Source organism: Sarcophilus harrisii, chromosome 2 (genome assembly GCF_902635505.1).
Source record: "Sarcophilus harrisii chromosome 2, mSarHar1.11, whole genome shotgun sequence".
NCBI lineage: Eukaryota > Metazoa > Chordata > Mammalia > Dasyuromorphia > Dasyuridae > Sarcophilus > Sarcophilus harrisii.
In genome coordinates, this window is record NC_045427.1 from 298594335 (window position 1) to 298738513 (window position 144179).

Genomic DNA, 144179 nt, shown 5'->3' on the forward strand with positions numbered 1-144179 from the left:
AATATGATATATCCCATACTTATGTTTAAAATTATGGAATATTTATTTGAAGTTTAACAAAGTTTAACAAGTTTCATCTTGTTCAATGAGTCTTTAATTTTTAATCATAAGCCAAACATAAGAGGGGGAGTTGTATGCTCACCCAAAGAATTTACCACTGTCTTGAAAGATACTCAAGTTAGAGTTCATGTAGAAAGGCATGATGAGGCTCATCTCATGGTGCTGTTTTTAAATACCATTTGGGATCTCCTAAGAGATAGATACAGTCACTCAGAAGACTTCAATGTAATGATTTTCACAAGAAAAATCAGGTAGATGAAGACCTGTGTTGTCTGACTAAAATATATAGTTGAAAATATAGTCCACAGATTACATAGAGCAATATATATATATATATATATATATATATATATATATATATATATATATCTTGTCAGTCACTGAACAATGGACTAGGTCCAAAGTAGAAATGGAGAATGAGAATGAACAAGATTGCATTTAAGAAATTAAATAGTATTTTAACATGAGTCTTCTGGCAGGATTCACACTTGGATCTTTTGCCTTTAAGTCTAGCAGAGTAACCACTATGATACATTATCTCTCAATTAACAAGCATACAATTTCAAGCATACAATCCCACATCTAGTGGGACATTCTTAGTATTTTAGGTAAACTTCTGGAGAGAACATGGAGGAGGACATGGACAAAAATCCATAGGATAAAATGTAAGGCACAAATCTATAAAGGTCATAAATAATTATTGATATTATTAAAGTAGCACCTAGAAGAGTACTAAAAGTAAAGTAATTAAGCAAACTTTTGCAAAATGTCCTTAAGTTACATTATAACTTCTGAGAAGTGATCAATAGTTGATGAATGTCATCATTGCAGTGCAACCAAGACACTGCACAACAAGTCTGTGATGAAGATGGAGAGAGGTTGTGAATCTAAAAGGTGTGGATACTTTTGATCTATGTTCTTAGGAAAAAATGTTTTTTACATTGAGGCAAGAGATTAGGCTGTATGTACAGATCTGTGAGTCACATAGCTCACTGGGCCTGGAGTCAAGAAAACCTGAGTTCAAATCCTACCTTAGACTCTGACTTGTTGCTCCCTGGGCAAGTCACTTAACCATGCTTGCCTCAGTTTCCTCATCTGTAAAATCCTCAAAAGGGGTCATGAAGAATAACTGAAACAACTCAATGACAAATTATTATCAGATAATCATTAAACCCTTGAAAATAAATAAGATTACAAACAGAAAGTGAAGAGAGAAACAAAAAGAAGGCCAGGACAGAACTTTGGGTAACACTCATTATTAGTGGGCATGATATGAATAATAAAACAGAAAAGGAGAAAGAGGAACAGTTGGACAGGTAGGAAGATAACCAAGAATAAAAACAGAGAAATGGTATTTGTCATAACTGCAGTTCACTTGCAGTGTTTCCTATAAGGCAACTTCTTGATGCTTTTTTCATGTAGTTAATACTCTTTACATTTAAGCACCTACTAAGTGTCAAGCAATGCTAAGCTGTTTGGGAGGTACAGAGAAAAGCAAAAGAGGATTCCTGACCTTAAAGAGCTCAGGTAAAATGGGAGAAGATAGCAAATACATAAATAGCAGGCAAAAAGAAGAGGAGGAAGAATATTCAATATGGAAATGATGAGAAGGCTGCCTTCCCTTGCCTTCACCCTCACACTTTAAATAGAGGATCTAGAAGGAGTTCTCTGTCATCTACCCTTGCCCTTCAATGAATAGGCGGGGAGGAGGGGTCATGTGGGCAGAAGGTAGCAAGAAGATATGTTTCTGAATAGTTTTATGTCCAGGTATTTGAGTATTAATACTGTTTTGTGGTTATAAAACTTTTAATTGATTTAAAAACTATTTGACTTCTCTATCAAAGAACCAAAAGCATTATTTGACAAATGATTTGGCAAGGGTTATGTTAAAAGTTTATATACTAGCATGACATCCCTAGCATATATCCTTTCTTCTAGGTTACATCACCAGAGGTAGCTAAATGTAGTAGTGGATTGAATGCTAGGCCCAGAGTCAGAAAGACCTGAATTCAAGTCCATCCTCAAACACTTACTAGATATACAAGCTTGAGTTTGAATTTGCCTCAACCTTGAGTTTGAATTTTGCCTCAAATACTAGCTGTTTGAGTATATGAAATCACTTAATCTTAGCCTTAGTTTCCTCAACTGTAAAATGAGAATAATAACAGCACTTGCTTCATAAGCTTATTGTTAAGAATCAAATAAAATAATATTCATAAAGCATAGTATCTGGCACATGATAGGTGCTTAAGAAAAGCTTGCTCCCTCTACTTCCTTACTCTCCCATTGATAAACCATGATAACAACTGACTTTGCCTTAGGTGCTGAAGTTCCTACCTTTGCCTCAAAGGCAAAGATCTCATTTGCGCTTTTTTGGGTATACTTCCTAATGCTTAATAGAGTGTTAAATCCATAAGAGAAATATGAATATGTGTTGCTTAATGGAATGATCAACACCTCTGGATGATAACAGCATAAAAACAAACAAACAAACATGATAAACTATGAACTCTGAGAAGAAAGTGTACTCCTTTCTGTCTCCATTTAGTTTTCTCCAAAGATCTATCATATATAATTTTTTCTAGTATTCTATTTATCTCTTTGATGTCTTTCTTATTTATTTTGTGGTTTGATTTATCTAATTCTGAGAGTGCAAAGTTGAGATCTCCCACTATTATAGTTTTGCTGTCTATTTCTTCTTGTAGCTCTCTTAATTTCTCTTTGAAGAATTTAGATACTATAGCACTTGGTGCATATATGTTTAATATTGATATTGCTTCATTATCTATGCTACCATTTAGCAAGATATGGTGCTCTTCCTTATCTCTTTTAATTAGATCAATTTTTGCTTTTGCTTGATCTGAGATCAGGATGGCTACCCCTGCTTTTTTGACTTCACCTGAAGTATAGTAGATTCTGCTGCAACCTTTTACTTTTTCTTTGTGTATATTGCCCTGCTTCAAGTGTGTTTTCTGTAAACAACATATTGTAGGATTCTGGCTTTTAATCCATTCTGCTAACTACTTCCTCTTTATGGGGGAGTTTACATTCACATTTATGGCTAAAATTACCAATTCTGTATTGCCATCTTGTTAACCCCTGCTTATGCTTTTCTCCTTTCCTTCCCCCTTGGCCGCCTCCCCAATATTAAACTTGTGAGCATCACTTGCTTCTCACAGCCCTCCCTTTTTAGTATCCCTATTCCCATCTTAAGAGTTCCTTCCCCTATCTTATCCCATTTCCTCACTATTTTTGTATTCCCTTCTGCTTAGCTTACTCCTTCCCTTTTCACTTTTCCCCTCCCACTTTTCAATGAGGTGGGAGAAATTTCATGATAAATCAAATATGTCTAATATTTTTCTCTTTAAGCCAATTCTGATGAGAGTAGGATACACACTATGTTCATCCCCCTTCTTTCTTTTTCTCAGATATAATATGTTTCCTTTGTCCCCTTTTCTGGTAAAATTTACTTTCCACCTCTAGTTTCTAGAACAAATTATACGTGTGTTCTTTATATATCTTTATAGCAGAAATATAGATCCCAAGATTTCTTTTTACCTTTTTAGGTTTCTCTTGAGTTCTATATTTATAGATCAAACTTTTTGTTTAGTTCTGTTTTTTTCCCATCAGAAATAGATGAAATTCATTTATTTCACTGAACGTCCATCTTCTTCCCTGGAAAAAAATGTTCATTTTGGCTGGTAAGTTATTTTTGGCTGCATACCAAGTTCCTTAGCCTTTCGGAATATCATATTCCAGGCCATTCAATCCTTTAATGTGGATGCTGCTAGATCCTGAGTTATCTTTACTGTGACTCCTCTATATTTGAATTGATTTTTTTCTAGCAGCTTGTAGTATTTTTTCCTTCTTCTGGTAGTTCTGGAATTTAGCCACTATATTTCTTGGAGTTTTGATTTTAGGGTCCCTTTCAGTAGGTGATCGATGAATTCTTTCAATGTCTATTTTACCCTCTGTTTCTTTGACTTCTGGGCAGTTCTTTTTGATAATTTCCTGGAAAATAGTGTCCAGGCTCTTTTTTTTCATGATATTTTTCAGGAAGTCCAATAATTCTCAGATTGTCTCTCCCAGATCTATTTTCCAGGTTTGTTGCTTTCCCAAGAAGGTATTTGACATTTTTTTCCATTGTTTCATTTTTTTTTTTTTTTTTTGGTTTTGCTTGACTGATTCTTGGTGTCTCCTCAAGTCATTCAGTTCCATTTGTTCAATTCTGATTTTTAATGAAGTATTTTTTTCACTCACTTTTAAAAAATATATTTTTCTAATTGCCCAATTGAGTTTTTAAGTGAATTGTTTTGTTCTATGGAATTTTTTTCATTTTGCCAATTTTATTTTTTAGAGAGCTATTTTCTTTTTCCAGTTCACTAATTCTGTTTTTTAAAGGATTTGATTTCTTTACCCACTCTATCTTTAAATGAGTGGGATGACTTATTCAGATTCTCTTGCCAAGCTTCCCTTTCCTTTTCCTATTTTTCTTCTAGCTCTCTTGTGAGAGCCTTTTTAATTTCTTCTATGAGAGTCCTGTGTGTTGAGGACCAGATCATATCCCCTTTTGGGGATTCATCTGGAGACAGTCTGTTTTTAGTCTCCTCAGGGTTTAAAGTCTGCTCTCTATCCATATAGAAGTTATCAATAGTCCGTTTTAATTTTTTGCTCATTTTGTCAAAGAAGAATCAAAGAAAACAAACTAAAAAAAATGCAGTCTGCTTTTTTTGGGGGGAGGGGGCTGGATGGTATTACTGAGCTTCCTCTACAGACTGCAGGGGGCAGCACTGAGGCACTAGCAGGACAGCAATTGCTGTGCTGCATCTGCAGTCTGGGACTCTGAGAGGACGCTGAGATGCTCTGCATGGGTGTGGGCAAGTCCCGAAAGACCCTAGATTTTTGGGGTTATAGTCTTTACCTCCTGTATTTACAGCTCCTCTGCTAATCTACTGGCTTGCTACCAAGGCAAAGTAGCCACTCTGTGGTAAAGTTCATTCAGCAGAAATGGTTAAGATCACCCTCCATCCCCCTCTGGTCTACACAGTATGAGCTGCCTGCTGTATTCTCACTGCCTGCTCTCAGTCTGCACCTGATCTAACCGTCCTTGCCTGGGAGCAAAAACAGACCTTTTCTGGCAAATTTTGAGGATATCTTCTGTTGGTAATTATTTGTTTTTATTTTTATTTTTTTTTTTTTGTAGTCAAGCACTAATTCTGAGGCCTTGTCATGAAATAAATTCTGAGAACAAAGACAGAGTTTAAGTAGATGTGTGTGTCCTCTCTGCCATCTTGTCCAGAAGTCCTCCAAAGTCTATTGGAATTGCCTTGAATCATTTAACTGAGAAGAACTAAGTGTTTCATAGTTGATCATCATACATTCTTGCTGTTATTGTGTACAATGTATTGCTGCTTTTGTTTGTTTCACTCAGCATCAGTTCATGTAAATCTTTCTAAGTCTTTCTAAAATCAACTTGTTCATCATTTTTTTATAGAACAATAATATTCCACTATCTTCATGTACTGAAATTTGTTCAGTCATTCCTCAACTGATAGGCATGTGCTCATTTTCCAGTTCTATCCATTACCTTTTCTTCTGTTACCCCTTCCCCTTTTCACTTAACTTTTCCCCTAGTGTTTCTATCCTCCCTTCTATCCTGCTCCTTTTTTCCCCTCTTTCTCCTCCTATTTCTTTTTGGGGTTAGATAAATTTCTATTTACAACTGAATGATTAAGTTATTCCCTTTTTGAGCCAAAATTGATAAGATCAAGCTTTAGACAATGTTCATCCCCCTTCCTTCTTTCCCTCAATTGTAATAGGTTTTTTGCACCTCTTTATGTGCATTAATTGTACTATTATGCCTTTCCTTTCCTTTTTTTCCAAGTAGTTTTCCCCACCCCCTAATGTCTTTTTCTTTGATGTCATCACATCACAGTGCATTCACAACCACACCTTCAGTGTGATGCCCCCTCTGTCTGCCCCAGTGACAGATACAGTTCTTAAGAGTTACAAATATTGTTTTCTCATCTAGTGATGTAAATAGTTTAACCTTTAAATAATATTCCCCACCCCTGCTTATCTTTATATACTTCTCTTAAGTTCTGGGTTTGTAGATTTAATTTTCTATTTAGTTTTTTTTCAATATAAATGATTGAAAGTCTCTTACTTCATTGAAAATCCATTGCCTCCCCTGAAAAATGATGCTGAGTTTTGCTGGATAGTTAGCTCTTGGTTGTAATTGTAGATCCTTTGCCTTCCAGAATATGGTATTCCAGGCCCCCTTATTGTAGAAGCTGACATTTGCTGTGTAATTGTGACAGTTGCTCCTTAATATTTGAATTGTTTTTGTCTGGCAGCTTGCAGTATTTTTTTCCTTGAGATTATAATAATAGGGTTTTGCAACAATGTTTCTTGGTTTTCTTTGTGGGATCTCTTTTATGTGGTGATTATTGGATTTTTTCAATGAGTATTTCCCCCTCTGTTTCTAGAATATTGAGACAGTTTTCATTAATGACCTCTTGAAGAATGCTATCCAGGCTATTTTTTTGGTCATGGCCTTCAGGTAGGCCAATAATTTTTAAATTGTCTCTTCTGGATCTATTTTCCAGGTTGTTTTTCCAATGAAATATTTCCCATTTTCTTCCATTTTTAAAATTTTAAAATTTTGTTTGACTGATTCTTGCTGTCTCACAGAATCATTAGCTTCCATTTGCCCCATTGTATGTGTGATTTTTCTTCAATTAGTTTTTATATCTCTTTTTTCATTTGGTTACTTCTCCTTCTGAAGGTATTATTTTCTTCAATGGAGCTTTTTTTTTGCATTTGGCAAATTATATTTTTTAAGGAGTTGTTTTCTTTAGTCATTTTTTTTCCTTCTTCCATGCTGTTGACTCTCTCATGCATTCCTTTTATTTCTTTTCTCATTTTTCTTCTACCTCTCTTATTTGCCTTTTAAAGCACTTCCAAGACGCCTCTTTGGGCTTGAGATCAATTCATGTCACTCTTTGAGATTTGTTCTGTGGACATTTTGTCCTCATCTGAGTTGGTGTTTTGGTCTTCCCTATTACCATAGTAGCTTTCTATGTTCAAAGTTCTTTGCTGTTTTGTGCTCATTTTCTTTCCTTTTATTTTGGTATTTACTATTTTTTACTTTTGTGGTTGAGATCTGCATCTGGGGTAAAGGGGACACTGTTCCAAGTTTACTGTGCAGCTCTGTACCTTGGCTTTGAGCATAGGGGCCTCTTGTATTTTCAGGAGGTATCTTTGCCTGCTCTTTTCAGGAAACAGCCTAGTTTCCCAGAGTTTGCCTTTTGAAGTGGGACTGGAAGATGCCTCACTGATTTGCTTTTCTATTAAGCCAGAACTGAGGGTCTTAATTGTTGATCTGCTGTGATTAATCTTCTGTCATTAGCTTTCCCAGAGACTAACTGAGCTGGGTTAACCACCCTTTTCACCTCAATGAGACTGACTTTTCTTGAAATATTTCCAGTCTATCTTGAACTGGAGAGTGGTTTCATTCCATCAGACTCTGTTGAGAAACTTGGTTTCATGTGGTTTTCCTCAAAGTAATTCTTAAAACAATACTGCTATATTGCAAATATGTTCTTTCAGTTTTGCTTGTTTTGCTCTTCATTATTTCACACAAATCTTTCCATGTTTTTCTAAGATCATTGAGTCTATTATTCCTTATAGCACAGTAGTATTCTATCACAATTATATACTTGTTCAATCATTTCTCAATTACCTGTAACTTCCAGTTCTTTGCCACCACAGAGAAAAGCTCTTTATCTTTTATACCGCTAAGCTTTCTCATGCTACCCTCCAGTGCATAGTGCTAGGTGCTTTGGAGGCAGAAAGATGTGAATTCAAGTCCTCTCTCAAATACAATCTTGGGAAAACCATTTAATCTCTTTCAGTTTGTTTTTCCTTTCATAAAGTGGGGATAATAATAGCATCTACTTCTCAGGGTTATTGTGAGCATCAAAAGAAATAATACATGTATAGCATTTTGAATACCTTAACATATGTAGTTAGATCCTCATTAAAGTGAATAATGAATTCACACTGAATATTTCCTTTGCTTCCATTTAATCAATGATTATATTTTATATAATTGTGATTTCAAATAGCATGAATTCAAATACATGTGACTATTTCACAGTGTACCATACACAATTTCACAGTGTACAGTGTGGTGCTAATTGGTACAATAGCTAGCTTTTCTACTTTGCAAAAAATTTTTACTTTACTATATTTAATTTCATAAATAGCCCTATGAGGTTAGTGGTAATCTCTTCACCTATTAGAAATAAAATAAAACCCAGAAGTGTAAGTGGCTTACCTAATTTAAGAAGTGGAGGAACAAAAAACCAAGTTTTACAAAGCTCCATTCAAGATTTGTTGATTTCTCTCTCATCCCCTCTCTCTGTATCCTCCCCATTCTGTACCTGGGTATGACAATTTTGCATTTAGGAATTAACTTAAACATATGTTTTAAATGAATTTTCAGATTTCAAGGAAGTAAAAAGAGGAAAGAAGCAGCCTTTTACCACATTAGCTTAATTTCCAATCTTAAGTTAAGACCCAAATAAGGTATCTTACAAGTCAACAAGACAGGTAGGGAGTATCTCTAGAAAAACTCAAATAGAAAATGATGCTTGAGCTAGAACTGGAACAGATGAAGGTGGAAATCAAAAACCTGAAAACTATTTGGGTAAATGATCTCTTCTGTTCTTATTTACAGAGAATGTGACAGAATTTCAGAATTGGAAGGAATATCAACAACCATCTCATCCAAATCACATCTGAAAAAAATCTCTTCTATAATATTCCTGAGGATATTACTGTCTTTACCTGAAGACCTCCAATAATTGGAAACTCACTGGTTTCCCAATGTCTGTTTTACTTGTGGATAGCTCTCATTGCCAATAAATAAAGAATTAGAAGGGAAGAGAAGCTATCAATATAAGATCACAAACTACACTACAAAGTCATTAAAAAGATTTTGTAATACTTAAAAAGAGTTCAGATGGTTGAACAGTTTAGAAACAGAAACAGTAGCTTAGAATTCAATAACTCCAAAGACCTCAGTTACTTGGGAAAGATCTTATTATTTGACAAAAAATTGCTAGGAAAAGATAAAAATTAAATGATAGAAATTAGATACAGACCAACATCTCACACCACTTGATAAGAAAAACTACAAATGGATCTATAATAGATATAAAAGTTGACATCATCAGCAAATTTTAGAAGTAAGAATTTACACTTTATATAGAAAAGTTCATAACTTGAGTGAATAAAGGATCACACAACATTAAAATGGATAAATGTAACAGTTAAAATTAGAAGGAAATTAGGTAATTGGGAAAACTATCTTTGTAGCAAGTTGTTCTGACAGAAGTCTCATATCCAAGATAAGGGGACTTTTTGGAACTAAGAGCCATTCCTCAAATAAAAGGGACAAAAGATATGAACAGATGATTTTAAAGGCAGGAAAAAAATCATACTTATCAACGACCATAGGAAAAATGCTCCAAATCATTAATGTAGAAATATAAACTAAAACCATTCTTAAGTTTCACCTCAAACTCATTAGACTAGAAAAGATGACAAAAGAGAAAAAATGACAAATGTGGAAAGGGTTGTAGGAAAACACTCACACTAAAACACTAGGAGTGGTACTATGGAAGAATCTAGCAATTCTGGATAGTAATTTGGAACTACTTCTAAAAAGTTATTAAAATGTGAAAATCCTTGACCCAACTATACCAATATAAGGTCTATATCCCATTGAGATCAAAGAGGAAAAAGAACTTATATATACAAAAATACTCTTTCTGTAACAGTCCCAAACTAGAAGGTAAGGGAGTCTTCACATATTAGGGTATGGTTAAACAAATTGTGATATGTGAATATAATGAAATATTTTTATGCTGTAATAAAGGATAGATGTACTGACATGGGGTACTTGTTGTTTGTTTGATTTTGGCTTAGAATTTCATCACTGTATGTAACTTCAGATTTGGAAACTTTATTAATGCAGTTCAGCAAGTTATCTTTAGCTTTAGAGGTTCTCTAGAGGAGAACCTTGAACCCAGGTCTTCTTGACTTAAAAGCCAATCTTTTTCTATTTACTATACCATTCTGCTTCTGTTTTCCCTCAAATTTGAGAAATATCCATAAATACTCTTTCCATCTATTCCTACCACATGCCTTGAAGTTTTTCATTTTGTATTAATCTTTACAAGAACATATGATCACAAATTCAGAGTTGGAAGCCACCTTAGATCATTTAAATCACTCTCATTTTGCAGAGAAAAAAAACTGAGGCCTAAAGAGGTTATTTTGATTTCTTGAAGTCAGATAGTTAGTAATTGATAGAGGCAGAATCTGAAATGGATCCTTTCCAGACCCAAAGTCAGGATTTTTTCTGCTATACCATGTTAGATAGTTTGACTAACATTTTGGAAAATATTTCTTGATAACAAAAACCTTATGACATGATAAACATACTTCAAATACTATAGATGAAAAACTACTCATTTTACCTGGAAGCCCCAAATCTTCAAGGTTACAAGAAAAGTTAACCAATTTCCTGGCTTAAGCTACTGTTAAAAAGGCTGTGAATTAGATATGTACAATTATGTAATAGATGAGAGGCTTCTGAATTCATTAAACCTTAAGGGAACCTGTTTCTGATTTGGGATTGATTCACTGAAACTTAGATATATAGAAATATGCAAGTGTGCATGTATGTATATAGGCATATATTTCTTTGCGTGTATGTACATAGGAATATCCTGATAATTGTTTGACAAACAGTTCTCAAAAGAAGTAGGCACAATGTACTTCAAAACATTTTGCATTATTAATATTTTGTTCATCACTTTCTGAAGTATAGATAATCAACAAAATAAGATATTAAGTCTCAATCTGTAATATTTGCCCATTTTGATGGCATGACTGATCACATTAAAAATTAACAATTTATTTTTTCAAGTTTGTATGAACTGATTACAGAACACTATATTTGTGACCATATCTACAACCTGAAACATTGGTGATTGACCAACTTCTACCAATAATTAGGTAAGTCCACAATCCCTGGAAATAGGATCATGTCTTAGGTCATAGTAGTTCTGATTCTAACCTCACCCTTGCAGCCATAGTTCAAGCAGACAATCCTTGCATAAATGTGACCTGGAAATTTTCTCTGTGAATACTCTAGCTTCTAACCTCCTAAAAAGCTACTGAAGACCCAGAAAAGAAAATTCAAATTACTAAAGGCCTTGGCATTGTCAAATGGTTTAACAACAGACATTGATATGATTTTATTAATGGAAATTCCATTAAAGATCTTTCCATCTGCCTTACAGTTAAAACCTATAAATTCTGTTTATATCAATATGAATTTCTTGAGTAAAAGGACTGCATATATATTCCAGTGCTTAGAATGATACTTTGAACAAAGCAATTGTTTAATTTTTTTTCCCATCATTCATTCATTTCATTGGTATATATATATATATATATATATATATATATATATATATATATATGTGTGTGTGTGTGTGTGTATGTATGTGTGTGTAAATATAGATATGTGTATGTATATATATATATATGTTTGTGTTTGTGTGTAGTTATTTCCACAACCATAAAAACAGTAGTTGGCTGACTATTACCAACAGACAAATAAGCCCATTATTCATGAGTTTTACATCTTAGATCACTGACTTTGCTTTCAATCTGACATTTCAGCTTTGTATGATCTTTATTTTTGGAAGGTATACATCATTATTGTGATTATCTCTGTTTGTATATGTATGTGAACTGGTATGAAACTGATATCCCTGTCATCCATAAGATAGGAGAGAGCTATCTTAAAAAGCTTATGGGATATAAAAGGAACTAACTTGTCATCTTAGATTTTTTTAAAATATAAGTTTAGAAAAAAAAATAAACACAGTAACTAAAATATTGTAAGTAGAAATAAAAACAAAATAAAACTGGATATGGCATACTTATATTGACCAGCCCTGGCACCATAAGAGAGATGAGAAAATGTACCTCCCTTTCTTCATAAAGTTTGAAGACTATGGAAATACTATTTATGCTATCTAATTTGGTTGATGTATATTTTAGTTTGGTTGAGCTGCCTTTATTTTCTCTTACTTTTTTATTCTTTGTTATAGAAACCATTCTTTATAGGGATTCCTTGTAGAGGAATCCTTGGTGATATTGAATCAAAATGTATCTAGATGGAAACCTAGGGAAAGTGAGAAAATGGCAAGTCATCCTTAATGATTCTACATTACCATGTCTCAATGAGCTATTTTCCATGGTCTGAAAGAACTTATAGATGAAATCTTTGAGCTTCTCTTAGTGATTTTTGAAAAAAAATCATCCTATTCGGATGTGCCATGTTAAACAGTATATCAATCAATATTTGAAAAATCTTAAGAGGAAGTATAGCACAAAAAAGAAATGGGCAAATATGGTCCTACTTTTACAAAAAAAAATTTTTTACTTTTTTACAAAAAAAGAAAAGATGAATTATTAAACCATGTCAGTGAGTTTGACTATAATTACTGAGAGGCCTCCAAAATATACTATTAGAAACAGTATTTGTGAACATTGAGAAAGAGAAGCTAAGATACAGACATAAATTCATTAAGAACAGATTTTGCCAGTCTAATTTCATTTTATTTTTAAATTAGGGTTGTTAAATTGGGAATTAAAAGATATATACCTAAATTTCATCAGGTATTTACAGAGTTTCTCATGGTATCCTTTTGAAGACACATAAAATGATAGTAGAGCTATGTGAATTCAAAGAATGCTTCTTCCTTAAAATTAGTGATTAATGACTTCATAATAATCCAGAAGGAGCATTAGTGCAGTAAGTACCTCAAGGATTTGCCCATGGTTTTGTTTTGTCGTTAAAAAACATTTTTTTCAATGTTTGAATTTACCAAATTTGCAAAAGCCTCATACTGAGAATTCTAGATAGCTAATATGCTAGATGTAAATTTAGTATCTTGTAGAATTTTGTTGGATTATAAAGATTTTGTTGGATTATAAATCTGAGATGATTTTTAAAAGTAGGGATAAGTGTATATTTGGATTTACAAATGACTTTCACAAGTATAGAATGGGGAAGACAGATAATTCCTATGGAAAGGGTATAGAGATTGTGATGGATTGAGATATTAATAGAAGTGGTATGATGTAGCAGGAAAAAATAATGTAAAATTATGCTGACTCATTAGAATAATAGCACCAAGAAATTTATAAATGTTTATAAATAATATTGTTCTCAAAGGTTCAAGCCTCAGAATACTACAGAGTTGCCTAAATGGGCTCTCTTAACTATTCAAAGAAATTTGACCTATAAAGCTATACAGGAAAAAGAAAGTACATAAATAATGCCTGCTGTCAGACTATGATTTGCAGTTGACTGGACAACCTATTGAGCTCATCCATCAGTACATTTATCTTGGACAGACACTACAAGTGGACAATAAGTTGTGCCTAGAATTTAATGGAAGAAAGTAGCTTGAGTTATATCTGAAGACTGCAGAATTTTCAATAATCCCAGATCCTTTCCTGAAACAAACACTATTTGCTTATTCTTTTGGGAACTAATACTAATCTATAACACATATGGATTATTAAGGTTTGTAAAACAATTTATATATATTTCTCACTTGATCCTCACTACAATGTCATCAGGTAGGTGTTATTATTATCTCCATTTTATAGAAGAAGAGGCCAAGGTTGAGATCAAATGATTTCCCCAGAGTTATACAACTAGAAAGATGAGATTCAAACTTGTTCTTCTTAACTGTAAATCCAATAATGTATCCTCTGATTATACCATCTAGCTTACTATTTTAGATTATATGATTGATATAATTCATATAATACTACACTCTCTATAGAATAAAAATTGTAGGTAACTCAAAGGCAATTATAAGACACACACACACACACACACACACACACATTCCTAAAGAATCTGGTACAGTAATATATTAATCTGGAATACAAGCTAGGCCATACAAAGGAGAGAAAGAGACTTTAAGAGGAGGGTGGAAGTGGAGAGTAAATAGTAACAAGTGAAATGAATTTCAACACAGGAGAATGACTCACAAATGAGGGAATTAAAATAGGAGGTAAAAAGTGTTTGAACTAATGATAAGGGTATCAAGTAAATAAAGAGAGATGTGGCACAACAATGGGATTGGACTACTTAAATTCTTTCTAGATTATTTGTGTTGATTATATTTCTTTTCCTACCTTTCTACAGTTTCTAAGGAAGAGAACAGGGAAAAATAAAGGGAAAATTATAAGATGATATGATGTAGAGAAAAACACAAATATAAACATAAATATGATGTAGAGAAAAACACAAATATAAACACAAATATGAATATGTCCTCCCCTCAAAAAAGAGTAACACAATAGATAATAAAGTAAAATCCAAAAACATGCTATTTACAATAAACACATTAAATTATAAACATCCACCTAGAATTAAAAATGAGAAAATAGGTAGAAGGCTGAAACTCTGAAAAGGTATGCTTGAATCAGACAATAGAGCACTTAAAGCCAATTACCTATTCGATGTGAGACAATGGTTTTATAAACATATTTAGATGAGATGGCATGGCAGCTTGCCTGCCTCCTTCACTTCTCCCTCTAAAGACCAAGAACTTTGATTGATCCTGACTCTGACTGATCCTGAGATCCTCTAGGGAGCTAGCCTTGACATTATAAAAATAGAGAAGGATTTATTATTCTTTAAGTGAATTATAAAAAAGTGAATTTAAAAAATTAAAAAAAAGCAGGGGTGACAATCATACTCTCAACAAAAGAACAAAAAAAATAGACATAGTTAAAAGAGGGAAACTACATAGTTTCAAGGCATCATATATAATGTAACAACATAAATTATTAATATGCATTCATAGAACACTACTGTATTTAAGTATTAAGAGAAAATTTCATTAAATTACAGAGAGAAACAAATGATACATCTGTAATATGGGGGGACTTCAATGTGTCCCTTTCAGATAAAGACAAATCAAAGTAACCAAGAAATTATAAGACATGAATAAAGTTTTTTGAAAATTTAGATACTCTTGATATCTGTGATTATCTACTTGATCCCATAGACTTTGTTGTTTAATCACTTTTCTAGTCTCTTTGTTGACTTTGAACTTCATGTTAATGTTGACTTCTGATTTCCTGGACTTGGGGATTGGGGTACTGTCCAAGCTTTGGGCTTTTTTGTGCTGTTTCCAGAGATAGTTCTGGGAGTTTGCAAGTTTTTGGTATCTCCATGGTTATGTGATCAGGGAGAGGTATGGTCACTGTTCTCCTAGCCTACTTTCTGGTCTTTACCAGGGAAAGACCTCTGACACCCTATAGCCACTAATACTAGTGGCTCCCTTTGGCTCTAGAACTTTGACCAAGTCCCCTTCTCTCCTACAGCTTCAAGTCCTAGTGCTAATTTTTGACTTGGAAATGAAACCAGGTCTCTATAATCCCTTGTCACCAACCACAAACACTTCTCTTTGTCCTGAAACTGCAACCCAGAATGTCTCTGGGCTGCTGCTTCCTCTATTTGAGACTTATCTCATAGTTCACTGCTGATGTAATCTGCTGCAAATAGTAAGTTTTCAAAAGATTAAATTCAAACTACAATCGTTTGAATTTCCCCCCTTATTATTAATAAGAGAAATACAAATTAAAACCCCTTTAAAGTTTTGCCTCATTGCCATCACTAACAAAGTTACCAAAAAACTGACAAATGTTGAGTAGATTATGGGAGAAATAGAATACAAAATGCACCACTGGAAGAGTTGTGAATTCATATAATTATTCCAGAAAGCAATTAGGAACTATAGCCAAAATGTCACTAAACTATATATACCTTTTAACCGAAAAGTACCACTGCTAATCACAGAATGAGTCTTAACTATATTTATTCATCACAATGGAAGACTCATTATTGAGAAGGGGCAGATTGAAGAAAAGTGATTGTAATGGGAAAAAAGAGGGAAAAAGAAAGAAATAATGTTAATAAAACATTGAAAAAATGCATAAAAGACAAAAGAAGGAAGATCAGAAAGGGCCACAAACAAGCAGGGCAGTATTGGCACTGATGTATTAAATTGAATAAATACTTAATAAAAACAAAGCACATAATATAAGTTCATGGTAACACCTGTTTCACTAGACTCTCCCAGAGACTAGAAATAGTATTAACATATCATTAAGAGCTAAATGGAATGCTGTCAAAAAGACAGTTGGGAGTGACAGTTCTAACAGTTCTTTGAAGTGTTTCTCCCTATGGAGTCAAAAAGAATATGTATTTTGTCTTTGATCTATGAGGTTTCTGTGAGATTAATTATGGAAAGGAGAGAGTGAAAGAAGGTAAGGAGAAGCTTCTTTCTTATGAGGACTATCTTATGTTATGAAGAAGTATGATACTGTATAAGGAATTGGACATTTGCTGTGTATTCCACAAAGACTATTTTGTGTGATGGCTGAAGTCAAAAGCAAGAAAGGGTGAAAGAGAGAGAGAGAGAGAGAGAGAGTAGAGAGAAGAGAGAAGCATTACTTATTCCTGAAGAGACTGAATTTAATTACCTTGAGAAAAAATATGAATCGAATTCTTGAAAACTTTAATCAGTATTTGGAGTGAACTGAATGGGGTAAGTGTGTTTCTGGAACTGAAAAAAAATAATTTGTTAATTAAAGAGTGGGCTTGGAAGTGCCTGACTGAAATGGTTCTCACTTTTAAATTAATATAAATAATATCTAGGTTTTGTTTTACTTTCAAATTTTATAATATCTGTGTTTTGTTTTACTTTGAAATTATTATAAATAATGTCTGTGATGTTTTATTGTTTCATTTGTTAACAAATTGTTAACAGTTAACAAACTGTTGCATTGCAACAGTTTCAATATTTAATCATAGGAGCTGAAAGGATTTAAGATATAAAGATGAGAGTAACTGGGGCTGCCAGGTAGTACAGTGAATAGAGTACCAGGTCTGAAGTCAGGAAAATCTGAGCTAAATATGGCCTCAGACATTAAGTCACTTAAACCCTATTTGCTTCAATTCTTCATCTGTAAAATGAGTATACATGAGATATTGACAAGAAAATCTCCTAAACAGTGGCTCATGGGCTCATGTAGAGTCAAACATGACTGAAGTCTGAACATCAAAAAATTTCAGTAATTTACTCATAAAATTTAATGTGTTGAAAAGGGAGATTAAGCCAATTGGTTCATTAATTAGAAAGAAGTGATAGTTTTACCAATTGGAAAGAAAATAATCAAATATACCTCTGGATTTTTTCTAGAGTTTGGGATAATAAGATTAAATATGGAAATAATTAAAGTAGCAGGCTGAGGGGTGAGTTACAAGTAAACATGGTCAATCCCATATGTTATACATGAGAATTTTGTTGGGATTTTAAAGTTTTTTTTTTTCTTTCTTTCTCAAAGGTATTTTCTCATAGAATTTAAATTTATACTGTCTTGTCAGTGCTGGTGACAATTAAAGACTTTAATTTACCTATTTTACTACTTATAATAACAACTAATATTATAAAGCTCATACTCTGTGCTAGGCATTGAGCTAAGTGATTTATAATTACTATCTCATTTGAGGAAAACAGAGAGCCAGGAACTATGGGAGGTAAGTATTATTATCACTCCCATTTTATAGATGTATAATGGAGGTAAGTAGTGTTCAAGTAACTTGCCTAAGTTGGATGTGAACTCTGATCTTCCTGTCTCCAAGTCTAGTGCTACAGTTATTCTGTAGCTTACTTGATGAATATTAATGGCCCACATCTAGTATTTCATTGGGTAACAGACTACATGATTAGTTTGGAATGATTTGTTAAATAGAAGTTTTATATTCTAATTATTTAAAAAAATTATTGATAAGCTCAATAAATATTGTGCTATCTTTTGGATTGTAAATTGATATATGCCTCCTAATTTTAGGAGTAGAGTCAAAGAATAAAAGAACATTTGAAAATTATTCAAAGGAAAAGTCAAAATATTAAGAAGTTATAGTCTAGTGGTTCTCAAAACTTTTGTTTTCAGTATCTTTATCCTATTAAAAATAATCGAGCATCTCTCCAAAGCGTTTTTGTTTATCTGGGTTATATTTATAGACATTTACCATATTGGAAATAAAAACTATTTTTGAATTTGTAGACCCTCTAAAAGGGTTTCAAAGATCCCCAGGATTCTCTAGACCATACTTTGAGAACCACTGAGTTACACAGTAATTCCTCATACTATTAGACCTCAGGAATCTTATCTGGTAATATTCTGGGAATTGCCTGCTTGATAGAGGGCTGAATTTAGAGTTAGAGATTCAGATTCAAATTCTAACTTTGATACTATGTGACATTAGGCAAATCATCTATCCTTTATGGTCCTCAATTTCCCCATGTATAAAGTGAGGGGGGGAATGATCAAAATTAAATAACTATTGCATTTCCAATCTGTGATCTGATGATGTTTAATGGTAAGAGAGATTAATTAATAATCCTCTTTATGAGCAATAGTTGCTCAAGAAATCAAAGGGCAGATGAGAAGATCCAATGTTCTATTTTATCAGAAAAATAGTTTTTTTCTGACTTGTTATAAATCCAGGCAGCATTGTCTGCTTTGCAGTGAAGGTGAGGTAAAGTGGTGACCTAATACCACTGAGCAGGACAGGGTCTGAGAGAAATAATGAAAGAGTTCGTTCTTCTCTGTTGTGGGGTGTGGGTTTGTGGGATTGGAGGTGATTAGGTCCAAACTCAGTTATTGGAGAGAGAGTGGGAGAAAACATAGTAATGGACTTCCTACAGTATTAACTCCCTTAGGCAATGCAGTACCCAGTGATATCTGAGTGGATGGCCAACTAGAGTGAGTTTCCTACACTGCCTGCTTCAATTGAACTTTCTAGTGACTAGTGAACTCCATATAAATATGTAATTATTTGCATAATGTCTTATGGTAGTAAAGAAATGTAAACATAGTAGATGATTATTGATTGAGAATGGTTAAAGAAACAATCACTGTGGGCTATTGTAATGTTCTCTTCTCTAAAATATAATGTTCTCTGGGAGCAGATTTCTTGGGTGGCTTCTGGAGGCAACCTTAGTTTCAGTTCAGAGTAATAATTACCTCAAATGCAGCCAGCTGTTAAAAGTTCAGATCCTTTTTTGTCTCTTCCAAAATAGCCTGGTTAGCTTTCTTTAGAGGCCTTATCTCTCTCCTTGGTTCCAAGAGCTCCTGTCACTAGTCCTTTGCTTCTGTCAGCTTCAGCCTCTCCTCCCTTTGAATCCAAAGTCTCCAGCCAGCAGAAAGGTGGAATATGGAATGAATCTGTCTTGCCTCCAAGAATGGGCTTCTGGGTGTCTGGCCCTGAGAGCTTCTTGCTTGTATGCTGTACACTGAGTATACATCAATCATTATATCACTAGGAAACCATTATTTGTTGTAGGATTAAATCAATGCTAAATTAGATTTAACCATTGTCTCCTCAATTCCATTTAGTACCTTGTTTTAAGTTCTGGCCCATAACATCTCCTTGTAGGATCAGATTAATTCTACTATCTTAGTACCTTGTAAGAATCATAACAGTCTATGACTGTTTTAGAATAAAATTGTGTTGTAAGACACTATACATATGAAAAGTTCAGGAATTTAGAAATACTACATGAACTGACAGAGTAAAGTAAGGAGTAAAGTAAGAGTAGTTTGGAGAACAATTTACACAATAATCAAAATAATGTTTTTTAAAAATCAAATGATTGCATGTTATGTAGTTAACAACAGTGAATTCAAAGGACTAAAGGCAGAAAGGTGGGAGACTTCATTTCAGTAGAAAGGCAGTAAATTATTGTGCTTTATTTTAAGAGAGTCGAGATTCTTCAGCAGTAGGGAGAGAGTCATTGAGAAGAGACAGCAATGCAAAAGAAGTGTACCAATACATACACATTTTTGTAAGACTAAATTCTTTTTTGACAGTATTACGGAACTGCTAGATAAGGAAAAGATGTAGAGAAACTGCCTCTTGATTTTAATTTTATTTTGTATTTTAAAATTTAATTTTGATTGGGAATCAACAATTATTAACAAATATTTCAAGTTACAAAGAAGAACAGATAAAATGATTGTATAAGAAATTGTAAACTTCTGTAACTTGCAGCTCTTTGACCCCTAGGCAAGTTGTCAAACTTTTCTTAGTCTTATTTATTATAATTCTCTTATTTATAAAATGGAAGTAATAATAGCAATTATTTCACGGGTTGTTAGGAAGCTCAAGTGAGCTAACATATCTAAATTTTAAAGCATTTAAAATACATAAAATTATACAATATATTCTACTTATAAAATATATACATGTTATATATATAAATTGTAATGGGCTGAGGTTTGAGTTGATGCACTGAGGTCCCAAATATGTGAGGCTAAATAGTAATTGGGCTATACTCTATTAATATACATGATTGGATAAAGAATGGTCCCTGCCCACTCTCCGTGCAAGTCCTGATGTGTTGTATAGGAAATGAGAATTTTGGTGGGTGGAGGCAGAGAGAGGGACAGGAAGAGAAGCTGGGAAAGATTGGGCCTGGGTTCGAGACTCCAAGCTGCTGGTTGTGTGGTTGCTGGTCGAGCTAGCTTCTTGACTCAGCTGCACACATTGCTATAGCCGATTCTCTTCCACCTCCGATCCATCTTCACTGAGAATAAAGACTGACGATTTTCCCCTAACCTGAATTCCTGACTCCTGCTGATTTAAAAATACACGATCTTCACAATAAATCTTAAAGCATTTAAATGAATTATCATTACCATTTTTTCATTTTTTTATTAAAGCTTTTTATTTATAAAACATAAGCATGGATAATTTTTTCCACATTGACCCTTGCAAAAAACCTTTTGTTCCAAATTTTCCTCTCCTTCCCCGTGCCCTCTCCCCTAAGTGGCAAGTAGTCCAATACATGTTAATTATTTTAAAATATATGTTAAATCCAATATATATATAATATATATATATATATATATACATATATATATATATACACACACAACACACATATATACATATTTATACAGTTATTTTGCTGCACAAGAAAAATCAGATCAAGAAGGAAGTAAAAAAAAATTTGAGAAAGAAAACAAAATACAAGCAAACAACAGCAGAGAAAGTGAGAATGCTATATTGTGGTCCACACTCAGTTCCCATGGAGTTCTCTCTGGGTGTAGATGGCTCTATTCATCACTTAAAAAGTGTCATTTCACTGTTGAAGAGAGCCATGTCCATCAGAATTGATTGTTGTATAATCATCTTGTTACCATGTAAAATGATCTCCTGGTTCTGCTCATTTCACTTAACATCAGTTCATGTAAGTCTCTCCAGGTTTCTCTGAAATCATCCTGGTGGTTGTTTCTTACAGAACAATAATATTTCATAACATTCATATACCATAACTTATTCAATCATTCTCCAATTGATGGACATCCACTAATTTTCCAGTTTCTTGCCACTACAAAAAGGGCTGCCACAAACATTTTTGCACATATGGGTCCCTTTCCCTCCTTTATCCCTTTGGGAAATAATCCCAATAGAAACACTGCGGGATCAAAGGGTATGCACAGTTTGATAACTTTTTGAGCATAGTTCCAAATTGCTCTCCAGAATGATTGGATCCATTCACAATTCCACCAACAAGTGACCCAGTTTTCTCACATCCCCTCCAACATTGGTCATTATCATTTCCTGTCTTTTAATCAATCTGACAGGTGTGTAGTGATATCTAAAAGTTGTTTGAATTTGCATTTCTCTGATATTTGATTTGGAACATCTTTTCAGATGACTACAAATAGTTTCAATCTCTTCATCTGAAAATTGTCTATCCATAACTTTTGACTATTTATCAATTGGAGAATAGCTTGATTTCTTATAAATTTAAGTCATTCTCTATATATTTTAGAAATGAAGCCTTTATTGGAATATTGAATGTAAAAATATTTTCCCAGTCAATTACCATTGTTATTATTAAAATATATGTACATTTATATATATTAAAGATGGAAGTTGTGTTCATATATATGTTAAAGTTAAATATGTGTATTTATGTACATTAAATTTAAGAAGGAAGTAATTAAATGAGTCTGTGTCCACTTAGAAACTTTTATCTCTTGTGTATTTAAAAATGTTTACTTGAATCATCTATGTCTAATCAAACAAAATGAAGACAATAGATAAGTCTGAAAACATCTCATTTACTCCATTATATCTCATATAGTCCATTACCAGTGTAATAAAAAGTGAGAAGTAGATTTTAGTATGGTTGATTACTAGAGAGGGAGAGGGAGGATGAATGGGGTGAGGGCAGGAAGAGAGGCAGAGGCAGGCTCCAGGTCAGCTTCCTTACCTATGAAATTAGATACACCAATGGTGGGACAAGGGAGTGATGTTGAGGGGATCTGGCAACTGGGAAGACTCTGGTACTAGACTGGACCTAGGACTAGACACTGTTTTCCCCTTCCTTTAGCCATACCCACTTCTAGGTCAAAGGCAGGAAGAAATACTTTCAGTCAAGAGGTATAAGCTGCAGGAGCAATATCACTTTCAACAACAAGAGAATAGGGAGTCAAAGGAACAATGTAAATTGCAATCCAAAGAGATCAGAGGCCTTCTCAAGTAAGTATCAAAGTACAGTGAATACACTTCTCTGGAAATCATACAACCTCTGAAAACTTCCAAATCCTCGGAACTAGTTCTGGGAATAGCAGTGTGAAAAAGCCTAAAGTTCGACACAATGCTCCACTCCAACCTGTAAGTTGTGGACTAGCTCCCTGGAGACCTCAGGATCAACCAGAATCAGGATAAGCAAAAGTCTTTGATCTTTAGGGGGAGAAGTGAAGGAGATGGACAAAACTGCCAGGAGTTTTGTCAAGGATCTAGAGTCCAGAATCTCCATACTTTTCTCCTCTCTGTCCTGCAGCCAAGTGAAGTTTTCTTGCCTTTCTCACTCTATCCTCTAATCGCTCCTACAATTATCTGTATACACCAAAAGATGGAGCCAGCAAATATGTTTTCCAAACATATGCTAATAGAATTATTGTCCAGGTAATTAGCCTTAAGTGCTCAGTTGTCCGATTCAAGCACACTTTTTAAGAGTTTCAGCCCTTTACACCAACCCCCTTGCCAGAAATGGAGATCAAAATTAACATAAAGTTTAAATATCAAGACACAGGGTATAAAAATAACCATTAACTAAAAATATATAATATTGTTAATATACACACATATATAAATAAATAATAAATAAAATAAACCAACAAGAAAGAACCTGACCTTAAAAGAAACTCCTATAGTGACAGGAATATGAAGACAGAAATTCAGAAGATAATTTAAGTCAAAACAGCTACAAACAAAGCTTCAAAGAAAAAAAAAATGAATTAGACACAAGCCCAACAAGAATTCTTATAAAAACTAAGATGATTTTCAAAATCAAATAAGCATGGTAGAGGAAAAATTAGGTAAAGAAAGCAAAGGAAGAAAATGAAAACAATACTTTGATAAAGAGTCATAAAAATATTAAAGAAAAGAACACTTTTAAAAACAGAATTGGCCAAATGGGAAAAAAAAGGTAGAAAAATTCACTAATGTAAATAACCCCTTAAAAATTAGAATTAGCCAAATGCAAAGAAGGTACAAAAGCTCACTGAAGAAAATAACTTTAAAATTTATATTGGGCAACTGGAAACTAAGGGCTCCATCAAACATCAAAAAAAAACCAAAAAAAAAAAAACCCAAGAAAATAATCTAAAGAATGAAAAAAATTGAAGAAAATGTGAAATACCTCATGAGAAGAAACAACTGGTCTGGTAAATGTAAGAATTTAAGAATTATTGGACTCCTGAAAACCATGATCAAAAAAACCCCTAGATATCATATTTCAAGAAATTATCAAGAAAACTGCAACATCCTAGAATCAGAGGGAAAAAATAAAAACTGAAAGAATCAACTGATCAATACCTGAAAGGAATTCCAAAATGAAAACCCCAAGTAATTTTATACTCAAATTTCAAAGATATAGGTAAAAAAGAAAATATTTTAAGTAGCTAGAAAAAAGCCTTACAAATAGCATGGAACTATAGTCAGGAACACACACAATTTAACAGCTACCTTGTTAAAGGGGCAGAAGATAAAAGAGCTAATATTAAAATTAAGAAGAACCCACTCAAAAAAAAAACTTACTTTCAAGGAAAAAAAATGAATGTTTTTTTTTTTTTTTTTTTTTTTTTTTTTTTTTTTTAATAGCCTTTTATTTACAGGATATATACATGGGTAACTTTACAGCATTAACAATTGCCAAACCTCTTGTTCCAATTTTTCACCTCTTACCCCCCCACCCCCTCCCCTAGATGGCAGGATGACCAGTAGATGTTAAATATATTAAAATATAAATTAGATACACAATAAGTATACATGACCAAAACGTTATTTTGCTGTACAAAAAGAATCAGACTCTGAAATATTGTACAATTAGCTTGTGAAGGAAATCAAAAATGCAGGTGTGCATAAATATAGGGATTGGGAATTCAATGTAATGGTTTTTAGTCATCTCCCAGAGTTCTTTTTCTGGGCATAGCTAGTTCAGTTCATTACTGCTCCATTAGAAATGATTTGGTTGATCTCGTTGCTGAGGATGGCCTGGTCCATCAGAACTGGTCATCATATAGTATTGTTGTTGAAGTATATAATGATCTCCTGGTCCTGCTCATTTCACTCAGCATCAGTTCGTGTAAGTCTCTCCAGGACTTTCTGAAATCATCCTGTTGGTCATTTCTTACAGAACAGTAATATTCCATAATATTCATATACCACAATTTATTCAGCCATTCTCCAACTGATGGACATCCATTCAGTTTCCAGTTTCTAGCCACTACAAAAAGGGCTGCCACAAACATTCGTGCACATACAGGTCCCTTTCCCTTCTTTATAATCTCTTTGGGATATAATCCCAGTAGTAACACTGCTGGATCAAAGGGTATGCACAGTTTGATAACTTTTTGAGCATAGTTCCAAACTACTCTCCAAAATGGTTGGATTCGTTCACAACTCCACCAACAATGAATCAATGTCCCAGTTTTCCCACATCCCCTCCAACAATCATCATTATTTTTTCCTGTCATCTTAGCCAATCTGACAGGTGTGTAGTGGTATCTTAGAGTTGTCTTAATTTGCATTTCTCTGATTAATAATGACTTGGAGCATCTTTTCATATGACTAGAAATAGTTTCAATTTCTTCATCTGAGAATTGTCTGTTCATATCCTTTGACCATTTTTCAATTGGAGAATGGCTTGATTTTTTATAAATTAGAGTTAATTCTCTATATATTTTGGAAATGAGGCCTTTATCAGAACCTTTGACTGTAAAAATATTTTCCCAGTTTATTGCTTCCCTTCTAATCTTGTCTGCATTAGTTTTGTTTGTACAAAAACTTTTCAGTTTGGTATAATCGAAATTTTCTATTTTGTGATCAGTAATGATCTCTAGTTCTGCTTTGGTCATAAAGACCTTCCCCTTCCACAGGTCTGAGAGGTAAACTATCCTATGTTCCTCTAATTTATTAATAATTTCATTCTTTATGCCTAGGTCATGAACCCATTTTGACCTTATCTTGGTGTACGGCGTTAAGTATGGATCAATGCCTAGTTTCTGCCATATTAGTTTCCAATTTTCCCAGCAATTTTTATCAAACAGTAAGTTCTTATCCCAAAAGCTGGGATCTTTGGGTTTGTCAAAGACTAGGTTGCTATATTTGTTGACTGTTTTATCCCTTGAACCTAATCTATTCCACTGATCAACTAATCTATTCCTTAGCCAATACCAAATAGTTTTGGTAACTGCTGCTCTATAATATAATTTTAGATCTGGTACAGCTAAGCCACCATCATTTGATTTTTTTTTCATTAATTCCCTTGAAATTCTTGACCTTTTGTTTTTCCATATGAACTTTGTTGTTATTTTTTCTAGGTCATTAAAATAGTTTTTTGGGAGTCTGATTGGTATAGCGCTAAATAAATAGATTAGTTTAGGTAATATTGTCATCTTTATTATATTTGCTCGCCCTATCCAAGAGCATTTAATATTTTTCCAATTGGTTAGATCAGACTTAATTTGTGTGAAAAGTGGTCTGTAATTTTGCTCATAAAGTTTCTGATTTTCCCTTGGCAGATAGATTCCAAATATTTTATATTATCAGTAGTTACTTTAAATGGAATTTCTTTTGTAACTCTGACTGTTGGATTTGTTAGTGATATATAAAATGTGAACTTATGTGGGTTTATTTTATAAACCAGCAACTTTCAAAGTTGTGATTATTTTAAAACTTTTTAGCAGAATTCTGGGTTTTCTAAGTATACCATCATGTCATCGGAAAGGTGAAATTTGCTTCCCATTGCCTATTTTATTCCTTTAACTTTTCCCGCTCTTATTTAAGCAGGTTTTAATACAATATTTGTAACGGTGATATTAAAACCTTGTTTCCCCAGATCTTATTGGGAATGGTTGGTTGTCTCATTAATTTCTGATGGTTTTAAATAGATGGCTGATTATTTTTGGGAAAAGTCCATTTATTCCTATACCTCAAGTTTTTAATAGGAATGGATGTTGGATTTTATCAAATGCTTTTTCTGCATCTATTGGATATATATGGTTTTTTAATTTGGTTATTGAAGGCCAATTATATTGATAGTTTTCTAATATTGAACCAGCCCTGCATTCCTGGTATAAATCCACTTGATCTGGTATTATTTGAGTATTTTGTAGTCTTTTGCTAATATCTTATTTAAGATTTTAGTAATTATTAGGGAGATTGGTCTATAATTTTCTTTCTTGTTTTTCAGCCTACCTGGTTTATATCACCTGTCGTTTAGAAGGAATTTGGTAGGTCCTTCATTCCTATTTTATCAAATAATTTATAAGCATTGGGGCCAATTGTTCTTTAAATGTTTGGAAAATTACATAAACCATCTGGTCCTGGGGTTTTTTTCTTGGGAGTTGTTTAATTGCCTGTTCTATTTCTTTTTCTGAAATGGGATATTAACAATTTACTTTTCCTCTGTTATCTGGGAAGTCTGTATTTTTGAGGTACTCATCCATTTATTAGGTTATCAAATTTATTATAAAGTTGAGCAAAATAACTCCTTATTATTTCTTAATTTCTTTCATTGGGGAAAGTTCTCCTTTTCATTTTTTAAGACTACTAATTTCATTTTCCTCCCCCCTTTTTCTAATCAGATTTACTAAAGGCTATCTTTTTATTGGCTTTTTCATAGAACCAACTCTTGTTTTATTAATTATTCAATAGTTTTTTTACTTTCAATATTTTAATTTCTCCTTTTTAATTTTAGAATTTTTTAGTTTTGTTTTGGGGGTTTTTAATTTGGTTTTTTGTTTTTTTGTTGCGGGCCCTTTTCATTAATTTTCTTTTCTGTTTTTTTGTGTTTTGGTTAAAAATTTTTATTTGTTTGGCTTTGCTCCCACAAATTTTGGTATGATGTTTAGCATTATTTGGTGTTTTAATTTTTTAATTTTGGCTTAAATATTTTTAAAAAAGGTTGTTTGTTTAATTTTTTTGGTTTTTCAATTTCTTTTGAATGGTTTTATTGAATGTTGAAAGAAAGCTTTCTTTTCTTTTTTGCTTTTAATTTGGGCTTTTTCCTTTTATATGGCTTTTTTAATTTTTTTTTTTTTTTTATTTTCCCAAAGTAAATTAATTTTCTAATATTTTTTTTCTTTTTTCTTTTTATTTTTTTGTTTTGGGTTTGTTTCTGATAAGGTTGAGTTTTTTATTAAGTTTTTCTTTTTTTTGCAATTCCCTTTTTTGGGGGCCTACGGGAAATTTTAAAGATTTGGCCATTTTTTGCGGGGAATTTTTTACCAATTAAAAATTTTTTGTTTGGTGGCCCTTTTTACCGGTAAATTTTGTGTTTATTTCTTTGTTTGGGGCAAATGTTTTTTGTAAAAAAATTTGTGGTTTGATTTTGGATCCAGTTGATTGTTTCCTTTTTATGGGGGAGTTTCCCTTAATTTGTTGTTATAAATTGTTTTTGCCATTTTAAAAATTTCTTTATTTTCTTGCCTCCCAATTTTTTTTAAATTATTTTTTTATAGATATTTCCTTTTTAATCCCTTTCCCCCTTTGGTTTTTCCCCTTTTCCCTTATTATTTTTTTTTTTTTTTCTTTTTAATGAGGGGGAGAAATTTTTTAAAAAAAGTTTATTTTTTTTGAGAATTGATGAGAGTAAGATTCCCCGTTTTTCTTTTCCCTCAGATATGATAAGTTTTTAGCTTTTGTGGGATGTGGTTTTTTTTTCCCTTTCCATTTTTTTGCATTTTTTCCATATTCTTTTTTTTTTTATTGTTTCAAATTTTATGTATTTTTTTGCAAAAAAACTTTTGGGTTATTTTTTTTTTCTGATTTTGAGTTCTTTTTGGAGACAAATTTTTTTGTTTGGTTTTTTTTCAAAAAAATGGAATTCTTTGTTTTTAAAATTTTTCCCTGGAAAAGTAGCTAGTGGTGTTTTTTTGGCTGATGTTTTGTGTTTGGAATATTTTTGGTTTTTTTTTTGAGGGGGATTTGGGTATTTTTGGGACCCTCTTTTAAATGGTTTTTTTTTGTGAAATTTTTTCCTTAATTTGATAGTTTTTTGCCCTTTTTTGGGGTTTTTTTTTGGTTTTTTCAGAAGGTTTGGGAATTTTTTCAATCCTTTTACCTTTATTTTAATTGGGGTTCTTTTTGATATTTTTGTAAAAAGGGTTTGGTTTTTTTACTGTTTGGAAAGTCCTAATTAGTTTTCTTTTATTTTCCGTTCTTTGCGTAGATAATTGTTTTTTCGTTTGCTTTTTGGTTTTGGATGATTTTGTGTTTGCATTTAGTTTTTAATTTGTTGTTTTTTTTTAAAGGGTTTTTTTTTTCTTAGTTTTTTTTTTCTGTATATGTCCAATTGAGTTTTTTAATGTTTGTTTTGGTTGTGGGTTTTTTCCATTTTTTTTTTTTAGTGTTATTTTTTTTTCTTACATTATTTTTGGAGTTTTTGTTTTTTTCCAATTCCAAACCTCTTTTATTGGTTTTTTTTTTTCAATTACCCTTTTCTTTTGAGTTTTTTTTTTTTCCTTCTTTTTCCCTACTTTGGTTTTTTCTTTTAATTGTATTTGGGTTGTTGTTTTGGTTTTTTTTTTTTTCTTTAATTTTTGAGATTTTTGGCTTTTTAGGTTGTAAAGGAGGACAGTTTGATGCTTTTTTGTGTTTGAGGTTTTTTGGTTTGTTTATGTTTTTTCTATGAATGTGTTGTTTTTTCATTTTTTTTCATGTTTTAAAGTTTGGGGTCTCTGGGCAAGGGGTTTAAACTTTTCGCAAAGGGAAAGATGTAAAGCGTTTTGGGGTATGGGAGGTTTGGGTGAGTTTTTTCCCCAACAGGGGTGGTGCATGGGGAAATTTAAAATTTTGTAGGGTGGGGATTCTGGCCTAGAGAAAGGTGGTGGTGCCCCGCCCAGGCCGGAGTTTGGGGATGTGAGTTTAGAGTGGTGAGACCGGAAAGGAAGCCACAAACTTGAGTGTTTTGCCCAATGAAATGTGATAAGCCATGGCCCGGGTTCGGATTGAGGGTTAAGGGCTGGCCCTTGCGTGGGGAACCCAACTGGGAAAAAAGGGTTGGGTTGGGGTTTGGCCCGGTGGGGATTGTGTTCACCCTGGGTTTGAGACCTCCTCGAACCCACTTTTCCCAGTCGCCCATTCCCCCGCCCCGGAACCAAGGGGACGGATTTTCTTCCCGGGTTGGTTGTTTATTTCATCTTTACAATTGGCAGTCAAGACTATTTTTGAGGCTCGATATAATATTGATAAAGAGGGTAAGAGAAGAGCTTAGAAAGACGCGTGTGTCTTCTCCGCCATCTTGGCTCCGCCCCCCAAAAATGAATGTTTAATGAAATAGAGGACATTTAAGCATTCCTTATTGAAAGACCAAAGCTGAGTGGAAAATTTGAAACACAAGACTCAAAAAAATCCTTAAAAAGTAAAACATGAAAGAGAATTCATAAGGGACTTGATGAGGTTAAGTTATTTACCTTTTTATCTGGGAAGATGATAATTTATTTTCTAGGAACTTTGACTATTAGGGCAGTTTGAAGGATACTACATAGAGGATGCAAGAAGGAAGTGACTATTGTAAAAATTATAGGTAAGACAGAAGTATCCCCAAGAGATGAGGCAAAGAAGAAGAATGGAGAAAATTATCTCACATAAAAAAAGGTGTTCAAAGAAGAGATTTTATGATGGAGGAGAATGGTGGTAGAAGGGACAAAGCTTAAACTTCACAGATAAATTGTTTCAAAGAGGGAACTCTTGTTAGCATATTCCATTGGTAATAGAAATCTATCTTACCCAACAGGGAAGCAGAAGATAAAGGAATAGGATAAATGAAGAGTGATAAAAGGAGGGCAGATAAAAGTAGGCAGTGGTCAGCAACAAAACAGACTTTAAAGGAGGTATAGGATAAAGAAAAAGAAAGAAAAACAGAAAAAAATGAAATGGAATTAAGTGCACAATTAGTAAAATTACTGTGAATGTGAATGGGATGAATGGACACTACATAAAATGGAAGTGGAAAGGAAAATGGATTAGAAACCAGAACCCACCTGTACATTTTTTCACAAGAAGCACACTTAAAATAGATATATGCAGAGTAAAAATAAGGGAATAGGACAATCAATTATGTATCAAGTGAAGTAAGAGTAGGAGTGATTTTATGATTTCAGACAAAGCAAAAGTAAAAATAGACCTAAATAAAAGGAATAAACAGGAAAAAAAAATAGGTCTTGCTAAAAGGAACCATAGTAAATGAAGTTGGTTGGTGGTTCTTCATTCTCAAAGAGGATCAAAATGACATGATGTTAGAGTCAAATTACAAAGTGCCTGACTATGATTGATCACAACAATATGAACTTGGAATGGTCTGCCACAGGTTGGACACAAATAGTTCTTGTAAACACTTAGGATAGACTCTTTAACTTTGCACATCGTGCATTTCTTCTGAGCTAAGTGAATTCTGTTTTGCTCATAGAGCACAGCACTTCTCTGATGAGGACGGTCGTGTTGAGTGGGTGGTCCTGTACCAGTGTATCCCATATCATACAATCAATTATAAAGTTCTTAAGGGAGACCTTAAGAGTGTCCTTGTATCACTTTTCTGACCACCTTTTGAATGCTTGCCTGTGTGAACTCTCCACAAAATAATCTTTTTGGCAAGCATACATTTGGCATTGAAATAATGTGGACAGCCCAATCGTGGTAGATGAAAGGAAAACTGACAAGAATTTTGCCAGCATTGACTAAGAAAGAAACTCCTTTATGATTTTATTTAACAGCTTCTGAATTTCTCCATCATTTTCACCAAACCAATCACGATGTTCACATGAGTTCTGACCCAAGTGAGCAAATGCTGCTCTACACCATGTCTCTGAAAGCAATCCATTCCTTTTCTGTTCTATTGTTGTCAATTCTTATTTAGCTCAACTTACTCTCTAAGATGGCAACAAACTGTTTCCTCTTCAAGGAAGTACTCTAATTTATTGTATAATAGTCTTTTTGCCTTGAGGCTGCTACTATTGTTGAATGTGAATATTCAGCTTGGAAAAGATGTCTATGATCAGTTTAGTACTTTGCATCATATATTGCCTTTGCCACTCTCATATCCTGTCTCTTCTCCTTACAATTACATAGTTTATTAAATGCCAATGTTTGCTAGGAGGATGCACACATGAAGTTTTGTTATACTGAAGTAAATGGAATACAGTGTTGGTGATGAGAAGGTCATGAGATGCACAAGTCTTCAATAAGCACATGACCATTGCTGTTGTTTCCAACGTCATTCCTCTCAAAGACTTCCTGCCATGTCTAATAGTTTGAGTCTACTCTAGCCTTAAAGTCACCCAGAATTATAAGCGTGTTCTCTTCTGGCACATTGATGATAAGGGTCCCCAGATCTTCATAAAAATTTCACCTCATTAGAATTTGCCATGGTTGGAGCATAGGCACTGATGATGGTGGCAGGGTGTTTTCCTGCAAGTGGCAATTACATTGTCATGAGCCTGTCATTCACTCCTTTTGGAAGGCATATGAACTTGTTTACTACATTGGTTTTAACTGCAAAACCCATAACAGCTTCATGGCAGTGCTACCTTTCACTGCAGCCACTCCAGAATAATGTGTTTCCAACTTCTACTTCATTTGCTCACCTTGTTTCACTTGGGACTGCTTTTTGGATGCCATACCCATTGAGTTCTCTTACAACATGAATGGTCCTTCTTTCATATCTACTAGATTTTGTGTTGTCTATAAGTGTGTACACATTTCACTTACCAATGGTGAACAGAATCAAGTTTTAAAAAATTTTGTAAATTTTCCATTGCAGTGAAAGATCCTTATCTGCTGCAGTTATCAGGCCAGAATTGGGTAAGCAGACAATTTTCAGGGCACTTTTGTAGCCCCTTTCTCAAATGGAGGTGAGCAGTATGATCCTTAAAAGGTTGCTCAGAAACCCATGGGGCTGCTGAATCCCATTGCTGCTTCCTATATAAGAAGATGATGCTATGATGTGGGCCACCTGTGTACAGGGTTGTGACTACAGCTCCCAGTGTATCTACACCTGTTGCTTTATCACTCACCCATTGCCATAGGACTCTGAGGATAGAAATGATAAAATGATATGATGAGGCCTTTTGATTCCAATGTAAATTGGATTTAAGTGAGGCAGGGTGCATGAGTCATCCACCTCTATTCATGACTCTTGGAACAAATAGTTCTTATCTGCCCATTCCACCAGAAGAAATCTTTACATTTTTGGTGCAGAAACCCTCCTAACTTTCAATGAGGCTTGAGGCCCCTTATGAGACTTCTTACAGACAAAGTAAAAGCAAAAACAGACTTAAATAAAAAGAATAAATAGGAAATTGCATCTTGCTAAAAGGAACCATAGACAATGAAGTAATAGCAACATTATACATATGCATCAAATGGCATAACATCTGAATTCTTAAAGGAAAAATTAAATGAATTACAGGAGGAAATAGAAAATAAAAATATACTGGTGGAGATCCTTACACTTCCCCTGACAGAGCCAGATAAATCTAACCATAAAATAAATAAGAAAGAAACTACGAAGATGACTAGAATCTTAGAAAAGTTAGGCATGATAGATCTCTGGAAAAAATTGTCTAGGAATAAAGAGGAGTATACATTTTTCTCAGCTGTATGTAGTACCTTTCACAAAATTGACAATGTATTAGGACATGAAATCCTTATGATCAAAAGCAGCAAAACTGAAGTATTAATATAAGTGTATCCTTTCAGACTATAATTCAATAAAAATACATTGAATAAAAAACTATGGAAGCATTAGTTGGAAATTAAATAATCCAGTCTTAAAGAACAACTATATCAAAGTCAAATCACAAAACAATCAATAATTTAATTAAAGAAAATAAAAATTAGGAATATTTCAAAATTTGTGGGATGCAGCCAAAGTGCTACTTAGAAGAAAATGTATACTTCTAAATGTGTATATCATTCAAAAGTAAACTGATGTACATACTTTCATTGTGTATACCAATAAAATTAAATTGAGCATGCAATTAAAACTAGAAAATAAACAAAATAAAAATTTCTCATTAAACATTAAAATGGACATTCTGAAAATGAAAGGTGAAATAATATTGAAAGTAAAAAAAATTGAATTCATAAATAAAACTAAAAACTGGTTTTAAGAAAAATCTCAATAAAATACCAGACCATTGGTTAATTTGATTAAAAAAAAGAAAAAAGAAAACCAAAATTCTGGTATCACCTAGTGGTGAATACACTACCAATGATGAGGAAATTAATGCAATTATTAGAAGTTATTCTGCCCAGTTATATGCCATAATATTGACAAAAATGTGAAATAGAAAAATATTTCCAAAAATGTTAACTGCCCAGATAAAGAAGATATAGAATATTTAAAAAACTAAATTATAGAAAAAATTGAACGTCATCAATGAAATCCTTAAAAAAACCCCACAAGTCCAGATAGATTTATAGCGTAATTCTGCTAAACATTTAAAGAATAATTAATCCTAATACTAGATAAACTATTTGGGAAAAAAGAAACAGGTGAAAAAAAATCCCACCAAATTACTTTTATGATACAAATATAGTTTTGAAACCTAAACCAGGGAGACTCAAAACAGAGAAATAAAATTGTAGACCAATTTCCTTAATAATGCAAATTTAAATAAAATACTAGCAAAGATAATTACAACAGTATATCACAGAGATCATACATTATGAAAAGGTAGGGTTTATACCAGTAATGTAGAACTAGTTCATTATCAGGAAAATTATTGGTATGATTGATTATATCGATAATAAAAATGAAAAAAAAAAACTTATGACCATGTTAAGTAATGCAGAAAAGTCTTTCACAAATGCAACACACATTCCTATTAAAAGCACTAGAAAGCATAGGAATCAACATGAGTCTTTTCTAAAATGATCAGTATATATCTAAAACCAAGAGTAAGCATTATCTGTAATGAAAATCCACTTTAGATATTCCCTGTAACATCAGGAATGAAGCAAGAATGTGTATTATCATCACTTTTATAAGATAGTATACTAAAAAAGTGAGTGATAGCAGTAAGAAAAGAAAAATAAATTGAGGAATAAAAATAGACAACGAGGAAACAAAAGTATCATTTTTTGCAAATGTCATACATAGAGAACCCTAGAGAATCAAATGAAAAACTAATTGAAAGAATGAATAAATTCAGCAAAGTTGCAGGATTTTTATAATAAACTCACACAAATCATTTCTTTATAAAATCATCAAAACCCAGCAGCAAGTGATAGAAAGAGAAATTATATTTAAAATAATGCCAGACCCTATAAAATGCCTGGGAACTTGCCTGTCAAAGCAGTTAGAGATTATATGAACCAAAGTACAAAACACTTTTCAAAGAAATAAAGATATCTAAAAATTGGAGAAACATTAATGGCTCAGGGGTAGGTCAAGCTAATATAAAAAATTGACAATTCTGTCTAATCTAATTTACTTTACTAATTTTACCCACCAATTAAACTAACAAAGAATTATCTTTTAAAGCTAGAATAAATAGTAACAAAATTCATCTGAAAGAAAAATGATCAAGAATACCAAAGCAATCAGTTAAACAAATGTGAAAGTGGCCTAGAAGTTCCAGATTTTAAACTATATTACAAAATAGTTTATTATTATTTGAACTACCATCATACAAATAATCCTGCAAAGAAACAGTCATGAACCCATAGAATAGATTAGGCACATAATACACATTAATATATGACCATGTAATCTAACTTTGCATTCAATAAATCCAAAGACCCGCCCTTGGTATAAGAAGGCAACACCTGACCAAAAATTTCTGGGAAAACTGGAAAGCAGTTTGGCAGAAACAAGGCATAGACCAGAATCTTATTCTATATATCAAGACAAGGTAAAAAATGGAAAACTTATTTAGATATAAAGGGTGAAATTATAAATAAATTAGGGGAGCCTGAAAGAATGTACTCATCAGATCTGTAGATAAGCAAAGAATTTGTGACCAAATAAGACAGAGAATACAGAAAATAAAATAGATAATTTTGATGATATGAAATTAAAAAGCATTTACACAAAACTAATGTAACCAAAGTTAAAAGGAAAATGGGAAAATGGTGGAAAAGTTACAGTAATTTTCTCTGACAAAAGCCTCATTTCTCAAATATACAGGGAATTGGGTCAAGATTTATGAGCCATTTTCCAGTTGATAAATGGTCAAAAAGACATGAACCAGCAGTTTTCAAAATAAATCAAATCTATCAAAAGTCACACACATATACTTCATATACTGTAACATCTGTTTAGAGAAATGCAAATCAAAAGTAACTCCTGAAATACCACCTCAGATTGATTAATATAATGACAGATGCTGGAGGAGAAGTGGAAAAAATTGTGAACTAGTTCAACCATTTTAGCAAACAATTAGGAACTATGCATAAGGCACTATAAAACTATGCATACTCTTTAACTCAACAATGTTACTACTAGCTGTATATCCCCAAAAGATAAAATTAAAGGAAAATGATAATATTTGTAGAAAAAATATAAGTTCATTTTTGTGGTGGAAAAGAATTAGAAACTGAGGAAATGCTCATCAATTGGGAAACTGCTTATCAAGTATTATCATATGATTATGATGAAATGGTAACTATTTTGCTATCTTGATGAGCAAGATGGTTTAAAAATTTGAGACTTGCTTATCAATTGCTGAATGGCTGAATAAATTGGTATGTGAATGTCATGGAATATTATTGTTCTATAAGAGAAGATCAGCAGGATGATTTCAGAGAGATCTGGTGAGACTTACATTACTTACATTACTTTACTTACTGATGTTAAGTGAAGTGAGTAGGAACCAGAAGAACATTGTACACAGCAACAGGAAGTTTATATGATGAATTCTGATGAATGTGGCTTTTCTTTTTCTTTTCTTTTTTTTTTAAAGTTGTATCATTTTATTTTTTTCTAATACATTTATTTATTTTTAATACACATTGTTTTATGAATCATATTGGGAGAGAAAAATCAGAGCAAAAGGGAAACCATGGAAGAGCTTAAAAAAATAGAAAAAAGAAGTGAACATAGCACATGTTGATTTACATTAAATCTCCTTAATTCTTTTTCTGGAGATGATGGCATTTTCTGTCCAAAGTCTATTGGTTTTACTTGGATCACTGAACCACTGAGAAGAACTAAGTCTTTCATAGTTGTTGATTGTACATTCTTGCTGTTACTATATACAATGTATTCCTGGTTCTGCTTGTTTCACTCAGTATCAGTTCCTATAAATCTTTTTAGGCCTTTCTAAAATCAGTTTGTTCATTATTTTTATAAAATGATAACACTCCATTATCTTCATATACTATAACTTGTTCAGCCATTCTCCAATCGATGTACATCTACTCATTTTCCAATTCTTTGTTACCACAAAAAGAGCTGCTACAAATATTTTTGCACATGTGGGTTCTTTTCCCTCCTTTATGATTTCCTTGGTACACAGACTCCAATGGCACCACTGGGTCAAGGGAATGCACAGTCTGAAAGCCCTGTGGACTATTCATATTGCTCTCCCGAATGGTTGATTCACTTCACAACTCCATCAAAAATGCATTAGTATCCTAGTTTTCCCACATCTCCTCCAACATTTATATCAACTTTATCAACTATCTTTGATCTCAGCCAATGTGAGAGGTAGGAGATGGTACTTCAGAATTGTTTTAGTTTGCATTTTTCTAATCAATAGTGATTTAGAGCATTTTTTCATATAACTATAGATGGCTTTAATTTTGTCATCAGAAAATTCTGTTCATATCTTTGACCATTTATCAATTGGAGAATGATGTATTCTTATAAATTTGACACAGTTTTTTATATATTTTAGAAATGAAACCTTTATCAGAAACATTGGCTATAAAGATTTTGTTTTTCCAGCTTTGTACTTCCCTTTTAATCTTGTTTCTGCTGGTTTTGTTTGTGCAAAATGTTTTTAATTTAATGTAATCAAAGTTGTCAATTTTGCCCTTCATGATGATCTTTAGTTCTTCTTTTGTCATAAATTCTTCTCTTCTCTAAAAATCTGATAGGTAGATTATCTCTTGTTCTCCTAATTTATTTATGGTATCAAACTTTATGCCCAAATCATGTGTCATTTTGACCTTATTTTGGTATGACATGTGAAATATAGGTCTACGCCAAGTTTCTGACATATATGATTTTTCAGTTTTCTCAACAATTTTTGTGAAATACTTCTTATTCTAGAAGCTGGAGTTTGGGGATTTGTCAAATATTAGATTGCTATAGAACTTGATTATTATATATTGTGTATCTAATCTATTCCACTGATCTACCACTCATTTCTTAGCTGGTACCAAATGATTTTGATGACTGCTACTTTATAATATAGGTCTAGGTTTAGTACTGCTAAACCATCATCCTTTGTATTCATGATTTCAACAGTGAGGTGATTCAGGCCAGTTCCCATGATCTTGTGATGACAGGAGCCATCTGCAACTAGATAGAGGACTGTGGGGACTGAGTGTGGATCACAACACAGTATTTTCACTTTTTTTGTTGTTAATTGCAATTTGTTTCCTTTCTCATTTTTTCCTTTTTGATCTGACTTTTCTTATGCAGCATGATAATTATAGAAACATATATATATATATATATATATATATATATATATGAATTGCACATGTTTAACATATTGGACTACTTGCCATCTAGGAGGGGGCATCAAGGGAACAGAGGGGGAAAAATGTGGAATACAAGGTCTTGCAAGTGTGAATGTTGAAAATTATCTTTGTATATATTTTTGAAATAAAAAGCTTTAATTAAAGAAAATTAAAAAAAAGAAAAATCTGAGACTTATCATATCATGCAAAGTGAAATGAACAGAACCAGAAGAACATTTTACACAGTAACATTTATATTTTAAAAATGATCAACTGTGAGACAACTATTCTGATCAAGACAATGATGAAAAACAATTTTAAAGGACCCATGATGAAAAATATCATCCACTTCCAGATTCTCAGTCAATTCTCCACTGATGAACTCTGAATGCAGATTGAAATATACTTGTTTTGATTTTTTTTTTTTTTGGTTTGTGTTTTCTTTTGCAGCATGGCTAATATGGAAAGGTGCTTTGCATGATTTCACATGTTTAATAGATATCAAATTCCTTGACTTCTTACAGAGAGTGGAGGGATGGGAGATATTCTTTTAGCTATTATAGGGGAGATATTTAATGAAGTAAGCTAAAGAAGGAGAGAGAAGTAGGATTTGTGATCTCAACCTATTCATATTGGTTTCTTTAGACAGGCCTCCCTTCTCTTATGGATGCTCATTGTGGAAGGGCCATTATTATTCCCTTATCAATCAACACATAAAAAGGTATAATAATCACTTTCAGGAGGTATATCTTTTAAGAAATGAAGATAAAACATAACCTACATAAGACCAAATATTTTATTTTGGGATTCTTGGGTATAAATTTGACATTTCCAAAAATTCACTTTATGTTTTATATCATATACCCATTTTTCTAGACTAATCAGAATGTCTCATAGCCCTAATACTTCCTGAACCCCTCCCCATGCCTTTATTCATATCATTTCCTCTGCTAGGAATGTCTTCTCATATATCTGTCTATTGAAATATTGTCCACCCTTCAAAGTCTGGCTCAGATAACATCTCAGTGAATCCTTCTCTGATCCCTTCACCTGATCTTGAACTTTCTATCCTCTGAGCAATATTATCATACAATTATCATTAAAAAATTCTTTATATCTTTATCAAATTTTATACTTTATATCATAGTTATTTATGAATGGGTCTTATCCTTTCTGCTGGAATACATAGTTCTTGAAGGTAAGGATTGTGAAATACATCTTTGAATCCTCCTTAGGGCTTACTACAGTTCTTTCCCCTACAATGCCTATTAAATTTAGTTGACTCATCCAATGTCACAAAAATTAAGAGTACTAGTAGTTTGGGGACTAAGACTCAGGCTATTTAATCCCAATGCAGTCCTTTTCATTTGATTATTCTCACAGAAAGGATGTTTTGCATATTGCTATATATAGCATAAACCTAGATGCTTCTCCATAAGAATTCATATTTTCTAAAGTCAATAGTAACTTGGGGAAAAATCCACAAAGACCTTTATCCTACAGGCAAAATTAGGGACAGTTGGGATAATGCTTTCTCCTCTTCCTATCACAGTCTGTCTTCCTGCCTGGCTCATTTTCTATGCTCCACTGAATTAACAGGGGAGCGGGCAAAGTTTCTAAATGTGTTTCCATTCCTGTGATTACATACTACTTGAAAAATGTTCCGAACTTCACTTGAAACTAGTCTCTGAGAAGGCAGGATAATGAACTTACCTCACACTCAGTTCAGTTGTTTGGCAAGGCTATTTATTGAAAGGTTCAAAGAGTACGTCAGAGCTCTCCCACTGACCTCAGGTCTCAACACCCAACTGTCCCTCATAGGGCATTGAGCCATAGGTGATAAAAAGCACAAGGAAATTTCCTTTTATCTCCTCTTTGCCTCTATATTTGTGGCTGAGTTGAAGCATTTCACTGTGCGAAATGAGTTTTACATTAGCGTGCCTGCAACCCCATCCCTCAAATCCAACAATAATTTTCAAATAGACTACCACATTTTTACATGGAAAAGGGAAGTTAGGAGATTTTTCTTTTTATCTTTTTGGGTCTGAACCTATGGAGTTCATTGGAATGGGGATTTTCTAGTATTTAAATTCCCTCTATTAAAGCAAGTTACTTTCTCTTCTTCTTATGCTTCTAGAACAAGAGTTCTTAATTATTTATATGTGTATTATGTACCCCTTTGGTATATCTAGTGAAGCCCATGGACTTATTCTCAGAATAATGTTTTTAAATGCATAGAACATAAGATTCTGAAGGAAACAAATTATTTTGAAATAATTATTTAAAAATATATGTATATATGGTTGTAGGTCAATATCTATTTTTGCAGCAAATTCACAAACTCCAATTTAAGGATCCCTGTTTTACAGTTATGTTGGGGATTGGGATGTGGGTGGAGTGATTTGCCAAGGATTCCAAAGATCAGTATATATCATAGATTAGCTTTGAAATTTAGCTTTCCTGACTCTGAGACCAGCTCTTTATCTATAACATGCTGCTGTCTCCCCTGGAGAGATTTTATATCAGTTTATAGCTCAAGGTTCTTGTCTATATATCCACTTACATTATTTATGTATACATTTATATTCATATTTATGTATTTAAAAGCAATGTAGGGTTCTTTTAAAATGGTTATATTTTTCTCTCCGGACTTTCCCAACTCAACTTGATATTGAAGTTGTTATTCTGCTTTTTGAGATGGAGAATTAAAACACTACAGCTGGGTTTCTGACAGCATTGATTTGGAACATTTGACAGTGCCTCAGTTAATTTTTCCTTTGGTGACTTGGATAGCCCTATTGAATGTTCCTTGATAGGTCCAAGTCAGACATTGTCTCCATTTCACTCTTTTTTCTAGACCAAGAGAAACGTTGAGGTCTGCCAAAATGGCCATTGGTTCTAGCAAGCAGTCCAGTTATTTTTGCTGGCTTGGTTTGCAATGAGAACATATTTCAGACAGACTATCATCTTCCAAAGAGACCATGTCCGTTTTGAGGTTAACCTTTCTAAGAGATGGAATCTGAGCTTTCCAGTCACTCTTGTTATATCGGTCAATCACACGTCAATCTTTGGAAAGGGTAAAATCAGTTGTTGGGGTGAATGCCAGGAACAGATTGTTAGACCTGTTCCTGGGTGTTTCTGCAAGTATTAGTAGCCCAAATTCATAGGAGGAAAACTGTACAAACCAGCTAGACAGTACGTTTCTTTCTTTTCCTCTGTAACATTTCACTCTGAGATAATGGCCAAAAAGACTCACCACCAAGGCTGCAAAGAGTCTTACTCAGGGAGCATTCAGGGGCTGGCACAAGTCAGATTGCCTTCTAGTTGGCAAATACAAGAAGCACAACAGGAAAACAGAACCAAACTAAGAGCTAAGTAAGTCCTCAACCCTTCAGAACATGGTTTCATCATATTCCTAATGAATCCCATATTCTACTGGCTTCAGGGTGAGTTAACACCCAGACTGTGGAATAAACATCTTCTTTGGAAAAGGGAGAATGCTCTGTGGGGTGGAGTGAGGCAAGGGAGGCTTGCATCATAGTAATGAGAACAAATCTGTAAAGCAAGAAGAGAGCCAGGAACAAGATAGCTCTGGCCTAGTTCAGATTTCCAAATGAAGTACAGGTAGATATGCACAAAATGCAGGTAGGCACAGGTATCTTTCATATATACTTTTAAAATGAATTCAGTGTTTAAGAAATCTGCAACTATGGAAAAAAACCCCAGCTAATTTAGGTTTACAAAATTAATAGGTACAACATGTTGGAGGGCTTTGTGAGAAGGTTACCTATATAGTATACTTTGAGACAATTGGAAAGCTTGTCCCTCCCCAAAGTATCTCCACTTTTCACTGTTTCTGGTATAGTCTGGAAGGAGCCCTTCTTTGCTAAATAATGCTTACTGAATTCAATTGGACTATCCAAGATCATAGACATTAGTTAAGAATAGTGCTAGGACTCAGATCCTTATTCCTAATCCATTGTCAAATGGTGTTAGAAAGGCCATATGATCTACTAGATAAAAAGTGGGACTTGAAGTCAGGAGGACTTGTGTTTAAGTCTGGTCTCAGATATTTTCTGATTCTGTGACCCTGTGCAAGTCATTTAACTCTGTTGAACCTCTATTTCTTATCTGTAAAATGAGGAAAATGATTATACTTACCCCGCAGGATTGTGAAGATTTTATGACATGTAATATAGATCAAGAACTTTGAAAATCTTAAATGTTTATTATTCTGAAGGTGAATTGGTCAACTAAGAAAATAGAATTATAAGGAAACAGGAGAAAGGGATGTTTTTGAGGGTGATAGAGAGAAAGAAGAATGAGGCAATGCCAAAGAACATAGAACTGGGCGTTGCAGTAGATATTAATTATATAATAGAACAGTTAAGGACCAAAATGGCCAACTTGAGAACTTGTCTTCAGGTTAGCTCTGACAGGAACGTAGTGCTGGCACTAACTGTTTAACTCTGACAAAATATTCTTGGTCTTCAGTCTTCTTTTCCTTCTTTACTATTGTTTAAAGGTAGTCTGATGAGGTAGATACAGAGTCAGTGAGAACTAGATTCAAGGCCCATTATGGAGGTGTGTTGCAGGCCAAGTTACTTGACCTATAATACTCTCAGGCAGTTCTCTGTGGCTTGCAGAGGAAATGAGGATCTTTCTCTGTAAAGGGAGTTTCCAGTGAAATCAGCGTGGTACCTTGTCCTTATCCCATCATTGATTGCTTATGTTTAAAGCCACTAAACCAGATGATAGAAGAAACTCAATTTCTTTTTCCATTTTTTTTTTTTTGTTGTTGTTGAGGTAATTGGGGTTAAGTGACTTGCCCAGGGTCACACAGCTAGGAAGTATTTAGTTTCTGAGGTCAAATTTGAACTCAGGTCCTCCTGATGCTCTGTTTACTGTGCCACCTAACTGCCTTCCCTAACATTTCAGATGAAGCGGACCCTGCTTTCCCAGAAGTGTTTGCTAGAACTGAGCTCACATCATGGTCAGGTGCAGGTAGCACCATATCCATAGAGAGTCCAGATTTCTTGAAATAGCCCATTACTATTTCTACTTGCTCTGCATCTGTGCCTAGAGTTGACTCAGCTGTGCCCTGAAGCGTATGGGAGAGCAGCTTGTTGAATCTCCTTAATCCCTTCTGATGTCATCAAGGTCAAGGGAGCCAGTGGTGGTGTTTCTTCTCAGTGCCAGCGCCTCTTTCTCTTGGACCAAACTCTTTGGGCTCTGCCCAGACTACTGTACTTTAGAGTTTTCCAAGGGGACTAACCTTTCAATACCTAAAATTGAAACTGCCTTTGGGGCAGACTGAAGATAAGACTTCACTATACTTGGCTTGGTCTTTTTCTCTAGGGAATGCTTCCAAAAATAATTTTGCTTCAGCAAGGTCAGGGAATATTATCCAGAAGGTAGTTAAGATTACCCATACCCATGGCTGAGAAAAGTCAGGCAAAAAGAAATCAATCAACCAAAGAGAAATGAGTTAGCAAATGATTAGGCTCTTCCTTAAGGAGTTTATCTATGCAAATATCATTATTATAATACTATACACATTTTAAAATAACAATAATAGTAACAACCTTCAAAGCATTCCAATTTCCTTCAGGATAAAATGCAAGTAGTCAGACATTCATGGACCTTTACAATTTAGTCCCAAGTAGCAGTCTCATCTTCTTCCATTCAACACACATTATGCTCAATGAACATGCCCAGAACTAGACCCATGCTTCCCACACTTTCCTGTCTCTGTGACTTATTTGAAATATAGTGTGACTTTGGACAAGTCACTTAACAATTCTAAACTTGGATTAATCAGTCAACTTAGAAATTTATACTTGGCAATCACTTTTTATTACAGAAGTAAATCCTTTGATATTTTACTTGTGTTGTCCCATCTGAGAAGAATGTTCTTTTACATTTATTTAAATCCTGCTTATCTTTCAAGGGTCTTATCAAATGTTAATACTCTCCAAGCAGCTTTTGCTGTTTTGCCAATAATCTCTTCTCCTCTGGTCTATTAGTTCTTTGTTTATATTTCTCTAATGGTATCAAATTTAAATTATGTATGTAAAACACTTTGTAAACTTTGAAATATTATTATTGTTGTAACTGTTGTTGTTACCCATGTAAAATCTGAAGATGATTCCTCGCCCCACTTGCCCTGGCAGGTTGGGCTCTTAGTGTTCAAGAGGCCATTAGTCCTCTCAAAATCTAGGGATAGCCCTGAGGAGTTGGAGAGGTTCTACAGTGAGGACTTTCAAGCCCCCACTGGTATACTTCCTCCCATGATTATTGGTTGATATTAGTCAGCCAGACAATTTGTTTATAGAAATTTGTATTTACTAAGATGGCATAGTAAGAATACTTAGTGTATACATCTCTTTAAAAGTATGGAATACTTTCCAATAAATGCATACAAAATCCATGGAAAAGTGGGTTTGAGTTTAGAGAGTAGATGTGGCAAAAGGGTAACATAGCCCATGTTCTCAATATATAGTTCTCTTAATCATATCTTTTTTTTTTTTTTTTTTTTAAAGTGGGAGTGGAGTACTTTGTTTTTTTTTTTTTTTTTCTTTTTTTTTTTTTTCTTTAATAGCCTTTTATTTACATGATATATACATGGGTAATTTTACAGCATTAACAATTGCCAAACCTCTTGTTCCAATTTTTCACCTCTTACCCCCCCACCCCCTCCCCTAGATGGCAGGATGACCAGTAGATGTTAAATATATTAAAATATAAATTAGATACACAATAAGTATACCCGACCAAAACGTTATTTTGCTGTAGAAAAAGAATCAGACTCTGAAATATTGTACAATTAGCTTGTGAAGGAAATCAAAAATGCAGGTGTGCATAAATATAGGGATTGGGAATTCAATGTAATGGTTTTTAGTCATCTCCCAGAGTTCTTTTTCTGGGTATAGCTAGTTCAGTTCATTACTGCTCCATTAGAAATGATTTGGTTGATCTCGTTGCTGAGGATGGCCTGGTCCATCAGAACTGGTCATCATATAGTATTGTTGTTGAAGTATATAATGATCTCCTGGTCCTGCTCATTTCACTCAGCATCAGTTCGTGTAAGTCTCTCCAGGCCTTTCTGAAATCATCCTGTTGGTCATTTCTTACAGAACAGTAATATTCCATAATTTTCATATACCACAATTTATTCAACCATTCTCCAACTGATGGACATCCATTCAGTTTCCAGTTTTTAGCCACTACAAAAAGGGCTGCCACAAACATTCGTGCACATACAGGTCCCTTTCCCTTCTTTATAATCTCTTTGGGATATAATCCCAGTAGTAACACTGCTGGATCAAAGGGTATGCACAGTTTGATAACTTTTTGAGCATAGTTCCAAACTACTCTCCAAAATGGTTGGATTCGTTCACAACTCGGGAGTGGAGTACTTTGTAAAAAGCCTTGAACCTCCATCAAATCTGACTTTGACTTCTGATGGAAATACTGTATCTGAAATACTGTAAACAACTGTTCTGGGGATGTTTCTAAGATACAAATGAGAAACTGGGAAGTTCAAAATCTTCTAGACTCTAAGCTCAGAATTAATTCTCTTTGCTTCTGAACTAATTTCCTGTTTGTTTTTTGTTTTGTTTTGTTTTTTTATAGGTTCCATAGGGCATTATTTTGACCACTCAGTCAGAAGAAGCTTGTCTTTGTACTCCAAATAAATTTAATTAATTCCAGAAATTATCTAGGTCTTTTATAGTTAATTTTGATTTACTGATTCAAAATGTGCTCTCATTGACAAAGATAATTATTTTATTAGTGGATCCACATTTTATATTTGCTATTTTAAAATAGATCTGTATTATGGTTACTTCTATAGATTTTATACATTTTTATTGAACAGACTGACATATTTCTTTATAACCTCAGTAATAATTGTGTCTTATTTTGTAGTTACTCAGTAAATGTTTGTTGATTTACTCTCTGAATGATAAGAACTAGCTATCTGCTTTAGGGAAAGCAGAAACTTGCTTGAAGATTGATAAGAAGATAATAATCCCTCTCTCCTCAGAAGAAATTACATGCAGCATGCCTTTTTCACAAGTACAGGCTTAGAATAGTGTGGAATTGGGAAAAACTGAATATAGTTCCTTTCAGCTGAAGATCTTTTCTTCTGAAATTTTATGTATTTAATCTGTTTTTACCATAAAAGGTAAAGGATTCTTTATTTTATTTTATACTCATAAAATTATATACTATATATCTATTGTATTTCCATAATATTAAGTGAGCTAAACTCTAATACAGTAGGAAGCATCATTGGCAAAGGGATGTTCCTGAAAGTTTCTCATACTGATATATTCAGAGGTCTAGTTTAACAAAAAGTCAACCCTTCAAGGCAGAAAGGTCATTCTTCCCACTGATTTTTTTTTTTTTTTTGGTTTTCTTTATTGATATTTTTGTTTTTATATCATATTCACTTTTAGTATTTTTCTACCTTCTTGAAACTTCCCTTTGTCAATTTTTTTTTTTTTTTTTTTTTGCTGAGGCAATTGGGATTAAGTGATTTGTCAAGGATCACACAGCCAGGAAGTGTTAAGTGGCTGAGATCAGTTTTGAACTCAGGTCCTCCTGATTATGGGGCTGGTGTTCTATCCATTGCACTACCTAGCTGCCCCTGTCAAATTTTTGAAAAAGAAAAAAGAAAATAGTTTAGTAAGACTAATACATATATTGAATATAATAATAATACTTAATATTTATGTAGTGCTTATTTATGTCATGAAATGTGTTAAGCTCCTTATAATTTATTATATAGTGAGATCAGAAGAAACTCTACATACCCAGAGGGGGCACACCTTTCATCTGGGGCTTCCTATGGGCAGTTCCTACACTTCTAACACTCACTATCAGGTATCAGCCACTGGTAATTTATGTTAGCAATATCTTTTAGTAAATCTCACTAAATAGATATATGAATTGTATTCTGGAGTTTCCTTTCACCTTTTAATGAAATGGTGATAATGGTCACCATAGAACTAATTATAGATCATTAATGAATACACAAGAGAGCTCCATTGCTCTGCTAAACCTTAGAATTAGCTCATATAACTAGACAGAGGTGAAAATTCAAGAGTTATTTAAATTTCTATTACTAATGTAGCAACATATTTCATAAGGTTAATAGTCTGTAATTCTTTTATTAAGAAGTCTTTATTTGTTCATATACTTTGACCACTGATAATAGAGAATTATTTTTGGTTTAATATATTGTTAATTCTCTGTTTATCTTGGACATCAGATTCTTATTAGAAAAAAAATTGATTCTAAAGTTTTTTCCCAGCAGAAAGTTTACCTTCTTATCCTAGCTGTATTGATTTTTCTAGTGCAATAGGCTTTCAATTTCATATAATTGAAATTATCTATTTTATCTTTAGTGCTCTCCTCTATAAATTGTTTAGGAATCACCCCAGCCAAACATATCCTATTTTTCTCCAAATATTTCTGATATGACTTTATTTATAATGTTTTTTAAAAAGAGTTTTATTGAAGCCTTAAAAAAATCCCACAAACAATTAAGGAAAACTGACCAATACAGTGATCAGTCTGAAGCATATGATACATTCTGTTTAAGTCAATACTAGACCAATATTTTCAACAATCAGCCTCAAGGTTAGTTCTACTGCATTTAATCTAAATTTTGATACCTTTTAGAGTTATTTTCACTTATGTTCTTATAGCTATTTCATATATAATCTTCCTGCTTCTGCGTTCTTCACTCTGCAAGAGTTCATATAAGTCTTTTCATGACTCTCTGAATTCCTTATAATCAATTTTCATGTTGCCTCTGATTAATATTCATATAGCAGGTTTTTTTTTCCAACTATTCCCCAAACAATAGCAATCCATGTTTCCAGTTATTGTTGTTTGTTTTGGGGGGTGTGGTAGAGTTATATTGTGATTGCTTTAACCAGTTTTGCATTCTCATTGTTATAATGTGTTTTATAATTTAAACCACTTAGTGGTATAAGACCATCTGTTTTAGCTGAATAATATGTTTTGTGCTTTTGTACACATTTATATGCATGTGCATATTTTGGTTGAGTACAGGTAAATAGAGAAGACAAGTCATTGCTAAAATCATTATGGTCTGGGTCATTACCCATAATACCATCTGCTGGTATTTTATCAAGCCTCTTCCTATTAAAGTGCCAATAAATTGTTTTTGACATTCACTTGTGAGAAGCTGATAAATCAATCCACTTGACAGATAAAGAGCATACCAAGTAACTCTTTTTTAATTGTCTCTACTACCATTCAGTGTCACTCAGCCTATTTAATTATTGATAACACTTTAGTCAAATATATCCTAAATCAAACTGTCTTATCAATAAATGGCAACATATAATTAAATAAAATATAGTCTAAAACATTAGAGTGAAGTATGGAGTCATATTGAACTGCATTTTTATGGAGATTGGGAAATGAAGGCCCTGATTTAAAAATATTTCCAGCTAACATTCTCAATAGTGAAATATAGTTGTCCAAAATTGTGTATTACATGGATAAGAAAACTAGAAGTAGAAGTTTGATAACTCTGGATCCATTGTTGCTCATTCAATTAACTTAATTTGGTTAACATTTACCAAACACCTATTGTATATAAGGTATTGTGATTGTCACCAGGGATACAAAAACAAGATAGAGTTTGTCTTCAAGGGACTTAAGAATATAATGGGAAGAGGGAGAATAATATGTATAGAAATAAATGTATATAAAAAAGATATTCCAAATAGATAAAAAGTAGTTAAATTATTACCAGACATAAGGAGTGAAGAATATCGCTAACAACATATAAAATTCCAACATCCTCTCTGAGGCTACTACTACAACTCCCATTTTTAGTGGTCAATTGGATCTCCACAGGGCAATTACTGCTACTACTTTAGAGTTTTATCTTTCAACCCCAAAATTCATGGGGTTTCTAATAATGTTATGTAATGCCTCAGTTTCCCTGAATTATTCTGCCTCAGTTTCCCCGGTGGCAACCCCTCCCTTCTTGACTATTAGGACTAGAAATTTGGGTTGTGGACCTCTGGCTACTCTGGCATTCCAAAGAGTCATAAAACTCCAAATGGCATATCTCAAACTCTTGCTTATCTTGTGCCTCAGACTTCCTGTCTCCTGCTTGATCTTCTTCTTCACCCCTAACCTGTCAGAATTAAAAAGTTATGGTCCTTCTTGGAATTTCCACTCATTAGCTGTCTTTCTCCCCCCTCCTCTTTGTTTACCTGATCCTTGGAGCCCTATAAAAGTCTCTGGAATTACTTGCTCCTTCCTGGACGCTTTGAGACAAGAGTCCCATACAAACTGACTAGTATGGCAAGCCCAACTTCTCCACTATTAAAATATTAAAAACCTCTAATCTCTGTTTTGCCTCAGTTTCTCTGGCATCATAGTTATTCATGAGTCCCAACTAGTATAGCTCTTACTGCTTGGCAGCAAAACTTAATTAGTCTTTATAAAATGTATTTAATAAGTAAAAAATAAAATAGGCTAAGATCCCAATATATTTCTCTTAGGTAATATAGTTCTTTAAAATTCTATAGCATTTAGAATTTATAATATTCAATTTGATATTTAAATATATGTTTTCTCTAATGGTTCACGAATCATTTCTACTTGAGATAAATCCATATTACACTGAACATACTTCAAAAATTTTTTGCATTTCTACTTTTGATCATGTAACCAAATTAGAAAGTCTTGTGTAAGCCCAAGTGCCAGCATAGCTACATAAGATGAGAAGCACAGCTAAGGAAAGGTGGGGCTGTTTTTAAGAACAGTTTTCACATGACAGAATTATGAGAAAACAAATTCATCCTGTAACTGTGAAACTCTAATTTTGGTACCCACAAAATTGGCTATTCTAACTGTGGTTCTAAGTCAAGACTCTAGTATTTTTATGTCTTATATTTATGAAGTAGACTAAAAATTAAAACAAAACCAAAAAAGAAATGTAAAGTTATACATTGTTCCTAAAATTTTCATTTTATTATTTTTGATACAATATTCTCTACCCTCATGAGGCAATTCAGAATATGATAAGGATATAAAAAATGATGTAAATAAATACCAGTTGAGGTCAAAGGAAAGAAAGGTCATTTATATTTGTGGGATCAGTGAAGCTTTCCTGGTGAGTATAACATTTTTGCTGCATCTGGTATCAGGGAAACTGTGTGGGATGGGGTGCTAGATCCCCTTATCCAAAGTGATTACTCAAAGGAATCTTCAGATACAAATAGAATGTAGTTATTTGGTCCTTGCAAAGAGAGGTCCAAGCATACCAACTGAGCAGCCCAGCATGTTGTATGACCCAGGCTGAAAAGAAGGAATGAATTAAATAGCAAAAAAACTTGGTTTCAACCGCCCCCCCCCCACTTCCTTCATATTGATTTTTAAGTTCATTGGATGGACTGAAAAGGAAGTAACTATTGACCAACGGTCAGCAATGTTGTCTACTTCCTGTGGGTCATATCACTTCCTAAAGTTTATACCTAGGGTTTGATCTTTTCTGCCTATAGCCTTCTGAGAATAGGAATTATGGTGACTTCCTAAAATTTAGACCTAGGGTCCTACAGTCTGAGAAGTCTTCACTTGGTCCCATTAAATATTGAGTTGGGAGGAGGGCTTTCCAGACATAAAGATTTGAGAAAATTCAAATAATGGATAAACTGAGAGAAAGGTAATAGCTATAGGTCTGGGCTATACAAAGAAAAAGAGCTTTGAACAAAAGAGGATGGTCAAAAGGCTTGAAATAATGACATAAAATCAGTTGAAATCCAGTTTTGCTGGATTCTATAGTATTTATGAAATCAAACTGGAAAGAAGGAAAAGAGTCATGGATTTGAAATTAGACTCTGCTAGAAGAGAGAGAAAGATTCTCTGATACTATACCCAGGAAGGACATAGTTGAAGAATAAGGACTTAGTGTGAATTAAGGGAGTAATAGTCAATCTGTGGTCTAATACATTGAACAGGAAAAGGGATCTTGGAAAAAGAATACTGTCAAATAAGTTTCTTTCCCTAAGAAGCTCCAAGGGATTCTGAGAAAAGGAATAGAGAACTAATCTATGAAGAAGTTATACAATTGCTCTGTTGCTATTAGAAAATTCAGTAGGAAAATTGTAGTTGGTTCTTCCCTAATGGTGGGTGCTAGGAGAGAGCTACGTGTTTGATAAAGACAAGTAGTAGGACAAAAAGTGTGGGAAACAGCTAATAGCTATAGGTCTGGGCTATACAAAGAAAAAGAGCTTTGAACAAAAGAGGATGGTCAAAAGGCTTGAAATAATGACATAAAATCAGTTGAATGAACTAGATAGAAATGTTTTGTCTTAAGATAAAATGTAATGGGACTACAACAGCTGTCTTCAAATATTTGAAGGATTGTCATATAGAACAGATTTTTCTGCTTGATATAGGATATAGGATAGAGGATATAACACCTTGATAAAGGATAGAACGGCATAATGGACAAAAATTGAGAAGTATATTTAAATGTAATATAAGGGGAAAAATTCCAACAATTAGAGGTAGCCAAAAGTGCCGTGGGCTGTTTTCAGAGGTTAATGGGTTTTTCCTCAATATAAGTCTTCAAGAGGAGATATTGCAGAATGGATTCTAATTTAAATAACTATTTGACTAGATCAGGGGTTAGCAAACTACTGCTAAGAGCCAGATTCTGCCCATAGTCTGTTTTTTAAATCTTTGAGCAAAGAATAGTTTTTAGATTTTTAAATATACTTTATTTAAAAATGGATTTTACATTTTTTACATTTAAATATATCTTAATATAAAAACCATTCTTAAATATACTTTATTTAAAAATGTAAAAAACATTTTTAGGTTGCCTATAGTGTCTGTAGTACTTTGGTGACCCTCAGAGTATTTGATCAACAAGGTCTCTTCCAATTCTGAGATTCCATTATCTTGAAAAGATAGATGAGAACAGTCAAGATATTAGAAGTTAGACAGAGAAGGGAGAAACTCCAGGAAAAGCAACAACCATTTTCCTTAGTTTCAATTTTCTATCCTGGGACAATGCTCCTTTACCCTATTTTTTTTTTTAACTGATGTTGTTTTTGCCTCACACTGCAAATCTGGTGTTCATGGATTATGTCCTGGAGGAGTTAAGTCACTAAACTCTTGATTTTTTAACTAGGGACTTTTTCTTCTAAACAATCACTTGCTACCCTTCTCTTACAGTGATTCTCATTTCCATCCCTTTTTATCTCTTGTCCTAGTGTGTGGGCTGGGTGCTAGACCCCCTTTCCCAAATTAACTATTCAGGGACATCTTCAGGTACAAAGAGGCCCAGACACACACCTGGAGCCATTCCAGCTCCCGCCATATATTCATGCAACCTGAACAGCTTCTGGCTTGTTGGGGATTTAAAAAGCAAAAGACACAAGCCTTTACATTGCATAGACTAAAAGGATGTAACCATCCTTGACCAATGGTCACCAATGTTGTCTGCTTCCCCAAGTCATGTCATTTCCTGTGGGTCTGACCTTTAGAGATCACATGACTCCCTGCAACCCAGGGTTCAAGACTTCATCTTTCCACTCTGGGAATAGGGATCATGTGACTTAGTCTCAAATTGAGAAAACATCATCCAATTATTCTCATTCACTAGAAACTGCAACTAAATTAACATTATCATTGCTTCAAAAGAGAACATTTTAATTGATTGCCCCATTCTAATCACAATATCTGAGACTTTCCAAAGCAAAACATTTCATTGCTACCACTCACCTTTATAGACAGCTGTCTGTCTGTCTCTTTCTGCTTTTTTCTTTCCTTTTGTCTGTTCTTTCTGTCTCTGTCTTTCTTTCTTCCTGTGTGTATCTATGTCTCTTGTCTCTCTCTGTCTCTCTGTCTCTGTCTCTGTCTCTGTCTGTCTGTCTCTCTCTCTCTCTCTCTGTGTGTGTGTGTGTGTGTGTGTGTGTTGTGTGTGTGTGTCTTTTGGAGTATTACAACTTAAGGGTAAGAACTCTTTTTGTTTTTTGTATTTTTATCTCCAGAACATAATATGGGGAAGAGTAAATACTTTTCATTTAGACTCTGTGAGATCAATCTAGGCCAAGACATCAAGACATCACAGGGCATGGAAGAAGAGCTTCCTGTACCCTTCAGGCTTTCTAAGAAAAGTCACCCCCAAAAAGAAAGTAGGGTATCTTCTTGAGGGATAATGGAGTTGTTTTATCCCTATACCTCCACTATTTAAAAAGGGAATACTTAGATTATCCACGTAGTGACCTGCTAGGTCTGGATTATCAGAAAATTTGGGTCATAGTACAAACTAGCAATGGAAATTACCAATGACAAAATATTATTATATTTTATTATATTTTCACATAGTAGTTTCTCAATAAATAGAAATTTATGCAGTAGAATCATCACTTTTACAAGAGTCAGTAGAGACTTCCATTCAAATCCTTCTCTAATATAAGCAATATCACCATGGGTGAGTCACTGAGCCTCTCCAATCCTCACTTTCTTCATATTAGATAATTCACATTGGATAAAAGGGAAGGTTCAAGTTGTTCCTTTGTTTGGAAGAGGACCAATGACATCAGAGGGTGACATCTTAATTGTCAAGTGAACAACTTCCCACTAGTTTCTGGCTGGGCTGACTTGGCTTCCTGGTCACTTCAGGTCATGAAATTCCTACTATCCTGACTTGGTGGATGTCTCAATATCACATGAGTCACACTACCCAGTTCTGCTGATCAAATAAGTTTTCATGTACAGAAGAGGCGGGGCCTACTAGCCTAACTTGTTCTTGTTTTATATCCTTGCTATCTTAGTATTAAGTAAACTTGATTTTGTTAAATGCTTAATGATGCCAAAGTACCTCGTTTGGTTCTACTATCCAATAAATGAACAGGATGCTGACACTGGGATTTTCCCCAATGGTTGTTGAACACAAACTCCAAGTTTATATTAAAGAACCACTTGGGTCCTTCCTTGCTGTTTTTCTGCTGGTCAAGACATGTAAGGATGAGCCTCTGAGTTCAAGATGATACCTAGAAATGGGGAATATGTCCCAATACCAAACTGGCTTATGAACATATTCTGCCTAGGCAAGCCTGTATTTAGGATAAGGGCATCATCTTTTGTCATCTTTTCCCCTTTGATACAGGACCTTGTGAGATCTAAAAAGGTAGCTGGTTTTTTCCTTTTTCACAGCATCTCCTCTTCCCCCAAAGGAGGGTGTGGGCAGGAGGTAGCTGCTAAAAGAGAGGCAACCATGAGAACAGAGACAAGGGCAAAGGTATCAGCAAAACACCTGAGAGGGGAGGAATCACCCACAGGGAGAGAAACCAATGAGAAGAAAAGAGCCTACTTGGCACTGATCAGGCTTTACTCAGTGGTGGTGAAGTGTAAAATAGCTCATGAACATCCCTGTTACAAATGTCCCAGTGAGGTTTGCTTACCAGCCCCTCACCTGATTGTAATCATTCTATGATTTTTATTTTTTATTGCTTAGTGTTCCCTTTCTGTGTGAGATTAAAACTGAGTGTTTTTATTATCCCCTTTTCCTTCTCCTTTGTGCTGGTGCTGCTATCCTCCAGCTCTGCTCTTTTAAAAAGTACTGAAGCCATGGGAGTCTTGTCTTGTCCATTATCAAGAAGAGAGGGAACCTCAGAACAGTGAGACTAAGACAAACACATAGTGCCTGGAACATAGTAGATATTTAATAAATACATGATTAATGTTGATTCTAGAGCTCCTATGACATAATCTTTCCTGCACTCAAGGATAATAAGAATGCTATAATAACTTTTATATAGTATTTTAAAATATGTAGGCAAATCTTGCATACATTATACCATTTAATCCTCATTTAGCTTTCTGAGTACTGTTATTATCCCCATTTTATAAATGAGGAAACTGAGGCAAATAGAGATTAAATGATGTGCCCAGAATCATATGGCCAGTAAGTGTCTGAGGCAGGATTCAAACTCAGGAGGTCTTTTAATCATAAGACATATAAACAAATTAGAAAATGAATGGTAAGAAGTCTGAACAACTACTCTGAGGGTCAGGGAGACACAGAAAACTTTTAATTGAGGAGGAGGGGGACAATCAGAGAAGACTTCAAAGAGGAGGTGGTAATTGAACTGAGTTTTGGAGAAAGGCAAACAATTTAAAAGGTGAAGATGTATTTTAAATCAGCTCAAGAAACTCGTGGCCAAGACCACCTACTTGCTCTTCATTTACTGAGGTTTCTCTTTCTGAGAATCACAGATCCTTTGTCTATACTTATACACTCTATCCTAAGAAAGGTTCACAGCAAACAATGAACTCTTCATTGCAGTCACCATTTCTGATCTATGGGTGTTTGTACCAGCTTTCTAGGCAAAGGCTTGCCTTCCTGAGCAATGCGAAATTGTACCTTTTGCAGTTTTTGCTTTGATTATTAGATTTATAAAGAAGTTAGAATTCCCCATCTCTGTAGCTAGTAGTCCTTCAATAAACTGGCCCCTTAGTCATGTATCTGAGCTGCCAAATGGCCCGGGGCCCTGCTGGCAATTGGAAGGAATTAGGGTTACATCTGAAATGAGGCTGACTTTGCCTCAAGCTCCATTCAACTAACATAAATGGATTTTGCTTTAACCAAAACTAGAAAGCAAACTGTTATTCCCATGGGGGTGTTAGGCAACACATAAGTCATAACCATGTGTTTTGGTTGGCCTTCATGCTTAATTAACTCTGGGTGTGCCTGGGTTCTCCAACACATCTGACTAGTGGACAGATAGTCTGATAAATACATGCTACACAATGTAGAAATTATAGAGTGCATTATCTTATAAAGTGCAGCTAAATGACCCAATGGTAGAGTGCTGGTCCTGCAATCAAGAAGATCTAAGTTCAAATATGATCTGACACTTATTAGCTGTGTGACCCTGGACAGGTTACTTAGTCCTGTTTGCCTCAGTTTCCTCATGTGAAAAATAAGTTGAAGAAAATGGCAAATCACTCCAGTATCTTTGCCAAGAGTCAGATGGGTGATTGAGTGTTTAGGTAGAACAAAAAAAAATTTATCATGTTTTTGATGGCCACCCAAAATTCAGCTTGTTGCAAAATAACAGAGAGAAATATAGTATAAGGGTGGCAGATGATAGCTTTGAGGATAGTTCCTCAAAGTTCATGGATAGTGTGTTCTGCCTTCTTTGTGAAATTCAGCTTTGTTTTGTGTAATGTAGTTTTTGGTGGACAATTATAACATTGCAGATTGAAGTTTGACATTCAGTAGAGGAGACAAAAGTGTTCAGGAATGTCCTCATGGCAGCATAAGACTGCAGGTCTGGAGGTGGAAGGAAGCTCAGAGGCCATCTAGATTAAGTCGATTTGTCAAAAGTTACAAAGGTGCTCAGTGTCAAAGGTGGGAATTAACCCTATTTCTGTGGAAGAGGAAAAGTTCTTTATATAGAGTTTTCTATTTTCGAGGAGATAATGTATTAGTTTTAACAAGAGAAATAAGCACTCATTGGTTAAGTACTTTCAATAAGGAGAAAATAGTTGTGGAAGAGCAGAATGGGAAAAGTTCTGGATTGATAAAAAGACCAGAGTTCTAGTTCTAGTTCTGCAGTTGATGAATATAATGTATAAATCTGCTCATTATATTTTTCATTTCTTTTTATCTCACACGTTTGTTTCATTTCCTGTTACTATTTCCTTTCAATGTCTTAGAGGAAAAAACCAGGTAACAACGTTCTGAGTAAAGATGGTGGTTCAAAAAAATGTTTCTAGGGATGATGATTACCTCTATTCTTTGAGGAAGCTCAAAGGAAATATTTTACCAAGGAGCAAATAAATAGTTAGCCTGCTACTCATCTTGTCTCTTGGACTGAATTTAAAATTGACTACTCATTAGAAGGAAGGTTCATTGGTCTCTTGTCTGAGGTAGGAATGAATAGGGTAGGCTGGTTCTTGAGCAGCATGGTCAGTGACTCTGGTAGAATTCAAAATGTAATATAAGTAATAATATCGATATTTTAACTGCCAGAGAGGTGGTCATTAATGCTTTGAAGCCATAAACTGGGGAGTTGAAGGCATGAGAATGGCAGCCAGTATCTAAGAAGGGACTAAAAGAGCCCTAAGTACTTCTGTGAAGAAACCAGAATCTCCACTGAAAGGGACCTCGTCTTGTTGGTTGTCAAAAGATTCATCTGAGCCACTGTTTCTTTATTCTTAGGGCCAATTCTACCATGGTGGCAGCTGCTATGAGAGGAAAGTTGGGAGTCACAGGATAAAGAAGGCTGAAGTAGAAAAACAGACTTGGGGGTGGGGCAGGAAGGTGAAGAAATGATGTACAGATAATGAGAATAACAGAACATTCAGAAAATGGAGCTATTTTGATGTCACACCAAAAATATTTAGCAAGTTTATGAATGATGAGGGAAATGGGAAGAAGAAATCAACAGTATTTAGACTCAAATGAACTTCTAATGGCAATCCCAGCGAACTCAAGGGATATAATGAAATCCTGAAGGGGAAAACAAAATCTAAGCTGGAAGACTCAAAGACCATATTGTGTAAGGATCAAGCAATGTCACTCAAGGAGAAGGGACTGAATAATAGAACTTTATACACTAACCAATGCCATTCTTAAGACCATATGTATTCTGAAGAGATACTTAGAACAATTTAATTCATTCAATACCTTGGTTAATATTTACTGAACTTGAGCCAGAGTACAGGGTTGATTAGAGTAGAAATTTAATGAAGTTAGGGTTATGACATTAATATTTGTAAGAGTCAGTTAGCTCTGTTCTGCTTTTATGACTACAAATTTCCAGGTTCCCTTAACTTCAAGTAACCATCTCACATATGCATGTTATTTTTCATGGGGTAGTGGTAGTGGTGGGATACAGTGGAAGAAGGGTTACTCAGTTGATTCATGACCACCAAACTACTAGCAGAGAATCAATTCAAAACACTGTTTCCCTGAAGGTGGATCAATGATTTCATAGGATCCTATGATTTTTTGTGTACAACTTTATCACATAAAATAACAGCCTAGGGTCCGTGTCAATGAGAAGCAGTTGAAGGAAATGCAGGTATTTAGCCTAGAAAAGAGACCATGTATGGTCTTGAAAAAAGAGCTTATGTGAGTGGTTGTTATATAGAGTAGAGATTAGATTTGTACTGTTTGGCCCAAGAGAAAGAACTTTATTTTTGGAAAAGACTGAAGATTTTAGTTAATCTATTGGAATTGATACAATATGTATCAGAGGAAAGTGGAAATGTCAGAAGCATTATTTGATTTTCATTGATGTGTATGGAAATGCTATGATATCAAGGCAAGTTTTTTTTTTTTTTTTTTTTTTTGCCTTTTTTTAGTGATTAGAGGCAGATGTAGGTAATCATTTAATTTTTTAAATTAAGGACCTTGGGACACTTGAAAGAGAAATTTAAATAAATAGATGAAACTTTAGAACAATGGTTAATGAAACTGTGGTCTGATCAGCAGTCAGAAAATTTGTCAGATAATTCTATGACTAGGAAAGGTTGCAAAATCAGTTGAATTAGTTGGAGGTTGCTATAGTTAAGAAATTCTCTTTATCCTTTTTTTTTTAGGTAGATCAAGTGGGGATGTCTGCATACTTGGTTCCATAAATATGGATTCTCTTTACAACCAATTCTCCATACTATTGAGTTACTGTGGTTTAGAAAGGAAGAGGGGTGCTAAACATTTATTGCCTATTATACTAGGTAATTCAATTAGTTGATAGGGTGGTCTTATTTTCTATTAGGAATTATGAGGGACAAAATCACTGAAGGAAGGTGTACTCTTGTTCTGGTAGAGGTTGGAGAAAGACCTTCTCTTTAGAACCCAGTTGTAATAGCTGATCAGTGCGGATGTGTTGTAGGCATATATATTATGAATTCTTCACGGTCATTACCTACATCAGCATTTTTTTTAACTTCTATTTGTTTTTGTGGGTAGGGTTGAATGGATGCCCTTTAAGAAATCTAACTTACTTGATATTATTACTACTAAATGTAATTAATATTAAATAATGTTGGTTTGGGGATAGGGGAAGGAAATTTATTTCCTGCCTAATAATGGAGATTTATTATCCAGGATGGAGAATTACATCATAAAAAGTCCCCTTATAATAACACTTTGTGGCCAAAGGAAGGCATATAGTATCTGATACTTGACAGGAGATTATGGGGAGTTAGATAAGGTCATTATCATGACTACTGTGGTTATTTCTCCTTTTGTCATCATAGTGGATCAGACAGACTAGAACCTAGGTTAGTGGCCAGTCTCCATCAAATTTTCTTCTCTATCCCTGTGACTGAGACCAGTTGGCACAATTCTCTTTTTGTTTGGAAAAGAATGGAATATATTTTTACCCTTTCCTCACAGCTATTTGAGCTTTCATTCATATTGCTACATTTTGGTGGACAAAGATCCAAAAGAGGCCCCATGTACTAGACATAGTGAAGTCTAGTATTATTGTTGTTCAGTCATTTTTCAGCTGAGTCCATTTTTTTATGACCTCCTTTGAGGTTTTCTTAACGAAGTCACTGAAGTGGTTTGGCATTTTCTTTTTCAGCTCATTTTATAAATGGTGAAACTGAAGCAAACAGTGTTGAATGACTTGCCCAGGGACATGTAGCTAGTAGATGTTTAAAGCCAGATTTTAACTTAAGAGGATGAGTCTACCCCTGTCCACCATTATATTTATTATGCAATGCTGCTTGGCTTAGATTAAGGCCACAGTGGCAGAGGCTCTAAATCAGATAATAGTTAATGAGAGATAAGGGATGAGAAACTTATTAAAAGGAAACTTAAGCATTTACTGAGTCTTAGAGATATTCAGTGGTGGAAAATTCAGATGATTTTTTTTTATTTTATTTAATAGCCTTTTATTTACATGATATATACATGGGTAATTTTACAGCATTAACAATTGCCAAACCTCTTGTTCCAATTTTTCACCTCTTACCCCCCCCCACCCCCTCCCCTAGATGGCAGGATGACCAGTAGATGTTAAATATATTAAAATATAAATTAGATACACAATAAGTATACCCGACCAAAACGTTATTTTGCTGTAGAAAAAGAATCAGACTCTGAAATATTGTACAATTAGCTTGTGAAGGAAATCAAAAATGCAGGTGTGCATAAATATAGGGATTGGGAATTCCAGATGATTTTTTATAGTCTGTATTGACACATTGTCAATCTACACAGAAAAATGCTCAGAAGCTTATTGAATTCTCCTGGTTTGAGGGAATCTCTAATGGGCTGAGGCTTGAGTTGATGCACTGAGGTCCCAAGCACATGAGGCTAAATAGTAATTGGACTCTATTAATATACATGCTTGGATAAAGAAGGGCCCCTACCCACTCTCTGTGCAAGTCCTGATGTGTTGTATAGGAAATGACGATTTTGGTGGGTGGAGGCACAGGAGCAGGAAGAGAGGCTGGGGGAGATTGCTGGCTGGGTTCGGTTCTGGTGGCTGGTCGTCTTGTGGCTTCTGGTCTAGCTAGCTTCTTGACTCAGCTGCACACATTGCTATTGCCGATTCTCTTCCACCTCTGATCTTTCTTCACTGAGAATAAAGATTGACGATTTTCCCCTAACCTGAATTCCTGACTCCAGTTGATTTTAAAATATGCAGTCATGACAGGAATCCATATTCCATACCTGGGTATTTTGGTGGGTTTTACTTATCAAATGACATTTAAATCTGCCTTTTCTGAGTGGAAACTGGAATAGGTTTTGCATTTGTGGATTTAAGGTTTGCAAAGTCTTTACAAACATTACATCTAATTCTCTTAAGATACTGATGCAGACAGAAATCAAGTGACTTGTCCAAGGTAATATATCTAATTTAGTATCTGGCTCTGTATTTGAACCCAGGACTTCTTAACTCCAGACCCAGTACACTATAGAGTATGCTGTCTAGCTCAGGCTTTAGCTCTGGAATATCTAACAATGTCATTCCATTTGAGTCATTATGAGTTCCTATTCCTGGAGGTCTGTGCTTATAAAGATTAGATTGAGTGGTGTCTTTGATAGGCACTAAGGTAGGACTAAGTTAAATGATTATTGGGCTTCTGGAACTAATAAGTTTGTTGAAATGGCTGCTTATACTATGTCTGAGAAATAATTGCTTTAATGTTACTGTATTCATACAAATAATATTGCTGAATGGATTGTATAATTTGGTTCATATTATTACTTTTAGTTCAGAATTGCCCATAATGTAAAAGATGATAACAAATACAAACAAGATAATCCATTAAAGAGCTTAACTTCAAATGGGAAAGACAACATATAAAAGGAAGACAGGAACATCTTGGTTAGAAATGGTGGGTGGGAGATGATGTAGAAGACTAGTTTATAAGCCAGATAAGGCAAAAATTCAGAGCATAGGATGTTTCATAGGGCAGAGTTTAACATTTTAGTGGTAGAGGCCTGAGTCATATGAGGATGGTGGCCTGAGTGTAGACAATATCGTTTGGAATTAACAGCTAGGGAGTTCCCTGTTTTCTGTGGTTATCAGAGAGATTCTGAGCCCATCTATTTCTTTGCTCTTTTTCTACACAGTACCATTTGATGTCTTTAAGCATATGTGGATGTGTGCATCTACCAGTCAAAACTTAATTCCTAGTGCCTACCTCACTGGCTAATGCATTTTGAACTTGATGCATTTCAATGAGTTTTAATGATGTGAACTCAGAATAATAGAGGTGGTTCCTCAAAGAGGCATACACACACATACACACACACACACACACACACACAACTTTGAATATAGTGGTTTTACTTTCAGCATAAAATCAAGAAGTGAACATAGAGTTCTTAACAAAAAAAAACAAAATAATGATAAACAATAAACATTCAAGAAATAGCCACAAATCTACTGCTCTCTTAGAATCCTGGGTGTTTTCCAGACAAAGGATTGATCAGGACCAGGACATTCTAAAAGATATATACAATAAATTTTACTTTGATCAAGCCAAAGGGTATAATATTGTTTCCAGAACAAGAAACTTTACTAAAACTTCCCATAAGACTGCCTGGTCAATAAAAATGCAAGAGTTCTGGAGTTAAGGATTCCACTTATAGATTAGGAAATGGAATACAAGATAAGATATACATTAGAAGACAACTAAAAATATCTAAAGAGCTCTGGCCTCAATAAAGCTATCACAGAAAAGTATAAATGCAATCAGTAGGCAGTCTGGGCAAAGAGTAGAACTGACACCTTTCACATACCTTTCTTTTTATTATAACAACACTTAATCACTGTATCTTCTCATTTGTTCTTGCCATATTTAACCCTAATTCCTATGGCTACCTATGAGATGAAGGAAATTCAGAGTGAGAGGGTGTTCCACATTGAAGAACACAGACAATTGTGGGAATCATTAGTTCAACAACATGAAAGTCTATCAATAATGATTTTTGTGTAATAAAAAGACTAACAAACATCCTAATATTTAGGTGGAGGTTTGTTTGAAACAATACCATTCCATTCCACTTAAAATGGCTGAATATCTTTTAGATGCCATTTATGTGAGAACACAGTAAAAATTTAACCCTTTTTTTCAGGTGATAATACGACAAAATGAATCAACCAGTAAGAAGAGTAAATAGTGGGCACAATGTCTAGACATCTCTATTAATTTAAGACTAGAATGTCACAGCTAGGTGTGACAGGAAATCTGCTCACATGGATTGAGAAATGATCTCTTCTATAGAGTTTGTATCAAACTGGGATGTTGGCTTGGAATCAAAAGCTTAAATATCTGGGTGCTTAATGATAGAACCCACCAGACAATCCCTGAGAGGAAAGTAATTTGACTTTCCTTATGCCTCTTTCTGATCCAAAGATAGGTTAGTGTGTGTTTTGGAAAAATCTAGAATTTTGTCTTTTCATCACTATTCTTCCTTAGAACAGCAATGCTAGAGGTAGTCCATATTAATAGTTAAGGATAGATTGTCTTCAGTGAGAAAAAAGCATATTCAACATCCAGCCATTCTGGAGAATGATTTGGAACTATGCTCAAAAAGTTATCAAACTATCTATATACTTTGATCCAACAGTGTTTCTACTGGGCTTATATCCCAAAGAAATCTTAAAAAAGGGAAAGGGACCTATATGTGCCAAAATGTTTGTGGCAGCCCTCTTTGTAGTGGCCAGAAATTGGAAACTGAGTGGATGCTCATCAGTTGAAGAATGGCTGAATAAATTGTGGTATATGAATATTATGGAATATTATTGTTCTGTAAGAAATGACCAGCAGGATGATTTCAGAAAGGCCTGGAGAGACTTACATGAACTGATGCTGAGTGAAATGAGCAGAACCAGGAGATCATTATATACTTCAACAACAATACTATATGATGATCAATTCTGATGGATGTGATGAACCAAATCAGTTCCAATAGAGCAGTAATGGATTGAACCAGCTACACCCAGTGAAAGAACTCTGGGAGATGACTATGAAGCACTACATAGAATTTCCAATCCCTCTATTTTTGTTGTCTGCATTTTTGAATTCCTTCACAGGCTAATAGTACACTATATCAAACTCCGATTCTTTTTGTACAGCAAAATAACTGTATGGACATGTATATATACATTGTATTTAACTTATACTTTAACATATTTAACATGTATTGGTCAATCTGACATCTGGGGGAAGGGGTGAGGAGGAGGGGAAAAGTTGGAACAAAAGGTTTTGCAATTGTCAATGCTAAAAAATTACCCATGCATATATCTTGTAAATAAAAAGCTATAATAAAAAAGGGAAAAAAAGCATATTCAATGTTGTACAAGGATCTCAGAGGAAAAACTACATCATTTAGTAGGAACTTCATAAGAATCCCACAAAGAGGACTCAAGAACCTCTAGCATTAAGCATATGTTAGCTTATTTGCTCTATGTACACTATGCTTATGTCTATTATTTTGGTTTTATAGAAATTTGTGGCAGATTGTGTCACAATTTTGGACTTTTTTGTATAGGGTATGGGAAGAGGTAGAGTTTTAAAACAACTATGTCACCATAGTAAATACCCATTTCTTAAACTAAGTAACTGGCTGGCCAATTGGTATGGGGGATGATGTGCTAAATGGGGCTCATTAACTATAGCATTAAAAAAAGACAGTACACTCTCAATTCATTGCAGTATTCTTAGAATCCTGAAGGGATATGTAATAGCTGTATTCTAGGGATTTATCCTGTCAGTATGAATGTAGTTGCTGCAGAACAAGTGCCATATTTTGCTAAAAAACAAAAAACAAAAACAAAAAACCACAATATTATTCTTCAAAAGACTCTTGCACTCATTCAGTTGATATGAATTAATAAGGATTTTCTCATCGTAGGAAGAGAAAGAGAAAAAGAGAGGAGAAAGACCAATTACAAAGATAGTTCTCTGCTGCATTTTAATGTTAGCAGTTTTTTGTTTTGTTTTTTTGTTTTTTTAATTAAAGCTTTTTATTTTCAAAACATATACATGGATAATTTTGGACATTCATCCCTACAAAACCCTATGTTTTAATTTTTTCCCTTCCTTCCCCTACTGCCTCCCTTGGTCAGCAAGTGATCCAATATATGTTAAATGTTTACAATTCCTCTGTACATATTTCTACAAATATTATGCTGCACAAGAAAAATCTGACCAAAAAGGAAAAAAATGAAAAATAAAACAAAATACAAGCAAACAACATAACAAAAAGAGTGAAAATGCTATGTTGTGGTCCACATTCAGTTCCCACTGTTTCTCCCCCCCTCCACCTCTCTCTCTCTGGGTACAGATGTCTTTCTTCATTACAAGATCATTGGAACTGGTCTGAATCATCTTATTGTTGAACAGAGCCACGTCCATCAGAATTGATCATTGTATAATCTTGTTGTTGTCATATATAATGATCTGGTTCTGCTCATTTCACTTAGCATCAGTTCATATAACTCTCTCCAGCCTTCTATGAAATCATCCTGCTGATCATTTCTTATAGAACAAGAATATTCCACAACATTCATATAACATAACTTGTTCAGCCATTCTCCTACTGATGGGCATCCACTCAGTTTCCAGTTTCTTGCCATTATTAAAAGGAATGCCACAAACATTTTTTTGGATATGTGAGTCCTTTTCCCTCTTTTATGATCTCTTTAGGATACAATCCGAGTAGAAGCACTGCTGGATCAAAGAGTATACACAATTTGATAGCCCTTTGAGCTTAGTTCCAAATTGCTCTCCAAAATGATTGAATCAATTCACAACTCCACCAACAATGTATTAGTGTCCCAATTTTCCCATATCTCCCTCCACCATTCATCATTATCTTTTCCTGTCACATTAGCCAATCTGAGAGGTATGTAATGGTACCTCAGAGTTGTGTTAATTTGTATTTCTCTGATTAATAATGTTTTAGAATATCTTTACATGTAACTAGAAATGTTTTTAATTTCTTCATTTGAAAATTGCCTGTTCATATCCTTTGACCATTTATCAGTTGAAGAATGGCTTGAATTCTTATAAACTTGAGTCAGTTCTCTATATATTTTAGAAATGAGGCCTTTATCAGAACCTTTGAATGTAAAATTTTCCCTTCAGTTTATTGCTTCCTAATTTTGTCTCCATTGGTTTTGTTTGTACAAAAACATTTTATATTGATAATTTATATTAATCATTTTGCATTTAAAACATACTCAAGTTCTTCTTTGGCCACAAATTCATTCCTTCTCCACAGATCTGAGAGGTAAACTATCCTTTGTTCTTCTAATTTGCTTAAAATATCACTCTTTATGTCTATGTCATGAACCATATCAATCTTATCTTGGTATAAGGTGTTAGGTGTGCATCAATGCCTAGTTTGTGCCATCCTCATTTCCAATTTTCCCAATCAATTTTTGTCAAGTAGTGAGTTCTTATCCCAAAAGCTGGGATCTTTGGGTTTGTCAAACACCAGATCATTATAGTCATTGATTATTTATTTTTGTCCTATGAACCTAACCTATTCCACTAATTGACTACTCTTATTTCTTATTCTTTAAATAATTTTGATGACCACTGTTTTATAACATAGTTTTAGGTCTGGTACACCTAGGCTACCTTCATTTGCATTGTTTTATTAATTCCCTTGAAATTCTTGACCTTTTGTTTTTTCAAGATGAATTTTGTTATTATTTTTTCTAGCTCTGTGAAATAATAATTTCTTGAGAGTTTGATTGGTATGGCACTAAATAAGTAGATTAATTTAAGTAGTATTGTCATTTTTATTATATTAGCTTGGCCTACCTATGAGCACTTGATATTTTCCCAAGATATTAGATCTGACTTTATTTGTATGGAAAGTGTTTTGTAATTGTGTTCATATAGTTTTTGACTTTGCCTTGGCAGATACACTCCCAAAATATTTTATATTATCTAGTTATTTTAAATGGAATTTCTTTTTGTATCCCTTGCTGCCAGACTTTGTTGGTAATATTTAAAAATGTTGATTATTGACATGGATTTATTTTGTATTCTGCAACTCTGTTAAAGTTGTTAATTGTTTCTAGTAGTTTTTTGGTTGATTCGCTAAATATACCATCATTTGCAAAGAGTAATAATTTGATTTCCTCCTTACCTATTCTAATTCCTTTAATCTCTTTTTCTTCTCTTATTGTCAAAGCTAACATTTCTAATACGATATTGAATAGTAATGGTGATAGTGAGCAATCTTGTTTCATCCCTGATCTTATTGAGAATGATTCTAGTTTATCCCCATTGCATCTGATGCTTGCTGATGGCTTTAAATAGATGCTATTGATCATTTTAAAGAAAACTCCATTTATTCCTATATTCTCTAGTATTTTTAATAGGAATGAATGTTGGATTTTGTCAAATGCTTTTTCTGCATCTATTGAAATAATCATATAACTTTTGTTAGTTTGGTTATTGATATAGTCAACTATGCTAATAATTTTCCTAATACTTAATGTTATCCTTGTAGAAAGTTCCTGAGCATAATCCCAATGTTGCTCTATTGTCATCAATACTAAGGAAGAAGGAGTTAGAAAATAAAGTTAATGAACAAAATTCCAGAAGACCTGTCTACTACTGCTGGTAAAATTAAATAATATGCTTCTTAGTCACATTGTTTCATATCTGTATCTATTCAAAAGAGAACATTCCATCAGTGGATATAATCATTTTTGACAAGGAGAGCCCAGCATCTTTCCTCCAATTAAATTACAGAAAATAGTCAAAATTTACTCCAAGTGAAATTAAGGGGGGGCTACTTCCTTTGACATTAGAAAGCTTTCCCCTCACCACGTCCAAACCAATTAATACACACTAAGCATTTACTAAGTACTTACTATGTGCCAGTTGTTATTTACATTGGGGAATATAATTATATATTGAACTAAGTGTGATAGTGGTGGGCTCTTATTTCCTATTTTTTTTTTCATTCAAATAGCTGGAAAGTATTGAATTTTTGACTATATTATAAGGAACATTATATCTGGAGATACAATAACATTACCAAAGATATATGTGCTAAGGACATCTTTTAACATTGGATTTGGAATTGAGAGAGCTGGTTTCAAATGCTGTCTTTGATACTTATTAGTTTTATGACTATAGGTAAATAATTTAACTTCTATAAATCTTAGTTTCTCTACCTATAAAAGGGGGAAGATAAAATATTTGTAGCACTCACAGAGCTAGTTATGTTATATAAAAGTTTGCTAGTTTTAAAACACTATATAAATGTTATTTGAATAATTATTTTAACATATCTACATTGTGCTTGCCTTTGGAAAATTTGGAAGGAAGATAACTGGCAGATTTTCCCATTCTAATTTCCCTTAGAAATTGAGTCAAAATCTGAAAATTTTGTGTTGACACAGAATAAGAATCTTAGAAAATTTGAGCTTTAAGGGATCTTAGAAATCATCAAATCTGGAGTGTTTAAGCTGGTGTCATTAAATTTAAAATTATGTGTGTATGTACATGCACATTTATGTGTGTAAATGAATATATGTACACACACACATATATACTGTAACACACACACACACACACATATATATACACACATACACACATATACCTTGATAACTGATTTTCAACATAATCTCCTTAATTCTACATATTTTATTCATTTAAAAACATGACTTTGAGAAGGCTCCACCAATTTACTAAAAGGGTCTATGACACAAAAAAGTAACTTAACATTATCAGAATTAAAGGCATAAAGGTATAACAGAGTAAAAAAGCAGGATAATTCTGAGTTTTTGTTTCTTGAATTCCTGATAAAACTGGTGTAGGTTTAAGAAAATTATGTAGAGAAAAATAAAATCTAAAAAGTATTAGTTAGCACCTATCAATAATTCTTAAGTTTTAAAAAGTGTTTCATTTTAATTCATTGGCTTTATCAAAAGTTTTTCTATGGAGGTTCTTTTAAATTGCAATCTCTCTTCATTCACATGAAACATGTTTGGGTCTATAAAAATGTATTTTATACAAATTGTTTCAGGAAGTCACCTCTTAAGGTAAAGGCATATGCTCCTGACTAAGTTACTGCTGTCAACTATGGTGAAAAAAGGTCAACTTCTAAAATAATTCCTTGTGGAGAATTTCTTTTGTATTTGAAGGTAGGTATTTTTTAAGTCATGTCCATATACCTCAAAACATGATTTTTACTGGTCTCTACTATAAAAGGCTTATTCTTCCTTTCAGATGTTTAATTAGATGAAAAGTTTAAAAGATGTCAGTTGTCTTAAAAGTCTTTCCCTTGTTATAATATGGAATTATAGAATATTATGAATGCAGGAGAACTTACAAACAATCTATCTAGTCCAACCATTTCAGTTTACTGAAGAGGAAATTAGGGCAATGACCTATGCCAACAACTTGACTTGCATTGATTGAATTAGTCATTTGTCTTAATGTGGTATAAATATAATATCACTAATTATGGTTCTGGTGAGATGTAGAAAGAAGATATCAGATTATAATTCTGGGCTGGGAACTGTGTCAACTATACTTGAATCTGTTTCCCTTTGGTTTTTTCATCCATTAGCAATGTAATTATTATTTAGAAAAAAATAGTAATCACATTGATAATCTAAAAATTGGGATATATAAGCTGATACCTAGCTTTGCAGGTATTCTTGTTTTTTATTTTTTTTGTTTGTTTGTTTTTTTGCCTCCAACCTAACAATTCATTGAGCACTAAGTAATAAATATATTGCAATTCATACCCTGATTTTTTTCTGAAAGATTTAATTGTTTAATTATAGTTATCTTACTTAAAAGATCTCTTTAATAATTTTCAAGAGTGGCACTAGTACCTCTCACTCAATACGCCAGATAATGAAGCATGATGATTTCTTCCTAAAGGACAAATAGGTTCATTCAATTCTCAATTAAGTTAATTTTAAAATTGTGCGTGTGTGTGTGTGTGTGTGTGTGTGTATGTGTGTTTGCCAATTATCAACTATATGCTTGCTGCTGTGCTAATGCACAATGGAGAATTCAAAGAAAAAAACGACAAAATCCCCAGTTTTGAAGATAAGGCAAGTTATATTATAATCATTTAAATATTTAGAACTGGGATAAAATGGCTGAGAAACATAAGATCCAAATCCAGAAACAATAAATATGAAAGATTTAAATAGAGAGGAAACTTTAATCCCATTTTACTTACATTCTATCTAGCAGAAAAATAGTGATACACTAATTATTAGCAACTAATAATGAAAGATCTATTATTTGTGAGTCTAGAAAATTCCTGACATGAGTCTTCTCTCAGGACAGATATTCAAATTGTCCATGACATAATATTAAGACCTTCAAACTTCTCTCTCACAAGCAAATCAAGCTACTTGCCTAGAAACAGTAGGAAGCATCAGAAGTCACATTTGAACACAGATCTTCTGTGTTCTTGGCCAAGAAGTCTATATAGGACTATTGTCAAGTACTTGACATATACTACAAAAGACCAAGGCCAAGGATTGAGAAAGGGGCATTAGACAATTATTTATAACTTGGGAGAGGGGAGTTTCAGATGAATAAAGAGGTTAAAAATTAGATAGTAGAGAGCTTAGAAGAGAACCACATGGGAGGAAGCAGAGGCACTAAGTGGAGAGAATGTTTTATAAGAGAGTAGCAGAAAAGGTTAGGAGAAATATAGGATTAATAGCAAGGATACGTTTTTAGGGATTCAGGAGACTTGAATGTGTTTGTAGTCCACAGTCTGCATAAAGGGAAAGATTATAGAGGGAAAGAGATCATATAATACACCATTTGCTGGAGAAGATGGGACCAAGGCTACATGTAGAGGGGTTGTTTTGACAAAAAGAAACAGTAACTTTTTGGACACTAAGAGAAAAGGAGGTAATAAAGGGGGATGATATCTGTAGGATGAGAAATAAGTTGGAGGAAATAATGGCAAATGGTCTCCATTTTTTTTCCATCCTGGATGAGGCAAAGCTGTTGTTCCTTATCCTTCATTTCACTACTGATATAGCTAACATTTGTTTCTTGTTGTCAGATCAAGCACATTCCATGGTATATGGTACCAATGGACTTTTATTTAGCAGTTTATTGCATCACAGCTGAAAAGGTAAATTATAACTTGTGCAAGGTGAGGAAACATATTATGGGCAAAAAAATTATTTGTCCTTTGGTGACCAATGATACACATTCATCTGTTATTTAGATTCTTTAGCCAAAGTGAATGGTACAATCTAGATTGATTTAGAGACTGGGAAGAGCATTAATTTCATCATGTCTGATAATAGCAACCTGTATGGTGACCAGTAGTGCAAACTTGGACCAGTAGTCCAATTGTTTTATATTGCAACACAGACACATTATAGCTCTTTCTATGTTATCAATGTGAATAATGCCAATTCCAGTGGATTTTTATTCAAATATGTTTATATTATTAGAAAAGTTAATAAGCCCTGAATTTATCTATCCTGAAGAAAAGGTATCTATTTCACCACTGTTCAAGGGAATACAAAAGAATTAACAGCATTTCTAAAATCAAATAAAGATATTAGAGCATAGAAAGAAACATTTTTTTCAGTGTAGGTAATATTATTGCAAGTAATCATCTATTCCCTTCAGGTTCTCTGATTTGTTAAAATTTAATTGTATGAATTGCTTTTTTAATTTAATAATTTTTAAAGTTTTACAGATTTTGGTCAAGTTTTTTACTCTAATCATATACATCTTATAAAATTCTGCCTTTTTGAATTAGTTGGAGTTTGTAAGTTAATCTAAGATTAATTTTTAAATGAAATAAGTTTTTAAAGTAAAATTTCCTTTTTTTTTTCTCTTACACTTCTCCCCATCTCTACTAAGGAAAAAAATATTTAGGAAACATTGCAGAAATACATATATTCCAATAAAACAAATTCCCAATGTTGGCTCTGTCCAGCAAAAGAAATGTTTTGAAATTAAATTTTGTGAGCATTCCATGTGCATGTGAAAAGAATGTTACTTTCTCACTTATACTATTTAGTTCCCTCCATACAATTATTAATTCCACTTTATTACATTCATGTCAAATAAATATTTACTATTAAAGTTTTACTTGATTTATTATGATGGAGTTTTGACATTATTATCTTTTTTCAATTTTCTGTTTCACTATTTCACTTTACATTTTGAATTTAGCAGCTAAACTGCTTTCAAACAAATTGAGAACTGTGGCTTTTTTTTTTTTTTAAAGAAATGAAGTATGTGATGAGGTCTTTCTTTGAAAGGATGTGGGACAGAAAGATGTGGAGTGGGATATTAGCAGAAAATGTGGAGATATATGGGAATAAGAAAGTAAACATCTGGAATTGCAGAGGTTTTTTTTTTTCAGTCAAGGAGTTCAGCATCACTGGAAAAGAGAAGGTAAGAGAAGTTGGAGAATGAGGTCAAGCAGATTATCAATAACTGGGAAAAAATGCCTGCTGATAAAAGTAAATATTAATAGGTTTAAGGTTCTGTTTCTTAAATTTTCTAAGTTATGGCATAGTTCTCAATATCCTCATATCCTGCATTGCAATATCTTAGGAATCCACCTTTGGGGCAGGAAAAGGAATTGTGTTTCAGGAAATCAGGAAGCCCATTTAGGGCCTACAGAATTGTGTTCTCAGGGGATTGCAGAGGCCTGGTCTAGCAGCATATATGAACAGGGGCTAGGGATATTGTCAATGAAGATTTGGATTTAGCACTGATTATTTTTTACTCTCTGTACATATCCAGCTTTCTACTTTTTCTGGTCATGGATAGAAATGATCATTAGGATTATAACTTATGAGTGAGAAAGGACTTTAGGTTATCTATTTCAACTCCTGATTTTTACATATCATAGAATTGAGACTCAGATCGAATGACTTATCCACATTTATACAGTTAATAAGTAATAAAAGAGGTCCTTGGGCTACAGTACAAATTATACAATAAAATCAAAGAAATTTGACTACTTTCAACTAGGAGCTTAAATTCTTGAAATATTAGGCTTCTATTCAATCAGAAGGGGTGATTCTCTGAAGAGGATTGAGGAAGCAATCTTGGTATTCCAATGTGTAGGGGTTGAGTGAAAGAAGATACAGAGTTATGAGAGGGAAAATTAAGTATGAATCAGACTATCTTCAAGGTAATAAAAAGACTTCACCCATATCTTATCACTCTCTTTCCTAAGAGTGTTAAGTACAAAATCAATTAGAAGAGGTAATGGCACAGTGCCACAAGAGAGATTTTTAAGGCAGATAACACATCACTCTTGAGTGGTCCAACCACAAGATAAGCATACTAGGCAATTTTAAGAAGAAGAAATAAAGGCTCTCTATAATCGTGAAAAAATGGGAAAAATACAAATTAAAACAACTCTGAGGGACAACCTCACATTTACCAGATTGTGAGAATATGTGAGACTAATATGACAGAAAGGGAAAATGGAGGGGATGTAGAAAAAATCAGATAGTAATATTGGATTGTGGTGGCAAAGACTTGGAAATTGAGGAATGCCAATCAATTAGGGAATGAGTGAAGAAGTTGTGGTGCAATCATTGTGATGGAATACTATTATGCTCTAAAAGATAATGAGCAGGATGACTTCAGAAAAATCTGCGAAAACTGATATGAACCAGTGCAGAGTAAAGTGAGCAGAACCAAAAGAACAATGACAGGAATTCTGACCATTACAATGGTACAAGAAAATTCCAAAAGGACTTAAGAAAAATGCTATCCACCTTCAGAATGAAGTCCTAATAAAGGTTAAAGCAAAAATTTTCACTTTCCTTTTTTTTTGGGTAACATGATTGAAATGGAAATGTGTTTTGCATTATTTCAAATGTGTAATTGATATTACATTTCTTGCTTTCTCAAGGGGTGATGAAGGAAAAAGGGCAGAGAGAAATGGAACTAAATTTTTAAAAAAGGAATGATAAAGACAAAAAGTAAAGATAAATATGTTAGTTAAAAATATGTAAATTAGTAAGAATGAATAAAAATTATTCAGCATTCTGAAAACATTCTCCAAAAATCTAGATCCTAAACCCAGTTTGGTTTATTTTTTTTTTCATTTTTTCTAAAATGGAACCTATTATAGGTCCTCTATTAAAATACATAACAAATCATTTTAGCTTATTACATATTATTATTATTAACTTATAACACTTATAAATTTGATATAGGAACTCTAGTATAACATTAAAATCAAAATACTCTTCTGCTGGATGAAAGAGTTCATACAATACAAAGCACTAATATAATGCAACACTCTGGCTAAAATTCAAAGGAGGAATTGCCTAATAGTTACCAATAAATATTTCCCAATGCCTTTGTTTTGTTATTGTCCAAATTAGTACCTTACTTTTACACAAAGGTGCCAACACAATATGCCCTTTCTGATCCGGATGGTGTAATAATCAATTGAACTTGAACATAACCTCTTACAAGCACACTGCCAAAACCTTGGCACCTTTACAAGATTTAGTAGCATTTTTCCAAATAGTAACGTCAGGTTGATCTTTGTCAAACAAGTTGACTATTTAACGTCATTCTTAATGGACTGATGAGCAGACTGTGTTGACCTGAGTCAATTAGATGGACCATTTTAAATGAACTGAACCATTAACTTAGGTATAAAAAACAAACAAGTTAATCAACCATGCATCTTAGCAGAACTGTGAAGAACAGTGATTCTAAGAAGCAGAGGTGAGTGGCACATATATGGAACTTATGTTTGTTGAATTGAAATTAATTCATGGAAGACCTGAATTTAAAGATCATCTAGCCAATACTTTTATTAAATGAGCAAATTGAGTTAGACTGATGAACCAACACTTAGTACACATATCATTTGAATGAGTACATATGAAACTTGTGTAAAACAGAACTAATTATCTTTTACTCCAAAGTATCATTTTTTTAGTTTCATTATTTTTTATGAGGTTAATGCCATTTTTTTCAGTCATTCAGGTTCAGCCATAGTATATTTCATAGTAGCCAAAAAATTGAAAACTCTTGGGAATAACAAATTATACTATATAAACTAATGAGATATTGTGTTACAAAAACTATGTAATTAATGATTTTAGAGAAAACTTGCAAAACCTGTATAAATTAATGTGGGAAGAAAAAAGGTAACAATTTATACAATTTTTAATAATAACATCTTTGAAAGACTAGCATTTTCATCAATGCATTGAAAAACCATGATTCCAGAAGCTATAGATCCATATACTGATAGAGATGTGAAGGAATCAAAATGCAGCACATTGTATATAACTAAATTGAAATCTTGCTTTGCTTAGAAACACAGAAAGAAAAGACAGTGGATGGTAGGTTGTGCTCATCAGAGGTGCAGAATAGCAAAAGCTGAACCAGCTGTGATGTGGCAGAAGCAAGAGTGACCAGAGCTGGGAATAATAAGGGGATTGAGCAGGTTTGAAAGGAATCCCAGAGGACTTCTTTACTTACACTGTGAAGTGGCTTAGGTGCCAGTTAGTAGCCCTGTCATCTATTCCCCAGTCCCCTAGATAGCAAGTAGTCCAATACATGTTAAATATGTTAAAATACAATATCTGTAACTCTTGGGAAGTGTATCTGTTACTGGGGCAGAGGGGGCATCACATGGACTGAGAATGTGGTTGTAAATGGTATCTGATGTGATGACATCAATGTGTAATAGGAGAAAAGGTAGTGGGTGGGGTTGATAAAAATACACTAGTAAGGGAAGGCAGAGGGGTGATAGGACAAAAGGTAGTGGGTTGGGTGAGGGAAAAAAAACCTGTGACCAAAGACAGGGTGGAAAGAAATATATATAGGAGAGAAAATAGGATGAAGAGAAAGACATTAAGGAGTAGAAACAGATTTATACTAAAAAGAGGAAGGGGGAGACATAATAGGACAATTAGTTCACATGAAGAGGTAAAAAAGACATTGCAATCCAGGGAAAGAAGGGAGGGGGGTTTGCATTGTCTGAAGATTTATCTCATCAATTTTGGCTTTAAGAGGTAATAATCACTCAGTTGGGTATATAAATTTATTTAATCCTATGAAGCAGAAGGAGAAAGAAGAAAAGAAAAGGGAGGGATAGAATGGAAGGGAGGGTAGAAACACAAAGGAAAAAGATAAAGAGAAGGGAAGAGTTGATAGAAGATAAGGTAGCGGCTGGAGTGGGGTTTAAAAGAACACAACTAAGAGAAGGGAGAGGGATAATAGGAGAAAAGGTGGTGGGGTTGGTAAAAATACACGAGTAAGGGAAGGCGGAGGGGTGATAGGACAAAAGGTAGTGGGTTGGGTGAGGAAAAAAAACCTGTGACTAAGGACAGGGTGGAAAGAAATATATATAGGAGAGAAAATAAGATGCAGGGAAATACAGAGCTACTAAACATAATGGTTAATGTGAATAAGATTGCAGAATGGATTATGTTTTTTATTTGCAGAATGGATTAAAAAAACAGAATACTACATTATGTTGTGTACAAGAAACAAATTTGATACAGACACAGAGTAAATGTAAAAGATTGGAACAGACACATTATTCAGTTTAAATAAAAAAAAAAGCAGGGGTGGCAATTCTGATCTCAGATAAGGCAAAAGTAAAAACAGATCTCATTAAAAGAGATAAGGTGGGAAAATACATCTTGATAAAGGATATCTTAAAAGAAGTAGTCATGATAATGTGTATGCACCAAGTGGGAGTACAGGCAAATTCCTAGACAAGATTTTAAGTTAATTACAGGAAAAAATAGCAAAACTATTCTAGTGGGGAACCTCAACCTTCCCCTCTCAGAATCACACAAATCTAACCACAAAATAAGAAGCTAGATAGGTTAATAGGATCCCAGAAAACCTAGATACGATAGGCCTCTGGAAAAAAATTGAATATGGATAGAAAGAAATATACATTTTTTTTCAATATGTACATGACACCTACACAAAAATCGACTATGTATTAGGGCATAAAAACCTCACAATCAAATGCAAAAAGGCAGAAATGGTAAATGCTTCCTTCTCAGACCACAATGAAATAAAAAATTATATTCAATAAAGGGCCAGAGAAAAATAGACTAAAAGCCAATTGGAAATTGAGTAATCTTGATACTAAAGAATGAGTGGATTAAATCACATGACAATAAAGAGATAATATACCAAATTTATAGGATGCAGCCAAAGTAGTTCTTCAGGGAACTTTTATATCTCTAAATAGCTAAAGAGAGAATAATGAATTAGGCATGTAACTAAAAATCTAGAAAAAACAAATTAAAAATCCCCAATTAAATACCAAATTAGAAATTTTGAAACTCAAAGAGATTACAGAAACTAAGAAAACTATTGAACTAATAAAACTAAGATTTGGTTTTATGAAAACTAACAAAACAAACTTTTGGTTAATTTTATTAAAAACAGAAAATGAAAAAAAATCAGCATCAAACATGAAAAGGATAAAACTTACACAATAAAAAAAAGAATTAAATAGAAATTATTTGCCCAACTCTATAATGGCAAGTCTGACAATCCAACTCAAACATATGAATATTTACAAAAATATAAATTGCGAAGGTTAACAGAAGGGGGAATATTTAAATATCCTATTTTTAGAAAAAAGAATTGAACAAATCATTAATGAACTCCCTAAGAAAAAATTTCCAGGGCCAGATGAATTTACAAGTGAATTCTCCCAAACATTTAAAGAACAATTCCAATACTATATAAACTATTTAGAAAAGTAGTTAAAGAAGGAGCCAAATTCCCTCTATGACACAAATATGACACTGATACTTAAACCAGAAAGAGTCAAAACAGAAAATTACAGACCAATCTTCCTAATAAATACTGATGCAAAAATTTTAAATAAGATACTAACAAAGAAATTACAGCAACTTATGAGCAGGATAATATACTATGATCAAGTAGGGTTTATACCAGGAATGAGGGCTGGTTCAATATCAGTAAAACTAACTATAATCAACCATATCAGTAAAAAAAAAAAAAAAAAAAAAAAAAAAAAAAAAAAAAAAAAAAAAAAAAAAAAAAAAGAAAAACAACCAATAGAAATTATATAAAGAAAAAGCTTTTGGCAAAATAGAGCACCCATTCCTATTAAAAACAGTAGAGGTCATAGGGATAAATGGAGCTTTCCTTGAAATTATAAACAGTATCTATCTAAAACTCTACAACAAGCATTATTTGTAAGGAAGAGAACTTGGACACATTCCTAATAAGATCAGGAATGAAACAAGAATGCTCCTCACTATCATTCAACATTGTACTAGAAAAGTTGGCTTTTAGCAATAAGAAATGAAAGATATTAAAGGAATTAAAATAGGCAATAAAGAAATAAAACTATCATTCTTTGTACATGATATTATGATATACTTAGAAAGTACTAGAAAATCATCCAAAAATCTACTTGAAACTATTCATAGCTTTAGCAAAGTTTCAGGATATAAAATAAACATACAAATCATCAGCATCCATCACAGCAAGAGATAGCAAGAGAAATCCCATTGAAATTTTAAGTAGACAAAATATTTAGGGCTCTACCTTCCAAGGCAAAGTACCATCTGAACACTACTACAAAACATTTCTCACACAAATCGGATCTAAACAACTCGAAAATCAATTGTTCATGGCTAGGTTGAGCTAATATACACATGAGAAAATAATCAAGGCTTATAGCAATCTAGTATTTGTTAAAAACCCTTTTAAACTCTAGCTTCTGAAATAAGAACTCACTAGTTGACAAAAATTGCTGGGAAAACTGAAAAATCATATGTCAGAAACTTGACATAAACCTATATTGCATACCCTATACCAAAATAAGCCCAAAATGGATATATAATTTGGGCATAAAGGATGATAGCATAAACAAATTACAACAAGGGGTAATTTACCTATCAGATCTTTGGAGACCGGAGGAATTTATGACTAAAGAACTAGAGAACATTATGAAAGGCAAAATGGACAACTTTGATTACACGAAATTAAAAGGTTTTGCACAAACAAAATCCACAGAAACAAGATTAAAAGGTAAGTATAAAGCTGGGGAAAAAATCTTTACAACCAGTGTTAATGAGAAAGATCTCATTTTTAAACTATATAAAGAATTGTGTGAAATTTATAAGAACACCAAGTCATTCCCCAGTTGAAAAAATGGGGAAATGTTCAAAGTATATGAACAATTTTCAGATGACTAAATTAAAACCATTTATAGTTATATAAAAAAATGCTGAAAATCACTATTGATTAGAGAATTGCACATGAAAACAACTCTAAATTACCAACTCACACTTCTCAGATTGGCTAAAATCACAGGAAAAGATGATATATGTTGGAAGGGATGTGAGATACTAATGCATTGTTGGTGGAATTTGTGAAATGATCAAACTATTCTGGAAAGCAATTTGGAAGTATGCCCAAAAGGCTATTAAATTGTGCATACACTTTGCCTCAGCAGAGCCATTACTATATCCCAAGAAAATCATAAAGGAGGGAAAGGACCCACATGTACAAAAATGTAGCAGCTCTTTTTGTGCAATTGGAAAAGGAGTAGATGCCCACTAATTGGGGAATGGCTGAACAAGTTGTAGTACATGAAGGTAATGGAATTTTTTTTATAAAAAATGAACAAGGTGCTGAGCAAAGCAAGCAGAACCAAGAATACAATGCTCACAATAACAGCAAGAATGTGCAGTGGTGAACTATGAAAGGCTTGTTTCTTTTCAGTAGTTGCAATCAATAGACTTTGGATAGGAAATGCCATCTGAATCCAGAAAAAGAACTAAGTAGACTATATGTAAATCAACATGCGCTATATTCACTTCTTTTTCCTGTTTCATTTTTATCTCTTCCATGACTTTTCCCTTTTACTCTGATTTTTCTCTTCCAGTATGATTCATAAAAATGTGTATTAAAAATTATAATTGCTCAAGTGAAAGCTATTGATTCTATGAGATATTATAAAATAAAACAAAACTAAAAGACATGAATGAAAATGTGAAATATCTCAATGGAAAAGCAACTGACCTGGAATGCATACACATATGCATACACACACACACACACACACACACACTGCATATGTGTGTGTGTGTGCATATTTGGATATACACATACATACATATAGTACACATACATACATATAACTATATTTATGTATGTGTGCATGTAATACATACGCATAAAATTTAGTAGAGTATTTCATTTTAATGAATAAGAAAATAAGAAAGGAATAGTATAGGAGAAGGTGAGGATGGTGATAAAAAGGGAGCATATATTAAGGGAGATATTAAGTGATTAGAAGTGAAACACACCTTTGAAGGAACAGAGTGAAAAGAAGAAAGAATAGGATGAAGAGAAGATGAAGAGTTAGAAATTGTAATTATTAATGTAAATAGGAACCCACCCATAAAACAGAGGAGGACAACATAATGGATTAGAAATCACATCTAATAATTATTGTTTAAAAGATACATATTTGAAACAGAAAGACATATGCAAAATAAAGAGCTGGAACAAAATTTATTATGCTTCCAGGAAAAGTAAAAAACTAAAACAGATACAAATCAAAAACGAAAAAAAAAAGAAAGATATAATTGAGCTAATCAGGGAAAAGTATATTTTGCTTAAAAAGGTATCATAAAAATGAAGTAATGTCAAAAATGAACATAAATACACCAAATGGTATAGCATAAAAATTCATGATATTAAATTAATTGTAGAAAGAAATACAGTAAAATTATACTAGTAGGCAAGATCAGTTTATCCTTCTCAGATCCACATTAACCAAACCATAAAATAAAAAAGTTTAAAAGATTAACAGAAACTTTTCAGAAATTTAAATATATTCCTCTGGGGAATCCTGTATGAGAATAGAAATAAATATACATTTTTCTCATGGCACACTTATCAAAATTTCCACATATTCGAACACAGAAGCCTCACAGACATGCTGAAAAGCAGAAATAACTGCATCATTTTCAGAGCAAAATATAACAAATATTACATTCAATAAAAGACCATTACATTAAAAGTTAATTCTTAAGGATTAAGAATGAATTGGTCAAAGAACAAATCACAGAAACAATTTAAAGATAAGAATTAGACAAAATTCCAAAATTTGTGAGATATAGTCAAGACAGTCCTTGGGGGAAAATTTATATATCTGAATGATGTAAGCATCATTAAAAGGGAAAAAGAGCAGATCAACAAATTGAGCATGAAACTACAACAATTAGAAAAGAATAAACTAAAAATCCTCGAACAGCAAAAGATACTAATTTTGAAAATCAAAGGAGAGTTTAATGAAACTGTAAGTAAAAGAAAACTAAATTATTAAAAATGAGTTGGTTTTATGAATAAAAATAAAATATGTAAAACATTTGGCTATTTTTTTCCAAAAAAAAAAAATCCCAAATTACCAGTCAGAAAAGTGAAAATGAATACACAACATAGTGAAGATGAAATTAAAGCAAATATCAGGAGCTATTTTATCTAACTGCATGGCAATAAAATTGAATCTAGCAGAAATGGATGAGTACTTAGAAAAATATAAATTGCTTGGGTTAGCAGAAGAGAAAATAAAATAGTTAAATACCCCTGTCTTAGAAAAAGAAATTGAACACATGATAAATGAGCTCCTTAAGGTTTTTCCTCGCTTAAGAGAAGAACTACTTGAAAAAATAAGTAAAGAAAGAGTTCTATCAAATTCCTTCTATGACACAAATATAGTTTTGATAATTAAACCAGGGAGACTTTGATCCAGTAGTGTCAATTTTGAGTTTGTATGCCAAAAAAATCATAAAAGAGGGACAAAGGACCCACATGTACAAAAAAAGTTTGTTAGCAGCTTTTTGTAGTGGCAAGGAATTAGAAATTAAATAGATTCTCATTAACTGGGGAATGTCTGAAAAAGTTACAATATCTGAATACAATGAAATATTATTGTCCTATAAGAAATTATTTCAGAAAAGTTTGGAAAGACTTATATGAATGATGTTGGGTGAAGTGAGCAGAACTAGGAGAACACTGTACACAACAACAGAAAGATTATGTGATGATCAACTATAAGAGATTTAGCTCTTTTCAGCAATTCAGTTATTCAAGACAATTCTAATATACTTGGGATGGAAAATGACATTTGTATTCAGAGAGAGAATTATGCAAACTGAATATAGGTCAAAACAGTATTTTCACCTTTTATTATTTTTTGGTTGCTTTTTCTTTCTCGTGGTTTTTTCCCCTTTTGGTCTGATTTTTTTTTCTCACACAACATGACAAATATTTAATATGTTTTAAAGGATTGTACACATATAACCTATATCAGATGGTTTTCTATCTTGGGGAGAAAAAGAGGTAAAGGAGAGAGGAAGAAAAAATTTGGAATGCAAAATCTTACAAAAATGCATGTTAAAAAATGATAACAAAAATCAATAAAAATATGATGACAATAGATGCAAAAAAAGTTTTTGATACTATACACACTCATTCCTATTAGACAAACTAGGAAGTATAGGAAAAATGGAATTTTTCTTTTTAAATTTCTTTAAAAATTTTCAATAGTATTTTATTTTTCAAAGACAGTTTCAACATTCATTTTTATAAGACTTTATCTTCCTAATTTTTGTCTCTTGCACTCTTATATTCCTCCTTCCCCAAGACAGCAAGCAATCTAATAAATTTCATTGGAAGTGTTTTACATGAGGGCACATGTATAACCTCTATCTGACTGCTAATTATCCCAAGGAGGAGAGAAGGAGAGAATTTGGAACTCAGAGCTTTAAATAAAAAAAGTTTTTTTTTTAAATGGGAAAATGAATAAATTTGTTTTAAATAAATGGAGAAAACATAAGAATTTATATATAAAAAGAAATGCTAGTTAAGACAAGAAAAAGAAACTGAAGGAATAAGCAAAGACAACAAAACTATCACTTTCCACAGATGATATAAGAATATTCTTAGAGAAACCTGGAAAAAAATTGAAAAACTACTCAAAACAACTAATATCTTTAGCGAAGTTGGACTATATGAAATAAACCTACACAAACCATCAGAATATTTCTCTAATGCCAACAAAACACAGCAGGAAGAGAGAAAGAAATTCCATTTAAAACATCTGCTGATCATACCAAAAAAATACATAGCAACACACACAGAGGAAAATATATGAACACAATTAGAAAACACTTCACATACTGATCTACATAATTGGGGAAATATTAATTGCTCAAGGGTAGGCTGAAACAATATTATAAAATCAGAGTGTTATTTAATTAATTTGCTTATTCAATATCATGCCAATTAAACTACCTAAGAATTATTTTTGAGAGCTAAAAATCCCTAATAATAATAATGATTATGATGATAATAACAAATTTATACTGGAATAATGAAAGATCAAGAATATCAAGGGAAGCTATGGAAAAAATGTAAAAGAAGAAGGCCTAAAACATAAGCTTAATTACAAAATGGTAATCATCTAAGCAATATGGTACTGGATAAGAAATAGTGTGGTTGATCATTGGAATAGATTATGCATGCCTCATACAAAAACAAATAAGCACAATTAACCTAGTGTATGAAAAAACCCCAAATCCCAGCTATTGAGACAAGAATTCATTATTTGACAAAACCTACCAGGGTAATTGGTAAGTTGTCTGTCAGAAATCAGGTATAGAACAACATCTCAATACTTTACACCAAGATAAGCTCAAAATAAATGTAGGATTTAAATATAAAAGGTAATATCCTTTTTTTAGATAATATTTTATTTTCTACCAATTATATGATAAAGTGGTTTTTAACATTTAAAAAAAGTTTTAAGTTCCAAATTCCAATCATTCTTTTTTCCCCTCCTCTCTCCTTTACATAGTAAGTAATGAGATAAAGTTTATACATGTTTAATCATGTTTATGCAAATCATGGATTTAAAGGGGATAGCTTAAGCAAGGAATATTGGAAAAATTACCTATCAGATATAAGGATAGGAATGGAGTTTATGATCAAAAAAGATAAAGAGGTTCATAGGTGGTAAAATAGATAATTTTATTATGTAAAATCAAAAGATTTTGCATAAACAAACAATGCTGCCAAAATTAGAAGAAAAGCAGGAAACAAGGAAAAATATTTGCAGCAACTCTTCTGATAAAGGTCTCATCTTTTAAATATGTAAAGAACTGAGACAAATAATCTTTCTTAACTTCTTTCCTCTACTGAGTCTTATTAATGTTCTTTTAAATAAGAACCAAAATAAAAATAGAGTGATCAGAAGAACATACAATCTCATAATATGCTTTTTTCCCCAGACCTTGGAATCAGGTAAATTAGAAATGGTCTTTCCATTGGGATTTATGGTGATTGTATGTATGATAACTAGCTGATAGAGGGAAGCGTTGTTTCTGAAGGGGATAAATTTGAGACATTGGTTAATATAGAACTCTAGTCTTAGATTTCAAATTTGATTCTTTTTTGGGGAGAGGAAAGTGGTGGTGGAGGTGAGGATCTTCTTTTAAGTTATAATAGCAATTCCAATCTACTATATCTGCTTTTATCACTGCTGCTATTAGATAGCTATTGGATTGTTGCTATGAAATTCTTCCCCTTCCCATCCAAAGATATATCTTAGCAAGAAAGATAGCAATTCCCATATTTCATTATTAAGAACTAGCTATAAATCATTTTTTGAACTTTAGTCTTGCCATCTGTAAAATGGAGATAATTATACATGCATTACTTCTTTTATAGGACTGTTGTGAAGAAAATTCTTTAAAATTAATGAAATAAATACAAGAAAATATGAGATGTTTTTATGATTCCACATAAAACCTAACACTAATGATTCATTGTGGAAAGGAGGTAAGTTTTTTATGAGGGTCTTTCCTAAGGACCCTCTTAGTAGTATTTCCTATGAATTGGTAGCTGATATTCTGCTTGTTTAGTGATAATACTTAGAGGTAGTGTGGAGAGAAAGCTGGTCTCAAAGTAAAAAAATCTTGGGTTTCAATCTGTAGAGCCCATTCTGAATAAGTATCTTTACAAAAAGATATTCATCTCATCAGTTTAGATAACTCTTTAAGACTATTAGTTACAGAGAATGTGCTAATCTGTATTGTAGCAGGAGGTTCTTCAGGTGGGAATTTCCCCTATCAATGAAATCATAATTTCTCCCTATTCTTATTCTTAGTATTAATATTTAAGTTATATTTTCATATACACTTACTCATCCAGAATAGTTGTCAAAGCAGAACTGTATAGCTAATAATTGAACAGAACTTCTTTTCCTTTATCCAAATAACCAGTTGTCTAATAGAATTCAACTTCTTTTTCCTTCTCAAATTATTTTATGTACGTACACACACCAGCAGGGTAAAACCTCAAGTCAATATTTTCCTGTGTATTTTGGATAATGGTGGGAAAGGACAGAATCAAAGGAGGTGATGTTAAACCTAAAAGCATACCAGACAAGAGGAAACAGTATTGGTCCAAGCCAGTCTTCGAATCCATCTGGCCAGACAGAACTCAGTATTCATTTATTCTGATTTAGTTGTAGTTTAAGAGACTCTTATTAGGTTAATGTAAAACAGCTATCATTTTACCTCTTATGCTGGCCAGTGTAAGCTAATAAGAAGAGTTCTTATTGATGCAGTCCCCATATATTCTTTGTATGGTAACCCTTAGCTCATGATAGTTAAAAATAATTTCCTTTCCATATTCTGACCCCTGATTTAAACTTGCGGGATGATAGAAAGAAAGCAGACTTAAATGTAGATGATCTAGTTTCTAGTCTCAGCTCTATATCATTTATGAGTTGTGTAACTGTGATCAAGTCACTTACCATTTTTGAACCTTGACTTTGTTATCTGCAAGAAGAAATAGTAATAATTGTATTAACATCTTATACATTTATTCTAAAGAGATTTCTTTGTAAAATACAAAGTATTTCACAGAGTCTTACTCACTGTGTCATGAAAATAATGATGGGCCTTGCTTGCACAAGAATTCAACCTCTGGAATGTTTTAACAAATAAATGCATTAAGTGCCCATCATTAGGTACTAGACATCAAAGATAAAAATTAAATATCCTTTTTCTCTAGAATTTATATTTTTATTGGGTATATGCACATAAACACATAAATACAGTTAAGATAAGAGCATTTTTCTTTCCTTTTAAAAATTTTAAAGATACTAGTAAATGGGGAGATAAGGGAAGTGTTCATGGATCAGGTGGCATTTGAGCTGATCCTTGAAGAAGAGGATTCCAAAAGGTGAGATAAAAAAATAGTGCATTTAAGGAATGAGACTATAAAAATACAGAAAGGCTGGAAGTTGAATGTTATGTTCAGAAAAAGCTGATACTATCCAGTATGATTGGAATATAAAAGTAGATGAGGGAGCTAAGGTTAAAAATGTAGGTTGAAACTGAACTGATGTAGGTAAATGAGGGACAAATTTCAGGAAAATATGATTTTCATTTTTGACATTTGGCCTTTAAATGCTAAAGGGATACCCAGATAGAATTTTCTAGTGTGAAGGATCAGACTAAGGCCAGTAGCCTCTCCTGAGTATGAAGAGGCATATTATTTGCAATTTGGCCACTAACTGATGGATTTTTTCACCATAGCAATACAAGAAAAATTAAAATTCAAAATGGCTTTTGGTCCCTTCTTATGGTTCCTTTTTGCTTCTATAATGATGATAGCAGAGTGATAGAGGGGCCCAGAATGTGCTAAGAATCAAGCAATTTTTAGAGCATTTGCAAAACATTACAAAAACTCTTACAAAAACTTCAGAGTACCAACACTTAAATTAATGTCTAAAGACCAATGAATGGATACAGTAACAGAGAAAGCAAACCACTTCCATATGAATATTCTTGACAAAAAATGAGACATCAAGACAAAGATACTATAATAATGAGGAAAGATAGTTTACAGGCTCTGCTTAGTAAGTCAAATAATGAAATTGTTAGATTTGTCTCCATTGCACACCTAAGGCAAACAAAAACATCATGTAGTACATTTAACTATATTACTTTGCATTGCTAATGATATTCACAGACAGGAAAAAACAGAATCAGAAAAGTAGCTAGGGTTATGTGACAACTTTGTTGCAGACAGATGAAATCCTTCTGCTAAGAATTTAATGAAATTAACAGAAAAAATATATATGTATTGCAAGAACATTCATAAGGACAATAAATAAAAGAAAAATGCAACACATCTTTCAGAAAAATGCATTTTTTTAGTAGAAATGCAGAAGGGACTTAAAAAGGATTTTGGGAAAGAATCTAGATTCAACTAGATATATAAAGAAGAAATCCAGATTGTAGGTGATACATGTTTAAAAACATTCATGCTCTGATTTCCAAGATAGTTTAAAGAAAGGAGAATCTCAAAAGAAAGGAAAACAAATCATGGAAAATAGTAATACTAGAAAAAAAAAAGAGCAGACCTTAAACTATATTCCTATTTCCTCAATAAAAATTTTAAAGCAGAAATTGAAAGTCCTTCCTAGGTGATTTCCTACTTCAGGTCATATCTGTAGTGGTCAAGAAATGAATGAGTGAAGAGAGAATATAAATTCTGCCAATTCATGATTTGCTGATTTTAAGATGCATTTGATTCAATAAAGTTAAATGCAATTTTAAATGGTTTCCTCCAACAAAATGTCACTCATGTATATATAAGAATTTGCTTCAAAGTCCCTTTTAGGCTTTAATTGGGCATATCTCAATATTAAAGGGCCACAAATGTAGTTAAATTGGGGAAAGTGAAAATAATCTTGTCCTCTGGATTTAATTTTGTCTTCCTAACTTTTTTTTTCAGGCCATGCAACTTACATATGAGAATGGAAGAGACTTAAGAGTTGGAAAACTAGAGAATTCCAAACTCTTGACTAAGCTGTTTGGTATCATTGGGCAAATAATCATTGACTAGTTTATGATATAGTCTTCTGAGATCCATATCAAAAGGCAAATAGAATGCTTATCAATTAGCTAAACTGGTGCTGCCTATGGAGACCTTAAACCCAGTGATGAAAAAAGTTTAGCATTAAAAAGAAGTAATTAAAAAAATTTAAAATTTAAAATTTAAAATTAAATTAAAAATTAAATTTAAATTTAAAATTTAAATTAAAAATTAAAAAAAAAGTAATTAAAAAAAGTAATTAAATCTGAAGGCACTGATTGGGAAGAACTTGTTGCTTGTTCTAAAGGACTTGGCATCAGGTATGAAGATCTCCTACTGAGGAGTTTCACAAGAGATTCTGGGGCAAGAAGACTAGAGAATGTTAAGGGAGATTTGGATGGAATAAAGGAAAGAGAAAAGCCAATGTCCTCAAGCTAAAAGTATATGGCAACTCTGATCTCTCCCCACCCCAAGTAAGGTATAGTCGAGGATATCAAAAGACCCAGAAATTATAGTGAGTGATGTAGTGAGCATCTAGTAAGGAACATTCAGCCAAATAGCATCTGACAGGTATTACACATTAACCAATAAGCATCTGGCAAAGTAGCATCTGAGGCAGGCTACTTGCCCTGTGGAGCACCTAATGGAGATGCCAAGATTAGCTGACAGTAAGTATAAGGCTAGTTGGAGCAATGTAATGATATCATTGTAATTCATAAGTGGCTTTTCATTATCAGATGCATGAGTTGTCTCTCCAAATATATGTTTTGGCCTTTTCTCTAACAATGTTGTAACAAATAGATATTCTGGTCATGAATATATTCTACATGAACATGCCTTTCCATATGTATTTCCCATGTATATGAAATTACAAGTGATAGGTTTATATGTTGATATGTGCACTCCGAGTTCATAGAAAAAATATTTTCTAACTAAGCCATTTCATTAATTTTCTTTTTGCTTGTTATTCTGTTCTGAGACTATTCCAGATAAGGTGGGTGCTCATCAGCTATGGTTGTAGGAGATCCCATAGATTACCTTGAATTTAGGTTAACTTTCCTCTGAGACATTTCCTCTAAACTGATGGGTGCCTTAAATGAGACAAATATGTTAAGATCATATTCGGTCTCTGATAGATGTACCCACACAAATAACTTTCTTCAATGATTTTTATATACATAAAAGGATTAAAATAAGGATCCCTGTTCACTTAAGATATTCAAAATTATCTTAAGGATATGCTGAACAAAATCCAAATAGACAATTAATTCTATATAGATGGGAGCTTTTTAATTTGTTTCTAGTTACACATGACCTTGAATTATTATACGATGACCCAAAAGAATAGTCCCAATCTCAAATAGAAACAGGTGCTCTTAACTATTCATAAGGATCCCTATGAATTATATATTGATTTAGAAACCATTTTCTAAGCTTTATTATATTTTAACTTATTTTACTAAATATTTCCCAATTATATATGAATCCTGTTCAAGTGATCCTCATATATGTTGTGGACCACAGTCTGCATGCTTGATATATTTGCTCCAAAACATTATAGAGCTACCTCAATGAAATTCATGGGTTCTCAAAAAAATGGTTAGCCTAATAACCCACATGATGAGAAAAAAGTAGTTGAAGAATACACTTGGATAGCTTATGACATGCATATGGACAGTCTATCGAGCTAGTACTGAATCAGTTCAGAATGAATTAACTTCAACAATACCAGTGATTTGATTTAAAAAAAAAAAAAAAAAAAAACAGGTTGACAGGACTGGTACCAAAATAGTAAAGAATAAAACTAATAGTAATAATAATTACCAGTAGTAAAGAATAATAAGAGAGCTTATATAGATTTCAGCAAATCATTTGGCAAAGTCTTTTATATTATCTTGGTGGACATATAAGCTAGGTGGATTTGGAACAGGCTGAATGACTGGACTCAAGGAACAGTCATTAATAGGTAAATGCAAAATTGGAGATAACTCAATCTATCCTTTAAACAATCTTATCTAATCAATCAATGAAGTATTCATTAAGTACCTATTATGTGCCAGATACTGTACCAAGAGTTGAAGATGAAAAAAAAAAAAAAAAAAAAAAAAAAAAAAAAACCAAACTCAAATCCCTTTCCTCAAAGAATTTCTATTTTTATTTCAAAGACTTGAATGAAATTATAGATGACATACTTGTCAAATTTATAGATAATATGAAACTGGGAGGGACAGCTAACTTTGTAAAACAGAATTAAGATAAAAATGATCTTGACAGGCTAGAAGAATGGACCAATTAGATAAGATTGAATTTAATACAGATCAATTCTACATCTGGATTTTAAAAAAATCACCTTTACAAGTTCATGATGTGAAAGTCAGAGTCTGACAATAGTTTGCAAGAAAAAAAGATTATTTGCAGTGTTTACTAAATTCTAGCTAAAAATCCAACATGTATGTAAGTGACTATAATAAGGGGGAGAAGCAGAGGGAGAGTGAAAAGGAGAGGAGATAGAGAGAGAGAGAGAGGTAAGGAAGCAAGGTGTAAGGGTGGGAGAAAGACAGTGCAGCTAGGGAACCTAGAAAGACAAAGGAAGTTATCACAGAAAATATAATGTTGGTAATATTGTCAGTGACTTAAATGAAGGAATAGACAACATGCTTATCAAGTTGTGGATAACACAAATCTGGCAGGGACAGCTAAAATACTAAATAGAAAACTCATCCAAAATGATCTTGATATACAAAAAAAAAAAAAAAAAAAAAAAAAAAGATGTGGTAATCAGAATAGAACATTAAGACATGGGAAGAGATAGCTCTATAGTATTCTGTGTTAGAACACAACTTCAATTTTATAATCAACTCCGGGCGCATTTTAGGAAAATCATTCATATATTGGAAAACATCCAGAGATACTAAAGAGTCTTGATATGACATCATGAGAAGACTGGTAGAAGTAACTAGAGATGTTTGGCCTGGAGAAGATAAGACTTAGAGCTGATATTAAATTCAAGCACCAGCTTGTGGAAGAAGGATTAACTTTATTCTACTTGGCCCCAGAGAGCAGACTCAAGATCAGTGAGAAGTTATGGAGAAGCAGATTAGACTTTAAGTAATGAGAAAAATGACTGGTTGTTAGAACTCTTTCAAAGCAGAATGGGCTACTCAGGGTAATGAAGTCCCCAAGACAAGAAGGAAAGTTGACATGACTATTTGTTAAGAGATCATAGAAGGGATTCCTATATTTGTATGGATTGGACTAGAAAACCTCTAAAGTCTCTAAAAATACTGAGATCCTGTGATCCTGTGATAGAACTTAGACAGGAAGTACAGAAATATTTGAGCCCTTCATTTAATAGGAAGAGAATGCACTGGATTGCATTTAGGAAATCACATGGTGCTTATAATGATTCCAAGCTGTTGCTTGATGCCAAAGCTCATTTTTTTTTTCAGACATATTTCCAAGTGATGCTAATATAGCCTATGAATCATGAGATTTTGTTATCTCTGAACAACTGAATTGCAGGTGACCCAAAATTATAGTGGAAAGACTCATGACATGCAAAAGTAGGGTCCTATGTAAGAATTACTCTAAAGGATATGGCAATGTGGTATATTGAAAAGCACTGGACTATGAGTGAGAAAGAAACTTCAAGTTTGAATTCTGCCTCTGGTACTCATTGGCTTTGTGACCCCAGGCAACCTCTCTGAACCTTACAGTTACTTGTTATATGGGGAAATGGTAGCACAGTTGTTATGAGGACCAAAAGAGATGATGTGTGAGGAATGTTCTGTAAATCTTCGAGTACTACAGAAATATGATGAACTATTACTGCCATTTTCCTCAAGGACATGTTTACTTAGAAAAGGAGGTGGGTCACCCATGTAGTGAAAATGAGAGAGAACACAATGATGAATAGATTGACTATTGCCCTAGTAGTCACAAAATGTTAATACCCAGAAAAAATATTTGAATATATTATAGAAACCCTTAGGGAGGATTTCTAGAAGGGAAGAAATAAAAGTCCCAGAAGCCAGGATGATAATGGAAAAATTTATGATGGCAGCAGTATAGGTATTCCCTCCAATAATATCATATCCAATAATATCATCACTCTATCCTTTTTAATTTTTTTTCCAAACCTTTGATTTCATCTTAAAGGAAATCTCTACAAAGAAATTTCTTCTATAAATATAGATTGGAATCTATTAGCTAGCAAGAGAGTTCCTTGTGAAACTGAGAGGTTATGTGACTTGCTGGGGATCATAAAATCAGTATTTGACAGAAGGAGGATTGGAATCCAGATCCTTGACTTTGGGGCTTGATACACTACTAGTCTAAGTTGCCTCTCTTAAAATATAAGCATGATTCCCTATGCTAAAACCTATTCTAAGTACTGCTCTTTTAGAGTGAATCACATACCTATCCAGTTGAAAAGTAACAGTGCTATTTTCCATTCATGTCTTCAGCTAAAATAATTCAACTAAATCATTTTATATTTTATCTTTCTTTGTATTGATGCTGTTCAATTAGGGAGTGACTTGGATTTAAATACTGTATTATTTAGTCTTCCATGCTTGTTATGACCAGTGTAATACAATACATCCTCTAACAGGATATGTTAATTTTCTCAGCATCTGAAGGCATCTGGGAGGGGGGTAACCGTGTTCCATTACATGAGTAGTGAAGCTTAGTATTTAGCCAACAAACTCAACCATTGAATGGTATCATAGACTTTTTGAATTAATGATGTACCTCAGGGCTCAGACTCAAAATAAACAGCTGTTGAAAGAGAATTTAAGACCAAGTGTTTTATATATACTTGTGTCATGGAAAACTACCATCTGCTACAGTTTTCATCTTTGTAACAGACTTTCTCCCAATTAAGCTGAGGCAGGTTTATGGATGAGTATTCTAGGTACTATATGACTGTGTCTTCATAGAAAACCCATAGCTGTCAATTTTTTTTTTTTTCTTTTTGAGTAAATGGAATCTTTTAGCAAACTATTTCATTGACAGGAGACTTGGCTATCTCAAGACACCAACTCATTTGAGATACTCTAGAACCCGTTTTAAGCAAAATTGATTAACTGATAAGCATTGTATATATATCCAGCTTGGGTCAGACATTGTGTTTTAACCTTCTGCAGTTTGTTAGGAAAATTAAAAATCAAACCCATTCCCCCCCTCTATTTTTGACTACAGAGGACACAACAACATATCTGATAAAGGACAGTTCCCATACCTTTAATTTAGAAAGAGCCTCCCAATTAGATAATTGATCTTACTAAGTCAGCCTCATTAATTAATAGAGCTTCAAGTACCTGGTTTCCCAATACGGATTACATTAAGATAATTGTGGAAATGCTTCCCAAACTGTACATTCTCTATTCCACTCCAACACATTTTTTCCCCTAGATTTAGAAAAGGGAATAGTGAAAATCATTTTTTTCTTTGAAAGTATTATTTGATATCTATACCTGTTGGCCCAGGAATCCCCTTGTGAAGTATATACAGATTAAAATAGAAGGGTACTATGTACATCCAAATATTATAGCAAAACTATTTTATAGTATCAAAGAACTGAATATAGTAACAATTCAAGAATATCCTTAAGTAATGGAGAATTTTTGAGCTATATTAGAGATGTGCACCATTCCTACCTATGCAATCTGGAAAATGAGGACTTTGAATTGAATCACTTATAAAGTCTCTTCTCCCTTTAAATATGACCAATAATCATATGATAACACAGACTTTTGAAGTATTTAAATATTTATGGTTTGCAAAGTGCTCTGTATACATTTTCTCAGTTGAGCTTCACAATAATTCTATGAGATAGATAAAACAAGTATAATTATTTCTATTTAAAAAAAATAGAGAATTTAAATGACTTAAATTCACTGACTGAGGGGCAGAGAGAGCACTCAGACCAAAAACCCCTGATTCTAAATCTAAGGCTTTGCCCATCTATAACCTGTGAACTTTTCTTTCTCTCCATTTCCTCATCTGTTAAAGCAGGGATAATAATTCCTTCATTACCTACCTCATATGAAGCCGTATAGCTTCTAGGGGAAATAACAATAATTTAAGATCTCTTGATCTTACAGTGCTTTTGCTCTAACAATCTGTCAATAATTTTTAAGTCTTCTGGCTTTAGGATAGTCCTAGATCTGCTGGTCAGTGATAACCAAATTTCTGAGACCATTCCTCAGATCTACTTTTAGGACATAAAATTAGCATATCAATGACATGAAGAACTGGGTAAATGTGTCTTGTTCTGGTTTTTTGCTAAATTCTTTTGGAACTTGGCTTGCTTCAACTGGAATTACAATTACAGTAAACTTTGCCCCTTGACTTGGATATGGGATCAAACCTGCAAATTCTTTTGAGACACCTCAAGACACATTGGTCTTCGACCGTCAACATTTTGGGGGGTGCCTTTCTTTCCCAAATGCAACAATAGTAAGGATCAAATCAGGTGAAGCAAGTAGAGTCAACAAGTATTTATCAAGTATTTACTTTGCAAGGTGTTATGTACTATGCTTAGATTTAGGGATATAAAAAAAGGCAAAAACACAGTCTCTGCCCTCAAGCAGATTATATTCTAATGGGGGAGATTGGATGAAAAAGCTACACATACAAGATAACCACAACACAAATGGAATGCAATCTCAGAAAGAAGTCACTAAGAGTGGGGGAAAGGTTGTGAAAGGCAGCATTTCATCTGAATCTTGAAGGAATACAGGAAAGTTAGGAACTGGAGGTAAGGCTTTAGAATATTCCTGGCCTTTGGAACAACCAGAGAAAAAGCACAGAATTGAGAACTGAATTGTCATGTGTGGGAAATAGCAAGAAGGACCAGCTCCCTTCATTTGTCTTCAAAAGACAGTAAATTATAAGAGAGGACTGGAATCAGTAGTAGATTTTAATGTGGAGAATTTTGATGGGTTTGAGTTTGAATTCTGGTTCTGTTGCTTATTAGCTGGGTAGCATTAATGAAATTACTTCCCTTCTCTGGACCTCAGCTGCTCCATATTTGTAAAATTAAGGGTTGGAATTGACAACCTCATATGTACCTTCCTGCTCTAAACCGCTAACCCTAAAGTTTATGATCTTCAGCATGATTTTATAACCTTTTCTGTTAGGTTGTATGAAAAAACAGAGATCCCATTTACAGGCTAGATTTCTTTCTTAAGCACCATGCCTTAAGTTGTCCCAGGCCAAGCCTCATTTGGCTATTGTTTGGCTCTATATTGACCCAGATTGAATATAAAAAGCAATCATTTCTGCTTTTGGCCAGAATCCTGAGGGTCTTCCCTTTCCTGATTTATTTATTTATTTTTGGACTAGGTTTGCCTCATTGCTTCCAAGCCTTAAATACTGAATGGATGTGCTCTTGGTTAATCTGAGACCTGTTGAAAACCTTGGTTTAAAAAGTCCAAGGTCTTCCATTGCATCCAGGGTCATCTCCAATCATCCTGAACTGGGTCTGGACTAGACCCAGATGGCTCTGCAGGGGAAAGGGAGGCAGGTGATCTTGCATAGCCCTCCCTCACTTAAATACAATTCACTTGCATATCATGGCAGCACCTCCCTCATGTCATAGATCTCTTTGAGAATGAAGGACAAAACAAGGATAAAAAGGCAGGACTGGACATGTCACAAACATACCTCTCTAGTCCCAATTCCATTTCCTCTGGTATCAAATAGAAGATCCTCTGTTTTGTTTTATAAACTCTTTACATCTTTTCCACTCCTCCTCTAAAATCCCACCTTCTATAAAAAAAAAAATCTTTTGTGATCTATCCTAAATCTAGTACTTTCCCATTGTTGATTATTTCCTATTTATTCTATCTTCAGCTTGATGGCACTTAACTAGTTGTGTTGTTTCTCTCATTAGATTGTGAACCCCTCAAGAGCAAGGTCTGTCTTTTGTCTTTTTGTATATCCCTAGGCCTTAGCACAGTGCCTGGCAGATAATAGTCACTTAAAAATATTTTTTGACTATGTGTTCAGTATTTTTACCCAGGTCTTCCTAATCCCAAAGCACTACTAATTTCCTTCTGGTGATATCTTTAATGAATCATCAAAAATGGGTAGCAGTCATACTAGATAAATATTAGTAAACTCTACTATCCTATCCTATCCTATCCTATCTATCTACATATTCTAGATACATATGCTATGGTATGCACAGACTTCTTAACTCTTCTTGCCAGGGTAACTTGTAACCATGCTGCTGTCTTCTCCTTAGTAGGGATTTCCCAGCTATCTTTTCTTCCTCCTCTGATAAGTAATGGATGACCACTCTCCTGATCTGGAACCACTTTCTGTCTAAGAATATAGGAACTCTGTTAATTCCTTCAAGGAACTTAATTCTCCTTGATAAATTGGAGGGAAAAAGAGGTTCCTAGCCTATCATCTTCTCTTAAAGCAGAAGTGACTACATATAGCTATTACTTAGTAATTGGCAGGCACAGAAATATAGTATAATCTCAGAAAACCATTGGAATATCTCTCTCATCCTCTATACATTTTGGATTGAAGATTCTCAGTTCCATTTTACTTCTTTTACTAATTCTGCGGCTAACTCTCAAGGCTAACTGCCATGGCAAAATGCCTCTTGGCCATACTTATTCATTCTGCTATTTCTGCTAAGAGATCCCAAACTAGGCTTTATCTGTATTTGGCTTTTCTGCCTTTTTCAGGAGCTTTCCTTGTCATCTCTGATAATATTTGAAACTACTTGTTCCTTTGTTCAGGTGCCTTTGAGTCTTCACTTAGTAGATCCCTGCCAAAACCCTAATGCAAACAGTTATTTTATTAACTGTGTGTGTGTGTGTGTAGGGGTGTGGGGGTATAGGGGGATCAAAAAGAGTCTAACTTAGGCTGATATTTCTTCTTCTCTCTAATTTTCATTTTTGGTCCAGTCTCCTTTATCACTTTTGACTTATTCAATTTGTGGCCTTCATTTCTTGTCCTGAAAACTCATGTTCACTTACTCCCCTCTCCTTCAGTCCAGAGTCTTCTTTGTGAACTCGGAAGACTTTACTCCTCTGATTTTGGCTTGATTCCCATCCGTTCTGTGTGCTTTGCTAGTAATGATCCAACCCTGTCCTTCCTCCGGATTCAGGGGGAGGGGTGGAATGTGACTGTATGTGAGGGGAAGGAGCAGGTTGTCCTGAAGTGTCCTTAGATGACCTTAGAATGGGGAGTTGATTCAGTATCTGTTCCATTCCTTTCCCTTCCAACCTATGCTGACATGAGTTACACATTATTTACCTCTAGAATCGAAACCTTAGATAGGATGCCTGACTGAGGGTGTGGCTGAGGGGGAGGGAGGAGAATACAATTTCAAATACAATTTGAAAAAGGAAAAGGTGACTCTTAGCTTATTAACATTTTCCTCTGAGAAGTCTAAAATCAGCTTCCAATCTGGGATGGATTCATTTGGAAGAGAGGGGAAAGGGAGAGAAATTGGCTGATCTCACCTCTGTGCTCAGGAAAGCACACAGCTGTGGAAGGAGAACAGGGAGTGAATATGTAAATTTTCACCATCTCTGCTCTGCTGTTTGTTTTGAATGTCCCCTGTTGCTATGGAGTCTGCTCCCCCTGCTCCCTGTGGTAGTAAGGACGTTTTGCAAGGGGCCGGGAAAGGTGAAGGTCCAGGTGATACTTTACCAAGATGATTAAAACGGAAAGCTGATGGAGCTGCTCTTTGCAGCCTCACCTAAAACACACACACACACACACATACACACACACACACACACACACACACACACACACAAAACCTTGGCTTGAGACTCAAAGCTGAGCTGTGCACTAGGGTCAGGAGTCTGTTCAGAGCGATGTGGGGCAAGGGTGACAGTGGTGTTTTTGTCCCCTCCAATCCCACATCCCAAATAAGCAATCTGTATGAGAGGCAGCATGATATAGGTGATAGCAATCTGGCTATGAAGAAAGAAAGTCACATTCAGTCAGATTGAGTGAATAAGCATTTTTAAAAAAGTATCTACATACTATGTACCAGGCACTGTGCTCCCCAGGCAACTCTCAAAAATTGGAAATTGTACATAAGGTAGCTATTTAAATTTGAAGAAAAAGTCGTTCACTGGGTGCTACCTTTAGTCATAAAATAACAGGTCTGGTCCAAAAACCCAAGTTGCATTAGAGAAGAGTCAACAGTCAGTAAAGATCAGTCCTGCTTCATCACTCTATAGAAGGTATTCCTAGTACCAAAGATCTTAGCCACAGAGCTCTCCCTGATGAAAAACATTATGGCTCAGAGGAGAAACTCCCATTATCAAGCTTTTTTGTAGTTCAGTTACATCCAAGTCTTTAGAACCTTACTTGAAGTTTTCTTGGCAGTTCATTTTGCAGATAAGGAAACTGAGGTAAACAGTGACCTGCCCAAGGTCACACAACAAGCAAGTCTCTAAGGTTAGATTTGATCCTCCTGATTCCAAGGCCAACAATCTATCCACTGAACCATCTAACAACCCTGTTGTGGAACTATTCTCCTTCTTTATCCTACTAGTACTTTCTGAGCATAGCCATTTATTTTTTATGTGATTTTATTTAAAATGTACTATTTGTGCTTTGGTGAAGAGAGTATTGGGAATTTTCCACATATTTATACAACAGTGTAGCAATATTTTGTTAATGCCCCTCATTTATAATCAGTCTGGTTTAGTAGCATTCATTATATTTATGTATTTTCTCATTCATCCTCAATATCCCTTAAAAACTAGTAAGTGTAGGGAATACAGAACAGCATTTTTAAAGGTTAAGAAACTGAGGCATAAGGGAAATCATTTGGTCAAACTGTAGAGGATTCTAAGAATAGGAATGCAGTCTTCTATTCTCCATTATGGGCTATAACCACTAAGACTGGCAGCCTTTCCTTATTATGACTGTAATTAGTGGTAAGTGTGAAGTAGTGCAGAGAACACAGAGACAGTCACAATTTCAAATTAGTGGGTATCAAATTCCCAAATTTTACAAGATGATTTTAATTGAAAAGGACATTTGTAAATAGTATGCAAAGTTATAATAATAAACTCTCAAACAGAACTTTCCACCCAAACTACTTTGCCAACTGCCATAAGCCAATTAAAAAGAAATGCCACAGCAAGTGCTGTTTTTAGCATGCTTTCTCTTGTTTGTTCTTTTGTTCTCAAACATAATTACAAATCAGGTAAGACATTAGAAATCTAAGTTCAAGTATTTATCAAATTGTAAAATTAATCAATTTGATTCCATTCCATTCAATAGATAATTATTAAAGCACCTATTTTGAGTGAGACAATCTAATAAGTGCTATATATATAAAATCACTGTCTAAGAGTTTATATTCTACTGGATGATATAACATGTATACAGATAACTAAACTCTATGTATATGCATGTCACTTATACATTTCAAGAAGAGATCTTTAATATCTCTCAGACAAGTTAGTTTCCCTTTGCAAGAAACTACTACAGTACTTATTTGGCACTCCTTAGCTCTTAGGACACGCTCAGCTGTCATGAAAACGTTGGGTAGGATTATTTCTAGTCATGTGTGGTGGAGGGGTCAATTTTTCCACTTTAGAGCATGCATAATGGTCCCTACCTGGTTCTAATTCAATACTTGACCTTCAGGCCATGAGTGTGGCCTGAGTGACTGAGGTGATGGCAATGTAAATCGAGTGACGAAGAGTCTGATTGATTGAGGATCTTTTGAATATAGGAGATACCAAGCTAGAACTACGTGTACATAAAAAAAGGTTCAAAAACATGCTCTCACAGTCTTTTCATTAATGACTTTGTTGTTGTATTCTCCTATCCAGTTGCCATGTGTTCTGGAACTTATGGTACTTCTATTTCTTTTGTCTTTTTTTGTATTTGTTATACCCTGGTATTATTGTATCCAAGATCCCGGAGGGACAATTGCTCCCAGACCTCTGGAAAACAATAAGGTATAATACAAAGGTAAGGTAAAACAGGGATTGTGATAAAATCCCTGCAGGGAGAAAGTAGGGTTTGAGTCAGAATTTCACTCCCCCAGATATTTATGCCCTAGGACAAAGCTCTGTTCACCCCATGCTCATTGTAGCTTTCCTACTAGGAAGTAGTTAGAAGTAAGGGAAGTTAGAATCGACTGAGTGAAGCATGAAGTTCTCTTACCATACATATAACTTCTGATTCTCTTATATTGGTGTGTTGTTTATTATTTCTTTTTTTTTTCACTCCCATAAAAAGCCCAGCAGAACCTCTTCAGATGCTAATTTAGTTTGTGGTTTAATATAGAGAGTAAGATGTGGACTAACCCATGAGCTGTCAAAAGTTAGTCGAGCAAACTTTAGTGAAATGGAGCAGAAGCCAGAGGCCTCCCATACAAAGAGGCTGCACTTCATTACATTACCAAATACTGACAAGGAAAAGTCAGAAGGGCAGGAATTTGAGCTGCCGGGTGACTTGGAAGTTGGGTTTGGAGCTGTGAGGCAGGACACTGCAATTCAGACAGACTACATTTCTTTTCAATGCCTGGGCTCATTGAATCATTGAAATTTGATACAGAAAAGACCAAACGAGGTCAGCTTCTCCACTTACTGGGGTCAGGAAGGGAGTACAGTATTCCTTGTGATTACATTTCCAGTGTCATTCAGGGGCAGACTACTACCCATGTGTTGTAAGGAAATAAACCTCACTGCTTTCTTTAGGGGATGTTCAGAGTGTAACAGATTTCACCATCAGAATTTTTTTTTTTTTTGATGTTTAGGCCATATCTCCCCAAAGCAATTTCACTTCATGAATCCCATTCTTTCATAAAAGACTCTTTTCCCCTTTTCATGTATTATCCTTTCAGATTTCTGGCCACTTGGTTTATGATCACGTATTTCATGTTGGGCTCAGTTAATAAATCAACTATATTCATGGAGCACCCTCATGTATCCAACACTTTATTAGGCATGGTGCATATGGGAATGAAGGAGATCAAAGTATTGAAGATGACTTAATGGTTGTGAAACTTCATGACATAAGATCCTTCCCTTGAAGGAAAGAGGGAAATGCACAATAGAAATAGGAGAAAGATAATAAGTTTTGTTTTGGACATATTCAGTTTTTTGTGACAATAAGACACTCAATTTGAAACATCTAGTTGGCAGTTAAGAGATACAAAATTGGAACTCAGAAGTAATACTAATATATAATCCATTAATCTGGGTATAGTCAGGACAAAGATAATCTATGGGATCTGATATAATGGTTAAGAAAAAGTGGAAAGGACCCAACACAGAATATTGGGAGTATACCTATGGGTAGGGATTGGAATATAAATAACAATTAAGCAAAAGAGCCTGAGGAACAATTCAGGAAGCAGGGTGCAGATGAAGATATAGTGAAATCATGAAAATGCCATGAAATATCATGAAAACTAAGAGGAAAGGATGACCCGCAACATCAAATGTTGCAGAAATTTAAGAAGGATAAAGTAGGTCATTGAATTTAGTAATTAAGAGATCAAGCAAATTTGTGTTCAGTTTTATGAAGATAAATGTCTTGTGTAATTGATATTGCAATAGATATCATTGGATCACTTTTTTGTGCTGAATTAGATTACTTGATCACATACAGATTTGTATTTAGATAAAGATGGAGCTATATTTGGTCGAGCTTTAAGTTCTTTACCCTTGGTTTTGTGCTAATTTAATTATTGTTCTAGTAACTACTAGGTAATTATTTTTTGCTAGGAATTTAAAGACAACAGCAAGATAGTCCTTTCCTTTAAGAACTTTACATTTTACTAATGGGAGTGACCGTAAGGTTGGAAAAAGGGGTGGAGAGGAGAGAGAGAGGGTATGTTGTTACATCACAGACATGGATTCTGGTCACATCTTGAATCCAATTATATGTATGATCTTAGTTTCCTTCTTTATTAGATGAGGGGATTATACTAGACATTTTCTAAAGTCCCTTCCAGCTCTAGTATACTATTATTATGGAGCTGTAGGAGTCCTAGGGCAGGTCTTTAGAGTTGCTTTGAGGTCAGGAGAGCAATTACTATCCTGTTTCTAGTCCAGGCCATGACTGCCCTAGTTAAAATTGCATCCAAATCTAGAAGCACTATTAAGATGCTACTATTCACCCTCATTCTTTCTGTGGATCTACTTAAAGGGGATTCCCTTTAACAAAGATTTAATTCTCTATTTGATTGCTTTATTTTAAAAACTCTACAACAACCCTACAAAATAGATTTCTACTGTTATCCCAACTGACCATCAAGAAGATTAAGTTTATACAACTGATTTGGGGTCATGCCAGGTTAGTGACACAAATTGTTTCTGAATTCTCATTCTCTAGGTTTATAGGCTACAAGGAGGCTACTATTCTCTACCAGCTGGCAAGATTATTTCTGAATTCCTGTTCTTTGGGTTTATAGGTTACAGGGAAAGTACTGTTCTGTTCTAGATAGCTCAGTGATCTTGGTTCATTTCTCTCATAAAATAGAGAATTCAAGCAAGTGAAATTTATCAGTGTAGAGGCTTCTGCTTCATGGCTGTAACTACAAAATTTGTTTCTCTGATGCTAAACTGGCTTTCATAATTGCTTAGAAGTTTTTGAGAGCAGCATTCCAAGGGCAGCAGTTGCTCCTTTAAGGAAGCAACCTGGTTATATGTGATGCTAGACTAATCATCTCTTTCACTTCCCCTAAAATCTGCAATAACAGAGAGATTTTTAAAGATCACCTGAAATCTGATTCTTTTATATTTCTAGTTTTATTTCACATTACTCTTTTTCACCCACTCTATGTTTCAGATAAACCATGAAGTTCTCCAAACTTGTCTCATTCTCATGCATTTCTGCTGCATCTTCCATGCCTATGACATGTAGCCTCTTCATTTTTCATTTTGAAATCATTCTCTTCCTTCAAGTCCATGTTTTACATATCATTTCCTCCAATAATATCTTTCCCATTATCCTCTCTTCTCCAAAAATGACCTCTCCACGTGTTTTTGGTTATTTACTTTTTTGCTGTAACATCCTTCAATGTGGAGGGAAAAGGGATAGTTTGAGAGGGCATCATTGATGAGGTTGCACTAGGATGTAAAGGAAGAAAAAGATTTTAAGAGAAAAAGATGAGGAAGTAATATGTTATAGCCATGGGATAGAGGAGCCAATGCAAAATATATGGAGGTAGACATGTCCTTCCTGTTGGGATGTAATTTTCTTAAAAGAAGGGACTGTGTGCTATCTTTGCATTCCCCAAACAACTAACACAGTGATTTATAGCACACATAGCAGCCCTTTAAAATAGAAACTACTTTAAGATAGCCAATAATTACTCAAAAGTTGAATTGAAATAAGGCTCTTTTCTCAGTCTTTACCATTTCTTGGTTTCATCTTGTCGATACCTCCTCAAGCTAGATACTCCATCTTTTGTGACAATTCCTCTTTCTTGTTTCTCTTTTTCATTTCCTGACTATTCCTTTCAGTCTCCTTTGCTGGATTATCATTCTGTCCAGTCCTCTCAAAGATGGGTGTCTCTCTGGTCTTTGTTTTTAAAAATTCTTCTTTGTCCTCTGTCTCAATGATTTTTATCTGCTTCTAAAGGTCCAATGAATACAGATATGTGGAAAACTCCCAGAGTTATATGCTAACTTGAATCAATTTCAGCTTTAATCTTGAATCGTATACTGTCTATTGTATTTTTCCACCTAAATGTTGCATAGATATTTTTAACTTGATATTCCCTAAACAGAATTCATTATCTACCTTCTTCTCCTATCCTTATTCTTCCTAAACCCTCCCCTTCTAACCATCTCTATTTCTGCTTAGTGCCCCATCAGCCTTCTAGTCCTTCAGATTCACAGTCTCAAAGTAATATTTAATCTTCATTAGTTTCTATGTCCTCGCAACTAAGTTCAGTTAATTCTAACTTCACATCACTCATATACTTCCTTTTTTTTATACTTATATGAGTTTATGCAATCATCCCCTTTTACCTGGGCTACTATATAAGCAGTAACTTCCTAATTGGCCTCCCTTTTTCTAGTCTCTTCCCTCTCTGACCCATCCTCCACACAACTGACAAAATAATCTTCCTAAAATACATCTGACTATGCAATTCCCCTGCTTAGGAATCCTCAATCTTTCCCTTTTGCTTCTCAGATAAGAATAGCATTTAGAATCTTTCAAAATTTGGCTTTGACCTACATTTCCAGACTTATTTCATATTATTTTCTTTCATACACTCTCCATTCCAGCCAACTCAGCTATTCTCTGAACTTAACATTCCAACCTCCACCTACATGCCTTTTCAATAACTGTCCAAAGCATATTTGGAATACTCTCTTTTATCATCTCCAACTTTTAGAACACCTTCCCTTAAGGTTCAGCTAAGGGACAATATCCTATGGGTAACTGTTCTTTATCTCCCTAGTTATTAGGGCTTTCTGACGTATAACACTACTAAAGCTCATAGTTACTTATGTGTCTATATGATGTATTCCCAGTAGAATTTAAGCACCTTGATGAAAGATTTTTCATTCTGATTTTATATCTTTGGCACACAAGTAGGTACTGAATATAGTTGTTGAATTATATTATTAAATGTTGAATGAATTGAATTGTTATATAGAACTGAATTGTTAATTGGTATAAGGACTTAAGAATTGATAGATTGGACTCTGCCATTCTATTGAACAACTGCAACTAAGAATGCATTTGATTTGCCAGTTTGATAGAACTCATGGTAACAATGATGATGACAACAGCAACAAAACTAAAAACAAAATGAATGTCTATTTATTGAAAATGGATGAATAAATTATGGTATAAGACTGAAATGGAAGGCTGTGTCATAAGAAATAATGAAGACGAAGAATCCAGGGAAACATGGGGGAAACTTGTATGAAGAAGTAAAATGTATTCTTATTGGAAAACTGACAGAGGAAAACAATCCAGTGAGACAATGAGAGAAATATATGCAGCTGTACATTTTTTTTTCAAATTATCAAACTTTTTCTCTTTTAATATTGAAGAAATTTCTAGTTTTTTATTCCAGTCATGTGACTGGAAGTAAACTTCTCAGTGACTGGAAGTAAAGATCCAAGAGATAAGAAAATTTTCATTTCAGTGTATTGGGTAACTAACACATACTTGCTGGTAGCATCTGTCATTGTTGGTCAGCTGAATAGGTCCCTGATAGGGATACATGACTTGAATTAGAGATAGAAATATAGCATTCTGGTGGCAAAACAGATTAGTGTTGCCATATTGGATTAGTGTTTTGGGAAAGATGAAATTGGTGATTACTATAAATCTCTGCGACTGGTGAAATCTTCCAGATTTAGGCTGATCTCAATACTCCTACTCTTTTTCTTTGTATGCTCTATTTGCAATTAATGCTTTTTCCTGTTTCCCAGCTCCTCCCCAGTTCTTTTCTCATATAGACTGGGGTGAAAATAAGAAAGGTGGGGAGAGAGAGAATTTAGCGAAGCATTTTTTTTTTTTTTTGCCATTTTGTTATAGAACAGCTCAATTATGATTATTCACTTTGCTGATTTTTAATAAATCATAAGGTCACTAAAATAAATTATCTGAATTACAAATGCAATTGGTTAGTCAAGAGCAAGAGATTTTTAGGTATAGGTCTGGGTCAAACAAAATCAATATTTCCAAAAATTTATCTTTCAAAGTGATATTCCATTCTCATTAATTTTCATGTTTTCTCTGTCTCTGTCTCTTTCTTCCCCTACACACACACACACACACACACACACACACACACACACACACAAACTTTTCTTCCTCTCCCCCACCCCATGTCAATGATGAATTGGAGCCAATGTCACTGAAGGTGAGCAGCATCTGCTAAGCAGAAGGATACCAAACCTTTTGAGAAAGCCCCAGCATGTACACTAGAAAGACTCTTTGGAAAATGTACTAGGATGATGGTGGTGACTTGGGGATAACATTACCTATTGGCATTATATATTGAGCTCTCTAGCTGATTAACTGACAATATGCTTTTTTGTAGACTAGACAAAAAATAAAAATAAAATAAGCCTGTCATAAGAAGTTAATACTGTACCTGATCTTCAAGTATACCATGATGCCTGCTTTCCCTTGGAACAACTAGTTCACATAATCACAAAGTGATATATATTAAAGGAAGAGGAAGAAAATATTGCACACAATAAGCACAATAATGTAAGATGAAACAACACTAAAAAGTAGGCTAATTCAGATGAATTATAAGGAGCAATCTCAGTCCTAGAGAAATGATAAGGAAACAGATATTACTGTCAAACAGATAGGGATAACAGATGAGATATGCTTTGTACATTGTTATTTGTGGCTGCTGGGTTGTCTAGTTTTACTAAAAATATTTTATTCTTTGTTACAGTGGAGGGTGTAAGTTGAGGTGACTGTGGTATGAATTTTCACTTTGTATTTATTTTCCATGTATTCTGTTTTTATCTGTCAATATTCTATATTTCTCTAGATTTTTATCCCCAGTACTTAGCACAGTATATGAAACATAATACTGAATGTTTACTGATTGACTGAAATGATTGATTCAACTAATTAAAATTTCCTATAGATCATATTTTAAACTAAATGTAAATGCTAGTAAATGTTTAATAATTGATTCTAAAAGAAATGTATCATGGCATGCTTTTTAGTTTAATCTGTATTATTAATATTTTCTCTATCCCTTTTTTAAGAACAGACAATCAAACAAAAATTCCAGCTCTGATTTGTAGCATTTGCTGATTTCCATAAATGTGTCACCTTCATGTTCCAGAATTTTGAAATCCCTTTTTCTGACCATTGGTTTTCCATCTTTCTCTCTGCTTTCCAATACCAATTCTTCAATTTCCAATTCTTCAACCCCTCATATTTCTTTGAGATCATAACCACCCCCTGCATTAGTTATTTTCTTCTCTTTTCTCATTTTGAATCATTGGTGAACCAGTTCAACTCTAAAGCTATACTCTTCTTGAGTCTGTAGCACTTTGATTATATTACTAACTGTGCTCTGCCAACCCCCAGTCTTAGTTCTCTTTTCCTATCCTCCATCTCTGTTCCTATATAAGTGCTGCTGAACTTGATGAAGAAATGCACACAATTGTACTGACTGGATCTGCTACCAATTTATATTACATCCTCAACTGCAAACTCACTTCTGATAGACAATCCAGCTCTACTTCCCTTTATTATTTTCCTACGTACAGAGGTTCTTCAAAACCTTTTCATACCTCCTCAAACTTCCTAAAAATCCTTTCCCTAATCTCTCATTGCTTCATATTTTACAGAAAAAAAATCCACATCAGCTCCTTCCCCTTTCCCTCCTATTACCTATCTCATCACTTTTCCACAATCTCCTCCTTACTCTTTTCTCATATGAAGTGGCCTGACTCAACTTTTCTGTTTCCAAAACTATTAAGTCAGCAAACAAAACAAAACAAAGCCCCTAACCAAAGCAACATTTTTTAAAACATTCCTGCTGTAGGTCAATGAATGTATTAGGTATATACGATAAAAATACAAAAACGAATCAATCCATGACCTCAAAGAGCTTATATTTTGATAGAGGAGACAACAAGCAAAAAAAAAAAAAATACAGCATACTCCAAAAGTATAAGTGCAGTTTTAAGCTATTAAAGCTTCAAAGTTAATTAAGGCAGAAAAACTAAAAACTACATTAAGGTTTTTGAAACATGCTGTGTATATATATATAGAAAATGAATATAAAGTTCTGAATCCTTTCCCTTTCTAGCCCACTTCATTTGTTTCCACAAATTCTTATGAAGTAGAGAGACAGAAATTAGTTTTTTAAAATTTAGCTAATGAAAGGATAGTACATTTCTCAGGCCACAAAGCCTGTCAGTAGAGAACCCTGTTTGATATACAGCTAACATCTGTTAACCCCAAGTCCTAAGCATCTATGGCATATATATGCAAATCATTATCATGCTAATAATAGTTGATGTTTTTATATTGTGCGTATGTAATATGTACAGGATATATAATATGCTGTACATATCAATGATGAATACTTCTAGGGATGTTTTTGTCCCTATTAATATTTTTAAACCAATTTTAGTCTCTTTAGCTTAGCCTATTGAATTAATGACATATAAATTTATTGTATTGTGCTATAATTTACTGTTTCAGTTCCATGGAACAAGATGCTTCTATACCAAGTAACTCCTAGTATCCTCCCATTATGCTCTCCTACCTCCTTTTGTGTATTCTTTTTCCTATTAGAATGTAAACTCCTTGAGAGCAGAGATTTTTTTTTTTTTTTTAATTAATTGGATCCTCAGTGCTTGGCACAGCGTCTAACACAGAAGGATCTTAATAGATGTTTATTGAATTGGATTACATATTTATTTCCCCCAAATTCATGCCTTTATTAATTTTAAACAGTCCAATTTAAAAATCTGAGCCTGAAATTTTTCTTTTCTTTTTTTGCTGAGTCAATTGGGATTAAGTAAATTGCCTAAGGTCACACAGCTAGGAATTGTGAAGTGTCTGAGGTCAGATTTGAACTCAGGTCCTCTTTACTTCAGTGCTGGTACTCTTTCCATTGTACCATCTAGCTTCCTGAGCCTGAAATTTTTCATGGAATCACAGAATCTCTTAATTGTAAGGTAGCTCAACAACCCTATAGTCCAGTTCATACCCAGAATCTTCCACCACATACATGGTGAGATAGAAACCACTACTTCATGAGGTAGCTCATCTCATTTTTGGATAGTTCTAATTTCTGGGAAGTGTTTTATATACCACCTATACATCCATATACTGTTGTTATTCAGTTGTTTTCAGTCATTTCTGACTCTGTGATCTCTTTTGGGATTTTCTTGGCAAAGATACTGTAGTAGTTTTTGCAGCTTCTTTTATAGATGAAGGTAAGGCAAACATAGTGAAGCAACTTGCTTAGGGTCACATAGCTAGTAAGTCAGATTTGAATTCTGGTCTTCCTGACTCCAGACCCAGAATTTTCTTTATTCTGCCTTTTTCCTGCCCACATATAAACATACATATGCATACATGCATGTATGTATGTATGTCTCTTAAATTTGCCATTTTTTGCAGCTTCCACATATTGCTCTTGATCTGCCTCCTGAGACCAAGAGGAAAACAAAATTGAGTCCTTCACATAATATCCTTATAAGTAGTTTATGACACTTATTATGCTCTCCTTGAATTTTGTCTTCTTCAGACTAAACATGGCCACTTTGTTCAACTGATCCTTGCATAGTATGTACTCAAGAACCTTTACCATAATGCATGCCTTCCAAAGGCCATTCTCAAGTTTATTAATGTTCAAAATTGAACAATGTCCCAAGGATGATCTGACCAGGACAGAGAAAAGTAGGACTGTCATTTCTTAAACTTGAAAGTTCTTTCTTCAAACAATGATCAAAAGATCACATTAGGTAGTCTGTTTGCCTTTTGCCTGTCATTGTACTTGCTTGACTTCTTCATTGTCATTCAATATTTTGACAAAATGCTTGTTGAGGGCAGATATGATAGCATTGGGGGAAAAGGAAGATTTAGGTAAGACAAGTTCTCTGCCCTACTGGAGTTTGAGACATGATAAACATATCACACAACAACAAGTAATTGAATTAGAGAGATGATAAAAAAGTGCTTCACAAGGTTTGAGAAGGAAGGACATTAATGACCTGAGAAAATCAATAAAAGCTTCTTGATGAGTATGGCATTTAAAGAACAGGTGGAAATTCCATTCAATATCAGAAACTCAGCATAGAAATTCTCATTTTCACACAAAAACCACATGAAACCAAGCCTCTGAACAGAGTCTGACAAAATGAAACCACTCTCCAGCTCATGACAGACTGAAAAAACTGAAAAAAAAAAAAAAGAAAGGTCATTATCACTGAGGTGAAAAGATTGTTCAACCTGGCTCAGAGAGAGTTTGAGAAATCCAGTGAGAGGATCTTAATCATAGCAGATCAGAACCTAAGATCCTCAATCCTGGCTCAGTTGAGAAGTAGAACAGTGGGGCAGTTTCCAGTTCCAGATCAGAAAGCAAATTCTGGATAGAACAGGCAAAGTTACTTCCTACAAACAGATGGAGCTCCTGTGCTCAAAGCCAAAGCTTAGAGCTTCACAGAAAGCTTGAGACAATGCTACCTTTACTCCAAGAACAGATCTTGGCCATAAAAGTAAAAAACATATATATATATATATATATATATATATATATATTTAGCAAAAGAAAAGGAAAGAAAAGTAGCAAGAAACAGAAAAGAACCTTGAACATAGAGAGCTACTATAGTGAGAGGAAAAAACCAAAACACCAACTCAGATGAAGACAAAATATCCACAGAAGAAATCTCAAAGAGTGATATGAATTGGTCTTAAGCCCAAAGAAGTTTCTTGTAAGTGCTCATACAAGACTTTAAGAGTCAAATAAGAGAGGTAGAAGAAAAAATGAGAAAAGAAATGATAGGTATATAAGAGAGAATCAACAGCTTGGAAAAGGAAAGCAATACTTTAAAATCTATAATTGGCCAAATATGAAAATCATCCATCAAAGAAAACAATACCTTGAAAAATAAAATTAATCAAATGGAAGAAGAGATACAAAACTAACTGAAACATTACAAATTAGAATGAGGCAAATTGAAACTAATCAATCAAACAAACTAAAAAGTCTGAAAAAAATGGAAGAAAATGTGAAATACCTCATTGGAAAAACAGCTGACTTGGAAAATAGATCCAGGAGAAACAGTTTTAATATCATTGGTCTTTCTAAATGCCATGATCAAAAAATGGCCTGGATATCATTCTTTAAGGAGGGAAGGAAAGGAGATGGAGCTTCAGTGAAGTAAGAGATTTTGAATCATTTCTGTTGAAAAAAAACAGAACTAAATAGACAATTTCTAAACAACAAGACTCAAGAGAAATATAGCAACATAAACGGCGGGGGGGGGTGGGGGTGGGGATATATATTATTTAAAGGTTAAACTGTTTGCATCCCTAGATGAAGAAATGATATCTGTAACTCTTGAAAACTGTATCTATTACTGGGGGAGAGGGAGCATCACATGGACTGAGGGTGTGGTTGTAAATGGACTCTGATATGATGATATCAAAGAAAAAGACATTAAAGGGTGGAAAAAGGATTGTACTCAGAGAAAATGACAGGGTAAGTATAATGGGACAAATTAGATCACATGAAGAAGTGTAAAAGATCTACTACAATTGAGAAGGAAAATGGAGGGGGACAAGCATTGTCTGAAGCTTGATCTAATCAGTTTTGGCTAAGAAAAAATGGAATAACAATCATTCAGTTGAACATAGAAATTTATCTAACCCCAAAAAGAAGTAGAAGGAGAAAGAAGAAAGGAAAAGGAAGTGCAGGATAGAAGGAAAGGTAGAAACACTAGAAAAAAAGGTAAGGGAAGGGGGCAAGGATGATAGAAAAGATAAAATAGAGAGTTGAGTGAGTTAAAAAAACATTACTATGAGAAGGGAGGGAGTGATAGAAGACAAGATAGTGGGTGAGGTGAGTTAAATAACTTAAGGACAGAGTGGAAAGAGAGCAAAAATATATATAGGGGAGAAAATGGGATGGAGAGAAATGCAGAGCTGGTAGTCATAACTTTAAGTGTGAATGGGATGAACTCTATAAAAATGGAAGCAAATAGAGTGGATTAAAAAATGTTACAGTAGGTTGTTTACAAGAATCACATTTGACACGGAAAAACACAAAGTAATGGTAAAAGGCTGGAGGAGAATTTATTTTGCTTCAGCTGAAGTAAAAAAAAAAAGCAGAGGTAGGAATTCTGATCTTAGATAAAGCTATAGTAAAAATCTAAAAAAGGGAAGGAAAGGACGTCTTGTGGAAGTGTACAGAAAATAATGAAGTAACAATATTAAATATATATGCACCAAGTAGTAGAGCATAAAAATTCCTAGAGAAAATATTAAGCCAGTTACAGGAAGAAATAGATAACAAAACTAGATTAGCGGGGGAACCTCACCTTTCCCTCTCAGAATCAGACAAATCTAACCACAAAATCAGAAAGAAACTATGGAGATAATAATTGTAATAACAATCCTATAAAGCCTAGATATGATAGACCTCTGGAGAAATCTGGATAGGGACAGAAAGGAATACATTTTTTTTTTCACAATAGTACATGATACCTAACACAAAAATGGACCATGTATTAGGACATATAAACTTCACAATCAAATGCAGAAAGGCAGCCATAGTAAATGTTTCCCTTTCAGACTACAATATAATGGAAATTATATTCTATAACGGGTCTGGAAAAGATAGATTAAAAACCCAATTGGAAATTGGTTTGCATTAACTTAAATTAAAAATTGAGTAAGTCAAACAACAAATCAGATAATCCTTAATTTCATCCAAGAGAATAACAATAATGAGACAACATAGCAAAACTAATGGGATGCAGCCAAAACAGTTCTTAGGAGAAATTTTGGATCTATAAATAGTTACATGAATAAAATAGAGAAAGAGGAGTTCAATGAATTGGACGTACAACTAAAAAAGCTGGAAAAAGAACAAATTATAACCCCCCCAATTAAATATCAAATTAGAAATTCTGAAACTTAAAGGAGAGATTAAAAGAAATGAAAGTAAGACAACTGTTAACTAATAAAATTAAGTTAGTTTTATGAATAATCCAACAAAATAGATAAACCTTTGGTTAATTTGATTAGAAAACGGAAAGAAAAACCAAATTACAAGCATCAAAAATTTTAAAAAAATGAAGTTACTACAATGAAAAAGAAATTAAAGCAACAATTAGGAGTTATTTTGTCCAACTGTATGGTAGCAAATCCGATAATCTAACTGAAATGGAAGAACATGTACAAAAATATAAATTTCCCATATTAACAGAAGAGGAAATAAATGACTTAATTGCATTTTAGAAAAAAGAAATTGACTAAGCCATTAATGAACTTCCAAAGGAAAAATCTCCAGGAACAGATTGATTTACAAGGGAATTTTACCAAACATTTAAATAATTAATTCCAATACTACTTAAACTCTTTGAAAAAAAATTAGAGGAGTTCTGCCAAATTTCTTCTATGACACAAATATAATAATGATGCCTAAACCAGGAAGAGCTAAAACAGAGAAAAAAATTACAGACCAATTTCCCTAATGAATATTGATATTCATAAATATTGGCAAAGAATTTACAGCAATTTATCAGCAAGATAATACATTATGACCAAATGGGATTTATATCAGAATACAAGGCTGGTTCAATATCAGGAAAACTATTACCATGACCATATCAATAATAAAATCACCAGAAATCATATGATAATCTCGATAGATATAGAAAACTTGACAAAATAGAGTACCCATTCCTATTAAAACCACTAGAGAGTATGGAGATAAAAGAAGCTTTCCTTAAAATAAGCAGTATCTATCTGAAACCAACAATAAGCATTATTTGTAATGGAAAGAAACTGAATACATTCCCAATAAGATCAGGGGTGAAGCAAGGATGCCCATTATCACCACTATTATTTAACATCGTACTTGAAATGTTGGCTTTAGCAATGAGAATAAGAAATTAAAGCAATTAGGATAGGCAATGAGGAAATACAACTATCACTCTTTGCAGATATGATGATATACCTAGAGAATCCTAGAAAATCATCCAAAAACCTGCTCAAAACAATGAACAACCTTAGCAAGTTGCAGCATATCAAATAAATCCACACAAATCATCAGTATTTCTATATATTACTGACAAAGCCCAGCAGGAAGTAATTCAAAGAGAAATTCCATTTAATAATGTAGACAAAATAAAGTATTTGGGAGTGTACCTGCCACAACAAACCCAGGAACTATAAAAACACAATTACAAAACACTTCTCACACAAAGTCAGATCTTAATATTTGGAAAAATATCAGTTGCTCATTGAGCTGAGCTAAGATAATAAAGATCATAAAAATGACAATTCTGCCTAAATTGGTTTACTTATTTAGTGCTGTACCAAACTGCCAAAAAATATTTGCTAGAACTAGAAAAAAATCATAAAAAAATTCATCTGGAACAACAAAAAGTCAGAAATTTCAAGGGAATTAATGAAAAACAAAACCCATGGTGGCTTAGTAGTACCAGATCTAAAACTATATTATAAAGCAGCAATTATCAAAACCATTGGTACTGGCAAGAAATAATGGTGTGTCAGTGAAATAGGTTAGATACACACGACATAATCAATGCCTATAATAATCAAGTATTTGAAAAACCTCAAACTCTAGCTTCTGGAATATAAATTCACCATTTGACAAAAATTGCTGGGAAAACTGGAAAATAATATATCAGAAACTCATCGTAAACCTACATCTCACATCCTATACCAAAATAAAATAATGTAATGTGTACATGATTTGTGCATAAAAGGTAACACTATATATATATTAGGAATGCAAGGGATAATTTATCAGACCTTTGGAAAAGGGAGGAATTTATGACCAAAGACAAACTAGAGAACATTATGAAAGGCAAAATGGACAACTTTTGATTACATTAAAGTAAAAAGTTTTTGCACAAACAAAACCAACAGAAACAAGATTAAAACAGAAGTAAAAAGTGGGGAAAATATTTTACAGATACTGTTTCTGATAAAGGTCTCATATCTAAATATATATAAAGAACTGTGTCAAATTTATTAAGAATACAAGTCTTCCTCCAAGTGATAAATGATCAAAGGATATGAACAATTTTCACATGATGAAATTAAAGCCATTTATAGTTATTTGAAAAAATTCTGTAAATCAGTATTGATTAGAGAAATGAAAATTAAAATAACTCTGAGGTACTACCTCACACCTTTCAGATTGACTAGGAAGACAGGAAAAGATAATGATAAATGTTGGAAGGGATGTGGAAAAACTGGGATATTAATACATTGTTGGTGGCATTGTGAACTAATTCAACTGTTCTGAAAAGCAATTTGAAATTATGCCCAGAGGGCTATAAAATCGAGCATACTTTTGATCCAGCAGTGCTATTACTAAGTCTGTATCCCGAGGAAATCATAAACAAGGGAAAAGGACCCACATGTACCAACATGTTTATAGCAGCTCTTTTTGTGGTAGTAAAGCACTGGAAGATGAGTAGATGTCCATCAATTGGTGAATGGCTGAATGAGCTGTGGTATATGAAGGTAATGGAATATTATTGTTGTATAAAAACATTGAGCAAGCTGATTTTAGAAAGGCTTGGAGACATTTATGTGAAGTGATGCTGAATGAAATAAGCAGAACCAGGAATACATTGTACACAATAACAGCAAGAATGTGCAATTATCATTTATGAAAGACTGAGTTCTTCTTAGTGATTCCATGATGCAAGGCAATCTCAAAAGATTTTGGATAGAAAATGTTATCTGCATCTAGAAAAGAACTATGGAGATTGAATGTAAATCAACACATGTTATGTTCACTTCTGATTTTTTTTTTCCCTTTCCCATGGTTTTTCCTTTTTGTACTGGTTTTTCTGTCCCAACATGCTCCATAAAGCAATGTGTTTTAAAAATAAACAAAATAAAAAAAAATCAATTTAAAGGAATGACATTCCAGGCATAGGGAGCAATATGCACAAGGACAGAAATACAAGAAAGTATTACATGTGTTCATAGGATGAAGAGAAGTATAGTATAGATAAAGCATAGAATGTATAGAGAGAATTTAAGGGCTGTAAAACCAGAAAGGGTGGCACCCTGATTGTGGAGGACCTTTGATTGGGGAGAAAAGGGAGATTATCTGAGTTCAAGTATGGCTTCAGGCACTTAACATTTCCTAGCTCTATGACTCTGGGCAAGTCACTTAACCTCAATTGCCTTGCAAAAAAGAAAAAGAAAAAAAAAGTGAATGCTATAAAACTATACGACCATATTTATAATAAACATCAAATATCTCCTACTTACTAGATACTGTGCTAAGTACTGGGGATACAAATACCAAAGGGAAAAAAAAAGGAAAGACAATCCCTGGCTTCATAAAGGTTACAGTCTAATGGAGAAAGGTAATACACAAAAGGAAATTGAAAAGAGGAAAATGAAATACCCAATGAAGAGGCATGGTAGAAATGGCTCAAAGTAGTGTAGTCAGATGAGAAATGAAGAGATGTTTGAGCTAAGCTCAAACTTTTAGAGTTCATGGCTCTACTCTTTAGTCAGATGGGGAGAGTATAGTGATGAGGTAGAATACTAAACCTGGTGGGATTTTACAGGGAAGATGAGATTTTTAATCCAATAATGAGCTCCTTGGAGAGGAACAGAGCAGAAAAATTAGAGGAATCCTGGAGTAGTACAGCTGGATGAGAATTAAGAAGGCTTGGGTCTTCCAAAAAAGATGTGAAAAAGTACCACTCTGTCCACTCACACTTTTGCGTAGATGAGGAGCTGTAAGAAGGTGGTTGTTTAGTCATTTCAATATTGTCTGAGTCACTTGGGGTTTTTTTCTTGGCAGAAATATTGAAGTGGTTTGCCATTTTTTTCTCCCAGTTTATTTTACAGATGAGAAAACTGAGGCAAACAGGTTTAAGTGACTCCTTAGGATGACATAGCTAATAAATATCTGAGACAAGATTTGAATTTAGAAGTAGGAATCTCTCTGCCTTCAAGTTCAGTACTCTATCCAGTGTGCCACTTAGCTGCTCCACTATAAGAGTAGAACATGGCATATAATGTCAGATTTAGTTGGTTAGATTAGCTGAGCTATCTTTGCAGCTCTTTTTTATTGTTATAGGGATGGCTCTCTTAACTATATGGGAGAGGGATATAATGAGAAGTGGTAATATTAAAACAAATGTTATAAATAAAATTGATTTAAAAATAAGAGGGATCAGAATCAAATGTTAGCTTAAGCCAGCGAACATAAGAGAATAAACAGTTTTGCTACCAATAGAAAGATTGCTATTGTTATTTATCATTTATTCTCAAAGATGATCAATGATATCAGGAGGTCTGACATCTTGACTTGCAAGTAAATTGGATTTAAATGAGGCAGAACTGTGCAAAGTCATCAGCCTTAATCTCTCCTCTCAAGTCATCTAAGTCCAATGGTAAGACACAAGTCAGAAAGATTGGTGATGGCTCTGGATGCAGTGAGGGATCTTGATCTTTTTAAACTGAGGTCTCCTTCAGGTTTCAGTTTGTCTGAAGTAACACTCATTCAATGAATAAGACTAGGTAAGAATTGAGAATCAATTTGAGAAGCAGATTTTGTGGGTAAGGATGGTGGTGGTGTGATATTAAGTTTAGTTTGGGACATGTTGAGCTCAACTCTCTTTCCTTTCATACTGTGTGTTAGAACAGTAACAACAATAACACTTTTTTCCCATATTGACTAGATCCTTACTCCTGAACAGCAGCTTACTATTTTAATATAATCAAATGAGACAGTTTACTTTCCCATCTGGGTTCTTATTTATTAAATTCCCCTGTCCTTCTCCAGGAAATATATCACTGTCAAATGTGACTGGCAGGGAAGATTAGTTTATAGTGACTTTTTTATCATTGTGAGTCATACAGAAAAAGAGAAGATTAGAGGGAGGACTCTTGTCTGAAGGTATCTGAAGGCATTTCTTTTTGAGAAAGTCAGATTTCTTAGAACTGGTCAACTGATGGAATTAATAAGCAAGGATAAAGGGTATATTTCTTTGATTATACATTGCATTATTGAGTCCCCTTGGAGAAGGTTATTTATTTTTTATTGCACTGGCTGAATTGTGCTTTTTATCCCACCAGAGAAACACTCATTATCCTTGGTCCAGCCTGCTCTAAAGTAAGATGGCAATGATTGGTTTTTATGATATTATATGTGACTTCTAGGTATCTATGATTTGAAGAAATGGGAAAGAAGCCAAACAAATATCTCACACTTGGTGATCATGTCACATGTTATTTCTGTTAATTTCTTTTTCTGTATTTTATGGCTACCACTCCTCATTATTTTATGATTTGCCTATCAAATTCTTATCTTTCCCATCTACAAGAGGATATCTTCAAAAATTATGGAAATGGCTAAAATGGCTTTTTTTTTTTTTTTGCAAAAATCTTTTGATAGTGGAGTTGAATATGGACTTTATATGTACAATATAGGTAAGAACTTTGACCTCTCCCTCTCTCTCTCTTTTTTTTTTTTTTTTTTTTTTTAGTTTAAGAACTTTGACCCTTTCCCTCCCTTCCCCTTTTGATCAAAACCCTGGCTCTTATTAACAGCATGACCTTGGGGAAGACTTTTTAGCTTGACTGATCCTCAATTTCCTTCTCCATAAAGTTGGAATAGTCATATTTCTAAATACTTCTGAGGTCTTTTAAAGAGATGCTGCCATTATTTTATTTTGGTGGTGTAATGAAGCATCCTTCAGAATCTAACAATGGAAAACTGAGATTTCAGATTTTGAGGTGATGCCCTAGAACCAATTAAAACACATCCCTGCATGAAATTCAGATTTCAGATTGTGACTCTGTGTGTGACTCCTAGGATAGTGAAGGAGACTATGAGAGGATGGGCCAGAGGTTTAGCAGCCCAGGAGACTGAAGCTCTGTTTGCTCTGGGGTGTCAGGGGCTGAGACTTCTGGATTCATTGCTACTTTTGGCCTTCCTGGTGGCCTCAGCAGCCAAGAGTGCCTCCTTCTATCCCTGGCTGCCCTCCTTTTCTCCCAGATATTGATTCAGTTGGTGCAATACATATATTTGCTACATTTCACTCCACGTGATTATGGTGGCTCATCCTTGGGCTAGGGTAGAATCATCCTTGATGTTGCACCTGATATGGAAAGTTAACAATTCCTTGGCAGAGAGGGAAGTGGCCCCTGAACTTACACATCACCCCTTCTCTTGGTCTGGCTTCAGATTCAGGGCAGGCGCCAGTTCAAGGTTCTGACCCTTTCATTGAAGGCCAACATTGGGATTAGGGCATGGAAAAACTAACTGGCAGCCTCCTCTGCCTCGAGTCCAGTCCACCTGGCTGCCACACAACAGCTAACTGTCCTCAGGTTTAGCCTGGCGGGGCTGAGAGGAAGAGCCTGCTCAGCTGAGAGTATCAGTCTGCAGGGCCCCTTTTTCCTGGTTGACTCACATTATGGTCCATTATTAAACATATGGGAATCAATGTTCCATCCACATCTGGGGGTGACTTTTTGTAGCAAGATAAGCATATCTATTTTTATATATTTATAAATATAATTTTCTATAACAAAGAGACTAGAGGAGTGAGAAGGGTCCTTTGGAATATGTTGAGGACACCTCAGTGGATCTCTGCACCACAAGCCCAAACAAATAGCTTTTTCCAGACTGGCCTGGGTCAACCTGACCCAGTAGGACTTATATTTGTGTTGGGTAGGGCAGGTGCTGGAGGCAGAAAGATGAATAAAACCAGAGATCAGGGGAATTTAAAAGCATATTACCATTTGTAGCAATATGGTCTAGGATACTGAGTTAGCTTCATAGGTAGGAAAACTTAAATTCAATTTTAGCCTCTGCTATTAAACTGACTGTGTGACTCTTGGCAAATCACTTAACTCCCCAGTGTTCTTGACAAAGGCTTTAAAATTGCTGAGAAGGGTCTGACTTACATCATAGAGGGATTTTACATTCGAAGACTCTATCAATGAAACCATAGGTTTAGTCCCTCTTCCTATTAAATGTTCAGAAACTTAAAGTTCGAATGGAACTTAGAGGTTAGAAACTCCTCTGGGATATTTCCAGTCTTCATCAGTGGCAAGGAAGTCACTATGTTTTGATACAGATAATTCCACTTTTAGACATTAATCATTAAGGTATTTTCTCTTTTGAGCTTAAGTCAGAGGACTCTTCCTTTTCTTACTCCAGTGACCTTAAGCAGGTCATCTAACTATTCTCAGACTATTTTCTCATTTGTAAACAGAGAGGATTGGGAATTGGACTAGACCTCTTAAATAACTTCCTAGTTTTAAATCTATAATCTTAGCATCCACTGAAATATTAGGCAGAAATATATATTTTTTCTAGTTTTTAGGGGGAGTTTATTTAATATTTCTCCAAGTTACATTGAAAAAATTACATTTGTTTCTAATTTAAATTCTAGGTTCTCTCTCTTATCCCCATCCACAGTTAAGAAACCAGTTATGAAGTTATGTAAAACATTTGCATAAAAATCCCTGTGAAAAAAATCTCCCATCTTTTTATTTTTTGCTGAGGCAATTGGAATTAAGTGACTTGCCCAGGGTTACACAGCTAGTAAGTTTTAAGTGTCTGAGACTAGATTTGAATGCAGGCCCTCCTGACTTCAGGGTTGGTGTTCTATCCACTGTGCCACCTAGGTGCCTCCAAAATCTCCCAATTTAATGAAAATAAAAACCCTCAAGAAAAATTAAGTTTTGAGAGAGAAAGAGAAAGAGAGAGAGAGAGAGAGAGAAAGAGAGAGAGAGAGAATGAATGAGAAAATGCTTCAGTCTGTATTCAGATACAATCAGTTTCTTCTCTAGGTATGGATGGGATTTTTCATAAATCCTTCAGAATTGTCATGGATGATTGTGGTACTGAGAATAGCAAAGTCATTTACAGCTAGTCATCCCAGAACATTGCTCGCTCTTTGTGTACAGTACATTTTACTTTGCTTGAGTTCATGGAGATTTTTCTTTTTCTGAGAGAGAGAGAGAGAGAGAGAGAGAGAGAGAGAGAGAGAGAGAATGAATGAGAAAATACTTCAGTCTGTATTCAGATACAATCAGTTTCTTCTCTAAGTATGGATGGGATTTTTCATAAATTCTTCAGAGTAGTCATGGGTGATTGTGATACTGAGAATAGCAAAGTCATTTATAGCTAGTCATCCCAGAACATTGCTTGCTCTTTGTGTACAGTACATTTAAAATTTGCATTGGATGTAGCTGGTTCAATTCATTACTGCTGTTCATCTCATTGCTGGAGATGGCCATGTCCTTCAGAATTGATCATCATATAGTATTGTTGTTGAAGTATATAATGATCTTCTGGTCTTGCTCATTTCACTCAGCATCAGTTCATGTAAGTATCTCCAGGCCTTTCTGAAATCATCCTGCTGGTCATTTCTTACAGAACAACAATATTCCATAATATTCATATACCACAATTTATTCATCCATTCTCCAATTGATGGGTATCCACTCAGTTTCCAGTTTCTGGCCACTACAAAGAGACCTGCCACAAACATTCTTGCACATACAGATCCCTTTCCCTTCTTTAAGATTTTTTTGGGATATAAGCCCAGTAGAAATACTGTGGATCAAAGGGTATGCACAGTTTGATAACTTTTCGAGTATAGTTCCAAATTGCTCTCCAGAATGGCTGGATGTATTCACAATTCCACCAATAATGTATGAATGTCCCTTTTTTCCCACATCCCCTCCAACATTCAGCATTATCTTTCCCTGTCATTCTAGCAATCTGACAGGTGTGTAGTAGTATCTCAGAGTTATCTTAATGCATTTCTCTGATTAATAATGACTTGGAGCATCTTTACATATGGCTAGAAATAGTTTCAATTTCTTCGTCTGAGAATTATCTGTTCACATCCTTTGACCATTTATCAATTGGAGAATGACTTGATTTCTTATAAATCAGAGTCAATTCCCTATATATTTTGGAAACGAAGCCTTTATCAGAACCTTTGACTGTAAAAATGTTTTCCCAGTTTATTGTTTCCCTTCTAATCTTTCCTGCATTAGTTTTGTTTGTACAAAAACTTTTCAATTTGATATAATCAAAATTTTCTATTTTGTAGTCAATAGTGATCTCTAGTTCTTCTTTGGTCATAAATTCCTTCCTCTTTCACAGGTCTGAGAGGTAAACTATCCTATGCTCTTCCAATTTATTTATACTCTCATTCTTTATGCCTAGGTCACGAACATTTTGACTTTATCTTGGTGTACGTTGTTGAGTGTGGGTCAATGCCTAGTTTCTGCCATACTAATTTCCAATTTTCCCAACAACTTTTGTCAACTATTTGAGTTCTTATCCCCAAAACTGGGGTCTTTGGGTTTGTCAAACACTAGATTTTTAAAGTTATTGGCTGTTTTGTCCTTTGAACCTAACTGATTCCACTGATCAACTCGTCTATTTCTTAGTCAATACCAAATGGTTTTGGTAACTGCTGCTTTATAATGTAATTTTAGATCTGGTACAGCCAGGCCACCTTCATTTAATTTTTTTTTTCATTAATTCCCTTGAAATTCTTGACCTTTTCTTTTTCCATATGGACTTTGTTGTTATTTTTTCTAAGTTATTAAAAATAGTTTTTTGGGAGTCTGATTGGTATAGTGCTAAATAAATAGATTAGTTTGGGTAGCATTGTCATCTTTATTATATTTGCTGACCCAATCCAAGAGCATTTAATATTTTTCTAGTTGGTTAGATCAGACTTAATTTGTATGGAAAGTGTTTTATAGTTTTGCTCATAAAGTTTCTGATTTTCCCTTGGCAGATAGATTCCTAAGTATTTTATACTATCAGTAGTTACTTTAAATGGAATTTCTCTTTGTAACTGACTGTTGGATTTTGTTAGTGATATATAAGAATGCTGATGACTTATGTGATTTTATTTTATAACCAGCAACTTTGCTAAAGTTGTGGATTATTTCTAATAACTTTTTAGTAGAATCTCTGGTGTTCTTTAAGTATACCATCATATCATCTGCAAAGAGTGATAATTTGGTTTCCTCATTGCCTATTCTTATTCCTGTAATCTCTTTCTCAGCTCTTATTGCCAAAGCTAGCATTTCTAATACAATATTAAATAGTAACAGTGATAGTGGGCAGCCTTGTTTCACTCCTGATCTTATTGGGAATGGTTGCAGATTGTCCCCATTACATATGATGCTTACTGCTGGTTTTAAATAGATGCTACTGATTATTTTAAGGAAAAGTCTATTTATTCCTATACTCTCTATACTCTCAAGTGTTTTTTGTGGGGAGCAGGCACTAATCTACAGCCACATAAGGCCAACCTTGAATAGGTTGAAATCTCCTAATCACATCATACCAAAGACTTCCTGAATAGGAATCTCCTAATCACATCCTAACTTTGAATAGGCAGATATCTAGGCATCCCCTAATCACATCATAGAGCTTCCTGCCACCAGAAACATATGAGCAGCTCATCTTTGGGCGGGATACCAACCCTTTGTCATGGATCCCCACCCTGTACTGTGTTTGAACAACCCTGCCTTCTTTTCTACTGCTATATATATCTGTACTATTGCACCCATTAAAATGAGGCTTAATCAGATGGATTTGACTTGCCTCCATTTTGCTTGTCCCCTCTCTCTTGCCCTTATCTCTTTTCTTCCATGGTCCACACAATCTGCCTCGTGGGCCGAGGCAGTTTTTTAATAGGATTGGATGTTGGATTTTATCAAATGCTTTTTCTGCATCTATTGAGATGATCATATGGTTTTTGTTAATTTGGTTATTAATATGGCCAATTATACTGATAGTTTTCCCAATATTAAACCAGCCCTGCATTCCTGGTATAAATCCTACTTGATCATGGTGTATTATTTTGGGGATGATTTTCTGTAGTCTTTTTGCTAATATCTTATTTTAGATTTTAGCATCAATATTCATTAGGGAAATTGGTCTATAATTTTCTTTCTCTGTTTTCAGCCTACCTGGTTTAGGTATCAGTACCATGTCTGTGTCATAAAAAGAATTTGGTAGGACTCCTTCATTCCTTATTTTTTCAAATAGTTTATATTCCATTGGGGTAATTGTTCTTTAAATGTTTGATAGAATTCAGAAGTAAATCCATTTGGTCCTGGGAATTTTTTCTTAGGGAGTTGATTAATAGCTTGTTCTATTTCTTTTTCTGAAATAGGACTATTTAAGCAATTTACTTTCTCCTCTGTTAATCTGGGAAGCCTATATTTTTGGAAGTAGTCATCCATTTCACTTAGGTTATCAAATTTATTGTCATGAAGTTGGGCAAAGTAACTCCTTATTTCTTTAATTTCCTCTTCATTGATGGAAAGTTCTCCCTTTTCATTTTTAAGACTACTAATTTCATTTTCCTCTCTCCTTTTTCTCATCAGATTTACCAAAGGTTTATCAATTTTATTGGTTTTTTTTCATAAAAACTCTTAATTTTATTTATTAGTTCATTTTTTTTACTTTCACTATTATTTTCTCCTTTTAATTTTAGAATTTCAAGTTTAGTATTTGTTTGATTGGGAGTTTTTAATTTGGTGTTTTTCTAGCTTTTTAAGTTTCAAGCCCAATTCATTGATCTTTTCTTTCTCTATTTTATTCAAATAGCCCTCTAAGGATATAAAATTTACCCTTATTATGGCTTTGGCTGCATCCCACAAATTTTGGTATGATGTCTCATTGTTGTCATTATCTTGAGTGAAATTATCAATTGTGCCTCTAATTTGCTCTTTCACCCAATCATTCTTTAAGATGAGATTATTTAGTTTCCAATTATTTTGTTCTATTTACCCCTAACTTTTTGTTGAGTGTAGTTTTTATTGCATCGTGATCTGAAAAGAAAGCATTTACTATTTCTGCCTTCCTTCATTTAAATTTGAGGTCTTTATATCCTAATATATGGTTAATTTTTGTATAGGTTCCATGAACTGCTGAGAAATTTTCTCCAAAGACCTATCATACCTAATTTTTCTAATATTCTATTTACCTGTTTATTTTTGTCTTGTTTGTTTTGTGGTTTGATTTATCTAATTCTGAGAGTGCAAGGTTGAGACACCCACTATTATAGTTTTGCTGTTTATTTCTTCTTGCAACTCTCTTAACTTCTCTTTTAGGAAGTTAGATGCTATACCACTTGGTGCATATATGTTTAGTATAGATATTGCTTCATTGTCTATGCTGTCCTTTAGCAAGATATAGTTTCCTTCCTTATCTCTTTTAATTAGATCATTTTTAGCTTTTGCTTGATCTGAGATAAGGATGGCTACCCCTGCTTTTTTGGCTTCATCTGAAGCATAATAGATTCTGCTCTAGCCTGTTACCTTTACTGTGTATATATCTCTCTGCTTTAAATGTGTTTTCTATAAACAACATATTATAGGGTTCTGACTTTTGATCCAGTCTGCTATCCACCTCCACTTAATGGGAGAATTCATCCCATTCCCATTTATGGTTAAAATGACTAATTCTGTATTTTCTGCCATCTTATTATCCCCAGATAATGCTTTTCTTTTTCTTACCCTCCCCCCCACCACCCTCTTTCCCAGTTTTGAACTTATGGGCCCTAATTGTATCACGCTGCTCCCCCTCTTTAGGATCCCTCCCTCACCACTTTGAATCTCTTCCCCTTTCTTGTTCCCTTCCCTTATTACTCTTTTCCTTTTCCTTTTTCCTCTCCCCCTTTTTAATGAGGTGAGAGAAGATTCTCTGTAAAACAAATATGTCAATTATTTTCTCTTTGAGCCAACTCTGATAAGAATAGGATTCACATAATGTTCCTCCCCCTCTCTAAATTCCCTCAGATATGATAGGTTTTCTTTGCCTCTTTGTGGGATGTAGTTTCTCTCTTTTTATCCCCCTTTCCCCTTTTTCTGACACTATCCCCTTTCCATTTCTACTTCCCTTTTTATATTATATCAGTAAAATCAAATTATACAAGTAGTCTTTATGTATATCCACAAGAGAAATACAATTCTCAAGAGTTCCTTTTACCTTTTCTGCTTCTCTTGAGTCCTATGGTTGGAGATCAAATTTTTTGTTTAGTTCTGGTTTTTTCTTTAGAAACAAATGGAATTCATCTGTTTCATTAAATGTGCATCTTCTTCCCTAGAAGAAAATGCTCAGCTTGGCTGGGTAGTTTATTCTTTGCTGCATTCCAAGTTCTTTTGCCTTTCAGAATATCAGATTCCAGGCCCTTCAATCCTTTAGTGTGGAGGCAGCCAGATCTTGGGTGATCCTTATTGTGGCACTTTGGTATTTAAATTGTTTTTTTTCTGGCTGCTTGTAATATTTTTTCCTTAATCTGATAGTCCTGAAATTTGGCCACAATATTCCTTGGAGTTTTTATTTTAGGGTCTTTCTCAGAAGGTGTTCGATGAATTCTTTCAATGCCTATTTTACCTTCTGATTCTATTATATCTGGACAATTCTCTTTGATGATTTCCTGTAAAATGGTATCTAGGCTCTTTTTTTCATCATAATTTTCGGAAAGTCCAATGATCCTCAGGTTATCTCTTCCAGATCTATTTTCCAGGTCTGTTGTTTTTCCAAGTAGATATTTAACTTTTTTTTCCTAATTTTTTTTTTTTTTTTTTTTTTTTTTGCTCAACTGATTCTTGTTGTCTCAATGAATCATTGGTTTCTATTTGTTCAGTTCTGATTTATAATGAGTTATTTTCTTTATTAGCTTTCCTTACTTCTTTTTGTATATGTCCAATTGAGTTTTTAAATGAGTTGTTTTGCTCTATGGAATTTTTTTCCATTCCACCATTTTTTTTTTTTTTTGTGTGTGTGTGTGTGAGTTATTTTCTTTTTCCAAATCACAAATCCGACTTTCTTGGGAACTCCTTATTTTTTTTTCCAATTCACAAATCCTACTTTCCTGGGATTTTTTTTTTTTTTTTGCCTTTTCCAATTCAAAAATTCTGTTTTCCTTCACTTCCTGGGAATTCTTTACCTTTTCCAATTAACATTTCAGAAAGTTGTTACTTTCTTGCATAGCTTCTCTTTCCTTTCCCCATTTTTCTTCTAACTCTCTTTTAAGACTTTTAATGGTTTCTTCTAGGAGAGTGTTATGTGAAGGGACCCAGGTAACATTCCCTTTTGAGGTATTATCTGGAGACTGTTTGCTATTATTCTCCTAGGGGTTGCAAACCTGCTTTCTTTCTGTATAGAAGCTAATGACTGTCCTTTTGATTTTTTTTTACTCATTTTTAAAAGCCTTTAGGGTCTGCCTTCAGGGTAAGGAGGTTACCAGCTTCCTCTGCAAAGCAGGAATAGGTATAAAGGGTTGCAAAGAGCAGAGAGGTACGGGAGTGCTCTGGGAGAAAGTCTCCTCCCCTTCCCCCCCCCCCCCCCCCCCCACTGGAAGTGATTCAGACCTGGTTGACACTGGCTGGAGCTGGGAACTTCCCAGTGAAGAACCCTCATTGTGTGGATTAGCAACTGCTCTGAGGCTAGATGCTGAGCAGTGAAAGTGTCAATACCCTAGGCTAAAGCTCACCACAGAACTGTGGGTATTAGCAGCTGATCAGCCAGTAGTCCCACACAGACTGGAAGTGTCCTTAGGGCTGTGCCCCCCTGCCATGCAGGTTAGTAACTGCCCAAGCAAGCCCATACTGCAGAATGTGGCTGCAGAGCTGTGTTATGGTCTGCACTGGGTCCCTCACTTCCGGTTTTGGGTGGGTGTAGCCAGATCCTGTTATGTTCTGGCATTTTTTAGGGTACTTTCTGCCTTTGGCTTTAATTTCTCTGCCAGTTTACTGCTTTGTAATCAAGGCAGAGCAGTCAGCCTATCCAGAGTCATCTCTGTAATTTTCTAATCTCAGAGGCCACCCCCTTTCCCATCAGCTCTGTTTCTAGCCTTTCCTACTTCCCTGCCTGTGCTGGTCTGTTCCCTCCCCTCAGGACAAACCTTTCCTGGTGATCTTCCAAATTATCTTTGGCTGTTGAGTTATACTTCTAATCCTTGTGGGTTTTACCAGTCAAGTGCTATTTTTGAGGCTGAATTTAATCTCTGGTTGAGGTTATGAGAGGAGCTTAGAAAGTTGCGTGTGCCTTCTCCACCATCTTGGTCTGTGCAAAAACTTTTTACTTTAACATAATCAAAGTTGTCCAATGTGCCTTTCGAAATGTTTTCAAGTTCTTCTTTGGTCAAAAATTCCCCTCTCCAAAGATTTATAGGTAAATTATTTTTTGCTCTCCTAATTTGTTTATGGTATTATCTTTTATGCCCAAATTATGTACTCATTTTGACTTTCTTTTGGAATGAAGTGTGAAATGTAAGTCTATGCTGAGTTTCTGACACATTATTTTCCAGTTTTTCCAGCAATTTTTGTCAAATAGTGAGTTTGTATTACAGAAGCTGGAGTTTGGGGTTTTATCAAAAACTTGATTACTATAGGCCTTGATTGTTGTGTTATGTGCATCTAATCATTCCACTGAATCACCACTTTATTTCTTAGCCAATATCAAATGCTTTTGATGACTGCTATTTTATAATATAGTTTCAGATTTAGTATTAGCAGTACTAGCTACCATCCTTTTTATTCTTTTTCATCAGTTCCTTTGATATTCTTCATCTTTTGTTCTTCCAGATGAATTTTGTTGTTATTTTTTCTAGTTCTACAAAATATTTTTTGGCAGGTTCTATGGTATAGCACTGAACAAGTAAACCAATTTGGGCAGAATTGTCATTTTTATTATATTAGCTTGACCTTCCCATGAGCAATCAACATTTTTCCAATTGTTTAGATCTGACTTTATTTGTGTGAAAAATATATCTCTTTCTGATGGCCATTGTCAGTAATATATAGAAATGCTGATGATTTGTACAGGTTTGTTTTATATCCTGCAACTTTGCTCAAGCTGTGATTTGTTTTGAGTAGCTTTTTAAATGATTTTCTAGAATTCTTTAAGTATATCACTATGTCATCTGCAAAGACTGATATTTTTATTTCCTCATTGCCTATTTTAATTTCTTTAATTTCTTTTTCTTTTATTATTGTTAAAGCCAACTTTTCTAGTACAATATTGAATAATAGTGATGATAATGGGCATCCTTGTTTTACCTGTGATCTTATTGGGAACGTGTCCAGCTTCTCTCTATTACAAATAATACTTGCTTTACCCTTATGCTCTATTGTGTTTTTAATAGGAATAAAGTGCTTTATTTTGTCAAAAGCTTTTTCCTGCATCTACTGAGATTATATGACTTCTGTTGGTTTTGTTATTGATATGGTTGATTATGCCAATAGTTTTCCTGGTATAAATTCCACTTAGCCAGAATATATTATTTTGCTGCTAAGTTGCTGTAATCTTTTTGCTAATATTTTATTTAAAATTTTTACATCGATATTCAGTAGAGATTGGTCTGTAATTTTCTTTCTGTGTTTTGGTCCTTCTTGGTTTAGGTATTAGTTTGATATTTGTGTCATAGAAGGAATTTGCCCTTCTTTATCTATTTTTCCAAATAGTTAATTGTTCTTTAAAAGTCTGGAGGAATTCACTTGTGAATCCATCTGGCTCTGGAGATTTTTTTCTTAGGGAATTCATTAATGACTTGTTCAAAATCTTGTTTTCTAAAATGGGACTATTTAAGTAATTCATTTTCTTTTCTCTTAATCGGGGCAATTTATATTTTTGTAAATATTCATTTTGATTAGATTGTCAACTTGCTGCCACACAGTTGGGCAAAATAGCTCCTAAATATTGCTTTAATTTTTTTGTGATTTGTGACAAGTTCACACCCTTTTAATTTTTGATGCTGCTGATTTGTTTCCCTTTCCTTTTTCTAATTAAACTAACCAAAGATTTAGCTTTTTTTTTTTCATAAAACCAACTCTTAGTTTTATTAACTAATTCAATAGTTTTCTTAGTTTCAATTTTATTAATCTTTCCTTTGAGTTTCAGAATTTCCAATTTGGTATTTAATTGGGGTTTTTAAAATTTGTTTTTTTCTGGCTTTTTTAGTTGTATACCCAATTCATTGATCTCCTCTTTTTCTGTTGTATTCATGTGCCTATTTAGAGATACAAAATTTCCCCTGAGGGAAGGTCTTTATGACCAAAGCAGAACTAGAGATCATTACTGATCACAAAATAGAAAATTTCGATTATACCAAACTGAAAAGTTTTTGTACAAACAAGACTAATGCAGACAAGATTAGAAGGGAAGCAATAAACTGGGAAAATATTTTTACATTCAAAGGTTCTGATAAAGGCCTCATTTCCAAAATATATAGAGAATTAACTCTAATTTATAAAAAATCAAGCCATTCTCCAATTGAAAAATGGTCAAAGGATATGAACAGACAATTCTCAGATGAAGAAATTGAAACTATTTCTAGTCATATGAAAAGATGCTCCAAGTCATTATTAATCAGAGAAATGCAAATTAAGACAACTCTAAGATACCACTACACACCTGTCAGATTGGCTAAGATGACAGGAAAAAATAATGATGATTGTTGGAGGGGATGCGGGAAAACTGGGACATTGATGCATTGTTGGTGGAGTTGTGAACGAATCCAACCATTTTGGAGAGTAGTTTGGAACTATGCTCAAAAAGTTATCAAACTGTGCATACCCTTTGATCCAGCAGTGTTACTACTGGGATTATATCCCAAAGAGATTATAAAGAAGGGAAAGGGACCTGTATGTGCACGAATGTTTGTGGCAGCCCTTTTTGTAGTGGCTAGAAACTGGAAACTGAATGGATGTCCATCAGTTGGAGAATGGCTGAATAAACTGTGGTATATGAAAATTATGGAATATTACAGTTCTGTAAAAAATGACCAATAGGATGATTTCAGAAAGGCCTGGAGGGACTTACACGAACTGATGCTGAGCGAAATGAGCAGGACCAGGAGATCATTATATACTTCAACAACAATAATAGATGATGACCAGTTCTGATGGATCAGGCCATCCTCAGCAAGGAGATCAACCAAATCATTTCTAATGGAGCAGTAATGAACTGAACTAGCTATGCCCAGAAAAATAACTCTGGGAGATGACTAAAAACCATTACATTAAATTCCCAATCCCTATATTTATGCACACATGCATTTTTGATTTCCTTCACAAGCTAATTGTACAATAATTCAGAGTCTGATTCTTTTTGTACAGCAAAATAATGTTTTGGTCATGTATACTTATTGTGTATCTAAGTTATATTTTAATATATTTAACATCTACTGGTCATCCTGCCATCTAGGGGAGGGGGTGGGGGGGGTAAGAGGTGAAAAATTGGAACAAGAGGTTTGGCAATTGTTAATGCTGTAAAGTTACCCATGTATATATCCTGTAAATAAAAGGCTATTAAAAAAAAAAAGCAAAATTTTCCCCTGAGAACTCCTTTGGCTGCATTCCATAGGTTCTAGTATGTTTTCTCATTATTGTTATTCTCTTGGATGAAATTATGGGTTGTTTCTGTGATTTGTTGTTTGGCCCACTCAGTTTTTAGAATTAGATTATTTAATTTCCAATCAGCTTTTAGGCTATCTGTCCCTGCACCTTTATTAAATATAATTTTTGTAGCATTGTGTTTTGAAAAGGAAGCATTTACTACTTCTGCCTTTCTGCATTTGATTTTGAGGGTTTTTTTTAATACCCTAATTATATGGTCAATTTTTTAGTGGGTGCTAAGTACTTCTGAGAAAAAGATGCATGCCTTTCTGTTCCTATTTAAATTTCTCTAGTAGTCTATTATATCTAGGTTTTCTAGGATTCTATTAACCTCAATAATTACTGTCTTTTTTATTTTGTGGTTAGATTTGTCTGAATCTGAGAGGGGAAGGTTGAGGTTCTCCCACTCATATAGGTTTGCTGTCTGTTTCTTCATGTCACTGGCTTAATATGTTTTTTAGGAATCTGGCTCCTCTACCAGTTGGTTCATATATATTTGATACTGTTCCTGCTTCATTGTTTACAATGCTTTTTATCAAGATGCATTTTCCCTTCCTTATCTCTTTTAATAAGACCTATTTTTACTTTTACTTTATCTGAAATCAGAATTGTTACCTCTGCTTTTTTAATTTCAGTGGAACCATAATAAATTCTATTCAAGCCTTTTACCTTTACTCTTTATGCATCTTTCTGTGATTCTTGTAAATAACATATTGTAGAATTCTGTTTTTAATACACTGTATATTTTCTCCATTATATTGGAGAGTCGATCCCATTCATATTCACAGTTATGATTACCAGATCTATATTTTTCTCCATCCTATTTTCTTCCCTTTATATACTTTTGTTCTCTCCTGACCTTAGTAGCATTTTTTCTTTATTTGGTCCACCCCACCTACCATCTTGTCTTCTATTACCCCTTCCCCTTCTCTTAGTAGTATTTATTGTTTAACCCACTCAACCCACTACCTTATCTTCTATCATCTCTTTCCCTTTTCTCTTACCTTTTCCCTAGTATTTCTGCCATCTTCTTAAGGAAAGTTTTTGTAATATGAGCACCTTAGGATATATTTCATATCCTAAATATTGAAAAGGAGCATGTCTTTGAATTTTTTTCTGAAGCTATATGCAATTTGTAGTCCCTTAGTATTTCTATGGTCTTTTGTAGACATGCTTCTAACGTTTGCTCCTCAGGTGCACACCTCAAGATATCATCCATGTAATGTAATAACCTAACTTTTGGAAATACTTTTCTTACTGGAGTAAGAGCATCAGCAATATACATTTGGCACATAGTAGGGCTATTTTTCATTCCTTGTGGCAAAACTGTCCATTCATATCTTTTTTAAGGCTCAGCTAAGTTAATGCTAGGCACTGAAAAGGCAAACCTTTTCATATCCTCCTTATCCAGAGGGATAGAATAGAAACAATCCTTAATGTCTATAACCCAAAGAGGCCATTCTCTAGGCAATTGAGTAGGAGATGGAAATCCAGGCTGAAGAGTTGCCGTAGTTTTCATCTATTCATTTACTTTTCTTAAATCAGTCAACATCCTCCATTTAACAGATTTCTTTCTTACAACAAATACAGGGGAATTCCAAAGACTTAGAGAAGGTTGTAAGTGTCCTTGTTCAAGTTGCTCCTGTATTATATCTAATAAAGCCTGAATTTTATCTCTAGCTAAGGGCCACTGTTCTATTCACACTAGTGTATCAGTTTTCCATTGGATAGGGACAGGTGAAAGTGTTGGCCTTCAACAGCAGCCCTGCCTAAAAAAATGAAGTACCCATTTATAATCCTAATTGTTGTAAAATCGCTCTTCCCCACAGATTGATGGGAAGTTTTTCAACTATAAAAGGAGTAAAAACTCCTGTTTTGCCTTCAAAAGTCCATCTCAAAGGGGTAGCACTAACTTTAGCTGTTATTGATCCTCCTATGCCAGACACGTAGGTGTCTGCCTTAATCTTTGGCCAGTGACTGGGCCAGCAGGCACCTCTTATGATTACAATCTGCACCGGTGTCTACCAATCCTTCTAATAGTATGCCATTTGTATAGATCAGGGATCCTCAAACTTTTTAAATAGGGGGCCAGTTCACTATCCCTCAGACTGTTGGAGGGCCAGACTATAGCAAAAACAAAAACTTTGTTTTGTGGGCCTTTAAATAAAGAAACTTCATAGCCCTGGGTGAGGAGAATAATCATCCTCAGCTGCCACATCTGGCCCATGGGCCATAGTTTGAGGACCCCTCATATAGATAGTGAGCATAGGACGGTCAGCTGTAACAGCTTCAATTCAGAATATTCCTGGATTCTGTTGCTTGGAATCAGAATCTGGGCAACTATCATCAGATTGTTTATTAGGAGTCTGTATCAGTAAACCTGATGCTACTAATTCTCCTGGTTGATAAGTCACACTTTGTCTACCTGTATTAGTGCCTGGTATATTATCTACACATCCCTAGTATGGATGAACACTGTTTTATAAGTACTCTCAGGAGGTACAAGGGTCAAGCCTACTGTGCCTGGAAGCAAGGGATCCATAGGCTGGAGAGGAACAGATTTCACCTCTCCAGAGGGCATCTCAGTTGTCCCACTTGCATACAACTCTATTCTCCCCAATTGTAATCCCTTTCTCTATCAGGCTACTTCCTGGCTGATTATATAATCCCTTTCTCCATCAGGCTACTTCCTGGCTGATTATGTAATCCCTTTCTCCCATCAGATTGTTTCTCTGCTGATTGGTCATGTCTGAGTACTGAACTTCTCAAGACTCTCTAGGTGTAGCATTGGCTGCTATCATGCTCCAAGTATTTTTTGTTTTGGGCCCTAGGGCTGGGCCCTGGGACTGGGCCCCCTATCCCATTTCCCTGAATCAGTCTACATTCTGATGTTCAGTGGAAGCCTCTGTTGATTTTGAACATAGGGTTTTGGGTTTTGTTCTCCCATCTTGTTTTCTCACTCTGTCTCTATGCCTACATTGAGCTTTCAGATGCTCTACTTTACCATATTGAGATCATTGATGAGTCTCTCTGGAAGTCCCTTGCCAAAGCAACCCTGTCTTTCCATGTTGGGATCTTGGGAAGTCTGCATCATAGCCTGGCTATAAAAGGCATTTGTGCCCACTGTGACACTGCATCTTATGATCTCCTCTAAAGGAGTATCCTTGTGCAGTCCTAGTATAATTCTTCTATAAACCTCATTTACATTTTCTTTATTAAGTTGCCTTATCATAATTTCTGTTGCTGCATTTTCACCAATAGTTCCTATGACAGGTATCTGCAGACGTCGTACAAAATCAGCAAAGGTCATTTAGCCCTTGTGCTATTTTCGTGAAGGCCTCTCCTCTGTCCTGTTTAACCTTTCATAGCAGCAGAAGCAATTTGCTTATATGCTGTTATGGGGTAATTAATCTGTGCTGAAGTGTCTGCATAAGAATCTACACCTGTTAATTGGTCAGAGGTGATTGGAGTATTATTTCCTTTTCTTTGGTATTTCCTTTTTATTTTAACTTATTTTAACCTTAAAAAAGGTGGAGCTCTGTTCCTGGGGTAAAGGTGGAGCTGTCCCAAGCTGTGCTACTCTGAGCCTTGGATTTGAGTCCAGAGGCCACTTGTGTTTGTAGGGAATAGCTTTGCTTTCTCTGTTCAGGAAACAGTCTGCTTTCTCAGAGTTTGCTTTCTGAGCTGGCACTAGAAGCTGCCGCACTGATTTGCTCCTCTGAGCCAGGACTGAGAGTCTTGATTGTTGAATGGCTGTGATTAAGACCCTCTCACTGGCTTTCCTAGACTCTATCTTACATCCTTTTCTCCTCAGTGAGACTGACCTTTCTTGAAATTTTTTCAGTCTATCTTGAACTGAAGAAGGGTTTCATTCCATCAGACTGTTCAGAGGCTTGGTTTCATGTGGTTTTCATAGCAAACTGGGAGAGCTCAAGCAGTTTCCTGACTTTTCACTGCTATCTTGGTGCCACCCCCAGATAGCATCATCATAACTTTTAATACTCAGAAACTTTCCTGTTGTCTGCTCAATTTCCTAGCTTATTACTTGGTTTTTACCTCTTTTTTTTTTTTAAAGTAGGCTCTTTTTCCAAGTTAGAGGGTGCATTGTCCCAGGCTTCAGGGGTTTTATGCAGCTGATTTCAGAAATCCTTTTAGGAATATGATCACAGCTAATTGTACAATATTTCAGTCTGATTCTTTTTGTACAGCAAAATAATGGTTTGGTCATGTATACTTATTGTGTATCTAATTTATATTTTAATATATTTAACATCTACTGGTCATCCTGCCATCTGGGAGAGGGGGTGGGGGGTAAGAGGTGAAAAATTGGAACAAGAGGTTTGGCAATTGTTAATGCTGTAAAGTTACCCGTGCATATAACCTGTAAATAAAAGGCTATTAAAAAAAAAAAGGAATATGATCACAAGTACTTTTTTCTCCCCTGAAGCAGTTAGGAATGTCCCTGCCCCACTGTAGCTATTAGATCTAGTGTGCTGAATCAACAGATTTCTGCTTTGCTGACACTTGGACCCTGGGCTTGGGGCTTAGGCTCTACTAGTTCAACCTACATTGGGACTACATTGGGCTTGCACACCAACTCCAATCCTGTTTCACAGACCCTCTCCACTAACCTTCTGAGTCCTCCATGGTTTTCCTAGGGCTGAGAGGTCCAGAAAGCTCTAATCCTGACTCACTGATGTTGGTTCCCAGCTAAGAATGGGGCTGGAGCTTGGGAGGGTCAGGGTCAGGGTTAGGGCCAGGGCTGCCCTAGGGCAGCCTGCACTGGGATTATGTGTTAGGCTCCAACCCTGATTCCATATACATTTTCTACTAACCTCTCAGGTCCTCTTTGATGTCTCTGGGCTGAGGGATCTGGAAGTCATCAGCACTACTGCTAATTCAGAAGTCAAACTGAGCTAGGGCTGGGGCTGAATCACAGCTGCACTGGAGTGACTTGCACCAGGACTTCAGGCTGGACTCTTATCCCAGTGTCACAGACTTTTCCTGCTGAACTTCCAAATTCTTTTTGGCTGAAAAATATTCTAGTACATCTTTTGGTTCTAATGCTCTAAAATTGTTAGGCATTATTTAAAGGAATTTGGAGCGGTTTGGGGATGAGGTTGTGTGAGATCCTATCTTTACTCTGCCATCTTGATTTCACCTCCCCAGGAATATATCTTTGGAGCTTCCTCATAGTCTGGAATTTCCTATAATTTTACCACAAAGGAGAAATATAATCTCTCTTCAATATGATACTCCTTAATTACTTGTTTTTCCTATCCAGATTAAACATTCTCAGTTCCTTTCATCTGCCCTTATATGACATGGATTTAGGTCATCTTACCATCCTTCTAGAGCTTGTAGAGTTGACTTTAAGTTTATTAGTGTTCACACTAAACAATGATGCTCAGAAATAAATGCAGAGATGGTCTGAAAGGGGGAGAGCACAATTTGATTGCTGCCTCCCTTACTCTGGACAGAATGTGGCCCAAGACTGCATCACAGTTTAATTGCTTATTCTGACATTTTAATGAAGATTGGAGTTGAGAGATAATATACTTCAATGGACTTGAAATGAAGAGCAATTTTTTTCAGGTAGGTCTGAAGGAAGACAAACATATTTGTACAATAGCTAACGTATTAAAACATGTAAATAGAAGTAGAAGTTGAAGTACTAGAAGAGCATGTTAAAAAAAAAAGGAATAAACATTTATGTAGTATTTACTATATGACAAGCATTGTGCTATGAACTTTTAAACTTTAAAACAAATATTTTTTGATCCTCATAACATTCATGAAAGATTAGGTGTTATCTTTGTAAAGGGCTGAAACTCATGAGTTGATGCACTGGAGTCAGACAACCGAACACTTAAGGCTAATTACCAATTGGACAATAATCTATTAGCCTATGCTTGGAAAATGGCCCTTCTCACTTTTCTGTGCTGGCTTGAGCTTTTGGTGTATACAGAGAATTGTGGGAAGGATTAGGGGGTGGAGTAAGACAAGCCAGAGTCACTTTGGCAGTAAATGAAGAGAAGGAAGGTTGTGGAGATCCTGCGTCCATCCTCTTCACTTCTACCCCTAACGACCAAGAATAAAGACCAAGGACTTTTGCTTATCCTGACTCTGGCTGATTCTGGGGCATCCAGGGTGCTAACTCGGTCTTCACATATCTCAATTTTATAATTGAAGAAACTTAGATATGCAGACTTTGTGATTTGCCCAGATTCACAAAGTTAGTAAAAGTTTAAGGCCAAATTTGAACTCATATCTTTCGCTCTACATATTCTGAGCTCTGCTCACCTAGTTGCCTCTAAAACAATCTTGAAAAGTTAGAATTCTGGACCTAATTAAATAAGATAATATCTGATAGTGATTAATGTACAAATCTTACACTTGGGGCAAAAGATAGAGGCCATAGGGCTAGACAATAATATAGGTCACTTCAGAAAAGGGAGCAAAGGAAACTACTGAATTAAGAGAGAAAGAATATTCAGAGAAACTGTAGTGATATGATAATTATATTCTCTTTTTCCTTTGTCAGAGCTCATCAGGAATATCTTCTGGACATCATACCACATTTAAGACATTTGTGTGCTAGTGAAAAAATAAGATCAACTAAAGTGGTGAATGATTTTAAGATCAAGCCACAGGAGTATTGGTTGAAGGAAAATAAGGTTGACTAATATGAAATAAAGAAGAATCAGAGAATGGATAAAATAGCTGTCTTCTAGAATTGGGTGGACTGACTATGATATTTTAGGCAGTAAAAGGACCCACTCACAGAAAATGTTTCATTGCTACTCGGAATAATTTTGTGGTGATTAAGTACTTACATTATTTGATACAAAAGTTTTGTGCAGATTAGAGGAAATGTTCCAAAGTGTGCTGAGACAAACTGAAATATAATTGGGGAATATTTAACAAAATAAGTTAAAAATCAAATAAAACAACAAGTTAACTTGTGGTTTGCTAAGTCAGTATGGAGCCAGCAGGGATTAATTTTTATTTGCATTTGACACTACTGGTATAGAGAACTTTGCAAATAACTGAGGTAGTGGGCTGTGCAATGACTAGCTTGCTAGGTTAAAATAAAAAAAAAAGACCTCAGCTTAAACATATTTCAGAAATCTACTAGCCATGTGACTTTGGACAAGTGAATTCTTTTGCCTCAGTTTCTTCAAATTTAAGATGGGAGTAAAACAGCACCTACCTCCTAGGTTGTTGTGAGTATCAAATAAGATAATATTTTTTAAAATATTAACATATCATAGGTGCTGTTTAAATATTTATTATTTTCCCTTCCTTCCCCCCTTTTCATTTAATCAATCAAAGGGGGAAATTCTTTCTTTAGTGATGGTCAGAGGAAACTTAGAGAGATAATGCTAGCTTTAAGTCTTTTATACAGAAAAAGGACTAGACTTGTTCTACTTGAACCAAGGGGACAAAACTAGAAATAACATGTAGAAATTTTAGAGGTCAATTTAGACTTAGGCAAAAAAAATTGTTTTTCTAGTGAGTAGAATTGTATCCACTGCCTCAAATCTTAGGATCATGGGATTGAGAGAGGAAATAGAATGCAAACAACATTGTCAAATTCTGTCCTTTTTACAGATGAGAACATTGTGGGTAGAAATGGTAAAAATGATTTGCTCAAAGATTTATGCACACTTTCAGAAGCAAATGATATAGTAAGGAAATTATAGCAATATATCAAAATAACAAAGACCACACACTATGACCATCTGAGATTTATACCAGGAATGCAGGGCTGGTTCAGTATTAGGAAAAATAAAAGTACAATTGGTCATATAAAAAAACAAACAAAAAGCATATGTTTATATCAATAGACATAAGAAAAACTTCTGACAAATATATCACCAGTTACTGCTAAAATACTACAACACAAGGCAGAGTAAAGATGGCAGAATAAAGGCAAGGATTTGTCCAAGTTTCTCCTCTTCCAAAACCCTTCAAATTCTTTTAAATAATGACTCTAAACAAAATTTAGAGCATCAGAATTCACAAAAAGACAGAGTGGAACAATTTTCCATCTGAAGACAACTTAGAAGGTTAGTAGGAAAGGTCTATTGCACCAGGCTGGGAAGTCCATCACAGCCCTGCCCCTAGAAAACTAAGAGTGACCTTCGGGACTTTGAATCAGCTGCAACTCAGCCTACAGACACCAAAGATTACTTGGAAGGTTGGTAGGAAAACTTTGTTTCACTAGAGTGAGAGAGTCTTGGGAAACCCAGCAAACCAAGAATGAGTGTTGGGGAACTACTGAATTGGCAGCGGCAATAGGATTGGCTGCAGCAGGCAGTAGCAGTAGTAAGAACAGTAGTGGTACCTTCTATTAAAGAACATTATTGCAGGCCATAGATGGTAATGGGGTTGAAATAGTCAGAAGGAGGTCTCTTTATTAGCAGTGAAGAAGGACTCTGTTGCTTCAGCAAACTAGAATTTATAGGCACATTGAAGAAGAAATACTCCTCATAGCTTCAAGGCAGAAAAGAGTGCCTGTGGTCACTCAAACACTCTTCTCCTTGAAGAATTCCTTGGAAGAATTGAGTATCCTCAGGTTCCTAGAAGGATCTCTAAAAACAGCTTGGGATACTATACCCTCTACCAACAAAGCCCTACTTTTACAAAGAATTGAAAACCAGGAAAATAAGCAAAGAACAGAAAAAGATTCTGACCATAGAAATTTATTATGGTGATAGGGAAGGTCAAAACCCACACTCACGAGAAAATTACAAAGTCAAAACTCCTACATCCAAAGCTTCCAAGAAAAAGAATTGGTCTCAGGCTACAGAAGAGATCAAATTGGATTTTGAAAATCAAGTAAGAGAGGAGGTAAAGGAAAAACTGGGAAAAAATGAGAGTGATGAAAAAGAAAGTACAAAAAGCTAATGAGGAGAAGAATGCCTTAAAAAGCAAAATTGACCAAATTGGAAAAAAGGTACAAAAACTCACTAAGAAAAATAATTCCTTAAAAATTAGAATTGAGTAAATTGAAGCTAATGATTTTATGGGAAATCAAGAAACAATAAAACAAAACTAAAAGAATGAAAAAATAGAAAACAGTGTGAAATATATCTACAAAAATAACTGACCTGGATAATACATCCAGGAGAGAGATTTTGAAAATTATTGGTCTATCTGAAAGTGATGATCAAAAGGAGAATCAGCATTATCTTTCAAGAAATTATCTAGGCAAACTTGCCTGATATTCAACCACAAGGTAAAATAGAAACTGAAAGCACCAATCATCTCCTGAAAGAGATCTCAAGATAAAAATTCCTAGGAATATTGTAGTCAAATTCTGTAATTTTCAGGTCAAGGAGAAAATATTGCAAACATACAGTATATGTGTATATACTATGTATACAGTATAGTGAAGCCACTATTAGTATAATACAAGCTTTAGCAGCTTCTACATTAGGGGACTAGAGGGCTTAGAATATGATAATCCAGAGAGCTAGGATTATAATCAAGAATCACCTAGTAAAACTGAGTATAATTCTTCAGGGGAAAAGATGGATATTCAGTGAAATAGAAGACTTTCAAGCATTTGTGATAAAAAGACCAGAACTGAATAGAAAATTTGATTTTCAAATATAGGATTCAGAAAGAAATATAAAGAGATGATTAGGAAAGGGAAATCATAAGGAATTTAATAAGATTTATCTGTTTACATTCCTACATGGGAGGTTGATACTTGTAACTCATAAGAACTTTCTCATTATTATGGCAGTAGAGTATATATAGACAGAGGGCACAGATGTGAGTTGAATATGAAGGGATAATATCTAAAAAATAAAATTAAGGAGTGAGAAGGGAATGTCCTGGAAGAAAAAGAATTGGAGAGATGAAATCGCAAGAGTTATCTGTCATAAAAAAGAGAAGAAAAAACTTTTATAAGTGGATGGGAACAGAAGGAGAGGAAGTGGAATGAGTAAAAGTTATTCTTATCAGAATTGGCTCAAAAAGGAAACAACATTTACATTCAATATGGGTATATAAATCTATCTTTGCAGAAAAAAATAGGAGGAGAATGGAATATGGGAAGAGAGGGGGTGATAGAAGAAAGGACTTATTGGGGAAGGGAATGGTCAGAAGCAAAACAATTGAGGAAGGTTAGGGTAAAAGGAGAAGTAGAATAGAATAAATATGGAAACATACAGTTAGCAATAGTAATTGTGGAAAGAATTTTGAAGCAAAATTCTCTGATGAAAGTCTCATTTCTCAAATGTATAGGGAACTGAATCAAATTAATATAAAAATAAAAGATATCTCCCAATTGATAAATGATCAAAAAAACATGAATCGTGCCCAAAGGGCTATAAAATCATACATATCCTTTAACCTAACCATACCACTGCCAGGCAAGAGCCTCAAAAGAGATTTTTAAAAACGAAAAGGATTGGAAATGGGTGTCAATCAACTGGGGATGGTTGAATAAATTGTGGTATGTGATTAAGAAATAATCTTGTTCTATAAGAAATAATGAGCAGGATACTCCCAGAAAAACCTGTAAAATCCTCAATTAACTCAAGCAAAGTAAATTGCACAATGTACAAAAAAAGAGCTATGTTTTGGGATGATCAGCTATGAATGACTTTATTAGTGTCATCTATACAATTATCTGAAGAATTTATCATGAAAAATGTTAATTATACCTAGAGAAAGAATTAAAGAATTAATTGAGTGTGAATATATATTGAAGCATACTTTTTTTAACTGTATTTTTCTTAAGGGTTTTTTTGAGAGGGGGGTCAGGTGGAGATCTATGTTTTCTTTTACAACATAACATAAAATGTAAAAAAAAAGTTTTCTATGTAGCTAAGGAAAATACAAATATTAAAGTCCCCAAATATGAGAAAACATAAGAATCAATTGAGCTTTTCTTTAAATAATAAGTAATATCTAACTAAAATCAAGAACAAGCATTGTGTGTAATGGGGACAAAGTAGAAATCCAATAAGATCAGGGGTGAAGCAAGGATTTTCATTATCACCACCCTTATGGAATGTTGTAGTAGAAATGCCAGCATAAGCCCTTTTTGTAGTGGCTAGAAACTGGAAACTGAATGGATGTCCATCAGTTGGAGAATGGCTGAATAAATTGTGGTATATGAAAATTATGGAATATTACTGTTCTGTAAGATGACCAACAGGATGATTTCAGAAAGGCCTGGAGAGACTTACACGAACTGATGCTAAGTGAAATGAGCAGGACCAGGAGATCATTATATACTTCAACAACAATACTAGATGATGACCAGTTCTGATGGATCAGGCCATCCTCAGCAACGAGATCAACCAAATCATTTCCAATGGAGCAGTAATGAACTGAACCAGCTATACCCAGAAAAAGAACTCTGGGAGATGACTAAAAACCATTACATTGAATTCCCAATCCCTATATTTATGCACACCTGCATCTTTGATTTCCTTCACAAGCTAATTGTACAATAATTCAGAGTCTGATTCTTTTTGTACAGCAAAATAATGTTTTGGTCATGTATACTTATTGTGTATCTAAGTTATATTTTAATATATTTAACATGTACTGGTCATCCTGCCATTTAGGGGAGGGGGTGGAGGGGGGGGTAAGAGGTGAAAAATTGGAACAAGAGGTTTGGCAATTGTTAATGCTGTAAAGTTACCCATGTATATATCCTGTAAATAAAAGGCTATTAAATTAAAAAAAAATGCCAGCATATAGAATTACAAGAAAAAGAAATTAAAAGAAGAAGAATAGACAATAAAAAAAATGAAACTATCACTTTGCAAATGACATAATATCCTTGGAGAAGCAGGGGAAAAAAACCTAATTGAAAACAACGACTTTAGCAAAGTTGAAAGATATGAAATAAAACCACATAAATCACCATCATTTCTACATATTACTAACAAAACACATCACAAAGAAATAGAATTTCCATTTATAATAACTACAGTATAAACTACTCATATATGAATATATATAAATATATAAACAATAATATAAACTATTTGAGAGTCTACATGCCAAGACAAATTCAGGAGTACATGAACACAATCGCAAAAAAACTTAAAAAAAATTAAATTCAGATCTGAACAATCGAAAAAAATATTAATTGCTCATGGATAGACCAAACCAATATTATAAAAATGACAGCAATTTTACCCAATTTATTTATTCAGTGCCATAACAATTCTTTTGGAAACCTAGAAAAGTAATAACAAAATTCATCTGAAAGAACAAAAGGTCAAGAATTTCAAGCAAATCAATGAAAAATATGTGAAGGAAGGCAGTCTAGCAATATCAGATCTCAAATTGTATTACAAAGTGGTAATTATCAAATAATCCAATATTGGTTAAGAAATGGAGTGATAGAATAGTGAAATATATTAAGTATACAATACACAGTAGTATATGATCATAGTAATCTACTGTGTAACAGATCTAAGATTTTTTGACAAGAATTCATTATTTGATAAAATAAAAATAAATTTCTGGGAAAACTGGAAAGTAATTTGGTAGAAACTAGCATAGATTTGAATTTCATATTGTATATCTAGACAAGTTCAAAATGGGTACATGATTTAAACATAAAGGGTGAGATCATAAGTAAATTAGGTCAGAATGGAAACTGTTAGCTCTTAATTACATGGACAAAGGAAGAGTTTATGACTAAACAAGAGATAAAGAGGATCATAGGAAGTATAATGTATAATTTCTACTGCATAAAATCAAAAAGCCTTTGCAAAAATAAAACTAGTAGGCAAAATTAGAAGAAAACTGAGAAACTGAGAAAAAACATAAAGCAAGTTTATCTGACAAATACTTCACTTCTCAAATATATAGGGAACTGGGTCAAATGAATAAAAATTAGTTATTTCCCAATTGACAAATGTTTAAAAGATGTGAACATGCTATTTTCAGAAGAAGAAATCAAAAGTACCTATTAGTCAAATTAAAGCGCTCCAAATCATTATTGATTAGAAAAATGAAAATTAAAATAATTCTGAGGTAGTCAATTATCAGATTGACTAACATAACAGACAAGGGAAATGACAAGTACTGGAGAAGTTGTTGAAAAATAGGGACACTAATGGTGTTGTTATGAAGTGGTTCAACCATTCTAGAGAACAATTTCAAACTATGCCTAAAGGAC

General features: G+C 34.1%; 1 long non-coding RNA gene across 1 annotated transcript; it reads left to right on the forward strand.

Annotated features, from left to right (window-relative positions):
* Positions 1-16379: 16379 nt before the first annotated feature.
* LOC116421574 lies at positions 16380-88074 on the forward strand. The gene is made up of 5 exons (XR_004231990.1): positions 16380-16787; positions 67488-67600; positions 69018-69135; positions 84740-84850; positions 87821-88074. It is a non-coding gene; the product is annotated as an uncharacterized LOC116421574 (long non-coding RNA).
* Positions 88075-144179: the final 56105 nt, after the last annotated feature.